Source organism: Benincasa hispida, chromosome 1, assembly GCF_027475165.1.
Source record: "Benincasa hispida cultivar pf3 chromosome 1, pf3_genome.v1.1, whole genome shotgun sequence".
Taxonomy (NCBI): domain Eukaryota; kingdom Viridiplantae; phylum Streptophyta; class Magnoliopsida; order Cucurbitales; family Cucurbitaceae; genus Benincasa; species Benincasa hispida.
In genome coordinates this window covers 34,195,011-34,339,189 of record NC_143478.1, presented here as the reverse complement: position 1 = coordinate 34,339,189, position 144,179 = coordinate 34,195,011, and the positions used below count along the sequence as shown (strand labels likewise).

The 144,179-nt window shown below is 35.2% G+C and overlaps 10 protein-coding genes, 1 long non-coding RNA gene and 3 other non-coding genes across 24 annotated transcripts; 5 read left to right on the top strand and 9 right to left on the bottom strand.

The window, feature by feature from the left end:
* Positions 1-6,868: 6,868 nt before the first annotated feature.
* On the bottom strand, positions 6,869-8,344 carry LOC120083988 (uncharacterized). The gene is made up of 2 exons (XM_039039895.2): positions 8,158-8,344; positions 6,869-8,061 (listed from the first exon to the last, which is right to left on the bottom strand). The coding sequence occupies exons 1-2, from the start codon at positions 8,179-8,181 to the stop codon at positions 7,411-7,413; spliced, it is 675 nt and encodes a 224-aa protein (XP_038895823.2). The 5' UTR covers positions 8,182-8,344; the 3' UTR covers positions 6,869-7,410.
* A 1,478-nt stretch (positions 8,345-9,822) lies between these two features.
* On the bottom strand, positions 9,823-15,084 carry LOC120083979 (3'-5' exonuclease domain-containing protein). 2 transcript variants are annotated; one of them, XM_090306443.1, is made up of 8 exons: positions 14,198-15,084; positions 13,970-14,101; positions 13,591-13,711; positions 12,062-12,504; positions 11,746-11,822; positions 11,502-11,637; positions 10,736-10,937; positions 9,823-10,248 (listed from the first exon to the last, which is right to left on the bottom strand). In XM_090306443.1, exons 1-8 carry the CDS (start codon positions 14,603-14,605, stop codon positions 10,187-10,189), a joined length of 1,581 nt encoding a protein of 526 aa, XP_090162569.1. In that variant the 5' UTR covers positions 14,606-15,084; the 3' UTR covers positions 9,823-10,186. The 2 variants fall into 2 exon arrangements, with proteins under 2 accessions (XP_090162569.1, XP_090162565.1); XM_090306439.1 differs by having other exon boundaries at positions 10,010-10,937; positions 13,970-14,056.
* A 24,757-nt stretch (positions 15,085-39,841) lies between these two features.
* Positions 39,842-39,948, bottom strand: LOC120070390 (small nucleolar RNA R71). Its single transcript, XR_005479885.1, has one exon. It is a non-coding gene; the product is annotated as a small nucleolar RNA R71 (small nucleolar RNA).
* A 15,848-nt stretch (positions 39,949-55,796) lies between these two features.
* On the bottom strand, positions 55,797-55,902 carry LOC120070411 (small nucleolar RNA R71). Its single transcript, XR_005479904.1, has one exon. It is a non-coding gene; the product is annotated as a small nucleolar RNA R71 (small nucleolar RNA).
* Positions 55,903-81,496: 25,594 nt separating this feature from the next.
* On the top strand, positions 81,497-85,703 carry LOC120075826 (Tetratricopeptide repeat (TPR)-like superfamily protein). The gene is made up of 4 exons (XM_039029555.2): positions 81,497-81,741; positions 82,354-82,478; positions 83,144-83,390; positions 85,286-85,703. The coding sequence occupies exons 1-4, from the start codon at positions 81,624-81,626 to the stop codon at positions 85,507-85,509; spliced, it is 714 nt and encodes a 237-aa protein (XP_038885483.1). The 5' UTR covers positions 81,497-81,623; the 3' UTR covers positions 85,510-85,703.
* A 1,433-nt stretch (positions 85,704-87,136) lies between these two features.
* Positions 87,137-87,207, top strand: TRNAG-CCC (transfer RNA glycine (anticodon CCC)). Its single transcript has one exon. It is a non-coding gene; the product is annotated as a tRNA-Gly (tRNA).
* A 2,187-nt stretch (positions 87,208-89,394) lies between these two features.
* LOC120071993 (Calcium-binding EF hand family protein) lies at positions 89,395-94,430 on the top strand. Of its 2 annotated transcripts, none has more exons than XM_039024423.2 (6): positions 89,395-90,117; positions 92,319-92,421; positions 93,422-93,487; positions 93,588-93,743; positions 93,821-93,917; positions 94,017-94,430. In XM_039024423.2, exons 1-6 carry the CDS (start codon positions 89,637-89,639, stop codon positions 94,140-94,142), a joined length of 1,029 nt encoding a protein of 342 aa, XP_038880351.1. In that variant the 5' UTR covers positions 89,395-89,636; the 3' UTR covers positions 94,143-94,430. The 2 variants fall into 2 exon arrangements, with proteins under 2 accessions (XP_038880351.1, XP_090171348.1); XM_090315222.1 differs by having other exon boundaries at positions 89,488-90,117; positions 93,606-93,743.
* Positions 94,431-95,977: 1,547 nt separating this feature from the next.
* On the top strand, positions 95,978-96,730 carry LOC150038399 (uncharacterized). Its single transcript, XR_016530477.1, has 2 exons — positions 95,978-96,156; positions 96,440-96,730. It is a non-coding gene; the product is annotated as an uncharacterized LOC150038399 (long non-coding RNA).
* A 449-nt stretch (positions 96,731-97,179) lies between these two features.
* On the bottom strand, positions 97,180-101,353 carry TAP38 (thylakoid-associated phosphatase 38). Of its 2 annotated transcripts, none has more exons than XM_039020970.2 (11): positions 100,669-101,353; positions 99,983-100,111; positions 99,778-99,880; positions 99,103-99,213; positions 98,620-98,699; positions 98,442-98,495; positions 98,172-98,288; positions 98,017-98,071; positions 97,865-97,897; positions 97,720-97,766; positions 97,180-97,499 (listed from the first exon to the last, which is right to left on the bottom strand). In XM_039020970.2, the coding sequence occupies exons 1-11, from the start codon at positions 100,974-100,976 to the stop codon at positions 97,373-97,375; spliced, it is 1,164 nt and encodes a 387-aa protein (XP_038876898.1). In that variant the 5' UTR covers positions 100,977-101,353; the 3' UTR covers positions 97,180-97,372. The 2 variants fall into 2 exon arrangements, with proteins under 2 accessions (XP_038876898.1, XP_038876905.1); XM_039020977.2 differs by having other exon boundaries at positions 97,865-97,893; positions 100,669-101,222.
* Positions 101,354-102,285: 932 nt separating this feature from the next.
* Positions 102,286-105,028, bottom strand: PTAC7 (plastid transcriptionally active7). Its single transcript, XM_039035499.2, has 4 exons — positions 104,849-105,028; positions 104,620-104,688; positions 104,465-104,530; positions 102,286-102,836 (listed from the first exon to the last, which is right to left on the bottom strand). Exons 1-4 carry the CDS (start codon positions 104,885-104,887, stop codon positions 102,501-102,503), a joined length of 510 nt encoding a protein of 169 aa, XP_038891427.1. The 5' UTR covers positions 104,888-105,028; the 3' UTR covers positions 102,286-102,500.
* Positions 105,029-106,553: 1,525 nt separating this feature from the next.
* RCF3 (RNA-binding KH domain-containing protein) lies at positions 106,554-112,010 on the bottom strand. The gene is made up of 8 exons (XM_039035490.2): positions 110,846-112,010; positions 109,339-109,809; positions 108,882-109,130; positions 108,421-108,666; positions 107,778-107,857; positions 107,483-107,591; positions 107,273-107,399; positions 106,554-106,881 (listed from the first exon to the last, which is right to left on the bottom strand). The coding sequence occupies exons 1-8, from the start codon at positions 111,530-111,532 to the stop codon at positions 106,862-106,864; spliced, it is 1,989 nt and encodes a 662-aa protein (XP_038891418.1). The 5' UTR covers positions 111,533-112,010; the 3' UTR covers positions 106,554-106,861.
* Positions 112,011-122,747: 10,737 nt separating this feature from the next.
* On the bottom strand, positions 122,748-125,964 carry LOC120083761 (Ribosomal protein L9/RNase H1). 2 transcript variants are annotated; one of them, XM_039039624.2, is made up of 6 exons: positions 125,758-125,964; positions 124,941-125,102; positions 124,697-124,831; positions 124,197-124,304; positions 123,962-124,066; positions 122,748-123,107 (listed from the first exon to the last, which is right to left on the bottom strand). In XM_039039624.2, the coding sequence occupies exons 2-6, from the start codon at positions 125,082-125,084 to the stop codon at positions 122,943-122,945; spliced, it is 657 nt and encodes a 218-aa protein (XP_038895552.1). In that variant the 5' UTR covers positions 125,085-125,102; positions 125,758-125,964; the 3' UTR covers positions 122,748-122,942. The 2 variants fall into 2 exon arrangements, with proteins under 2 accessions (XP_038895552.1, XP_090171331.1); XM_090315205.1 differs by having other exon boundaries at positions 124,941-125,600; positions 125,758-125,922.
* Positions 125,965-126,022: 58 nt separating this feature from the next.
* LOC120083771 (transcription factor) lies at positions 126,023-127,690 on the top strand. Of its 2 annotated transcripts, XM_090315209.1 has the most exons (5): positions 126,070-126,161; positions 126,854-126,922; positions 127,020-127,092; positions 127,173-127,228; positions 127,348-127,690. In XM_090315209.1, the coding sequence occupies exons 2-5, from the start codon at positions 126,870-126,872 to the stop codon at positions 127,460-127,462; spliced, it is 297 nt and encodes a 98-aa protein (XP_090171335.1). In that variant the 5' UTR covers positions 126,070-126,161; positions 126,854-126,869; the 3' UTR covers positions 127,463-127,690. The 2 variants fall into 2 exon arrangements, with proteins under 2 accessions (XP_038895564.1, XP_090171335.1); XM_039039636.2 differs by lacking the exon at positions 126,854-126,922 and having other exon boundaries at positions 126,023-126,161.
* A 331-nt stretch (positions 127,691-128,021) lies between these two features.
* On the bottom strand, positions 128,022-132,102 carry ABIL3 (ABL interactor-like protein 3). 6 transcript variants are annotated; one of them, XM_039039593.2, is made up of 10 exons: positions 131,448-132,102; positions 130,548-130,681; positions 130,381-130,463; positions 130,123-130,273; positions 129,291-129,390; positions 129,098-129,190; positions 128,962-129,004; positions 128,752-128,846; positions 128,482-128,627; positions 128,022-128,342 (listed from the first exon to the last, which is right to left on the bottom strand). In XM_039039593.2, exons 2-10 carry the CDS (start codon positions 130,623-130,625, stop codon positions 128,172-128,174), a joined length of 960 nt encoding a protein of 319 aa, XP_038895521.1. In that variant the 5' UTR covers positions 130,626-130,681; positions 131,448-132,102; the 3' UTR covers positions 128,022-128,171. The 6 variants fall into 6 exon arrangements, with proteins under 6 accessions (XP_038895521.1, XP_038895536.1, XP_038895542.1 ...); XM_039039608.2 differs by having other exon boundaries at positions 131,454-131,976; XM_039039614.2 differs by lacking the exon at positions 131,448-132,102 and adding an exon at positions 131,312-131,445.
* Positions 132,103-144,179: the final 12,077 nt, after the last annotated feature.

Below are 144,179 nucleotides of genomic sequence, written 5' to 3'. Positions count from 1 at the left end.
TTCCGTTTAAATACTACAACATTTATGACTTAAGGTAGAAAGTCTTAAATGTTAAACAATTTATAAATGTATTAAAGTACGAAAAGGTTGAAATGAAAATTAGAAAATAACTAATTTTTTATACCACAATTTTTGTAAAAAGTATATAGATATAATAATAATAATAATAATAATAACTATAATAATAATAATAATAATATAAGTAATTATTATTATATAAATATAATTATATAATATATTCATCGAGGCGGGACGAGGAACGTCAGCGGGGACGGGGACAGAGAATATAATCCTCATCCCCGTCCTCGTTTAGCCAATAGGGAATAAATCATCCCCGCTCCCTCTCCTATTCCCAGTCTAATTGGAGATTCTCCGCCCCATTCGAGGCGGGTCCTCGCGGGGTAAATGGATATCCATCCCTACCTCCACATGTGAATAGATAACCTGTTTCAGATTTAGCTCTGTGTAGTTCAGATAAATATCCAAAATCTGCATAATCAACTAGATCAAAATTTGATTTTTTTGATTTTTTTTTTTAAATCCATATCAGTCCTTCCTTGGAGATAATGGAGTATTCGCTTAATTTCATTCCAATGTCTTCTAGTTGGAGAAGAATTATATCTAGCAAATAAATTGACTAAAAATGCAATATCTGGTCTTGTATTACTAGCAAGATACATAAGTGCTTAATTGCACTAAGATATGGTACTTCAGGACCAAGAAGTTCTTCATTATCATCTCGAGGTCAAAATATATTCTTCTTCACATCTAATGAACGAACTTCCATTGGATAAACACATATCTCATCTATTAAATGCTCAATTTTCAAGTCAAGAATTTTTTTTTATTTTTTCGAGATCTTTCATCTCAAATTCTTTCTTAAGATGTTCTATTTCCTTTGAAAGCTTTTCAGGAATTCCAATTATATTTAAGTTATCAACATATACAGTTATAAAAGCAAATCTTGACTGTGATTTTTTTTATAAAAATACATGGATATGTTGGATTGTTTTGATATCTTTCTTTCAACAAGTATCCACTCAGGCGGTTATACTACATTCGTCTTGATTGTTTCAATTCATATAGCGACCTCTGTAATTTTATTGAATACAATTCCTGGGAATTTGATTTATATATTTCCGGTACCTTAAATCCTTTTGAGATTTTCATATAAATATCATTATCAAGAGATCTATATAAATATGTTGTGACTACATCCATAAGATGCATATCCAAACTTTTATACACAATTCGGTCAATTAAATATCTTTAGTGTAATTGCATCCACCACTGAAGAATACGTCTCTTCATAATCAATATCAGGTCTTTATGAAAAACCTTGTGCAACTAGTCTTACTTTATATCTTATGACCTCATTATTTTTTCGGATTACTAGTCCAAAAACCTGACATTTTGAAAGTGAGTTAATTCTGCCTCAATTGCTTCTTCCTGCTGAAGCTAGTCTTTTCTATATCGACATTCTTCAGCAGATTTTGGTTTAGAATCCTCATTTTCATATATAATATCAAGAGCAACATTATACGCAAAAATGTTGTCAATAACTATATGAGTTCCGTTCCATCTTTTTCTTGTCATGACATAGTTTATTGAAATCTCGTTATTATCTTTATGTATTTCACCTTCCTCATTAGTCATGTCATGAATTTCTTCATGAGTATTTACATCCTTAACTAAGTCTTCTTGGCTATTAATTATTTTAATTATTTTTCTTTTTTGAGGATTTTTATCTTTGGGACCCACTGGTCTACCACGCTTCTGGCGTGTTCCAGATTCATTAGTGACAATTTGCTATATTAGGATATCAATTTTCGATGGAACATTTGCAGCTAATATGTGTGACTTAGTTACTTTTTTTGCATCTATAAATGCATTTGGTAACTCATTTGCTATATTTTGCAAATGAATTAGCTTTTGAACTTCAAGTTTAGGGGATTTAAATAAGACAATAATGATGCATTCCATGTAATATTTTTTTCCAACTTCTTAATTCCTCCCCCTAATGTTGGAAAATTTGTTTCATTAAAATCAAAATTAGCAAATCGTGCAGTAAATACATCACCCGTCAGGGATTCAAGATATTTGGTAATTAATGGGGAATCATATCTAATATATAATCTTAACCTCCTTTGACGACCCATCTTAGTAAGTTGTGGTGGAGCAATTAATGGGGAACATATAGTGCACATCTGGTAACTCATTTGCTACATTTTGCAAATGATTTAACTTTTGAACTTCAAGTTTACATTGATTTGTATGGGGATCTAAATAAGACAATAATGATGCATTCCATGTAATATTTTTTTTCCAACTTCTTAATTCCTCCCCCTAATGTTGGAAATTTTATTTCATTAAAATCAAAATTAGCAAATCGTGCAATACATCACCCATCAGAGATTCAAGATATTTGAAAATTGATGGGGAATTATATCCAATATATAATCTTAACCTCCTTTGACGACCCATCTTAGTATGTTGCGGTGGAGCAATTGGAACATATAGTGCACATCCAAAAATTCTCAGATGGGAAATATTTGGCTCATGGCAATAGCTAATTGTAATGGCGAGTACTTATGATAAGATACTGGCCTAATACGTACAAGTGACGTCGTATGCAAACAGAACATCCCATAGAGATGTAGGAAGCTTAGCTCTCATAAGCAATGGTCTAGTAATTAACTACAGATGTTTTATGATTGATTATGTTAAACCATTTTGTGTATGAACATGAGCTACAAGATGTTCAACACTTAATCCAATTGACATACAATAATTATCAAAAGCTTGGGATGTAAATTCACTAACATTATCAAAACGAATGGTCTTAATTATATAATCAGGAAATTGTGCTTTTAAATCAATTATTTGAGAAAATATTCTTGCAAATGCAAGATTTTGACTTGATAATAAGCACACATGTGACCATCTGCTGGATATGTCTATTAATACCATAAAATATCTAAATGATCCACTTGGTGAGTTAATAGATCCACAATATCACCATAAATTCATTCTAAAAATGTAGATGATTTAGTCCCCACTTTGACTGGTAATGGTCTAATGATTGATTTGCCTTGAGAGCAAGCATCACATGATAATTCATTAGATTCAAGAATCCTCTGGCTCTTCAATGGATGTCCATTTGAATACACAATAATTCTTCTCATCTTTATAGACTATGGATGACCTAATTTGTCATGCTAAATTGTAAATATGTCTGGATTCATGAACTTTAGGTTCATTATTGCATATGTTTCAATTACTCGTGTATGGGTATAATATAATCCAAAAGATAAAGCAGACAACTCTTCTAGTATATATTTTTCATGAGATAGTAAATATGATATAAAGATACCCTATATTATTCTTTCTATCGGTCTCAGTAGGATAATTATTGCAAAATATATCATTAAAACTAAGTAGACTTCTCTTTGATTGACTAGAGAACAATGCATTATCAATTGTAAATTTTGTTCCTCTAGGCAAAATTTTGTTCCAAACCCTTCAATAGGTTTGCAGAACCTGATATTGTATTGAGTTTTGCTTTCAGTATTGTCCGTTTGGAAAAATATTTTCTACTTGTATATTGTATGTGTAGTTGCACTGTCTACTAAACATAGATCTTCTTTATTCATTTTTTAGTCACCCAACATATGAAAATGATCTAGGTTTATTCATTAAAAGAAAATAATTACGATAAGAAAAATAACATTTAGAATATACAAATGTTAACATCTACTAAGAGGAAGAAAAACATAGAGATGAATAAAAAAAACAACATCAAGTTTAGATACTTTCAAAGTCAAAGGAAACACTTGATGTTCCATCGATTCTGCTGATTTTCTCTTCAGGAGATTCAAATAAGTCTGCCATATCCAAATTTGTCATATGGGATGGGTCATATATGTCACTATCTTGGTATGATCATATCTCTCTCTCAAAATTTTCCATGCTCACCATATGAAGAATAATTGTTTTTTATAATCATACCTCTATCTCAAAATTTTTCACAAGATACAAGAATCTTTTATCGTAAGATACTTCATTTTCAATCCCTCGCGGAAATGATGACGAAGAAAAGCGTAGCTTTTGTTTTTTCCTGAGTGGATGTTGTACTTCGTTCTTTAATGTCCTCTCTAAGATTCATAGCATCCAGGTGGATTTTGGCATTAAGTACCCATGACAAATAACTATTTTCGTCAATATCAAGGGCAATAAATTCTAATTTTGTGAGATTTGTCATGGTAGCACTATCATAAAGTATTGTATTTATATTCGAAATTTAAAAGATATTAAATATACAAAATAACGTTAAATTTATTAATTACAACGAAGAGGAAACAACCGACATACCTTTAACGAGGAAAACGATAGAAGCTCGTGTTGATAACATGTTGTGAATTTGAGGAGCACAACAACGCACAACGAGAACACGAATATGGAGAAAATATGATACAATAATAATATATGATAAATTAAATATAATATAATATATAAATACATAAAATAAAGAAATAACAAAAGTAAATAAAATAACAAAGTATAGATTTCTCCACTTTCTCAATCTTATTGGATTGATAACCATTATGTGTGTGTCTTTGAGGACCTACCAAATGTTACTATTTATAGGCAATTTGGCAAGTAGGAGGTGAATTATATGGACACTAATAGTGTGTAATCTTGAGACACATGGACAACACATGAGGTAATGGATAAGTGACATATGACCAATGGACACTAATAATGAGCATCTACATTACACCTAATTTAACATATTTATAATAAAAAAATAAGAATGTTTGAATTGAATATATTTGTGTGAACATACTAAGATGGCATAGTCATTGAAGCAAAGGCCTAACATATGATGTTTGATTGAAGGGGGTATGTGTTATTATGCCTGCCATCATCATTTTGTGGCCATTCAAGCCTAGCTAGTGAATTTTGAAGCATTGATAGTTTTGATTTGTTAATGTTGAAAGGACTTTTGCCATGTTGACATTTGAAAGGAAGAAGTAAATATTTTACATTTCATTCCTGAGTTTATAAAATTTGATTCTTTTTTCTAGGATGGAAAACTTTGAGCTCATGCCATTCATACTTTAAAATATATAATGAATTTCAAGTGTATGTATACATAGGTATGAATTATGATAAAGTATCAAACATTTAATTAACTTAGGGTGTGTTTGAAATATATTTTTACGTGTTTAATTTTAAAAAATAAATCATTTTGAAAGAAACTGAAGTATTTGACAATCATTCAAAATAGTTTTTCAAATGTATAAATCCAAACGGGCCCTTAAGTCTTTTGGTAACTTTTTACTTTTTAAAAGTTAAGTCTATTTCCTCTCTATCCCTTACAATATTTTTCATATTTCTTAATTCAAGAATTGAATTATTAGCCAAACTCCAAAAACAAAATTAAGTATTTTAAAAATTATTTTTTTAATTTTTAAAATTTGACTTGATTTTTGAAAATATTGATAAAAAATAACTAACAAAGTAGTGAAAAAGAGTTAATTTTATAAACTAACAATAATATTGTGAGGGGTGTTTGGCCCATCAATTTCGTAGATGGATGTTAAATAACTCTAGTATTCATTAATGAAGTTGGCATAATTATCGAGAAACTTTGTTTTTCACTCTCTTTTGCACGTTTATTGAGATATTTTATCTTACAACCCCTACATCCGAAACACGAAGTTTCTAATTCCAACATAGTGTCATAGATAGTCTTGAATATGTAGGGTGAAAATTATTACAACTTAATAAGTTTAGTGGTAAAAATTGATCGGTTTTTTTTTTCCTTCCAAAATTAAACTAAAACTGTTATTTTAATCCTCAATATATAAACATAGCTCAATATTAAGATATCTTCTCTTGAGATTAGTGGTTAAGACCACAATTTAAAATGGTGATATCGACGAATACATCGATTCTTAATTTTACGAAAATTTTGATGAAGATATCAATATCAATGGATATTTTCGAAAAATTTTAAAAACAAAAAATAAATTTAAATTTGTGAATACATATTTTTATAATCTTTAAACAAGTTAACATGTCTATTATTTATAGAATAATTGTTTTAAATTGTAAAACTACTAAAAATATTTTCAAATATAGCAAAATGTCACTATCTATCCGTTATAGACCACGAAAGACCGTAATAGACACCTAATGAGTGATAGATTGCACGGATAGATAGTAATATTTTATTATATTTATAAATAATTTGGTTCATTTTCCTTTATTTGAAAATCCTTATTTATATTATATTTACATTAGTGATAATCTGTTGTTTATTTTTATGCTTCGTAGACTTTTCTACAATATAATCAAAATATCGAATCTTTCATGTTGATATCAAATCCATAAAAACATAAAAATATCAATGAAAATAACGACATATCAAATGTAAATTTAAGATTATGGTTAAGACACCCTCATGGGTACTTCAAACAAAAATTAGTTTAAGCAACGTGTGGAAACAATTTTCAAAACATCATAACTTTTCACCACACTGGGGACAATTTTTAAACAATTTCTACTATATGACAAAGGAATAGAATAAAGACATTCTCTCAAAATTTTAGATGATTTCATAATCATCTCTTCAGACAGAAGCCTCTCACATGTCAAACTTACATAATTTCATAAATATCTAAGAAATTGTTTTATCCATTTATGTATATAGAGGGAGAGATGTTAAGCCTACAAATGGAAATTCAAAATTAATTGCAGACTCATTAAGTACAATAGTTATACAAATTTTCTGCAAAATGACTTGGAATAAAAAAACGTTTGACACCATAATATTATACCATAGGTGGAGATCAAAAGTAGATTATTAATTAAAAGGACAAGATTTTATTTTCTAATTTCTTTGTTTTTTATTTTCTCTTTTCAAACCTTATGTATTTTCATACAGCAATCTCTTGAAGCTAATTAGACACAAATATTAACTGCTTAATAAAAATTAAAAGTATCCCCAAACACAAATATAACACACATAATTAAAGAGAGAATCAAGGCCTCTTAGGAAGAGAAGATCATCTATCATGGGTAACCTTGGCTGTCTATAGGGATATTCAAACCCCTTTTGTTTTGGTTTTGATTTCTGTACTATAAAAACAAAATAATTAAAACACACCCACTATGATCATTAACATCTTCAAAATGACCCCTTTTTAGTTTCTAAAAATCCAGTATAAAAAAAAGTTATATATCTTTTCCCTTTCAATTCTTAAGCCAAGAAATGAAAAGTAAACAGATGATATTTGTGTGTGTGGGTGTGTTTTACTAAAAATCCAATGAGAATATAAAATCACCCCAAATTTACATACATATATAGATTCAATTCACCTGTAGCTTATTTTTGTGAAGAAGTTACCATGAACCTCCACCAAAAATTCCATTCCAAAAAGCAGGAACATCCCCCAATTTGGCTCCTCCATTTTGATCAGTAGAAATGATGGTTGAAAGTTGCTTAAAATCCTCCAAAGCAGTAGCAGCAGCAGTGGGCTGTTGAGGAGCTGGTGTAGGCATTGGAATAAAAGGAATCAGCTCTCTTTGAGACATTATTCCACTACTTCTCAGCATTATTTGATTATTCACATGAGTATCATCAGATGACAGCCAACAACAAGAAGTGGCAGTATTAGCAGCAGTTGAAGAACAAGAAGTAGTATTGATATTTAATTGAGAGATGTCCTGATGATCATCATCGTCACCATTATTATAATTCTTTTGATTGTTCTTTGAAGGAGGTGATGAAAAATTAGCTGAAGGTCTCTTGTTCTTCCTGGAAGCCCCACCTACTGGAATGTTCCTCAAAGACCCACCTGCTGTCCAATATCTTCTACAAGACTTGCAAAAGTATCTTGGCTGTGCGAGGCTGTAATTGTTGTAGTAACAGAACTTTGTATTGTTGGAATTGCATCTTGGACAGTTCAATATTTGGTCTTTCCTAGCCTTTTCTTTTCTTTCCACAACTGCCTTTATTCCCTCTTCTTCTAATTCCATGTTTTTAACTTCAACCTGCATCTTCCAATATTCATCACAACAACACAAACACAGCTAACTGACCATTGAGAGAGAGACTAGAAAAAGAGAGAAGGGTTCAATGAGACATACCTGAGGCCAGTGAGAAGAATCCATTAGAGAAAGAGTTATGAAGGAGATCAGCAAAGAGCAAAGACCAGTTTTCTTGCTTTAATTCTAGCAGATGGTCCAAAAGCAAGATCCAGCAGAGCCCTTTGTGCTGCTCTTTATTATGTGTCGGCCAACAGTAGGAGGCAGAAAGTAGAGAGCTTTTATTATTGTCTCAAGTGACCTTTCTTTGTCATTATATGCTTAGACTATGTTCTGGAAACTCTTTCTTCTCAAGGGAAAGTTCTTTTTGGTCTTCATTTCATCATACTACAAGAGTAGAAAACCCTTGAAGGATTTTCTTCTTGTATATACATTTGAGATTGTACAATAAATTATATTCTCACAAAGGGGGTTTACCTATATGTTTTAATGTTATGTTTATAATTAATAAACTTCCCTTCATTGTATTAGTTATTTTGTACCTAAGTATTGTATTGAACCTATAAATATATGACCATGCCCTTATTAGTTATGACTTTTGTTCTTATGTTCTTCTGTTTTTTTACAACATATGGGACGGAAATCGAGCCTATAACGTCAAGGTTCATAGTACAAACACTATGTTAGTTGAACTATACTCATTTTGGCAATTATGATGTTTGTTTGTATGTATTATTTTGCATATAGTTGTTTTCATAACTATCAAACAGTGTAACTTGGAATTAAAGTAATAATAATATGGGAGGGCAATGATTCGTCTACTGTTTAATAATTGGTTGCAATAATTAAAACCAGACTACATAATATTTAAAAATCCAAATTTTTGCCAAGAGCAAAATCGTGACAATTAAAACTATAGATCATTTGACAATTTATATCAGCTAATGTACTTGTCACAATATGAATTTTATGGAGGAACGTCTACGCACATAAGGTGACATTATATTATCATAAAGCAATACTGTCAGTATCTAATGAGAGTTTGAAAAAAATAGAACTATCGAAATTTTTATTGAGTGGTTTTGTTTCATAGGTGTTTGCTAGGGGTGAAAATGAGCAATGTTGATCATGTCATTGCCCGTGACAAAGGTCAATAGTCTTTTTCATGGCTAAAATTTTAGTTGCAGGATCAACAGAGTAAAAAGATGGTCACATAAGAAAGCTTATTGACAAATATGGCACAACTATTAGGCCTCCTGTGGCTCAACCCAGAAGCCATTCCCCTTATAAACATTGCAATCTTTCCAAGACAGAGACTCTGTAGTCCAAAATCAAGTATAAGTGGACCCACCCACTAAGCAGAATTAGCAGGTGGGACCCTTCCAAGAATCAACCATTGACAATGAAGGATTTAAACTTCAGCTTTAAGTTTCCCACTCAATCAGGTGCTGAAAATCAGCCATTGAAAATGAAAGATTACCCCCCTATCTTTTAAATCATAATCTAGCCTTTCTAACTTGTAGACTTTGATTAATGTAGAAAAAGCAGACCAATGAAGTTAAACCTATGTGCTTTCATGATTCAACTTCCTATGTAATAGAGGCAATCATCTTCTCTTACATCCATCATGACAACAAATGAAGAGGAAATAGTAAACTTTGGCTTTTATGGGAAATAAAGCGATATGTTCTTTTCCAAAAGGAAGTGGTTGTAAGCAATGTGTAGGTTGTATTTAGGCTTGGTCAAGAAGTAAGGTTTCTAGTATGCCTTCTGTAATATGCAATGTATAATATACAATCCAGCCTTCACCATCAAGAACTCATGAAAAGAGTGATTCCAGTGAAGAAAGTCGAAAGCTAATTAATTACATTAAGAAAAAGAATTACATAAATAACAAAAAACAATCTGATGAGGTATCAAAATTTGGAACTAGAAGGAGAAACTCATGGTCCAATGATTTACCAGAAAACCAGTCACTTGATCCTCATTGTCTGCACCTGACATTTCCCACCAGGAGTACTTGACGGAATTATCAATGTCTCCATAGCCAAGTGGTGTGATAGTTGATCATATACACAATGATGAAGCTGAAGGCTTAGATTCTTTGTTCATGATGATCATTCACTTTAAACTAGTCATTCAATTTGCAAACATCAATGAACTTCTGGATTGCATTGCGATATTGTATCCCCTGTAAAAATACGAAGGACGTTAGATATACTAGAACTCACAGGCCACAATAAATGATAAGAATGCTAATAAGTTAATAACTTCAAAATGCAAATTATCCAAGTGCATATTGAAGTGAAATTCCATTTACCCTTTTCACTTCTAAATGTAAAAGAAGCGTAGGATGCAACTAAAGAATGCAGAATGAGCTCTTTATCCGGTGAGACATTAATAGTTGGGGACATTAAGTCAAAAAATAAGCCAAGTCAGTCTTATACTTTATTGTTTTGTTTGGGTATTTTTAGAGCAGTCCCATTCTCTGCCCTTAGTGTTCTTTTCTTTGCCTCAATCGGTCCCTTTATGGAAAGTTCAATATTTTGTCGGCTGGTATTGCATAGCTAAAATTGTTAAACCTCAAAAAGAATATGTTACAAATAGTTTCTTAGTGCATGAAGACCTCCCCACTCAAAAGTTTTCCTCATTGCAGAACACACTGTAAAAGATTACCTCCCCCAGTATAGTTGGTGACAGTCCATGCACTGCCAGAACTCTAAATTCCTGTCAAACAAACAGCTCGGAATTTTTTGGAAACCCTTCGCTGCCTGCACAGCCTCCTCCGTTGTAAGGGACTTTTGAATAAACCTTCCATTGCATTTGGTACATCTAGACATCAGCTGATCCTCACTAATTTTCAAATTGAAAGTTTCAATAACCTACAACAGATTTAAATGATAGGGGAATTAGAATGGGCCTCTGCAAAATAACCTAACTGGAGAATTGATTTTGTTTTACAGTGCAAAGCTAAATTAACAGTTCAGAGCTATATAAGTGTGTCTACTCGCTAGAAGGGAAAAATATATCTATTATCAATTCAGAAAGGGTTAGAATAGAAATCAAAGTTTTGCAATAAGTATCGTAGGCTTTCAACTGCTACAGCTAAGACATAGATACTCCCAAGTCCCTAGGTTCTAAAGAAATTTTTATTACTTCATTGATCTCATTAAAAGTTCCTTTTTCATTCTCATCTCCAAAATTCTTTCAACCTATAAATCTCCACCAAATTTGAAACGTAGGAACCCACATTTGACGTAAAAAGACATGGTGATATGGCAATTTGAATTATTATTCAAAGAATGTAATCCAGGAATTTAAGGAACGTTCAAAAGGCTTAGTTCTTCCTTAAAATTGTTTCCAAGATCTCCACCAAGATTGGTCCATTAATGAACAAATGCTTTTGACTCCCATAGCCCATAATTATAAATAATTAGCATCTATACCTCGAGTAACTGTTCGTTCTTTAGAAGACTTTTAACTCTGTATATTTGATTACATAACAAATACTCATGTCTCAACAGTTTAGCATCCCTAGTCAAGAGTACTCTCTTCTCCTTGCAAGCTTGATCAATTAATTCCCTGCATATGATAAAGAACTTCAATTGACTGCATGGACAATATCCACATGGATAACTAACAAATTAATCTGCAAAATGTAATCCATTAAAACTGTTAATAATTTTGAACCTAGAGTCCGGCTTTTTGGAAAATGGAACTGCAGCATCAATCCCAACACAACGTAGGTGTTTTGCAAGACCTTCAACCTGGAGTAAACATTTATCATTTATTAGAATTGTTCTTGTCCCTTATACTTTGGCCTACCAAACACTCACTAAAGCAAGATATTGACCACAAACACCTTTTACTAGAAGTGCTTTATTCGATGATTCAGAATTTATAAGAGCTCTAATTTTTAGTTTCTGCTTGTGTTGCAAACTTGATAGCATTTAAGAAAATAAAACCTACAAGCTTCAAGGAGAAAAGAGGAAACCTAAATATTTACCATAACATCACATAGAAATTTAGGGCATCCATCACCCCCGAAGGATGAATCCCATGGTGGAGGGCCCTGCCAATCTTCAACACACACAATTTTCTTTTCACTGCAAACCACTTTCATAGTCGATGATCTCTTGCCTTTTCTTTTGGAGGTCCTAGGCTTTTTGTCCGACTCTTTCAACATAATTTTTTCACCGTAGCTCTTGACAATTTTCTGAAGATCTTCATCCATATGCATACAATTTATACTCGATGATGCAGAACAATTTCCCCTTATATTAGCCATACTCTGTGGAAAATCAGATGCAGTAGCTCTGATAATGTTAGAGGCTTCAGAAACTTTGGTCCTTAATATCTTCTCATGCGCATCTTGCTTTTCCAGAATCACTTTCAACCCAATATTCATTTCAGTGGAAGGAACTGCAGAAACATTCCTTAGAACATCTCCTGGAAATTAGAATTAAGAATCACAAATTTCATAATCAATAGGATAGTTGAAGATCCAACAAACAATAACAAGTTATTTACTTTGTCATCATTTATACTTGGGACGGGTGGGGGAGTAAAAACCTGCAAAATCTAGGAAGCAGTAAAATAAATAGTAGAAAATTCTAACCAATTCTCATATACAGGTTTGCTCAAGGAAGGAAGTTGAAGGGAACCAATGCGCATACTAAGCTGTAACTACCAAGATTGCTCTACCCTTCAACTCCTTTCATCAGTAAATCTAGTCCAATGGTTTAATGAAACCAAGGCTACTTGTAAGAGTTGTAGCTAAAACCTTAGATTTTTGTTTTTGTTAATGAACAGCTGAAAATAGTAGAGTCATACTTCAATAGCCTTAGCTCATCGTGAATATGGTATTTATATGCATGAGCCAGTCATAGACTTACAAAACAATAATTGACCAGGTTAGTATTATAACTACAGAGGTTTCCAAATAGACTGACTTGTTTAATATAGTAAATAATGTTTCTGTTTTCCTATAATATGGTAAACAATATGAATCTTCTATCTGGCTCCTTTTACGTGACGTACATGGGCTATTGGCGTGAGAGCATTGCAAGGATGATTCACAAGATTTGACAATCAAATTTGCAGACGTCTATGGCAATGAATTCAGAGTTTGACAAAAACAAAATAATTGGTCACCAATGGTAGTGGAGTTTTGAAGCACAAGAAAATGTTCGAGAGAACTGATAGCTATTAATATAATTTGGACCAAAGAGGAAAAAAGACTCTTTTCTTCTTTCATTTGTGTTTTTTAATTTTAAAATCATGAAAAAAGAGCAAAACACTGCTAACCAGAAGCCCATCGAATCCAATAGACATGAAGGGCGCAGACACTATAGACTTCCTAGATTATTTTTTTCCGGAGTTAGAGGTCCACTGAGCTCAGTGGGGAATATCAACATGGAAACTCAAGAAATCATTTTCTTTCAGGTTTTTCTAATAGATAAAAGCATTATGGATCACCAAGAAATCTAACATTTGTTCTACTTCTAGAAATCCCAAGGTTCAGACACGACAGACCTTTAAGAACCTTGGAGTAGAAGACATTAAATATTTCAAGCAAGCAGTGGGCATCCATGGCTGCGTATGCTATCTGCTCTTCTGTGAGGGGACGAAATGACCAATCACTACATTGAAGCTCCTAAAGAAGATATAAATCAAGGTTCACAATTAGTACAAAAGTACTTCGTCATATTGACTTGAGGAAGAGCCTTAGCTCATTGGAAAGATTCAAGAGAAAGCTAAAAAAAAAACCCACCAAAACAGCCTACTAGAACAGCAATTGAATGATTTGGTTATAGGACATCACTGAATTTACAAACAAGACCATATATGGGAAGTGTAAAAAGTCTAAACGTAATAGAAAAGGTAATTTGAAGTATGTTAAAGAACGTCAAACCTTCGAAAGAGAGAATCCCAGTACTTCACTGCAGATAGCTGCAAGACTCTTAGATTGCTTATGCAACTTTCTTCCCTTTTGCTTATACTGAAGATGATTATAAATGCTCGTAATATCCATAAAGGGTTCAATCTAAAACAATAGATTTAAGGAGAAAACTTAAAATCCTGTACTTGAAACACCGGAACTCAAACAAAACAAAATTTTAATCCAGATTTAAACACTTACACGATCAAGACCAGAGAGGCCGCCGCCATAGGAGCTGAAAGTAGTGGACAGGTAAACCAAATCTTGCTTAAATCGAAAACCCAGTTTCAAAACATGGGGAGAAACAAACACATCCCTTAACAAATCCCAAACTGAGGATAAAGGAACAGAGAGCAGGTCGAGCAGAAAAACCACGGAATCATTCCGGTGCTCGGAGTAGAATTGGCAAGCTATCTGGAGAAGCGAGACTCTGGGGAATGAAGAATGTTGATCAGGAGTTCGAAGGGGCTTCCACTCGGCGTCGAGGGCAATAAGCTGAGAGCGAGTCAGTGCGTGAGTTAGCTGAGTGAACTCGGGAGAGTCGATAGAAGAGACAATATGGATTTCAAAGGAAGGCCGGGCGTTCTGGGAATCCATAAGAAGCCACATCTAACGTCAAATTCGGCTTACTTTTATACTTTTTTTTTCTTTCTTTTTATTACTTTTCAAAGAGATACTGCGTGAACATCTTAGGAACTCATAAACCTAAAGAACCTCCCAAAGTCTTCCATAGAAGAAAACTCACACAAAACAACATCCCCTCCAGCCCAAAAACAACCCAAACAAGGCGATGCGCAATAGAATTATTATCATCCATGGTTTTATAAATTTCAATAAAGTCATAATCTTCTCCATTCAATAACTTTATCACGTTGAGGGCATTCGAATCCAGTAAAATCAATTTTACTCGATCTCTTTGAAAACAGCATAAAGTATCACCAAAAATCCTCATAGACCGCTCAAGCTTCAAGAACATATATGTTCTGAAAGGATGGAACTCTCAAGAAGCCAACACTAAAGGAAAATCGAAGGGAATCACGAACCACCTACCCAAGACCTCTTGAGTTGAGAGAATCACTCCAAGATATGTCCACATTCAACTCCTACCCACTCGGAGGAGGGAAATTTAGGTCGATGACCTAATATTTCGGCCCATAATGCCAAATGACCCCATTTTTTATAGAACTGTCAATTGACCATCTGCTTATCTCATCACGGTATGAAATTATAAAAATGCCTCTCTGGTCTATATGATACTCATTTGCTCAAACTCAACCGTCGTCCCACACTCAAAATTCTCGTGCAAGTATCGTTCAATCTCGCTCTGTAAAACCATCGTCCATCTACTACCGTAATCGAAGTTCTCTACTGGGTAAGTGAATTTGATTTTTGTCCTGCATGTTGTGATGCGTGTGTTTAGGTTGGTTTCGTTTGATCGGTCGTCACGTTCATAACTAATTTTGAGGTTTAATCAGTCGAGTCTATTTTTTATTTTGGGTTTCAATGTGTTCTGCATTAGTTGAGGATGAAGAAGATATAGTTAGAGTTAGACAAGATAGTGGACGAATTTTGCGAGAGTGAGATGGGCTAGAGCGAGATGAACGAAAGCGAGATGGGCTAGAGTAAGATAAGAGAGAGTGAGATGTGCGTGTTGGGATTGGTGTCCTAATTCTCCCAGAGTCTCGTTGTTTGTAATTAACACATTATTTATGAATAAAATAAATGTTATTTCATTCTGGCATTTACTCATATCCAATAAACAAAGCTTTATGGTTATTGTATGTAAACTCAAGTATGTATATGAGATATACAAGTGGATCATGCCTTAAGCGATAACCTAAATAGGTATGTAGTGTTGGAAGGTACTAATGTGCAGCGGAAGAAACTAGGATTCATTAGCACTCAGTTCATTAATTTTGGCAGAAAAGAAAACATGCTTCAACAGAAAAAAATGGGTTTCATGACATACCTTTGAAGAACTTCCTCTAAGCTTCGATTCAGCTGCAAATCTCCTACGGATCTTGTTGTAAACCACCCCAAGATCTTCCCTACTATCCTCTTGGAACTCAAGATTGAGTAGTGAGACTCAAAATAAGCTGGAATTAAGAGAATTTGAAGAAGCTCATAGCAATAACCATGTAGAATAACACCCTTCTTCTCTCAAATTTTTCTCAAAATTTCTGTTCGGTTGCTCCCCTTCAAAAAACTCCAAAATCTTCTATATATTGCAGACATTTGCAAAGAAGTTTGCTACATGAGATGCACCTCATGCTTGAAGTTAATGAAGAGTTAAAGTGGGTTGTTGGTGAGCTAGTTCATGAAGTAAATGGAAAAACAATTTTTCCAACTTTGTGTTTTTCTTTTCTTTTCTATTTTATCAAAAATTATTTTTATTTAATAAAACTGAAAATATTATTAATTTTACAAAATTGATTTTCTTTAATAAAATTAATAAATAATCATTTAAACAATTTAAATAATTCTAATTAATTTAATATCAAATATTAAATTAATTTTTAACACAATTCCATCTTCAAATATTTAAATCATATTTTTCCAAATTCATTTAATTCTAATTTGAACACTTCAAATTAACTTATCACGCTATTCTAGAGCTTATCCATTTATGAGCTAATAGGGGGACCTCGTGGACCTACAGATCATGGGCTCTAACGATCCGAGATTAATCAGTTGAACTTATTAGACCGATCTAACCCTCATTCGTTAACTAATGGGTGATTCCACTAAAGCCCATAGCTGAACTCCCCTCACTGTAGATATATTATGTCGACTCGATATAACCATGATTAGTAAGTTAACCCTTCACAGGTTGCTCGTAATAATGGCTGGGTCGAATCTCCGTTTTACTCCCGAAATTTCCTTGTTCCTTAAATTCCACCAATCCCCTAATGAACAATTGATTTGTGATCCAATCATCAAATTGATTCTCTCTCAGGCCAATGAGAGGGTGAGACCTCTTGTTCAAGACCCAGAATCAGAACTTGAAGGGAATAACCTCACTACTAACCCTAATCAGGTAGGAGTGAATTCCCTCTTGTACCCTATGTTCCCAGTTATTCATCCGGTCTTATCCCCAAAATGGTAAGCTTATTGAGTAGAGGAAACTGGTCTACTCTCACTGTTTGCAGATCAAAGGATAATTCCGAACAAACAGGAGTTCATAGTTAGCTCAGGATTAAGATTAAGTTACCTAGGTCATCGCTTTGAAATAGTCAGTCTCAAACAGTAAACGACGTTATAAAGTAAGAGTGACAGGTTTCGTGGTCCGATCTTGCACAAAACTCATTTGCACAGGACACCCACACTCCTCATGTCTCAACATGTACGAATTAGGATCACTTCGTGTGTAGCACTTTACAACTCTTTGTAACAACTACAGAGTAGGCCGCATCCAATAGTGTTACCAGAATAAGGTACCCAACCTTATTCATATACTATAGATCATTTTAACTATTCACTCGAACCTGATCCACTTATATGTCTCCACATAAAGTTCAAGTACACATATAATAGTCAAGGGACTTAGATTTATTGGATTTCTAAAAAACAATATTTTCAATAATAACTATAACAAATTCTCAGAATAAGTTCTAATGTTTACAAAACTATAAGTTTTAGGACATAAAACCCAACATGTAGTATAAGGATTAATGTGGGATACTTGATCCTTGTGAAACTACGGATATGACTCGCTTTGTAGGAGTTTACAAGTATTGTAAACTACTACAGATGGTAGATCCTAACCATTCATGTGGAGACATGCGAGCGGGAGTGTCCTATACAAAGAGTTTGTATAAGACCGGACCACGAAATGATTCGTCTCTGTATATAACACTATTGATACTGGAGACTTACATCTCACATAAATGACCATAGGTGATATGACCTCAATCCTTAGTGTTTTAGGACTCCTGCCTTTGAGGGCGGTTCTTTGATTAATATGGGTGAGAGTGGCCAAACTGCCAACTCAACATGCCTACCTTTTTGGGGACTTGTCTGATTTGGGAGCTGGGAACTCAGTTATACAAGATGGAATTTACTTCTTCTCTGAAGCAGGGGTAAGTAGATAAATTGCTCCCTTAAGGGCTGATTTCGAGGCTTGAACATAGTGGCCACAGCTTCTCTTTGCAAGAGATGACTCAGTCATAGTAAGACTATGACTTATATTCATTAGAAGGATCAGTGGGACTTAAGGAGTTAGATGTAACTACAGGGACATAACAGTTATTGGCCGAGCTATACTTACGAGCAATCTGTGAAGGGTTGTCGCACTGTTGATTGGTTAAGATGGGCACATAATATATTTATAGTAAGAAGAGTTCAGCTGTCGGTCTTTAGTGAAGTGCCTGGTAGTTAACGGATGGTGAATCCCATGACTAAAGAGTTTAATTAGTTATTCACATACCGTTAGAGCTTCGAGCTACAGATCCATAAGGTCCCCTTGGTAGCTCAATGGATTCATGTTGAGGATCACTTCTTGGTGTTGATTTGAAATGTTCAAATTGGCAAGAGGTAATTCAATTATATATGATATGATCGGTGTGGTGTATGAGATACATCAAGTGGAGGGTTAATGTAAATGAGATTTACATTAAGTGCCATAAAATAGAACAAGAGTTATGGTTTATATGTTTCATGAGATGAAATATTAAAACTATAGGTTATAAATATAATATGGTAAGTTGGTTATCATTTATATTTATAATAATATTAATTATTGGATAATTATCTCTTTTTCTCTAATAACTAATTGAGTGGGAGGTTATTGGTGGTTTCATGGTAACTGTAGATAATAAAAAAATGTTTTCCTAAATTTAGTGAATATTGATTTGAGAATTCCATTCTCAGAAAGCTCTCACGAAAAAGTTGTCAAGTAAATCAGATTTACTAAATGACAGCTTGGAGAGACTAGACGATTGTTAAGTGTTTCTACATAATAGACACTCAGCTGGACGATTAGCTAAACGATCGCATAGCATTTGATAAATGATTGGGCATCGTTCTATACGATAGACTTTGACATCTCCCACTTGCTCACTCGTTTACACGATTGTTCTCCTCCGATCTTTGCCTCTAACCAAGTCCACACAGAGCCCACATTCTAGATTCTCACACCGAGAATACGAAGGTAACCTTTTTGGTGGTGTCATACTCAACTCGACACAGTCGAGGTTCTGTGGAGGCCGTTCGTGGTGGTCGGGGTGTTCGTGATCTTGGAGATCATTTTGTTCGAGTTTTCTGTGATCGTGTTGTGTAGTAGTCATAGTGTACAAGCGTTCGTGTGTTTTCATGTTGCTGTGATCGAGCGTTCGTAATCAAGGGATCTTAAAGATGAATCTTCAAAGGTTTGTTAGTTCTATCTCTTGATCATTTAGTAGAGCATGCTGTAATTTCTATTTTGCGCATAGCCTGTTGTTTCCATTTGTGAATATAATTGTGTATGTTCATATATGAATGAAATTTGGAAAGATCCTTCCGCTGCTCAGGGAAATCCTCATGTTCGATTTGCTTCAATTGGTAATAGAGCCAGGTTGTTCTGATATTCCAAATTTCACTTCTATTTTGAACTTCTTTTACAGTCGTGGTGAGTTTTCTACATTTGTATTTAATTGTTAAATGCGTTTGTGGATAGGGTTGATGAATGTTTACGGGTTTAATTGCCTCTATTTAAAGCTTTCTTTAAATTACAAAGTGTTGATTTTGTAAGGACCCCTGTGTTTTTTGGCGTAATTAACATGCTATCGAGTCTGTAATTCAAAGAGTTTGAGTTAGTCGAGTCGTTTATGATGAAGTTTTGAAGCATGGAGATGTGGTTCTCAGCAAAGAAGAAGACCAAAAGTTGGTCGTGTCGTGTAACCACATGTAAATGATCGTTGGGATTTAACTAAACGATCATGTAGATTTTTCTATACGATCATGTAGTATTACTAAAAGATCGTTTAGCGTAAATCGTTTACTCTACCACATAGCATTGGTTGCCCGATCACATAGACGCTGGAGGTAGACGATCGTAGTGGGAGCATATGATGTTCATCGTTTATACAAAGGCGCTCGCTCAACGATCATGCTTCATCGCATCGTAGTCATTTAGATGATTGTATAAGGCTTGCATTGTGCACGGTGCACTAGATGATTGCGTACCTCGTGCTTCATCGCATAGTAAAAGGTACACGATCGCTACTAAACAATTGTTTAGCTCTGGAAGCGTAGGTAGACGATTGAGCAAAGCGTTTGTTCTTTCGTGTAGACGATCACGAAGTGTTTGGTGCACGATGAGTGGAGACGCATTGCTTCGCCCAGACGATTCAAGACCCGGTTCGCCTGTTTGAACCGGAGGCTCCTTGTTTTGTAATAGTTAGCTTTAGTTTTGAGGATTTGAGGTAATTTTACCCGGTACATCAACATTTTTTTATTATATGTGTGATGCATGGTGTTTATATAGCAAAGTGTTTGACATATAGTTTAAACACACCTTAGGTTGTGCAATTATTCATGCATCATGTATTATAAGTGTTATAATCTAGCATGAAAAAATTACATGAAAGCATGTGCATGCATCATGAAGTATAAGAGTTATATTTGTGCATGCAGTGAGCATTATCATGCATCATCTTTATATTATAAGTGTTATAGTACAAGGGTGAATGGAAGCATGTTGTGCTTGATTCATTGCTTGTTTGTATAAAAGTTATATAAAAAGGTAGCAATGAATGAACAATGCATTGAACATGATACTTAGGCTATTTATAAGCGTTATGAATGCCTTGTATGTGTTAACTTTACGTTGTGGTTTTGGTTGTTTCCGTTATAAGTGTTATAAAGGAAATTAGAACAAAATCAATAAGAAAGAGTTGCATACGGACTTAAGGTGCACTCATGTTTTTAAAAGGGTTTTAAAATTGGATTGAGATAGACCTAAGTTCAAAGGTTCAAATGAGATTAGTAACCTACATTAATATTTTTAAATTGGTTTAATAGGATTAAATTGATTAGCATAAAAGATTAAAATTGTTTTAAATCTATCCATAAGGGGCCTTTTGTCTAAGGAAGGTTCTATCTAGGCTGGGGTTCTTAAGCTGATAGAAACGGAACACCTCTACTTAGGAACCTACCTGGAAAGGTGAATTAGATAGATTTTCTACAAGCATGCGAAAATTGGTCAAAGAATCCGTTAAAGAGTTTAATAGATGATGATCAAAATTTGTTTAACTATCCAAGGTAAACGTTACTCTTGGGCAAACCTAAAAAGTCACTAAATTAAAATCCTTAGCCGTGTTTTTTTTTTCTATGTAAACTAAACTCTAGGTTATAAAATATTCAGTGGGAGGAAAAGATGTATCTGATATGTCAATGATTCCACTCACACTTCTCCCTGAATGTTCATACCGTGAGATTCATGCTTGGCCTCGTGGTGCCCTGGGAGCATTCCCTTTCGAATGGTGTTTTCATGAGTCAATATCAAGGTGGATAGAGAGAGTATTTATAGTAAGTAGGTGAAGGATGTGTATCAACATGTCCTACGGTCTCTGTCATTGGTTCATACCGTGAGATCATTCTGTACTCCCTCATGGCGCCTTAGGAGTATCCCCCTTCGAATGGATTTTGTGCAATTGGTCAAGATCCAGGTGAACTCCAGAAATGGATAGGGTCGCTTTACGTTTTTCCCCAATTGGATTTTTCCCTTCGGATTGGCTGTTTGGGGCGAATCTCTAGGCCTAAAATGGCGGGTCACACTTACAGAAGATTATTAAGTAAGTTAATGATCTCTTGACCAAATCAATGATGGCTAGTCGTTATAGGAACAAAAGTTGTTCTGGTATTAATGACTGGTTGAGAATTTCTCAATTCAGAGGAGGGATAATCAACCTCCCTTTGGCGGTTTTTATCTTAAACCTTTGAAGCATCATTGTGAAACTAGATGTCACATGGGGTCCATGTTAGTTTTGCTTAACCTTATTGGATGTTGTATATTTTTTTTCAACGGGTATTTGCTTAAAACCTAATGTAGGTCAATGTGTTTTTGTTTTTCAGCAACTTGTTTGTATTTCCGTTTAGTGCCTTTAATATGATTGATTTCATACAGTGGAAAGAGTCGTGTAACACATATTTCATGGTAAACGACCTCGAATTTGCCATGATTGAGGAATTTCCTCAAGTCCCGACCCTTGATGCACCGTGAAGTGTTCGTAATACATATAAGGTGTGAGTGAAGGCTAATTCATTGGCCTGACTTCACGTTTTGGCTAGCATACCTGATGTTTTGGCCAAAAGGGTTGAGAACATGGTCATTGCATGCGAGATCATATACTCATTGCAAGATTTGTTTGAACGTCAGTTTTTACTTTTCGAGCACAAAGGGATGGATGACAAAACTAATCGTGTCAGTTGGTCCAATACTGATCCCACTACTCTCCAAAAGAGGAGGAAAGACAGTAAATGTGATTTATTGGTCTTAGAGACGTGTTTGGTAGAGAATGATGTTTCTGCCTGGATCCATGATTTGGGAGCCACCAACCATGTCAGTTCCTCTTACTAAGGATTCAGTTCCTGGCAAATGTTGCCACAAGAAGAGATGATTCTTCGAGTTAGTACTGGTGAGGTTGTTTCAGCTGTTGCTGTAGGCAGGTTGAAGTTATTTGTTATCTGTTACTGGATAATATTTTTGTAGTTCCTCATATTAAGAGGAACTTAATCTCGGTTTCTTGTCTCTATGAACAAGGGTATACCGTCTCCTTTTCTAAGAATAAAGTGTTTATTTTCAAGAATGGGTTGGAGATTGGTTTTGGTTCAATGGAAAGTAACTTATATGTACTAAGATCGTTAGGCATAAAAGTCTTGTTTAACACTAAAATGTTCAATACGACAACAACAGCTAAAAGACCAAAGGTATCTCCCAAGGGAAAACTCATCTATGGCAGTGTGAATTGAAGAAAACTCCTTGCCAGTGTGTGAATTGAATTGACAACAACAACAGCTAAAAGACCAAAGACCAAAGATTGAGCAATTGGTGAATAGTGGACTTCTAAAGAGTTTAGAAGAAAACTCCTTGCCAGTGTGTGAATTGAAGGATCTCTTACCGAAGAGTTCCATGAGCACGTTCGGATCGCTCTGATCTTACAATGGCCAAAATACATATTATATATTCAAATCATACAGTTATGCAAACAAATCTTAATTAATGGCATGCTATGAACAACAAAATAACAAGGGAAAGAGTGTCATACCAGTTGAAGATGTTCTTCAAACTTCAACACTCAAAGCAGTGAAAACCTCCAAGTGATCTACCAATGCCCAGTAGCAACATCAACAAAAGCAACACGAACAACCGCACGAACACGAACGCCATAGAGACGACACCACCAGAAAAGAGCCTCGGGTATTCTCGGAGTGAGAACCCAAAGCGTGGTCTTTGGTGAATTTGGTAGAGGAAGGAGGAAACACGAATCGTGTAGGCGATAAGCAAGTGCGAGGGAAAAAGATGCTATCGCATAACATAAATGCTTATCGTTTAGGAGGAGCTACACGATCATGTAGGATTTACTGAACGATCATTGAGGAAAAGGTATACGATCATTTAGATAAATCGACCCACTATACGATCGTTTAGAGAAGCTATGCGATCATGTAAGAACAAGTATGCGATCGTTTAGGCGCAAGGTGGATGATCGTTTCGGCACGAGGCAACTATCGTATAGGCTCTCGAAAATCTTAAGTGATCGTTTTATCTTTTCACCAGCGCGCGCTTGCGAATTCTTTTGGGCGATTGATCAAAATGAAAACTATTTTCATTTTAATTAATCGGTTACAATAACCAATGCTGCCCCATTAACTCACGTCTGAACGTGAATTTTTTATTAATTATCATATAATTAACCAACTAATTAATAATAAATATAATCATATTATATTTTTATCATATAGTTTGATATCACATATCTACTATAGTATTTTCTCCTCTTCTTGATATAAATCATATTAATATCTAATTTCTTCCAAAATAATGTATCTCATACATTTAGCCAATTATATCATATATAATTAACTAGTCCAATTATATCATATATAATCGAACTTTCTCTTGTCAATTTGAACATTTCAAATTAACCAAAACACTGGTTATCGACTTTATCCAAGCTACCCAGGGGACCTAATGGACCTATGGCTCGAAGCTCTAACGGTCCGTGAATAGATGATTAAACTCTTTAGCCATGAGTTCTACCATCCATTAACTGTTAGGCATTCCACTAAAGCCAACAACTAAACTTTTTTTACGACAGATATATTTATGTCTCCATTGGATATAACCAATCATGAGTACGATGACCCTTCACAGATGCTCGTAAGTACAGTTGGGCCAAATTATCGTTTTGTCCCAGTAGTTACATCTCACTCCTTAAGTACCACTGATTTCTTTAATGAACAATACAACATAGTCCAACTATGTGTGAACACCTCTCGGGCCAAGAGAAGGTGTGTGGCATCACATCGTTTAAGCCCCGGAATCAGCCCTTAAGGGAGCAATCTATCTACTTACCTCTGCCTCAGGGAAGGAGTGAATTTCATTTTGTGTAGCTGAGTTCCCAACTCCCAAATCAGTCGAATCCCCAAAATGGTAGTTTTGAATCGGCGACCTAGCCACTCGCACCCACACAAATCAAAGGACCGCCCTCAATGGCAGGGGTTCCTATCTCACTTAGGATTGAGGTGTTATGAACGGTGTCTGTCATGAACGGTGAAGTGAAGTCTCTGTCATGAACGGTGTTATATAACAAGACGTTGACACTTCATGGTCAGGTCTAATACAAACTTTTTGTATAGGACGTCCCCGCTCGTATGTTCTTAACACGAATGATCAGGATCAGACCATCTGTGACAAGTCACAACAGTTATGACCATTCCATAAAGTGGGCCGCATCCATAACATTACAAGGATAAGATTTCCCTTATATATCCATATACTATAGACTATTTTGGTTATCACTCAAGACATGATCCACTTGTATGTCACCACATACATGCTTGAGTCACATACAGATAACCAGGGATTTTATGTTTATTGTTTTGTGGTAAAGCAAATAAAATAAGCAAATGATCAAAAATACAAGATGTGAAGTAAATATCATATATTAACAAAACATGCATTCGTACAAATTGTATACAAACTACATGACACGAAACTTTAGGGCATCAACCCCAAAAATCTCCCACTTTTCCTAAAGCGAAGTGGGGTGTACAAAATTCTAGTACAAAACAATAAACTAGGGCATAAAAGCCCAGTACAAGAAAATCTCCCACTTGCCCTAGTCCACCCGTAGACAATCCTGTAGATCCATGCTCCGTAGGTGTCTCTCAAACACTATAGTCGTGAGAGCCTTCGTAAACGGGTCAACAACATTAAAATGGTATGGGTTAGACATATACCTACCGACTCATCTTCTTAACCTCTTGAGGTGTCTTATTACACATGTCCTTAGACAAAGTGCTAGCATCGAGTACTTGAGCAACTTCTTGTCAATGTACGATGCCTAAGACAGTGCTAGTACTGTGTTCTTATGACTCCGAAAGATCTGTATACCTAGAACAAACCGAGCCTCTCCCAAATCTTTCATTTGGAATTGGGTCACTAGCCGGTTCTTAACTGCAGTCGGTAGACCTACATCATTCCTAATGAGTGGGATATCGTCTACATACAACATTAAGAAGACTACTGAAGCATTGATGATCTTCTTGTAGATATAAGGTTCATCAACGTTTTTGCCAAAGCCATACGACTTGATCGCAGTATCAATTCGAATGTTCCAAGATCGAGATGCCTGTTTCAGTCAATAAATGGACCGATTCAGTTCGTTGATTTACAAGATCACATACGGAGTTGAAGTACATCGACTTTATCTCAAGATCCATGGCCTTGACCCATTCACCCCAGTCAACATCCTCTATTTCCTTCTTTTAAGACAACGGATCCTCAACGTCGCCATCTGCTACCATAGCAAGGATTTCTGTGAAATCTAGATAGCGATCGGGTGGGTCCGCAACCCTCCCACTATGTCGAGGTTCCCTCAACTTTTGAGGTGGAACTGACCTACTGGATGAACTCCCATCAACAACTCTTACTGATATAGCAGGCTCTTTAACAACTCTTGTTGAAGTTTAGTAGTTTCATTAGAAAGCTCACGCAACACGACTTTGCTTCGTGGACTGTGCTCCCTTATATGATCCTCCTCTAGAAAAGTAGCGTTTTTTGAAACAAACACCATATTTTCCGTCGGATCATAAAAATAACCCCTCGTGTACCTTTGGGGTATCCTACAAAATGGCATAACCTCGACCGTGGTTCCAACTTCTTGGGATTAGCCTCAAGCACATGTGCAGGGTAACCTCAAATGCGGAAGTGACGTAAACTAGCTTTACTCCCATTCCACAACTCCAGAGGTGTTCTTGCAACACTCTTGGAGGGAACACAGTTGAGTATGTATACCGCAGTCTCCTCTGCGAAACCCCAAAACGAGTCCGATAAGGAAGTGTACTCATCATTGAGCGAACCATGTCTAACAAGGTCCTATTTCTCCTCTTTGCCACACCATTCTGCTGAGGTGTACCTGGTGCTGAGAGTTGGGAAACGATTCCATGCTCTATCAAATTGTCCTGGAATGCTGAGTCCAAAAACTCTCCACCTCGATCCGATCGAAGTGTTTTAATCCGTCTATCTAATGCATTTTCACTTCAGCCTTGAACTCTTTGAACTTTTCAAAGGATTCAGACTTCTGTTGCATAAGATAAACATACCCGTACCTGGAGTAATCATCAGTGAAACTGATAAATACTCATAGCCACCTCAAGCTCACACATTCATAGGACCACAAAGGTCAGAATGTACTAACTTAAGAGGATCCTTGGCTCTATGACCTTTTCCAGTAAAAGGTTGTCTAGTCATCTTACCCTCAAGGCAAGATTCGCACGCTGGTAAAGAATTTTCTTCTAATTAACTTAGAAGTCCATTAGTCACCAATCTCTCAATCCCATTGAGATTGATGTGCCCTAAACGAAGATACCAAAGTTAGGCATTTTCTTTTAGAGAAATTCATCGACGTTTTGATTGATTTACAGCAGTTCTGAACAATTTAGTATTATGGAGGGAATTAATGGCTAACGACCTTAGCACATATAAATTCGATTCCAAATTTGCTATGCAAATAAAAACACCATCTTTATGAATAACAATTTATCCACATTAAAAGAGAGAGTATATTTACATTGCAATAAACACTTAACAGAATAAGGTTCCTCTTAGTTCGAGAACAATATATACATTATTTAAAATAAGAAACCTATTCTGTAAAGCTAACTAGAGTCCTCCCACTGCCACAGTTGAGACAACGTGCCCGGTGCCTACTCACATCGTCATCTTACCAGCCTTCAGGTGTCGCCAAGTTCTAATCCCCTAAAAAGAAGAACAAACATGTTTAGTGGCGCTCAAATCAATTATCCAGGCAGAATCATCATTCTCCACTAAACAAGTTTCAAGCACAAGTAAATCACATTTACCTTTATCGACTTTGGCCTTAGGCTGTTTTCTTCTCTTTCAGATACCGAGGACAGTTCCTCTTCCAGTGTCTATCTTCGTTTCAGTGGAAACACTTTCCTTTAGCAACTTGTGGACGTTTACTTGGGGCGATAGACGGTGGGTTAGTAGGCGCCTTCCTTTTTCCCTTACCACCCTTCTTCTTCCCATTTGCAAAGTTAGAAGTAGAAGGTGCAGACTCCGTTCCTGAGGTCGAACCTCTATGGAATGTCCTGGAGGATGAAGCAACATTTGCCTCACCCTTCCGCCTCTCCTTACTTTTCAGTAAAGATTATATGTCTGCAACTCGTTGAGGAGAGTTTTAAGGTTATATTTCACTTTGTTAAGAATCACATTGCTAACAAAGTGCAGGAAGCTCTTCGGCAAAGAATGCAGAATTATGCTAACTTGGATGCCCTCATCGATGGTAGACCCATTCAACTCCGCCACATTAAAGTGGACCATCATATTTAGCACATGTTCATAAACAGAGGTGCCTTCTTCCATTTTGGAATTGAATATGTATTTAAGAGCCTCGTGCATAAGTTGTTCAGACGGTTGTCCAAACATCCCCGCAGGGACTCCATGATCTCACGAGCTGAGAGCATAGGCTCATGTTTCTTGGCCAAGATTTCAGAATGACTTGTCAAGATGTAGGCTCGGGCCTTTTCATTCGCCATTGTCCATCATTCGTATGCCTCCCGAACATTTCGAGCGGCATTCGGAGCTGGAATAGAAGGAAAAGCCTCCGTGAGAGTGAACATGAAATCCTCGATGATCAGGATCGTCATGATCATGTGTTTCCATGTTGCAAAATTATCGCTAGTAAGTTTTTCGGCACTAAGTAATGCTAAAGTGGTTTTTGCTATTTTGAAAATGTTGCTGAAAATAAGAACAAAATTTTATCAGACTTTGCTAAACCACTTTTAAACCAACCAGTTTTGCAAAACAATTTCAAGTACCCAAGTTATAGACTTCTATTTTGCAATGATGCCCTAGTGAGGCAGAACAAACGTCACCGGTGGGGTAATCAGTTGCCCCTTCGCTGGGATGAGACATTCTCAACCATTAGGCAGAACCAACTTTTGGAACTGAATCTAACAACCACCATTTTTCGGTCTAGAATGGTTAACCTTTAACTATTCCATGTAAGTGTAACCCCTCGCTTTCGGTACCAGAGTCCCGCCCTAATGAGCCCATCGTAGGAAAGAAGCAGATTAGGACAAGAGACTAAGTTACCTTATCCTCTTACAGGAGATCAAATAAAGAAACGTGCAAAACTGCCATCCTTTAGGGGGACACTCCCAAGCTGCCTCGAGACGATGCGCAGTAACTTTATTCTACCTAACAGGGGAGACCGAGGGATATGCTGTCACACTTCCCGCTTCCACTTACTATGAACACTCTCTCCATCCACCTTAATATTGACCTACCCAAACACCATCTGTTAGGGGGACATGCCAAAGGTGTCGGAGGTAGAGGGTAAATCTCACGATATGGACTATTTAGGAGAAACGTGAAAAGTTTAAGTGAAGCATTTTTTGCCCCAAGTACCTCACACTGAATGTTTTACGTAGGGATTCATTAACCTAGACAATCCGGCTATTAATTTTAGTCTAAGTCTTCTTTTTAAACTTTGTTCATAAACAACGTTTGTCTATGAAATATGAACAAGTTAATTAGTCACATTTAAACACTTTAATGGATTGTCCTTAACTTGCATATATGCATCAAATCTATCTAATTCACCTTTCTAGGTAAGTTCCCAGGTAGGGTGTTACGTTTCCGTCAACTTAAATACCCCAGCCTAGACAGAATCTGCCTTAGACGAAAGGTCCCTTATAGATAGATTTGCTACACTTTAACCTTTTATTAGCCAATTTAATCCTATTAAACTGATTAAAAGATTAAATCCTTAGGGTTGCTAATCGTATTAGAACCGTGATCTTAGGTCTATGTGATCCAAGTTTTAAACACTTTAAAACCATGAATTAAACCTAAGTGAGCATACATGTCTTTCTTATTTCTTTTAGTTCTAATTTCTCTTTAACTTTTAAAAAGAAACAACTAAAACCATTGTGCACAATGAGGCGTTTATAACATTTATAAAGTAACCTATGTGTCATGCTTCATGCAATTTCCAATCATTACTATATATAACTTTTATATAACACGTAACAACCAAGCAAACATGCTATCATTCACCCTTATACTATAAAAATTATAATATAAAGATGATGCATGTCAATGCTTTTTATGCATACATAAATATAACTCTTATATTATATGATGCATGAGAATGCTCTTACATAATTAAACCATGCTTCTCTAAATTATAACAATTACAATAAAGAGATGATGCATGACCATTGCATAACCTAAGGTGGGATTTATTATATGTTCATACCATATGACATATAAAAAACATACATCGCATGTAATAAACAAAAGGATTAATGGACCGGGATGAGCCTCTACAAAAAATGGGAATGAAAAAACCTTATCTATTACATTTTTCATTGAGCAAACCGGTTCACAGGCGAACCGAATCTTGAACCATCAAAAGGTCTTCATCGTGTAGCAAACTCGAGTAGGTAGCCGATCATTCAACGCACACTATACGATCAGAGCATAAATTAAACAATCGCGTAGACAACGACGAGGCTGTGAAACCTGATCGTCCATGTGATCGTGTAGCATGACGACAGGTAAATGATTTACCTTGCGTTACTAAGCGATCGTATAGTTAGTTACTAAGCGATGAAGCTTGCTGACCTAAACGATTGTCTATGCGATCGCGTACCGCGATGACAGGTAAACGATCTACCTCGTGTTACTAAGCGATCATTTAGTCAGTTACTAAACGATGAAGCTTGCTGACCTAAACGATTTACCTTGAAGGCAAGATGACCAAATGACCTTTTACTGGAAAAGGTTACAGAGCCAAGGAAGCCTTTGAGCTTGTACATTCTGACCTTTGTGATCCAATGAGTGTTAGGGCTCGAGGTGGGTATGAATATTTCATTCTTTCGTAGATGATTATTCAAGGTATGGGTATCTCTACCTAATTCAATATAAGTCTGAAGCCCTTGAAAAATTCAAGGATTATAAGGCTAAGGTTGAAAACTTGTTTGGTAAGAAGATAAAAATACTACGATTTGATCATGGTGGAGAGTATATGGACCTCAAATTTCAGAACTATATGATAGAACATAGAATTGCGTCCCAAATCTCGGTCCTAAGTACACCTTAGCAGAATGGTATATCAGAAAGGAGAAACAGAACCTTGTTGGATATGGTTCAGTCTATGATGAGTTATGCTCATCTTCCAGACTCATTTTGGGGGTTTTCAGTTGAGACTACATGCTACATCTTGAATAACGTTCCCTTGAAAAGATTTTTTGAAACGCCTTTTGAGTTGTGGAGAGGCCGTAATGGTAGTTTACGTCATGTCTGAATTTGGGGAGTCCGACACATGTGCTATTGACTAACCCGAAGAAGTTGGAACCACATTCAAGATTTTACCTCTTTGTAGGCTATCCCAAGGAAACGAGAGGTGGATACTTCTATGATCTGAGTGAGAACAAAGTGTTTGTTTCTACAAATGCTATCTTTTAAGGATCTCATATCTAAGAGTTCCATGAGCGCGTTTGGATCGCTTTGATCTCACCATGACTGAAATACAATATTATACATTCAATACATATAGTTATGCAAATAAACTCTAATTAACGGAATGCTAAGAACAAGATAAACAACAAGGGAGAGAGTTTCATACCAGTTGAAGACAGTCTTCACACTTTGGAACTCCAACGCAGCGGAAAACCTCCACGAGATCTACCAACGCTCAGCGGAAACGTCGACTGTAGCAGCATGATCAACATGAACTCACGACTGCAACAGGGATGACACCACCACTAAAGAGCCCCAAGTATTCTCGGAGTGAAAACCTAAAGGGTGGGTTGTGGTGAATTTAGTAGAGGACGGAGGAAACACGAATCGTGTAGGCGATAAGCAAATGGGAGAGAAAACGATGCTATCGCATAGCAGAAGTGCTTATCGTTTAGGAGGAGCTATACAATCACGTAAGATTTACTGAACGATCGTTTAGGAAAAGGTACACGATCGTTTTACTAAATTGGCACACTATACGATCGTTTAGAGAAGCTATTCGATCGTGTAGGCGACAGTGTGCGATCGTTTAGTGTGAGGTGGACGATCCTTCAGGCGGAGAAGAGCTATCGTATAGTCTCTCGAAATGCTTAAATGATCATTCAACAATTCTCCAACGCACGCTCTCCCACGAATACTTTGGATGATTGACGGGCGATTCAAAATGAAAACCTTTTTCATTTTAACTCATCGCTTACAATAACCGATGCTGCCCACTAACCCCTGTCCGAACGTGAAATTTGGCATAATTATCTTATAATTAACCAATTAAATACCTAATTAATATAATCATATTATATTTTTATCCTATAGTTTGATATCATATATCTACTATAGTATTTTCTCCTCTACTTGATATAAATTATATTTATATCTAATTTCCTCCAAAATAATGTATCTCATACATTTGTCAATTATATCATATATAATTAACCAGTCCAATTATATTATATATAATCGAACTTCCTCTTGTCAATTTGAATTGGTGACCTGGCCATTCGCACCCATACAAATCAAAGAACCGCCCTCAATGGTAAGAGTTCCCAACTCACTCAGGATTAAGGTCATGTTACTATGGTCATCCTAGTGAAGTGGAGTCTCTATCATGAACGTGTTATATAACGAGACGTTAACACTTCGTGGTTAGGTCTTATACAAACTCTTTGTATAGGACGCCCCCGCTCGCATGTCCCCAACACGAATTATCAGGATCAGACCATCTGTGACAAGTCACAACACTTGTGACCATTCCACAACGCGGGCCGCATCTATAGCATTACCAGGATAAGGTTTCCCTCCTTTATCCATATACTACAGACCATTTTGGTTATCACTCAAGACATGATCCACTTGTATGTCACCACATACATGCTTAAGTCACATACAGATAACTAGGGATTTTATGTTTATTGGTTTGTGGTAAAGAAAATAAAACAAGTAACTGAGCAAAATTACAAGATGTGAAATAAATATCATATATTAACAACACAGGCGTTCGTACATGCTGTTTACAAACTATAGAACACGAGACTTTAGGGCATCAACCCCAACAATCTTCTTAGAAGAAGGCCACATGAGGGATCATAAACCACGAAGTAAGCTCGTTTTATGTGAGATTTCTAGTGAGACTGAGACTGATGAGGGTTCAACAAGAGTTGTTGAACAGGCCGACAAATCAACGAGAGTTGTTGAGGTAGGTACATCTAGTCAACCAACTCAAGAGTTGAGACTGCCTCGACGAAGTGGGGGGGTTATGAACCCACAGAATCACTACATGGGTTTGACTGAAGCCCAGAACATCATTTCTAATGATGGGGTCGAGGATCCATTGTCTTTTAAGAAAGCAATGGAGGATATTGACAAGGATGAATGGATTAAATTCATGAACCAGGAAATGGAGTCTATGTACTTCAATAACGTCTGGGAGCTTGTGGATCCGCCTGATGGGATAAGACCTATTATGTGTAAGTGGATTTATAAGCGAAATAGAGGTGTAGATGGAAAGGTGCAAACCTTTAAGGGTCGACTCGTGGCAAAGGGTTATACCTAGGTCGATGGACTTGACTATAAGGAAACTTTCTCACCTGTTGTCATGCGCAAGTCTATCAGGATCCTCCTATCCATAGCCACATTTTATGATTATGAGATAAGAAAAATGGACATCAAGGCTGCCTTTCTTATTGGTAATCTTGAGGAGACCATCTATATGACTCAACTAGAGGGTTTCGTAGTTCCCGATCAAGAGCAAAGAGTTTGCAGGCTTAATAGGTCCATTTATGGGCTGAAACAAGCATTTAGATCTTGGAACACCAGATTTGACATTACTATCAAGTCGTTTGGCTTTGATCAAAACGTTGATGAGCCTTGTGTATACAAGAAGATCATCAACAACTCAGTAGCTTTCCTGATACTATTTGTGGGTGATATCCTACTCATTGGGAATGATATAGGGTATCTGACTGAAATTAAAGAAGTGGCTAGCTTCCCAGTTCCAAATGAAAGATTTAGGTAAGGCACAGTATGTTCTAGGGATCCAGATCATTCGGGATCATAAAAACAAATAGTTAGCCCTATCTCAGGCATCGTACATTGATCAAATATTGATCAGGTACAGGATGCAGGATTACAAGAGAGGTTTGTTACCCTTCAGACATGGAATTGTTTTGTCTTAGGATCAATATCCTAAGACACCTCAAGAGGTTAAGGAGATAAGACGAATTCCCTATGCCTCTGTTGTAGGAAGCTTGATGTATGCAATGTTGTGTACCAGACTCGACTTTTGCTATGCAGTAGGGATAGTCAATCGGTATCAGTGCAATCCAAGATTTGATCACTAGACGGCGGTCAAGACGATCTTCGAGTATCTTCAGAGAACGAGGGACTACATGCTCGTGTATGGAGATAAGGATCAGATCCTTACAGGATACACGGACTCTGACTTTCAGAGCGATCGAGATTCTCACAAATCGACATCAGGGTCAGTTTTCACTCCGAATGGAGGGGTTGTAGTCTGGCGAAGCATCAAGCAAGGATGCATCACGGACTCTAATATGGAAGTCAAATACGTAGCTGCTTTTAAAGAAGCTAAGGAGGCTGTTTGGCTGAGAAAATTCCTTTTAGATTTGGAAGTTGTTCCAAATGTGGATTTGCCTATCACTCTTTATTGTGATAACAGCGGGGCTGTGGCAAATACGAAGGAGCCTCAAAGTCATCGTCAGGTAAGCACATCGAACGAAAATATCACATGATCAGGGAGATTGTGCATCGTGGTGATGTGATAGTCATGAAGATTGCATCAGAGCACAACGTTGTTGGTGCCTTTACAAAGGCCCTCACGGCTAAAGTGTTTGAGGGTCACCTGGAGAGTCTGGGTCTATGAGACATGCAACATCTTGTCTAGGGCAAGTGAGAGATGATACTAGAGTATGTCTTAGTTTATTGTATATTGTACATTAGTCTCCTAAATCATTAGGACAAGTAGGAAATTTTTTGGATTAGTGTCCTAATTCTCCTACAGTCTCGTTGTTTGTAATGCTACACATTGTTTGATGAATAAAATAATTATTATTTCATTCTGGTATTTACTCATATCCAATAACAAAGCTCCTTAGTTATCTTATGTGAACTTAAGCATGTATATGTGATATACGTGTGGATTATGCCTTAAGTGATAACCTAAATAAGTATGTAGTATAAGGATTAAGGTGGGATACCTGATCCTAGTACAATACGAATACGACCCACCTTGTAGAGGTTTGCAAGTGTTGTAAACTACTACAGATGGTAGATCCTGATCATTCATAAGGAGACATGCGAGCGAGGGTGTCCTATAGAAAGAGTTTGTATAAGACCGAACCACGAGATGACTAGACTCTGTATATAAGGTCGTTGATACTGGAGACTTACATCTCACCTAAACGACCATAGGTGACACGACCTCAATCTTGAGTGTTTTGGGAACTCTTGCCTTTGAATGCGGTTCTTTGATTAGTATGGGTGAGAATGGCCAGATTGCCAACTCAACATGCCTACCTTTTTGGGGACTTGTCTGATTTGGGAGCTGGGAACTCAGTTATACAAGATGGAATTTACTTCTTCTCTAAAGCAAGGGTAAGTAGATAAATTGCTCCCTTAAGGGCTTAAACATAGTGGGCACAACTTCTCTTTGGAAGAGAGGATTTAGTCAAAGTAGGACTATGACTTATGTTCATTAGAGGGATCAGTAGTACTTAAGGAGATAGATGTAACTACAAAGGCATAACGGTTATTGGCCAAGCTGTACTTACGAGCGATCTGTGAAGGATTGTCGTACTGTTGATTGGTTAAGATGGACACATAATATATCTGTGGTAAGAAGAGTTCAGATGTCGGTCTTTAGTGGAGTGCCTGACAGTTACTGGATGGTGGACCTTATGCATGTTCCTAAGATATGCGTTGATAGTCATGCGTCGATGGTCATGTGTTGGAACGAAAATTGCGTTAATGAATGTATGCGATGACCATGCTCTTGTGACAAGTTTTCTTGCATTCACGCCAAGTATAACATGAACGCAAGTTTCTCGGGTAATCCGAGGTCGAACATAGGGACTTGTAACTATATGTTTGCAGTGATTGTGCATGCGGCGATTGAATAAAAGAATAAAGGGGATGTAACTAAGTTAATCCTACTCCTACTCCTATCTATCAGACAACGCAATGAGAATATGCATGAAAGATAGAGATGCAACAAACTTTGACATGAAATAAATGTATGGGAAAGTAGAAAAAATGCATAGATGTTTTCATTGCAAAACTTAAGAGTGATCGCAAGGGCAACCCTAGTCAACGTAACCCATGCGATCATGTAACCCATATACAATAGTAAACCACCTCTCATTGCGAATGATACGACTTCTATTACTAAAACGCATGCGATTTATGCACTAAGTCTACAGGGCCTACACATAAGCCTCTACTCCTATTTATGCGATGACAAAATGACATCCACACAAATATGTGACCATATAATATCATTCCTATTCCTAGGGTGCATGCAATGCAGTGTTAACAAACAGAGCTTATCTCTAAGTTTCCCGTTCTTACCTATGCGTTCCAATCCGCTCTCTCGAGTCTTAGATTTGGGTTTTAGACTACTCTCTCAAGTATGCCTAAATGATGAATGATGCGCTCATAGAACAAGGTAACCACATGAACTTGATTGATGCAAGGTTGTTACTATCCCTAGTGAACAATGCATACATTGCTTAATGCAACCAACCACTTATCCTCCCGGGCAGTTGGTTGCTGACTCTACTCATAGACAAGCATTGCATTAGCCTATAGACTGACATTTCTACAGCTTCACACTAAGCAAATAAGGTTACTCACACAATCACGCAACGCATACCTCTCGGTAGGTTGCTACATGCTTCATATCCTTAATCCACATGACTAAGTATGCAATACCTAAGTAATCTCACTAAGTGTTGCAATGAAAGTAAAGATGCTAAGCAAGAAGATGGAGATGGAGTTGAAGGAATAGAGAAATCCATTAAAAACACATTGTATTAATTTCTTAAATCAAAATGTCATACAATACAATAAAGGAAAAGAAAGGAAAAAGAAATGACTAGCTGGAAGCAAAACTTTGCTTCCAGCGGATGAACGTCAAGGCTGCCGGTGGTGCCATGGATGGGCAGAGGTGCTGGCTCTCTCGAGATCTGGCTCTATTAAAGGCTCCGGTTGTCACTCAGAATGGATGAAGGAGGTGAAGAACTCTCAGCGTCTTTTCACACAGTTTGTCTGGATCAAAGGATCTGACCCAAGCGAACCTCAGGCGAAAACCTTGGATAAAATGAATTTGAGCTCATCGGCTTCTATTTATAAAGCTTGGCCACCGGCAGCATTAATTGGACTACTTTGAGTCTGATGTTCGATGCGTTCGTCCTTTTTGAACCTCTGCCACCAACGGTTTGGTAGGTGAAATGTCAACATTAGCTTTGGATTTTCTCGAGGTAGATGCATTGATGTGTTCATTTCAACTACCTTGCATTGATCCCAATAGAATGCGTTGTCGCATAGCCATAATCATTCAATGGTCACATTCGCTTAACACTGCAACTCTACATGATGACTGCAATTGCTTGACGAGCGCAACTCTCATGCGATGGATGCATACGACTGATTACCGTAACATCCATGCGTTGATCAATGCATTTGCCTTGCGATGGAGTTTTTCTCCTCATGCGGTCATCTATGCGATGGTCCGGTTTCTGCTTTTGCGTTCATTTCCTGCATTGACTACAAAAATAGAACATTGAACGCATAATTAACACAAAATAATGAGTTAGCTGAGATTCGACATGCTGATCGATGCAAACTCTTTTTCTCATGAATTCCTAGCACGATCGACACAATTTCTGCCTAACAAACTTCATAATTCTAAGTAAAAGGACTAAGATGACATGCATTTCTACATGTCATCAATAGCTCAATGGATTTAGTTAAGGATCAGTTTTTGGTGTTGATTAGAAATGTTCAAATTGACAAGAGGTAATTTGATTATATATGATAATTGATAGAAATACAAGTTGTTAAAGCTCAAATTATTAAAAAGGAGAAAGTGATGTTGAAATAGGCAATATTATGATTGGATGCGGCAAACTAAAAGAAAATTGTGCTCGCTAATGCTCATTACATAAAAGCAGTGAAATTTCATTATTCTGTGCAGGTACAATGAGATGGCGAGCTTGAATTTGCGATCAAAGGGCACAATTTAATGGCGCATTTGAGTTTGCGATCCAAGGATATCTCCAAGATGATCACATGATGACTTTACATAAAGGCGGTAGCCTAATGTAATGAAACATGATGGGACGGTCGTTGAAGACCATACCGTTGCAAATACATTTAACTTCCAGTGACTATCAGACGACGCAAAAGGGTATGGAAATTAATGTTGCCTATCCACGCAATCATTAGTGAGAAGAACTACTTTGTCTAGAAATCTATAAATACCCAATGTTACCAAACTAGAAAGAGTGTGCGAGGAAGCGAGGCGAAGCCGAGGGAAGGGAGTTCTTGAGAAGAAATTACTTTTTAGTGAGGTCGAGTGACTGCCAAAGGCAGCACAGAGGAGAGACACCCAACCCTTGCGAGAGCAAGATTCTACAATTTGGGAAAGAGTTGAAGTGATAAGAGCAGTGTAAAAGGCCAGAGGAAGCAAGATATTGTTTACCTGGCTTGATACTCCTTACACCATTTATTGTTTTGTATTCAAACACTTTATTCAAAAAAAAAAAAATGGAAAGTTCATTTCAATTTATGATCAGAGCCTCCACACTGTGCATGAGTAACTAAATTTGTGAATGGGTAGAGAAGTACTTAGCTGGAATGACTTAAGCTATGCGCTTCATTCATCATTTGGAGTACTTGGGAGAGTAGTCTAAAGACAGAATCTAGGCTTGAGATAGTCAGATTACATCGCATAAGCAAGAGTAGATACTAGAAATAAGTTCTATCTGCTACATTCCATACTCGCATGCATCCTAGAAATAGGAAATGTGGCCTTATGCATTGAGAAATGTAGTGCTTAATATTTGTGTACAACATGATCCCATGACTTATACAATATCTTAAGAAATGTTAGCAAAACCTTTTCTCAACCCCTTCATAGCATACTTGTTATAACACCACCCTTTCATAGTTGCACGTTTAATTCCATCGCATTAGAAAATCTAAGTTAAATCACCATCTACTTCTTAATCACCATCGCAATAGGATCAAAGAGTCTGTTGCATATCTATTTAGTAATCCCTGCGTTCGACCCTGGACTTATCAAGACCCTAAGAAGCCTTATACTTGGGCTTTGTTAGAAAAACTTGCATGATCATTGCATCCACACATCCTTTCATCACATGATAAATCAATGCATCAATTTTTTGGCGTCGTTGCCAAGGATTACGGTATTGCTTGCGCTAACATCAAACCTCTTTGATCTTTGCAGCTTTCGACCTTTGGAGTATTACCATTCCACCAGTGAAGGAAGAAGCAAGCATCATATGAGTGAAGGACATACTCCTGAGCTCAAGTACAATCCAGAGATCAAAAGAAATGTTCACAAAAAGTAGAGAAACAGACGTAAACGACAAGGAAGAGTTCATAGAATGGCTGAACAATCTGAAGAACGAGTAGCGAATGAAAACAACATGATGGAAAATCCCATCCTACTGGAAAATGATCGTAATAGACCCATCTGGGACTATACGTCACCAAACTTGTATGATTTCTCCCCAGGAATCATCATACCAGCATTGGATGGATCGAGGTTCGAAATGAAGCCAGTAATGTTACAAATGATACAAATAGCAGGACAGTACAGAGGACGGCATGGTGAAGATCCGCATGCCCATCTACGAAGCTTCATTGAAATTTGCAACACTTTTGTGTTCCCTAATATTTCCCCAAAAGAGGTTCGACTCACGTTATTTCCATTTTCACCATACGATAAAGCAAGAAAATGGGCATACTCTCTCGAACCAGGAGAGATAACATCATGGGAGCAAGTTGTGGAGAAGTTTATGAAGAAGTATTTCCCTCCTACAGAAAATGCCAGAAGAAGGAAATTGATCACCAATTTTGAACAAGAAGAATATGAATCACTCAGTGACGCATGGGCGAGATTCAAGAGACTGGTACGTGACTGCCCACACAATGGATTACCATATTGTCTCCAAATGGAGATTTTCTATCATGAACTCAACTCTGCATCACAGACAGCTACCAATGCGGCAGCAGCAGGAGGTCTCCTAGACAAAACATATGATGAAGCAAAGAATATTGTTGATTACATCTAAAAAAACCACGAAGATTGGCAAGAAAGCGATCAAAGAACAAAGCCCACTGAAGGTAATACGAGTAATGGTGCCATCACATCATTACAAAATGAGATGAATGTGATGATAAACTTGTTGCAAGGCATCACAATAAACAATTCAGGAACTCTAAATGGGCAAGTCAATGCGTTAGAGCAAACAAACACCAGTTGTGTCGTATGTGAAGAATCGCATTCTTTTGAAGAATGCCTACGAAATCCTCAATCCGATTACTTTGTCAAAAACAATCATTTTTAAACAGTTACAACCCAGGGTGGCGAAATCACCCTAATTTTTCTTGGAAGAACAACCAACAGCAAGGCAGTCAGCCTATGGCTCAAAGAGAGGGACCACCAGGGTTTTTCCATAGAATTAATGGACAACAGCAAGCTAACAGCTCTCAAACACCATCCTCATCATCCCTGGAAAACTTGTTGAAGCAATACATCGAAAAGAATGAAATAGTCCTTCAAAACCTCCGCAATTTGGAAATTCAAATGGGACAAATTAAAGGAGAGCTAAAGAATAGACCCCAAGGGACATTGCCTAGCTCAACCGAGCTTCCACGCAATCCAGGGGATGCAGGGAAAGAACACTGCCAAGCAGTCACCCTAAGGAGTAGAAAGGCAACGATAGAAGTCAGAAAGAAGCCTTATAAGATCGAGTCAAAGGAGCAACCTCCGATTGAATCAGAAAAGCATCTATCGAAGACTGAATCAAAGGAGTCCGAAACTAGGGAACTAGAAGATTTGATCACCTTTAAGCCTCCAAACCATGAAACATTAAAGTACAGCTACCTCAATTTCCTCAAAGACTGAAAAAGAAACATAACAATGAAAACCAATATCAGCGTTTCTTGGAAATATTGAAACAATTGCACATCAATATTCCATTCAGAAGCAACAGAGCAGATGCCGGTATATGCAAAATTTTTTAACGACATTGTCTCAAAGAGAAGATGCACGGGAAGATTCACCATGGTGGCATTGACACAAGAATCCAACTATAATCCCACCAAAGATGTGTGACCCAGGCAGTTTCACAATACCCTGTTCAATAGGAAGAATTTATATTGGTCAAGCATTATGCGATCTTGAGGCTAGCATAAACTTAATGCCCCTTTAAATTTTCAAAAGATTGAATGTGGGATAGCTAACACCACAACGGTGACTCTTCAACTCGCCGATAGATCCTTGGTGCACCCTAAAGGAAAATTAAAGGATGTCTTAGTAACAATAGACATATTCATTCCTGCAGACTTCATTATCTTAGATTATGAGGCAGATAAAGATGTTCCAATCATATTGGGATGACCATTATTGTCTACAGGTCGTGCTTAAATAGATGTGCACAAGGGCGAAATCATAATGAGCATTAACGGAAAGAAGCTCAAGTTCAATATTATCAAGCAATGAAGTTCCCAGATGAGGGAGGCTTATCCGATTCCGATGATGAACACACTTGCATTGAAAATTGAGAGTCCGAAGAAGAAAATGAAGAAAGAGGGGATGTGACAACATCCATAGAGACTTGCCATGCGATAACAGAGATATTGAAGAATGAGAAAATGCTGAATTTGGATGAAGAAAGAAAAACACATAAGCCCTCTTTAGAGCAACCACCTACACTAGAACTCAAAACTTTACTAACCTACTTGAAGTACGTATTTCTCAGCCAGAATGAAACCTTACTAGTCATCATATCCTCTGCGTTACGTGAAGAAAAAGAAACTGCGCCGCTCAGTGTTCTAAGGAAATATATTAGAGCAATCATATGGACGCTCGCAGACATCAAAGGTATTAGCCCAATGTATTGTATGCATCGAATTCAGCTTGAAGAAAATGAAAAGGGCTCAATAGAACCTCAATGTAGAATGAACCTTGCAATGAAAGAGGCTGTCAAAAAAGAAATCATCAAATGGTTAGATGCCGACATTATCTATCCTATCGCAGATAGCACGTGGATCAGCCCCGTGCAATGTGTTCCTAAAAAATGTGGGATGACAGTGGTTCCTAACGCAAACAATGAATTGATCCTATGAGGATCATCACGAGTTAGCGGATTTGTATGGACTACAGGAAACTCAACACGGCGACAAAGAAAGATCATTTTCCCTTGCCTTTCATTGATCAAATGCTCGATCGATTAGTAGAGAATGATTATTTCTGCTTCCTTGATGGGTACGCAGGCTATAACTAAATTATGATCGCACTAAAGGATCAAGAAAAGACCACGTTGACATGTCCATATGGAACGTTCGCCTTTCGTCGCATGCCTTTTGGATTATGCAATGCTTCCAGTACGTTTCAAAGGTTTATGATGGTGATCTTCTTCGAGTACCTTGAAGACTCGGTTAAAATATTTATGGATGATTTCTCAGTCTATGGGCAAACATATGAAATATGTCTACAAAACCTAGAGAGAATACTGAAAAGATGTGAAGAAACTAATCAAGTGTTGAACTGGAAAAAGTGTCATTTTATGGTCAAAGAAGGAATTGTGCTCGGGCACAAGGTTTCAAGGAATGGGTTATAGATGGACAATGGAAAAATTGAAGCTATAGAAAAACTTCCACCTCTAGCAAATTGAAAGCTTTAAGGAGTTTCCAAGGACATGCGGGGTTTTACAGAAGATTTGTGAGGGACTTTTCCAAAATCGCTCGACCTTTGAATGCATTGTTGGAAGCTAATAGACCCTTTGATTTTGATTCACACTACCTCATAACATTCAAAACACTAAAGGATGCATTAACTACAGCGCCAATTCTGATCGTACCTGATTGGGCAAAGCCATTCGAATTGATGTGCGATGCCAGCATATATGCGATGGGGGCAGTTTTGGCACAAAAAAGTAAAGACAATGTTACACCCTATTGCAAATGCTAGCAGAACATTAAACTCTACGCAGACGAAGTATACCACCACCGAGAAGCAACTTTTAGCGGTGATTTTTACAATTGAAAAATTTATATCGTACTTGTTGGGGTCGAAAGTGATAGTCCACACAAACCACTATGCGATAAGATATTTTATGACCAAAAAAGATGCGAAGCCTAGACTAATCTGATGGGTTCTCTTACTCCAAGAATTTAATATGGAAATAATCGACCGAAAGGGAACATAAAATCAGGTCACTGACCATTTATCACGATTAAAGAATCCAAAAGTGGATCGCTTCTAGTTGAAGGTGAACACCTCATTTCCTGATGAGTAGTTGCTTAAGATTGAAGAACTACCCTGGTATGTGGATATTGTCAACTTCTTGGTTTGCAAGCAATTCCTCGAAAACTACACATCCCATCAAAAGAAAAGGCTCATTCATGAATGCAAATTTTACTACTGGGACGATCTGAATCTCTACAAAAGGGAACCATACCAGATATTAAGACTATGTGTTCTAGAAACTGCTTTCCATCGCATATTGTTTCAATGTCATGAATCACCCTATGGTGGGCATTTTGGTGGACAGCGCACAACAGCAAAAGTTTTGCAATGTGAGTATTATTGGTCCACTCTATTTAAGGACACACGAGAATACTACATGAAATGCGATAAGTGCCAATGCACTGAAAGCATTTCAAAAAAAAATGCGATGCTAATGAACATCATTTTAGAGGTGGAACTATTCGACATCTGGGGAATAGATTTCATGGGACCATTTCCATCGTCAAATGGTCATAAATACATTCTATTGGCTGTCGACTATGTTTCCAAATGGATTGAAGTTGTTTCATGTGTTGCAAACGATACGGCAACAATCTCTAAGTTCTTGCAAAGAAACATCTTCACTTGTTTTGGCACCCCATGTGCCATAATAAGTGACGAAGGGACCCACTTTGTGAATCGCATTGTTAGTAAACTGTTGATGAAATATAATTTCCACCATAAGATCACCACCGCATATCACCTTCAAACAAACGGACAAGCAGAGATTTCTAACAGAGAAATCAAGTCAATCTTAGAGAAGGTGGTAAACCCATCGCGGAAGGTTTGGTCCATGAAACTGGATGATGCCTTGTGGGCATATCAAACTGATTATAAGACACCCATAGGCATGTCACCATATGTATTGGTGTTTGGAAAGGCCTGTCATCTACCGTTGGAACTAGAATATAAGGCGATGTGGGCAGTTAAGAAACTTAACTTTGATTCTAAGGTTGCAGGAGAAGAGAGAAAACTTCAACTACTAGAGCTGGACGAGTGGAGATTATAAGCGTCTTTGTGAGAAAAACCTCAAGATAGGTCAAAGGGTATTACTGTTCAACTCTAGGCTGCATCTCTTTCCTGGAAAATTGAAGTCACGTTGGTCTGGGCCTTTCATAATCAAAGAAGTATACCCGCATGGAGTAGTAGAATTGACCAACAAAGATGGGACCAACGCATTTAAAGTGATGGACAAAGAGTAAAGATGTATCATGGAGGAGATTTCTAACACGAGAAAACCTCCATTGACTTGAGTAAGCCATAATAAAGAAGAAACACTCAGTCCCTGCGATGATAAGCGGCATACATTCATTAGGGATGAAGTATATCCTTTTGAGTATCCTTTTTGTTTTTCTTTCGAAATCTATTTTACTTTCTGCATATTTATTATTCTTTATGATTGTCAACCCTTTTCTTTCTATCTTTCTATCTTTTTTATTTCATCATTTTGATCGTAATAGACGAATGCAATGGAGTAATGCGATGGGCTTACAACACGCGACCGGTTAAGCTTAGAAAAAATCATCCCATCGCAATTACAATATCAGCGCATCACAGGAAAGGATGCGATCACAATGATGTGGACGAAAAATTAAATTTGGGGGTTGTATCCTTCCTTACCTCATCTTATTTTAATTTTTGTACTTTTCATTTTCAATTTAATATTGCTGAATTTTACTATCGCATTCTCTCTTGTTTGGCTAAATTTTGAATTTCTGATTACTTGATTTGATCGTCGCATTCATCATTTGCCCATTATGACTTCAATGATGAAATATATGCTTCTTTTCTTATCACATGAACTAGCGTCAGATTAATTTCAGAACAATCGATTCACAAAAAATTTCTAAAATATAGTGGTCTACCAGTTTTACTTCAAAACTATTTTTACAAATTTTTTTGAGTCCATTGCATGAATTATTTCGTCTTCAGTAATGAGGACATTGCTGTGTTTTAAATTTGGGGGGTGTTATTTTCAGCCTCGTTATTTTCAAATCTTCATTTCAATTAAAAAAATATATTATATAATGTTGTGATCGGATCTTGCTCGTAGTTGAATGTCCGCATGACACCCATGGGGGCAAGCCAAAACGAAGGTGGGAATCGTGATCAACGCAGAAGTTAAGTGATCACAACTCCGCTGCCCAGTAAAATGATGGGCATGAGTTTTGACTGAAAAGAGCGGCTCGCTTGTAGTTGGATGTCCGCATGACACCCGTAGGGGCAAGCCAAAATGAAGGCTGAGCACTCGGATCAATGCAAGATCACAAAATGAATATTTGAATCATGCAAAGGCCGAAACCGCTTGAACATCCCGGTTTGATAAAATTTGAAATAAATCATGCGATGTCCTGGGAAATGAGTAAAGATTTTTTTGAAGATTAAGCTCGCGGTCCCTAGAGGTTAGAAATATTTTAGGAAGAGATTAGGATAGAAATTAATAAGTCATTGGTTCAGCGATTTGAATAAGACATCATGAGAAGCCTAGACAGGGTGAAGACGATTGAAATTTTGAGAAATCTTTAGTTTTATGATTGAGGGCAAGCATTATTTTAAATTTGGGGGTATGATAACTAGTAGAAATACAAGTTATTAAAGCTCAAATTATTAAAAAAATGGGAGAAAGCGATGTTGAAATAGGAAATATTATGATTGGATGCGCCAAACTAAAAGAAAATTGTGATCGCTAATGCTCATCGCATAAAAGTAGTTAAATTGAGTTATTCTGTGTAGGTACAATGCGATTGCGTGCTTAAGTTTTCGATCCAAAGGCACAATGCGATGGCGCGTTTAAGTTTGCGATCCAAGGGTACCTCAAAGATGATCGTATGATGACTTTACATAAAGGCGGTAGCCTAATATAATGAAACATGATGGGACGTAAAGCTGATTACGGTCAAATCAGAAATTTAGTTGACGGCTGTTGAAGACCATACCATTGCAAATACATTAAACTTCCAGTGACCATCAGACAACGCAACAAGGTATGAAAATTAATGTTGCCCATCCACACAATCATTAATGAGAAAAGTTAAAGTGAGATACTCAACCCTTGCGAGAGCAAGATTCTACAATTCAGGAAAGAGTTAAAGTGATAAGAGCAGTGTAAAAAGCCAGAGGAAGCAAGACATTGTTTACCTGGCTTGATACTCCTTACACCATTTATTGTTTTGTACTCAAACACTTTATTTGTAAAAAAAAAAAATGGAAACTTCATTTCAATTTATGATCAGTCTCTCCACACCATGCATGAGTAACTAAATTTGTGAATGGGTTGAGAAGTACTTAGCTTGCATGACTTAAGCTATGCACTTTATGCGATCATCTTGTCTTATGTATGCTTCATTCATCATTTAGAGTACTTGGGAGAGTAGTCTAAAGATAGAATCTAAGCTTGAGAGAGTCAGATTAGATCGCATAAGCAAGAGTAGAGACTTAGAAATAAGTTCTATATGCTACATTCCATACACATTGCATGCATCCTAAAAATAGGAAATGTAGCCTCATGCATTGAGAAATGTAGTGCTTAATATTTGTGTATAGCATGATCGCATGACTTGTACAATATCTTAAGAAATGCTAGCAAAACCTCTTCTCAACCCCTTCATCGCATACTTGTTACAACACCACCCTTTCATCGATACGCTTTTAATTCCATCGCATTAGAAAATCTAAATTAAATAACCATCTACTTCTTAATCACCATCACAATAGGATCAGAGAGTCTGTCGCATATCTATTAGTAATCCTTGCGTACGACCCTGGACTAACCAGGACCCTAAGAAGGCTTATACTTGGGCTTTATTAAGAAAACTTGCATGATCATCGCATCCACACATCCTTTCATCACATGATAAATCAACGCATCAATATATGATATAATTGGTATGATGTATGAGATACAACTAGTGGAAGATTAATGTAAATGAGATTTACATTAAGTGACATGGAAAAGAAAAATAACTATTGTTTATATGTTTCATGAGATGAAATATTAAAACTATAGGTTATAAATATAGTATGATAAGTTGGTTATCATTTACATTTATAATAATATTAATTATTGGATAATTAAATATTTTTATCTAATAACCAATTGAGTGGGAGGTTATTGGTGGTTCATGGTAACCGTGAGATAAAAGGAAAATTGTTTTCCTAATTTTAGTAAGTTTTTGGCAAAAAATTGTTTTTGAGATTTTCTCTCTTGGAAAAAGAATCTCACAAAAGTTGTCAAGTAAATAGGATTTACTAAGCGACAGCTTGACGAAGGTAAATGATCGTTTAGTATTTTGTAAGCGACAAACACGGAATTAAGCGATGAGCTAAATGATCGCTTAGCTTTTGCTAAATGATTAGGCATCGATCTATACGATAGGTTTTGTCTTCTCTCACTTACTCAATCGTTTACACGATTGTTGAATCCTCCGTCTTCTACCTTAAACCAAGTCCAAACAGAGCCCACCCTCTAGATTTTCACACCGAGAATACCAAGGTAGCCTTCTTGGTGGTATCATACTCAACTCGACACTGTCGAGGTTATGTGGAGGCCATTCGTGCTGTTAGGGTGTTTGTGACCGAGGTGATCACAGAGTTCGAGTGCGTGGTGTTCGTGCAGAGTAGCAGTCATGTTGGACAAGCATTCGAGGTTACTGTGTTCGAGTGTTCGTGATCAGGGAGCGTGGAGACGAGTCTACAAATGTGTGTAGATTTCTCCTTGAGTTTTGTTGTATGATGCTGTAATTTCTGTAATGAATGCATAACCGCATGTTTCGGTTTTGACTATAATTTGTAATGTTCATACATGATTGTAATTTGGAATGATCTTTCCATTGCTCATGAAAATCCTGGTAATCGATTTCCTTCAATTGGCATCAGAGTCAGGTTGTTCTGATATTCCAAATTATAAGTCCGTTTTGAACTTCATTATATAGTCGCGACATGTTTCTGCATTTGTGATTAATTGTTAAGTTCATTTGTGGATGTAGTTGATGAAGTTTTCGGGTTTAATTTCCTTTTAATTAAAGCTTTCTTCAATTACAAAGTGTTAATTTGTAAGGGCCCCTTTGTTTTTTAGCGTAATTAACTTGCAATAGAGTCTGTAATTCAAAGAGTTTGAGTTAGTTGAGTTGTTCATGATGAAGTTTCGAAGCATGGAGATGTGGTTATCAACAAAGAAGAAGACCAAACATTGGTAGTATCGTGTAGCCTAAGGTAAACGATCATTAATTTTTCTATGCGATCGTGTAGTATTCACTAAACGATCGTTTAGCAATTGCTAAGAAATAAGGTAAATCGTTTACTTTATCACATAGCATTGGTTGCCCGATTGCGTAGGTGCTAGAGGTAGACTTAGTGGGAGCATGTGATGCTCATCGTTTAGTAAAAGGCACGTGCTAGACGATCGTGTAGCTAGAAGCTCCAAGGGTATTTGCTCAAAACCTAACGTAGGTCAATGTGTTTTTCTTTTTAACAACTCGTTAGTATTTCCGTTTAGTACTTTTAATATGACTGACTAGTTACAGTGGAAAGAATCGTATGAAAAATATTTCGTGGAAAACAACTTCGATCCCACTACTCTCCAAAAAAGGAGACAAGAAAGTAAATCTGACTTATTGGTCTTGGAGACATGTCTGGTAGAGAATGATGATTTTGTCTGGATCCTTGATTCAAGTGCTACCAATCATGTTAGTTCCTCTTATCAGAGATTTAGTTTCTGGCGAACGTTGTCATAGGGAGAGATGACTCTTCGAGTTGGTACTGGTGAGGTTGTTTCAGCTGTTGCTGTAGGAAAATTGAAGTTATTTATTGACAAGAAACATTATTTGTTACTGGATAATGTTTTTGTAGTTCCTCATATTAAAAGGAACTTAATCTCGGTTTCTTGTCTCATTGAACAAGGCTATACTATCTCCTTTTCTGAGAATAAAGTGTTTATTTTCAAGAATGGAATGGAGATTGGTTATGGCTCAATGGAAAGTAACTTATATGTATCAAGGTTGTTAGTCATAAAAGCCATGTTTAACACTGAAATGTTCAGTAGACAACAATAGCTAAAAGGCCAAAGGTTTATTCTAAGGAAAACGTCCAACTTTGGCATCTTAGGTTAGGTCACATCAACCTCAATAGGATTGAGAAGTTGGTAAAATGTGGACTTCTAAAGAGTTTAAAAGAAAACTCCTTGCCGGTATGTGAATCATGCCTAGAAGGCAAGATGACTAAGTGACCTTTTACTGGAAAAGGTTACAGAGCCAATGAAGCCTTGGAGCGTGTATATTTAGACCCCTATGGTCTGATGAATGTTAGAGTTCGGGGTGGGTATGAATATTTCATCTCTTTCATAGATGATTATTCAAGGTTCAGGTATCTCTACCTAATGCAACGTAAGTCTGAAGCTCTTGACAAGTTCAAGGAGTATAAGGCTGAAGTTGAAAACTTGTTAGGTTAGAAGATAAAAACACTACGATCTGATCGTGGTGGAGAGTATATGGACCTCCAATTCCAGAACTATATGATAGAACATGGGATTGCATCCCAACTCTCGGTCCCTGGTACACTTTAGCAGAATGGTGTATCTGAAAGGAGAAATAGTACCTTGTTGGACATGGTTTGGTCTATGATGAGTTATGCTCATCTTCTAGACTCATTTTGGGGTTTTGCAATGGAGACTGCATGCTATATCCTGAACAACGTTCCCTCGAAAAGTGTTTCTGAAATACCTTTTGAGTTATGGAGAGGTCGTAAAGGTAGTTTACACCACTTTAAGATTTGGGGTTGTCCGACACATGTGCTAGCGACTAACTCAAAGAAGTTGGAACCGCGTTTGGAGGTTTGCCTTTTTGTAGGCCACCCCAAGGAAACGAGAGGTGGATACTTCTATGATCCGAGTGAGAACAAAGTGTTTGTTTCTACAAATACTATCTTCTTGGGAAAATACCACATGACGGATAATAAGCTACGAATTAAGCTTGTTTGCATGAGATCTCTAGTGAGACTGAGACTATTGAAGGTTCAACAAGAGTTGTTGAATAGGCTAATAGATCAACAAGAATTGTTGAGGTCGGTACATCTAGTCAACCAGCTCAAGAGTTGAGGCTGCCTCAACGTAGTGGGAGGGTTATGAACCTACCAGATCGCTACATGGGTTTGATTGAAGTCCAAAACGTCATTACGAATGATGGGGTCGAGGATCCATTGTCTTTTAAGAAAGCAATGAAGGATATTGACAAAGATGAATGGGTTAAGGCCATGGACTAGGAAATGGAGTCTATGTACTTCAATAACGTCTGGGAGCTTGTTGATCCACCTGATAGGGTAAGACTCATTAGGTGTAAGTGGATTTATAAGCGAAAAAGAGGTGTAGTTGGAAAGGTGCAAACCTTTAAGGCTAGACTCGTGGCAAAGGGTTATAACCAAGTTGAGGAAGTTGACTATGAGGAAACTTTCTCACCTGTTGTCATGCTCAAGTCTATCCGGATGCTCCTATCCATTGCCACATTTTATGATTATGAAATATGGTAAATGGACATCAAGACTGCCTTTCTTAATGGTAATCTTGAGGAGACCATCTATATGACTTAATAGGTCCATTTATGGGCTGAAACAAGCATCTAGATCTTTGAACATCAAATTTGACACTGCTGTCAAGTCGTTTAGCTTTGATCAGAACATTGATGAGCTTTGTGTATACAAGAAGATCAGCAACAACTCAGTAGCTTTCCTGGTACTATATGTGGATGATATCCTACTCATTGAGAATGATATAGGGTATCTAACTGACATTAAGAAGTGGCTAGCTGCCCAGTTTCAAATGAAATATTTGGGTGAGGCATGGTATGTTCTAGGGATCCAGATCATTCAGGATCGTAAGAACAAACGGTTAGCTCTATCTCAGGCATCATACATTGTTCAAATTTTGATCAGGTAAAGGATGCAGGATTCTAAGAGGGGTTTGTTACCCTTCAGGCATGGAACCGTTTTGTCTAAGGATCAATGTCCTAAGACACCTTAAGAGGTTGAGGAGATGAGACAGATTTCCTATGCTTCTGTTGTAGGAAGCATGATGTATGCAATGTTATGTACCAGACCCGATATTTTCTATGCAGTAGGGATAGTCAATCGATATCAGTCCAATCCAAGATTTAATCACTGAACGGTGGTCAAGACGATCCTCGAGTATCTTCGGAGGACTAGGGACTACATGCTCGTGTATGAAGATAAGGATCTGATCCTTACAGGATACACAGACTTTGACTTTCAGCCCGATTGAGATTCTTGCAAATCGACATCGGGGTCAATTTTCACTTTGAATGGAGGGGTTGTAGTCTGGCGAAGCATCAAGCAAGGATGCATCGTGGACTCCACTATGGAAGCTGAATATGTAGCCACTTATGAAGCAATTAAAAAGGCTGTTTGGCTGAGGAAATTTCTTTCAAATTTGGAAATTATTCCAAATATGGATTTGCCTATCACTCTTTATTATGATAACAACGGCATTGTGGCAAATTCAAAGGTGCCTCGGAGTCATCGTCAGGGAAGCACATCGAACGAAAATATCACCTGATTAGGGAGATTGTGCATCATGGTGATGTGATAGTCACGAAGATCGCATCAGAGCACAACGTTGCTGATGCCTTTACAAAGGCCCTCACAGCTAAAGTGTTCGAAGGTCATGGAGATTCTGGGTCTGCGGGACATGCAACATCTTGTCTAGGGCAAGTGGGAGATGATAATGGGGTATGTCCTCGTTTATTGTATATTATACATTTTTATATTATATTGTACATTAGTCTCCCAAGTCCTTAGGATAAGTGGGAGATTGTTGGGATTGGTGTCCTAATTCTCTCGGAGTCTCATTGTTTGTAATGCTACACATTGTTTGATGAATAAAATAATTGTTATTTCATTCTGGCATTTACTCATATCCAATAAACAAAGCTCCTTGGTTATCTAATGTGAACTTAAGCATGTATATGTGATATACATGTGGATCATGCCTTAAGTGATAACCTAAATAGGTCTGTAGTATAAGGATTAAGGTAGGATACCTGATTCTAGTGACACTACGGATACGGCCCACTTTGTAGAGGTTTGCAAGTGTTGTAAACTACTAAAGATGGTAGATTCTGACCATTCATGTGGAGACATGCGAGTGGGGGTGTCCTATAGAAAGAGTTTGTATAAGACCGAATCATGAGATGACTAGACTCTGTATATAACACCGTTGATACTAGAGACTTACATCTCACCTAAACGACCATAGGTGACACGACCTCAATCCTGAGTGTTTTGGGAACTCCTGCCTTTAAAGACGGTCCTTTGATTAGTATGGGTGAGAGTGGCCAGAGTGCCAACTCAACATGCCTACCTTTTTAGGGACTTGTCTAATCTGGGATCTGGGAACTCAATCCACAAGATGGAATTCACTTCTTTCCCGAAGTAGGTATAAGTAGAGAGATTGCTCCCTTAAGGGCTGATTCCAGGGCTTGAACATAGTGGCCATAGCTTCTCTTTGGAAGAGATGACTCAAACATAGTAGGACTATGACTTATGTTGATTAGAGGGATCAGTGGTACTTAAGGAGATAGATGTAACTACAGGGGCATAATGGTTATTAGTCGAGTTGTACTTATGAGTGATCAGTGAAGGGTTGTCGCACTACTGATTGGTTAAGATGGACACATAATATATCTATGGTAAGGAGAGTTTAGTTGTCGGTCTTTAGTGGAGTGCCTGACAGTTAACAGATGGTAGATACTGTGACTAAAGAGTTTAGTCAGTTATTCACATACCGTGTGAGCTTCGAGCTACAGGTCTATAAGGTCCCCTTGGTAGCTCAATGGATTCAGTTGAGAATCAGTTCTTGGTGTTGATTTGAAATTTTCAAATTGACAAGAGGTAATTTGATTATATATGATATGATCGGTGTGATGTATGAGATACATCTAGTGGAGGATTAATGTAAATGAGATTTACATTAAGTATCATGGAAAAGAAAAAGAACTATAGTTTATATGTTTCATGAGATGAAATATTAAACCTATAGGTTATAAATATAGTATGATAAGTTGGTTATCATTTATATTTATAATAATATTAATTATTAGATAATTAAATATTTTTCTCTAATAACCAGTTAAGTGGGAGGTTATTGGTGGTTCATGGTAACCGTGAGATAAAAGAAAAATTGTTTTCCTAATTTTAGTAAGTTTTTGGCAAATTTTTTTTTTTTTGAGATTTTCGCTCTCAAAAAAAGCATCTCACGGATGTTGTCAAGTAAATAGGATTTACTAAGCGACAGCTTGACTAGGGTAAACGATCGTGTAGTGTTTTGTAAGTGACAAACACGGAACTAAGCGATGAGCTAAACGATCGCTTAGCTTTTGATAGACGATTGCTTAGCTTTTGCTAAACGATTGGGCATCGACCTATATGATAGGTTCTGTCTTCTCCCACTTGCTCAATCATTTACACAATTGTTGAATCCTTCATTTTCTGCCTCAAACCAAGTCCAAACAGAGCCCACTGATAACGGGCAGAAATGCACGTTATCATAGTGCTAAATCCTTAAACAATGTTGGATTGCATTGCTGAAATATGTTAAATTGCATCCATTAAGCATAAATTCTATAATATTGCGGTCGCTTGCATCCAAACGCATTAGAGCAGTTGATCTTTATATTTTTGTGCAGAATAATGTGTTCACAATGCAAAGAATGCAATCATAGGAATACATTGGTCGAGCGCAGCTTCACCGCAAGACTTTGCGTTGATCGTGCTCGTAAACATTCACACAAGAAGAATCACCGCAATATGGTGGACGCATCCAGACGAAAGAAAAATTAAGATCAATGGGACAGAAAGCTAACGACAGTCAGATCCAAATTAGGTTGACAGTCGATAACAGTCACAAAGTACATCCAGCTTTATCGGTGATAATTATCTGGCGCATCAGTCAGGAATTAAAGCTATCTCATCTGTACAGCCAGGAGAGAGAGCCGTCGTTCACCTTTGATGCCCTATAAATACCAAGTGCATTCTTCAGAGAAGGGGTTAAGCAGTCAATTATTTCATTATTTTATAAGTTCGCGTCTCTGTCATAGTCTTCTTTCATTTTAAGGCGGATGCGAGGAAGAAGGTGTGCCGATAGATTATTCCAATGAGCTTGGGAAAGCATCGGAAGCTCCAAGATACAGAGAAGGCCGACTCCTACGGAAGCTGGAACATCTTTAGTTCAGAATAGAGATTCCAGTGTAAAAAGCCTCGATCAGCAAGGAATTGCTACCATGCTCTCTACCTTAAACTTCCATTAACATTTGTACTTAACTTATTTATAAGAATGAAATTTCTCTCTCTATATCTATTCATTCTCTTTGATTCACGCATGAGTAGCTAAATTAGTTGAATGGGTTGAGAAGCATTTAGCTAGCACAACGAGAGAATCTTCATTCTTTGCGATTATCTTGTTTATGTATGTTTCATTCGTCTACTTGAGAGGGTAATCTAAGGATAGGATCTAGACTTGGGAAGGTCAGGTCAGAATCTAGGGTTGGGAAAACAAGATTACGCATAAACGAGAGATAGGCGCTTAGGGATGAGCACTATTTGTTATCAACACATTGCATGCATTTTAGCAATAAAATATGATTGTATGCGGTCACCTTGCTTTCATGCATTTGCATCAATGCATAGGACAAGAGTAGAGACTTAGGAATAAGTTCTATGAACATTTTGCATGCAACACTTGCGTCCTAGATTTACCAGAAAACTCAGAGGAATTTACACTTGAATTCCAGTGCGGAAACTTGAGTGCACAACGTAATTCCATCAACACATATCATCCATAACTCCACTTAATAAAATAACGCATCAAGTTTTTGGTACCGTTGCCGGGGACTTCGGCAAAATAGTAGTTAATGGTAATTTTTGTGAATTCTTAGTAGAACTCTCAATCTCTGGTGAACTACAACCCACAACCCAGAGATTGAGAGAACATTTCGAAGGAGACTAAGGGACCGCCAACAGTAACCACAATTCGATAAAGAAGAGATGGCAGAGCAGCCTAGGAATGAAGCACCAAATAACAACAATGTCATGGAAAATCCGATTCTATTGGAAAACGATTGTAGTAGGCCCATTAGGGACTATGCATCGCCAAACCTCTATGATTTCTCTCCAGGAATCATGAGGCCTGCCTTAGACGGAAGTAGATTTGAAATGAAACCAGTGATGTTGCAGATGATCCAGGCTGCAGGTCAATTCGGAGGAAGGCGTCGCGAGGATCCGCACACCCATCTTCGAAGTTTTATTGAAATCTGCAATACTTTTGTGTTCCCAAACATCTCTGCTGAGGAGGTATGACTAACGTTGTTTCCATTTTCTCTCTGTGATCAGGCTAGGAAATGGGCTTATCACTCGAACCAGGAGAGATCACTTCTTGGGAGTAAGTGATGGAGAAGTTTATGCAGAAGTATTTCCCACCTACAAAAAATGCCAGACGAAGAAAGCTTATTACTAATTTTGAACAAGATATGGACGAATCACTCAGTGATGCTTAGGGAGGTTTAAAAGGTTGGTCCGAGATTGTCCGCATAATGGGCTATCAGACTGCCTTCAAATGAAAATTTCTACTACGGTTTGAATCCTGCTTCGCAGACCGCTGCCAATGCAACACAGCTGGTGGTCTGCTTAACAAGACTTATGATGAGGCGAAGAATATCCTGGATCGTATCTCCAAGAATCATGAAGACTAGAGGGAGAGCGACCAGAGATTAAGACTCAAATATTTTGACGCAAATAACGGTGCTATTGTCTCATTGCAAAACCAAATGACCGCAATGATGAATTTGATTCAAGGAATGACGATCAGCAGCCCAACACCGCAAGGTGGGCAAATCAACGCAATAAGTCAAAACACTGCAAGGTGTACGACTTGCGGTGATGAGCATGCGATGGAGAATTATCCACAAAACCCACAGTCTGTATATTTTGTAAAGAACAACCCCTTTTCCAATACCTACAACCCTAGGTGGAAAAACCACCCAAACTTTGCTTGGAAGAATCAACAACAAAATTTTCAATATGTGGCACAAAAAGAAGGGCCACCAGGGTTCTTTCAACGCAGCAACGGTCAACAGAGCAATCAAGCGAGTAGCTCACAACAACCACCGCAATCTTCTTCCCTAGAAGGCCTATTGAAGCAATATATAGAGAAAAATGAGACGGTGCTTCAAAGTCAAGCTATGTCCATCCGCAACCTTGAATTGTAAATGGGCCAGATTGAAAATGAGCTCAAAAGTAGACCGTAAGGGGTGCTGCCAAGTTCAACCGAGCTTAGGAGCAATGTCAGGTTGTGACATTGTGCAGTGGAAAGACTGTGGAGGGAGAAAAGAAGAAGCAGAACAGATCAACCTCCATCACAGTTGAACCTAAGATTGCAGCGACGCAAGAAGAAGAAAAAGAAAATGAAGTAGTAGAACCTGAGGTTGCATCAACCTCAAAGTCAAATGAAATGAGAACCGTGAAATTCTAGTTACCACATTTCCCTCAGAGGCTAAAGAAGAAGAAAAATGAAGAGGTACAGTACCAACGCTTCATGTCTATGCTGAAACAATTACATGTTAATATTCCTTTCAGTGAAGTGATTGAGGAAATGTCTACCTATGCCAAGTTTCTAAAGGACATGGTAACTAAGAAAAGAGGCGCTGGAAAATTTTCCACGGCGCACTAACGCAAAGTTCCAAATCTATTATCCCACCGAAGATGAGCGATCCTGGGAGCTTCACTATTCCTTGCTCCATAGGAGGACTCTACATTGGGCAAGCTCTGTGTGACTTGGGGGCCAGCATAAATTTGATGTCGCTGTCAATCTTTCGACAACTAAATGTGGGGCAACTTGTGCCCACATCCGTGACTCTCCAACTGGCCGACCGATCTCTGGTTCATCCAGAGGGTAAGGTGAAGGACGTGTTGATCACGATTAATAAATTTAATTTACCAGCTAACTTCATCATCCTGGATTATGATGTCGATAAAGATGTGCTCATCATTTTGGGGTGACCTTTCCTATCAATGGGTCGTGCTCAAATTGATGTGAACAAGGGCGATATCACTTTGAGCATAAACGGACAAAAGCTCAAATTTAATAAAATTCGTGCCATGAAATTTCCTGATGAGGAAGACCTACAAGATTCTAATGATGACATGAATTTGATTGAAGAAGAAAAGTCTGACGAATAGTATGAAGAAGAGGATGTCGACACATCCGTAGTTGCCTGCAATGTGATTGTAGCAAAAAAAAACAAGGAAGAAGGACCGATTGCAACGCAAGAAGAAGAGTCGAAGGAAGAAAGAAAAATAACGCAACATTCTCTCATGGAGCCATCGACCCTTGAACTAAAAACCCCACCAACACATCTGAAGTTCGCATTTCTGAGGCAGAATGAGAAGCTGCCAGTCAAATTTCCTCCACACTTAACGCAGATCAAGAGAATGTAATGATGAGCATTCTCAAGAAGCATGTGCGAGCAATCGGCTGGACGCTCGCTGATATCAAAAGAATTAGCCCTGCGTACTGCATGCACCACATTCGTTTTGAGGACGACCACAAAGAACCATTGAGAATCAACGCAAACTTAACTCTACGATGAAAGAGGTCATCAAAAAAGAGATTATCAAGTGGCTGGATGCGGGCATTATCTATCCCATTGCAGATAGCACGTGGGTCAGCCCCGTGCAATGTGTGCCGAAGAAGGGCAGAATAACGGTAGTCCCCAATGAGAAAAATGAATTAATACTGCAGAGGACCATCACTAGATGGTGCATATGTATGGACTACCGCAAATTGAATGCGACCACAAAGAAAGATCACTTTCCTCTGCCATTCATCGATCAAATGCTGGACAAATTAGCAGGGAATGATTTTTACTATTTCTTAGATGGATACATCGGGTACAACCAGATCATGATAGCTTCTAAAGACCAAGACAAGACCATATGGGAGATTCGCTTTTCGCCAAATGTTGTTTGGCCTCTAAAATGTGCCAAGCACGTTCCAGAGGTGCATGATGGCGATTTTTTTAGATTATCTCGAGGACTCAGTAGAAATGTTTATGGATGACTTCTCCGTTTATGGGAACACTTATGAAGTCTGCCTGGCCAATTTGGAGAAAATTCTGAAAAGATGTGAAGAGACGAACCTGGTGCTCAACTGAGAAAAATGTCACTTCATGGTGACAGAGGGTATAATGTTGGGACACAAGGTCTCTCGAGAAAGGTTGGAGGTGAATAAAGCAAATATTGATGCAATTGAAAAGCTTCCACCTCCAACCAACGTGAAGGCAGTACGAAGCTTCTTGGGGCATGCTGGATTCCACAGACGATACATTAAAAACTTTTCTAAGATAGCAAGACCATTGAGTGCGTTACTAGAGGCAGACAGAAAGTTTGAATTTAAAATTGCCTTAATACATTTCGAATTTTAAAGTATGCACTGATTCCCACACCCGTCTTAATTGCGCAGGATTGGACACTGCCGTTCGAAATCATGTGTGACGCAAGTGGGTATGTGATGGGAGCCGCACTAGCTCGAAAGAAGAAAACAATTTTGCACCCCATCGCATATGCGAGTGAAACTCTGAATCCTGCTCAAATTAATTATATCACCACTGAAAAAGAGCTCCTGACTGTGATCTTTACGTTGGAAAAATTTCGGGCATACTTGTTGGGAACCAAGGTACTCATTCATACTAATCACTCGGCAATCAAATATTTGATGACAAAGAGGGACGCAAAGCCGAGATGGATCAGATGAGTTCTCCTCCTTCAAGAATTTGATATCGAGATAATTGATTGAAAGGGGACAGAGAATCAAGTTGCGGATCACTTGTCCAGACTAGAAAATCCTGAGGTTGACCGCAATGAATCTGAAGTGAGTGCTACATTCCCAAACGAGCAGCTGTTTCGCATAGAAGAACTGCCCTGGTATGCAGACATCATTAATTATTTGGTTTATGAATAATTTCCTGAAGATTACACCTACCAACAACAGAAGAAGCTCAAGAATAAATGCAGACACTATTATTGGTATGAGTTGAATCTGTATAAAAGAGGTGCAGACCAAATCATTTGATTATGCGTCCCAGATGCTGCTCAACAATGCATATTATCGCAGTGCCACGATTTGCCATATCGAGGGCACTTTGGAGGACAACGTACTGCAGCCAAAGTTTTACAAAGTGGATTCTTTTGGCCTTCGTTATTTAAGGATGTTACTGACTACACAATGAAATGTGATCGATGTCACCGCACTGGCAACATTTCATGGAAGAATGCAATGCCGATGAATACTATCGCGGAGTTGGAACTATTCGACGTATGGGGGATTGATTTCATGGGATCATTCCCTCCTTCAAATGGTAAGCACTATATTCTATTAGTCGTTGACTATGTCTCCAAATGGGTAGAGGCAATTGCATGCGCCGCAAGTGATGGGTAGTAGTCTCCCAGTTCCTGAAGAAAAATATTTTCACGCGTTTTGGCACTCCCCATGCCATCATAAGTGATGAAGGATCATACTTTGTCAACCATAATATAAAGGAGCTACTGCGTAAGTACAATATCCTCCATAAAGTGGCCACCGCATACCATCCGCAAACAAATGGCCAAGCTAAAGTGTCCAATTGGGAAATTAAATTGATACTTGATAAGGTAGTCAAACCTTCGCGAAAGGATTGGGCAATGAAGCTTGATGAAGCATTATGGGCAGACCGGACAACATTTAAAACACCTATAGGTATGTCCCCTTATGCGTTGGTATTCGGCAAAGCGTGTCACTTGCCTTTGAAGCTGGAATATAAAGCATTGTGGGTGGTCAAGAAACTGAATTTCAATCTAAAGAAAGCAGGAGAAGCGCGGAAACTGCAGCTAGTCAAGCTAGAAGAATGGAGGATCAACACATATGAGAATACGAAGATTTATAAAGAGCACACCAAGCATTGGCATGATAAATGCATATGCGCTAAAAACCTCCAAATCGGGCAGAAGGCCTTACTCTTCAACTCAAGATTGCGGTCTTCCCAGGAAAATTAAAATCACGCTGGTTCGGTCCCTTCATCATCAAAGAGGGATTTCCACATGATGCGGTGGAACTAATCACCGACGACGACAATCGAACATTTAAAGTTAATGGACAACGGATCAAAGCATATTACGGAGGAGATTTTCAGCCAGAAACAACCTCCGCAAAGTTGAAAAACCTAAACTATCCCTTACTCAACTCTTGAACATTTAAATCTTCTTCACGTGACTACTATCTGTATTTTACTTATCTTTCTCTAAAAAAAAAAAACAATTGTTGTTTTGTTTTGAAATCATTTGACCTTCTCTTTGTCTGTTTACAAGGATTAAGACACAGAATTGCAAGATACTACAAGAAGAAGCAAATATTCTGATTCCATCACCGCAATCCATAGAAGCAAAGATCGCCGCAGGGATGGATGCATCAATACTCAATGCGGGCGACAGCGCAAAATTTGGGGGTGTACTCTTCCTTATCTTTATTTCAAATTTTGCGCTATCACATTGCATTTTAATTTTCAAAGTTTTATCACTGCATCCTACCTGATTATCGCAATCATTTGCCGAGTAGATAAATTTAGTAGTTTACCACATGTTGTTTCTTCACCAAGTATGATTTCAATGATGTAAACTATGCTTCTATGTCTTTCGTCTATACTAGAGTCAACTTAAATCTTAAGATAGTCACCTCATGAAATATTTCTAGAAGTTAGGAGTTTGCTAGCTTTCTTTCAAACTCTCTTTACAATGCATTCTATGACCGTTGCATGACTTATTTTAATTTCTTTTGGCAATGAGGACATTGTCGTATTTTAAATTTGGTGGTGAGGTATTTACGGTATTTATTTTCAACCTTGCTATAAAAAAAATTTGAATAACAACTCCACTGTCAATGCAATGGGAACCTCATGTTGATACGAGTTAAGTTGTGAAAGGCACTTACCCGTAGTTGGATGTCTGCATGACACACGTAGGGGCAAGCCAAAACAAAAGTAAGTCACCAGGATCAACGCATAAATAAATGACCGAGACTCCACTGCCAAGTTGGTATGAGTTTAGTCTGAGAAATAATGCATTTCTCGTAGTTGGATGTCTACATGACACCCATGGGGACAAGCCAAAATGAAGGTAAGGCACTCGGATTGGTGCAAGTCAGAAAAAATAGCAATGAAGAAAATTTTTTGTGCAAGGATAAATCATTTGACACTAAGCTTGCAATCCCTAAGTCTTAGAAGTATTTTAGGAAGAGATTTGAATAAGACTTAAGGAAATTCTGGCATATAGGATTTGAATGAAGTATCCTTGAGAAATCTAGGGAAAGAACTTTACAGCTAACTTGCTAAAGAAATCCTTAGTTTATGCTTGAGGACAAGTATTGTTTAAATTTGGGGTGTGATAACGGGCAGAAATGCACGTTATCATAGTGCTAAATCCTTAAACTATGCTGGATTGCATTGCTGAAATATGTTAAATTGCGTCCATTAAGCATAAATTCTATAATATTATGGTCGCATGCGTCCAACGCATTAGAGCAGTTGATTTTTATATTTTTGTACAGAATAATGCGTTAACGCAATGCAAAGAATGCGATCATAGGAATACATTAGTCGATCGCAGCTTCACCTCAAGACTTTGTGTTGATCGTGCTCGCAAACATTCACCTAAGAAGAATCACTGCAACATGGTGAATGCATCCGGACGAAAGGACAATTAAGATCGATGGGACAGAAAACTGACGATAGTCGGATCTAAATTAAGTTGACAGCCGATAACGGTCACAAAGTACATCCAGCTTTATCGGTGACAATTATCTGGGTATCAGTCAGGAATTAAAGCTATCCCATCTGTACAGCCAGGAGAGAGAAACACCTTTCACCTTTGATGCCCTATAAATACCAAGTGCATTCTTCAGAGAAGGGGTTAAGCAGTCCGTTATTTCATTATTTTACAAGTTCGCATCTCTGTCAATAGCCTTCTTTCATTTTAAGGCGGATGCAAGGAAGAAGGTGTGCCGGTAGATCGTTCTAGCGAGCTTGGGAAAGCACCGGAAGCTCCAAGACAGAGAGAGCGCCGACTCCTGCGGAAGCAAAAACATCTTTAGTTCAGAATAGAGATTCCAGTATAAAAAGCCTCGGTCAGCAAGGAATTGCTACCAGGCTTTCTACCTTAAACTTCCATTAGCATTTGTACTTAACTCTATATCTGTTCATTCTCTATGATTCACACATGAGTAGCTAAATTAGTTGAATGGGTTGAGAAGCATTTAGCTAGCACAATGAGGGAATCTTCGTTCTTTGTGATCATCTTGTTTATATATGCTTCATTCGTCTACTCGAGAGGGTAGTCTAAGGATAGGATCTAGACTTGGGAAGGTCAAGTCAGAATCTAGGTTTGGGAAAACCAGATTACGCATAAATGAAAGATAGTCACTTAGGGATGAGCACTATTTGTTATCAACACATCGCATGCATCTTAGCAATAAGATATGATTGTCTGCGGTCACCTTGCTTTCATGCATTTTCATCAACGCATAGGACAAGAGTATAGACTTAGGAATAAGCTCTATGGACATTTTGCATGTAACACTTGCGTCCTAGATTTTGGAGCATCACATTTACATTGGAAAATGACTTGTTGTGCATGGTAGTAACATGATCACATAGTTTGACGCATTCCCAAGTAACGCTAGCTAAAGACTTTCTTAACCCGTTCATCGCATACTCATTGCATCTATCAACGCAACTTTCATTTCTCAAATCCGTCGCATTTATTTATTTCTTTTATCAACACAAACAACAAACCACAACTCTATTTGTTTTACTAGTTACTGCAAAGTTTTCATAAGAAAATTATCAACGCAAGCTATTTTCACAAGTCTCTGTGTTCGACCCTGGATTTACCAGGAAACTCAGAGGAATTTACACTTGAATTCCGCTGGGGAAACTTGAGTGCACAACAAAATTCTATCAACGCATATTATCCATATCTCCACTTAATAAAATAACGCATCATACACCTTTTGGATTCTCACACTGAGAATACCAAGGTAGCCTTCTTGGTGGTGTCATACTTAACTCGACACTGTCGAGGTTCTGTGGAGGCCGTTCATGCTGTTGACGTGTTCGTGACCGAGGCGATCGTAGAGTTCAAGTGCACAGTGTTTGTACACAATAGCGATCATGTTGGACGAGCATTTGAGGTTGCTATGTTCGAGTGTTCGTGATCAAGGAGCATGGAGATGAGTATACAAATGTGTGTAGATTTCTTGAGTTTTATTTTATCATGCTGTAATTTCTGTAATGAATGCATAACCACATGTTTATGTTTTGATTGTAATTTGTAATGTTCATACATGATTGTAATTTGGAATGATCTTTCTGCTGCTCATGGAAATCCTCGTGATTGATTTCCTTCATAGGTACCGGGCATAATTAATTCCCCTATACGACATGTAGTCATGGAATTCAATCCTGTTGATCTCTCATTAATAGCCACTGCAGGTTTACGCACCTCTGAAGGACCACAGTCCATAGAATTCAATCCTACTGATATTTCATTACCAACCATGAAAGGATCACGCTCTTCTGAAGGACCACAATTTATAAAATTCAAGCCTGCTGATCTCTTATTACCAACAACGAAAGGATCACGCTCTTCTGAAGGACCACAATCCATTGAAGTAAGTCCTGATCTCTCATTACCAAGCATAGATCTGTTACATTGAGTTTCTCTTTCCAAGTTCACTACATGAATGTTGTCATTGTCTATTGATAATGTTGATGTTTGAGTGTCCATAGACAATGGAATATCACCCTCTTCTCGATTAAGCTCATATGATACCTCGTGTTATCTGTCTACACCTGTACCATCATAACTCATATTCACATTTTCGTCATGGTATGATTTTAGCATTACATATAGCTAAATTCTACAAAGATCTTCCTGAAAAAGAAGGAAGCGAACATCATCGTCATTTCGTATGTATTGTGGAGGGGCTTCAAAGACAAGCTTATATTTAACTCTCATAACAACATCAAACTCTGAGCAACTTACATTTGCAACCCTTGCAACCCTGTAAATGTGAGCTTTAAATTCTTCATACTTCAAGGTAATAGGCACAATGATTCCTATTAGCTCGCCTCCAACATGCCAATTTTAGTTCTCATCCTAATGACCTCCATATCGAATTAGTACACACTTTTTTGTCATCCAACAAAGCAAGAGAACATTTTTTATTAAGCAGATAGTAATACACATGGATCTCTCTCGCTATCACTCCCAATTGCTCTTGCTCTCGCTCTCACGCTGTCGCTCAATCTCGCTCTCACGCTGTCGCTCAATCTCGCTCTCTCGTTGTCGCTCTATCTTGCTCTCTCCATCTTTCTCGCTATCGCTCTCTCTCTCCACCTTTCTTATTGTCGCTTTTTCTCACACCCCTTTCGTTATGCTATTTACATACCTTTTTTGAGACCATGTTCCTACAAACACCTATAGAACTAGGTTCAAGAAAAGTCCATTCTGTTCTGAAAACTCTTTTTGGTTCCGAAAAACTCTGTTATGGAAAACCTCATTCAATAAATCTTCGTTCAACTAAATGACAGTTCAAATGAAGTTTAGATTTTAAATTCACCATTATATATTTGCTGTGTGTTAACGATTTTAAATTGTAGACAGATTTCATGAAAATTGTCAAATCAATCGTACAGTGACAAACAATCACATCACGATAGAAGATAGACAGATAGCGAGAGCGAGATCCAAGTAGCAAGAGCGAGACTGTTATCAGGGGCAATTATTGTAATCTCATACCATGATAACGTCAACAGAAGGTTAAAAAAATGGGGTCATTTGGCATTTTGGGCCTAGATATTAGGTCATTGGCCCAAATTTCCTCCGAAGAGGAGGAGTCCAGCTTCTCTCCTAAAAAGATAAAATAAAATTTGATCTTATTGTTCCAAATAAGAGTCATTGAAAATCCCTTTGGTGAAGTAACGCCCCTTTATAGACGGTTAGGGGGGGGGGGGGGAGGGGGGAAGCGGTAAGGGGAGAATTTTCAAAGCGATGTGGTATGAGGTTCAAATTCTCTTACTTGTACAGGGATAACGGGTAGAAATGCACGTTATTACAACGCAAAGATATAAAATAATGTAGGATTGCGACGGTAAAAATATGTAAAATCGTGTCCAAAAGCATTAAGTTGAGAACATTGCGATCGCATGTGGCCATCGCATTAAAGCAACTAATTTACGTATTTTGTGCAGGAAAATGCATTGCTGCGGATTGAACCCTGCATCACAGACGGCTGCCAGTGTGGCAGCAGCTGGAGGTCTGCTCGACAAGACATATGACGAGGCGAAAAATATACTTGATCGCATTTCAAAGAATCACGAAGACTGGAGAGAAAGCGATCAACAACTGAGAATTAAAGATAGTGACGCAAGTAATGGGGCCATCACATCCCTACAAAATCAAATGAATGTGATGATGAATCTAATACAAGGCATCACAATCAATAGCACGAGAACACATAAAGGGCAGGCTAACGTAATCGCTTAAACGAACACGAGTTGTGTCATCTGTGGAGAAGCACATCCGATTGAAGAATGCCCAAGGAATCCGCAGTCAGTATGCTTCATCAAGAATAACCCTTTCTCTGATATTTACAACCCCGGATGGAGAAACCACCCCAATTTCGCATGGAAGAATCGACAACAAAGCTATCAACCTATGGCGTAAAAGGAAGGGTCGCCAGGATTCTTCCCGTGAATGAACTGTCAAAGCAGTACATAGAAAAACCTATTAAAGCAGTATATAGAAAAGAATGAGACGGTGCTCCAGAATTAGGTGACTTCAATCTGCAATCTCGAAATCCAAATAGGACAGGTTGCGGGCGAGCTCAAAAGTAGACCGTAAGGGAAAGAGCTCAACTGAGCTCCCTCACAACTCTAAGGGTGCAGGAAAGGAACAATGCCTAGCAGTCTACTTGTTAAACGAAAAAACAACAGCGAAAGAAGGAGAAGAGCCCACCAGGACCAACCCAAATGCGGAGAAAACCAAGAACCCGTTGACATATGATTCAAAAGAGTCTGAGAAGATGAACCCCGAAGTTGCGTCCACCTTCAAGCCTCTAGAACACAAAACAGAAGAAGTATAGCTACCACCACTCCCGCAAAGATTGAAAAAGAAACAAAATGATGAAGAAAAGATCGCTACAGTGGCAGTAACACAAAGGTTAAATACTATGATCCCAGAAAAAAAATGTGCGACCTAGGAAGCTTCACGATACCCTGCTCAATTGAAGGGGTCTACATTGGTCAAGACAATGCGATCTTGGGGCGAGTATAAATTTAATGCCCTATCAATTTTCAAACGATTGAATGTGGGAAAAATAACGGCCACGACAGAGACTCTTCTGCTTATGGACAGATCCCAAGCACACCCCGAGGGAGAGTTAAAGGATGTCATGGTCTTAATTGACAAATTCATTTTACCGGTAGACTTCATCATTCTGGATCATAAAGCGGATGAAGATGCGCCCATCATATTGAGACGACCATTCCTATCAACTAGTCGCGCTCAAATTGATGTATACAAGGGAGAAATTGTGATGAACGTTAATGGGAAAAAGCTCCGGATTGAGGCAATCAAGATCCTAGAAGATCGAGAAAAGAAGAGAAAACCACCATGGACGTAAAGAGCCCAGATTGAAAGGAATAAGCAATCCCTGCACAATCATGCGATTCAAATTCATCAGGGTCACAATATTTTTGAAGTATCCTTTGAAAACTTCTGTTCATGAACTCGAATCTACTTTTTTATATCCATTATCATTTCTATATCCTTTTTACTCCTTATTAAAAAAAAAAGGAGAAAAATTTTGTTAACTCTGTCTTTTATATTTTTTACCCTCTCGATATTTTTTTTGCAACGATCGTGGTGAAAGATTGCGGGGGAGCTACACGATAATCGAAAGACGCGACTAGTTCGGTCAGCCACCACAATCGAAGAAATCGGCTCGCCACAAAGAAGGATACGATCACAAATGATGCAGGCGATAGAGAAAATTTGGGAGTTGTCTTTCCTTGACTTTGTTTTTTCCAAATTTTTCACTCCTGCATCTCATCTTTAACTTTGATAATTTTATCATCGCATCCTCTTTAGTCGGCTCAATCATTAAATATTGATTACTGTAGTAAGTCACCGCATTGTTTTTCTATGCCAATTATGATTTCAACGATGAAACGCATGCCTCCATTTCTCATCGCATGTACTAGAATCAACTTAATTTTAGGACAGTCAATTCATGAAATATTTCTAGAAGTTAGTGATCCACCAGCTTTTTTTCAAACTGACTATTACGAAACTTCTTAAGAGCATCGCATGAATTCTTTCAGTCTACCAGCAATGAGGACGTTGCTGCTTTTAAATTTGGGGGTACAGTATTTAATTGCAACCTTGTTACTTATAGGCACTCTAAAAAAAATCATAACGTTGCGATCGGATCCTACTCATAGTTGGATGTTCGCATGACACCCGTGGGGGCAAGCCAAAACAAAGATAGGAATCGTGGTCAATGCATAAATAAAATGATCGCAACTCCGCTGCCAAATGGGCATGAGTTTAGACTGAGAAAGAGCGCCTTGTTCATAGTTGGATGCTCACATGACATCTGTAGGAGCAAGCCAAAACGAAGGCTAGGTACTTGGATCAGTGCAAGGTCATAGAAAAAATATCTAAACTACACAAGGATAAAAATCAATTGAAAACACTCGAGTTGAAAAAAAAAAATTTGAAATAAATCATGCGATGTCCTGGAAAACAAGTATAATTTTTTTTAAGGTTAAACTTACGGTCCCTAAATTTTAGAAATATTTTAAGAAAAGACCAGGATAGAAATTAAGGATATTTTGGTTCATAGGATTTGAATAAGGCACCTTGAGAAATCTAGGAAAGGAAAGGGCTGCTAACTCTCTAAAGAAAATCTTTAGTTTATTCTTGAGGACAAGCATTCTTTTAAATTTGGGAGTGTGATAACGAGCAGAAATGCACATTATTACAACGCAAAGATATAAAACAATGTAGGATTGTAACGGTAAAAATATGAGAATATTGCGATCGCATGTAGCCATCACAGCTAATTTACATATTTTGTGCAGGAAAATACGTTGGCGCAAGGTTGCGATCCAAGGAATTCAGCGTCCAAGTGCATTAGAAGATTGTGACCGCAAAGCTATGCGATCGTATGCGTTCACGAAGATCTGCTCAAGAAGGTGGCCACATAGAGATAACGCATCAAGGTGAAAGCTTAATAAATCATGATGGTACAAAAAGCTGATGACGGTCGAATCCGAATTTAGTTGACAAGCCATTAACGATACATTGTAGCAAGTACACTCAACTTTTCGGTGACAATTAATCGGCACATCAGACAGAGATTTAATGACATCCCATTAGTGCAATCATTTGAGAGAAAAGCTCTTCACCCTGAAGCTCTATAAATATCGAAGGCCACCTTCGTTAAAGGAGTTCAGCAGTTCAGAATCTTGGAGTTCTCTTTCGCCATATACATAGAGATAATAGATAGCCATAGTCTGTAATTTTTATACTTAGAAGGCGGAGGCGAGTGAAGAGAGAAAATGCAAAAAGATCGTTCCTAGTCAGCTCGAGAGATTGCTGGGAAGCGCTGAGAACGGAGAGAGGGTTGACTCTTGCGAAAGCAAGAACATTCTTTTGGGCAGAGTAGAGTAAAACACAATGTAAAAGCCTCAGGAAGCAAGACATTGTTACCAGGCTCCTTATCCTTACTTACCATTGTCATTTTGTATTCTGATTTCATTTATAAAATGGAATTTGCATCTCTACATCTGTTCACTCTCTTTACATTACGCATGAGTAACTAAACTTCCAAATGGGTTGAGAAGCACTTAGCTAGCATGACCTAAGATCTTCATTTTATGCGATCATCTTGTCTTATGTATGCGTCCATCACCCTTTAGATATACTTGAGAGAGTAATCTAAAGAAAGAACCTAGACTTGAGAGAGTTAGGTTAGAATCTAGGCTTGAGAAAGTCAGATTAGAGCTGCATAAGCAAGAGATAGAAACTTAGAGATAAGTTTTGTTTGCTATCATGCATCGCATGCACCCTAGAAATAGAATGTGATAGTATGCGGTCGCCTTATGTATGTGTGTGTCATGCATCATCGCATAGATAAGGATAAAGGCTTAGACATAAGTCCTATAGACATTATCGTATACATCACATGCGTCCTAAAATTAGGAACTATAGAATTTTTATTGAGAGATGACATGTTGTTGTATGTGTGTAGCATGATCGCATAACTTGAACGCAATCTTAGGAAGTGTCAGCTAAATCTCTTCTCAACACGTTCCCCGCATACTCATTGTAACTTTTGCTGTTATTTACTCTTTTCTCATTTCCGCCGCATAGAATTTATACTTTAAACAAACATACCAACCAACTTATTGTTTTGTTTGTCACCGCAAAGGAATCAGAATTTACCGTCGCATATTGTCTCAATAGTCCCTGTGTTCAACCTTGGGCTTACCTGGCAATCTAGTAGGATTTATACTTGGATTTTGCTAGGAAAACTTGCATGTACAACGCATACACCACCATCGCAAAATACACCATTATTTCATCACATTCACAACGCATCATACAGATTTAAGGAAAATCGAAAAAAAAAAAAAAAGGGTCTTTGAGTTTTCATTTTTGAAAATATTCCCCTCTTTTTTATTTAGAAACTTGTTTTTTGGGTGGAGAAATCTTTCCCTTTATAACCCTACCTTCCCCAAAATTCACCAACTTTTCAATGTTTTTCATCAACATTTTCAACCAAAAATTATTTTTTGTTGTAAAATTAAGTAACACAATGGTGCACAACTAGAACAAGGATAAGGAAAAAAATATAATTAATAATAAATAAATATAATAATAATATATAAAGTAAATAAAATAACAAAAGAAGAATTTCTTTAATTTCTCCACTCTTTTTGGATTAATCACCAATGTATGTATATCCACAAAATCCATAAATGACTACTAGGAAGTGACACACTTGGACACTATGCAAAGGTGGTTGAATGGCACATGGATAACATATGTGGTAATGGAAAAATGACATTTGGCATTGGACACTAAGCATGGACATCTAACACCTATTTATAATATTTATAATACTCTCCCTTAGATGTCCATTATATATATATGAAATATGTCTCGTTAAAACCTTACTAGGAAAGAATCAAATGGGAAAAAAATCCTAGTGAAAGAAAAAAAATACATGTATCATATAATTTAATAATCTTAAAAGAATATGATATATTTGCTCCCCCTTATGGAAACATCACTTGAGATCCCTGAATCACCGCATTCTAATGTTGTGCACCAATTTCTCAAAGGTTGCGGTGGGTGATAACTTTGTAAATAAGTCTGCTAGGTTACCCTTCGAACAAATTTGTATCGTGATGCCACCATTTTCTTCAAGATCATGAGTGTAGAAAAGCTTTGGTGAAATATGTTTTGTTCTATATTCTTTAATATATCCTCCTTTGATTTGGGATATGCATGCTGTGTTATCTTCGTATAATATTGTTGGAATATTCTTATTAGAAGTCAAGCCACATGTTTCACAAATGTGCTGAGTCATTGATCTTAGTGATACACATTCTCAACTAGCCTCATGAATTGCAAGAATTTCAGCATGATTTGAGGAAGTGACCGTTATAGTCTGTTTCACCCATCACTATGATATAGAAGTTCTTCCACATGTTAACAGATAATCTGTTTGAGATTTAGCATTGTGTGGATCAAATAAATATTAAGAATCTGCATAACCAACTAGATCCAAATTTGATTTATTTGAATAAAACGAACTCATGTCAATCGTTCCTCGGAGATAATGGAGTATATGCTTAATTTCGTTTCAATATTTTTTTTTTGTTGGAGAATAACTATATCTTGCTAATAAATTTACTGAAAATGCTTGTATTATTAGCAAGATACATAAGTACAAAAACTGCACTAAGATATGGTACTTCAAAACCAAGAAGTTCTTCATTATCATCTCGAGGTCGAAATATATCTTTCTTCACATTTAGTGAATGAACTTCCATTGGAATGTTCAATAGATGTGCTTTGTCCATATAACTTTTTTTTCAAAAGTTTTCCTACATAAATTGACTGATAAACAAACATCTGCTAAATACATATTGAAGCCAAGGCAAAATTTTATTTTTTTGAGATTTTTCATCTCAATTATTTCTTAAGATATTCTATTGCCTTTGAAAACTCTTCAGGAGTATCAATTATATTTAAGTCATCATCATATACAGTTATAATAGCAAATCCTGATTGTAATTTCTTTATAAAAGCGCATAGACATATTGATTTGTTTTAATATCCTTCTTTCGACAAATATCTACTCAGGCGATTGTATGACATTGGTTCTGATTGCTTCAATCCATATAACGATCTCTATAACTTTATTGAATACAATTCTCTAGAATTTGATTTATATGCTTCAGGTACCTTAAATCCTTCTGGGATTCTCATATAAATGTCATTATCAAGAGATCCATATAAATATGTTGTGACTACTCCAAAAGATGCATATCCAACTTTCATACATAGTCAGACTAATTAAATATCTTAGGGCATGTTTGATAAATGGGTATGAGTTGAGTTGAGTTGGATGGGTATTTATTACCCATGTTTGTTAAGCCCATAAAGAAAACCGATGGGTTATTAAAACCCCCTTTTTTACCCACTCAAAACTCTCCTTTTTTATCCCCTCAAAACCAGAACCTTTTATATTAATATGGTTGTTTTCAAAACTTATTATATTAGAGAAATATTAGACCTTTTATATTAGAGAAATATTGTTGTTTTGCTAGAAGTCGAGGGTTGAGGATTGGATTAATTTAGAGATTGAATGTTGAAAACTCGACAAACAAAGAAAAACTTGGAAACAATATGTATATAGGGTTGTCGTAGGTTGAAGTTTCGACATACATAACTCGACAAACAAAGAAAAACTTGGAAACAATATGTATAAAGGGTTGTACATAAGTCGAAACTTCAACCCTAGACAAGTGAAATCTCGCTAATTTTATGATGAGGATCTCGCTCTAGAAGGAAATTTCGCTAGAAATATGGGCTAAATCTCGCTAATTTTGTGATGAGGATCTCGCTCTGGAAGGAAATCTCGCTAGAAATGTGGGTTGAATCTCGCTAATTTTGTGATGGGGATCTCGCTCTGGAGAAAATCTCACTAGAAATGTGGGCTGAATCTCGCTAATTTTGTGATGAGGATCTCACTCTAGAAGGAAATCTCGCTAGAAATAAGGATCTCGCTCATGAGGAGGATCTTCTCATCTCATGAGCGAGATCCTCATTGTTTTTTAATTTTTTTTTTATGAAAATATGTTATTTCTATTTACTTGACTTTACTATTTGTATTTACTTGACTTTACTCCAACGTGGCTATTACTTACTTTCAACTAACACTCAAATTAATTTCACTATTTAATTAATGAAGTTAAATTAATTTCACTCTTTAATAAATGCACCCAACTCTCTCCAACAACCACTTCTTTCTCCCTCTTCTATTTATAGATGACTTCCCACTCATACGTTTTATATTTTCACTGTCTTTCCCCACTATATTTCCACTATCTTTTTCCACTAAAAAGGTATTCTTTTGTTGGTTACTCTTTAGTTCGATTTATTTTGAAAAATAATGAGGATCTCACTCATGAGGAGGATCTCGCTCTTCATGAGCAAGATCCCCCTCATGAGTGAGATCCTCATTGTTTTTCTCCTCCTCTGATATTTCTCAATTTTTTTATGAATTATAGGTGAAATAGTACTATTATGTAATTTTTTTATCTAATAATACGTTCATTTCAATGGGTGAAAAACAATGAGGATCTCGCTCATGAGGAAGATCTCGCTCTTCATGAGCGGGATCCCCCTCATGAGCGAGATCCTCCTCATGAACGAGATCCTCATTTTTTTTCACCTCCTCTGGTACTTCTCAAATTTTTGATGAATTATGGGTGAAATAGTACTATGTAATTTTTTTTATCTAATAATACATTCATTTCAATGAGTGAAAAATAATGAGGATCTCGCTCATGAGGAGGATCTCACTCATGAGGAGGATCTCGTTCATCAGCGAGATCCTCATTGTTTTTCACCTCCTCTGATACTTCTCAAATTTTTTATGAATTATGGGTGAAATATTATTGTTATGTAATTTTTTTTATCTAATAATACGTTCATTTCAATTCTTTTTTTTTAGCTTCAATAAGATCATATTCTATACATTTTGGTGTGTTATTATCAAGCTAGTTTCAGGATTAATTTTAGTATGTCTTACTATCGTTTCACAATCAAAATTGAATTTTTTAAAAAAATTATGTAATTGTAATGAAATGATGGTATTAATATTATAACCAACGTTTAATTTCTGAAAAATATAGTTTCTAATCGGTGACATAAGAATTAAAAAAATATTGCACACTAATATTCATACAATCGGTTCACCAAGTTTTGAAAATATGGAAAAATGCATATTTTTTTCTATATACATCGTTTTAACACATCTTTCAGTGAAAATTTGTTGTCCTAGGAACTAGGAGTATGACAAGTTTAGATTATTATAGGTACATTGGGCCCTTAAAAAAAATTTGTTGTCCTAGGAACTAGGAACTAAAATACTTTCAACCCTACCTTAAACCCACGAAGCCCTTAAAAACATGTATTTTTAGATTATTATAAGTACATTGGGAAATAACACCATAAATCTAAACTATAACCCAATATGTCCAATACTGACGCTTGACATCGTTTGTTATTCTTTCTTAATCATGAAACATAATCCGCCAAATACCTTACCCTTTTAGGAACAACTTGTATATCCCTTTCCCTATAAAGATGGATACTGTTGAAGACCTCTTTTCGATCATGAAAATTATTTCGCACTCTCAAATACAGTTGTTCATGTTATTGAACAACTACCGAAAGATAGAGAGACAACCGACATATGTTAGGCACTGCATTAGGCAATTGACCTTCTTTCGCCTAATTTACAAGAGTGACTTGGCATGTCGTGAAAGCACCCGAATGGATAGACGTACCTTTACGATAATATGTAATATGCTACGGTCGACTTGTTGTTTGGAACCAACAAGATGTATGGACGTCGAAGAGATGGTTTTGATATTCCTACACATTCTTGCACGCGATGTCAAGAATCGAGTGGTACACAGAAACTTTTCAAAGTTTGGTGAGACAATTTCGAGATATTTCAACGCAGTTCTTAGGGCAGTCCTACAACTTCACACTGTTTTGTTAAGAAAACTAGAACTGATCATAAATACATGCACCGATGGAAGATGGAAGTGGTTTCAGGTACAAAAAGTACTCAGATTTTTATATGAATACGTCATAAATATGCATGCAACGATAGATTTTTTTTTTAATTCATTCTGATCACTTGAGAGAAACAGAATCGTCTAAGTGCACTAGACGGAACATACATTAAAGTGAATTTAGTGTCGTCGATCGACCTCGATATAGGACGAGAAAGGGAGAGATTGCCACAAACATTCTTGCGATGTGTGATCAAAATGGGGAGTTCGTCTTCGTTTTGCCAGGGTGGGAAGGGTCTGCAACTGATTCAAGGGTTCTTAGGAATGTGGTTTCGCGACCATATGGATTGAGGGTTCCAAAGGGTATCATAATAACCGTATACGTTATTTAAACATGCGTACATGGCACAACACATGTGCATGACATTTCGAAACGTGTACATGATACTATTACCTATGTGATGCTGGATACCCCAACGCTGAAGGATTCTTGGCATCGTACAGAGAGGAACGATACCATCTCTCCGATTGGCGTGGAGTAGGAAATGCATCGACAACTGCAAGAGAATTTTTCAACATGAAACATTCTTCAGCAAGGAACGTTATCGAGCGAGCGTTTAGGTTGCTAAATGGGCGGTGGGCTATTCTTAGGGGAAAATCATTCTACCCAATACAAGTCCAATGTCGAACAATAACTGAATGTTTCCTTATTCACAACTTGATCACAAGGGAGATGGGAATCGGTGCAATGCTTGACGTGCCTGATGAGGAGAATTCTGCATCAGTTGGTCTTGATGGGGATCATATTGAATTTGTTGAATCATCAAAGGAATGGACCAAGTTCAGGGATGACTTAGCGGTCGAAATGTTTACTCGATGGCAAAGAGCCTGATTATTCAATGTTCATTGCTTACTTTTCTTTTATTACTGAATGGAATTTAATTATGGAACATTCCAAGTATGTCATGAAAATGTTTTGTGCCAAGATTCTGTGTGAACAAGTTAAATTTGAACATATAATTTCAGCAGTTTATCCTTTGTTTGTGCATGTGTTTAATTTATAGCATCTTTTCATTCAACAAACATATGCATGCAGTATAATGGCAGGTAATGGTAAGAGGTCTAAACACGTATGGTCGAAGGTGGAAGACGCTAAGTTGGTGGAAGCTCTATTATATTCGGTGGAGACAGGTTGGAGGTCCGATAATGGGACGTTTCGACCAGGATACCTACAACACTTGGAGCGAATTCTGTATGAGAAAGTGCCCGGGTGCGCACGAATCAGAACACCATTGAGTGCAAGGTGAACAGTCTGAAGAAACAATACAACGCAGTATCAGAGATGTTAAGTCAGTCAGGGTTCGGCTGGAACGAGGAGTTCAAATGTGTCCAGGTTGAGAGGGAGATTTTCGATCTTTGGGTTCGGGTAAGATTCTAGAAAAAAAAATGTACGGATACGTGTTATAATATAAATATTAATAATATGTATGTGTATCAATGCAGAGTCATCCCAATGCGAAGGGGATGTGGAACAAGCCATTCCCACATTACGATGACCTCTCCACCGTATTTGGGAAAGACAGAGCAGTAGGGCAATCAAGTGAGGACCCATACGTGATGGCGACGAATGCATCAGAGAGTTTGAAGATGAGATTCGACTTGGATCACAAGACTGTCACCCCTGAGGTTCGCTAGACAGAATCACCATTAAATCAAGATGAAATAGATGAAGAGCCAGCAGAGCAATCTACAAGTAGAGCGAGTGTACCTGCCGAGTCATCTCGAGGCAGTAAGAGGAAGAGGTTAACATTCCAAGCTGAAATTATCGACATCATGAGATCAACTGTTGAAATGCAGAGCACACACATGGGTAGACTTGCATCGTGGCAAAAGAAGAAGTATAAGTTGGAGTCCAAGCGTCGAAAGGAAGTAGTAAATGTCATATACAACATTGATGGCCTGGATGAGGATGATCAGGTCACCCTTATTGACCTCGTTGTCACAAACAGATTGCTTCCTTGTAGTACCAGAACACGCACGGAAGAGGTACTGCCTCCGTCCACTAGGAAGAAACATGTAGATTGACCACACCCCTATATTTTGTTTATAGTTCTTTTGGATAACAGCAAATGGAAAATGGACTGTCATGTCGAAAAGAATGATAACTTTTGCATACTTGAAAATATGTACTTTTTGTGTTTGTAAATATAACTAATATTATAAGTATCGAAAAGAACATATATTTTGTGATTTTTTTTTTGGATATATATAGATACAAACATTCAATATGAAATATATATACCTTCAATATATATACATACAATATACAATATACCAACTAATTGAGCAGCAATATGAAATATATTTTGTTGGTATGTTTTACCGATTAAAGAGAATTAGAATTATTACAGTTTTTGAAAAGAATATATGAAAAATAATCTATTATGTTCTACAAATTGAGAAAAAAAATTGAGATTGTCCAGTTTATGTCATAAATGATTTGAGAAAATACGTGTACATTTGAAAATTAATCGACAATAGCAAAGCATAAAACTAAAAAAATAAAATAATGAAATAAAAAACAAACAGAAAAAAAATAGAACTAATCTCATTCACAAAAAAACTGCATCAGATCCTCCAACTCAACTCTGCACAACAAACACAGACAATAGTTATTAACTCAACTCAACTCTGCACAACAAACACAGACAATTTAACTCCCCAGATAATTTAACTCTCCAGATAATAATTACCAACTCAACTCTCTACTTTTATCACATACCAAACACACCCTTAGTGTAATTGCATCCACCATCAGAGAATACATCTCTTCATAATCAATATCAGGTCTTTGTGAAAAAACTTTTGCAACTAGTCTTGCTTTATATCTTGTAACCTCATTATTTTCATTTGTTTTCCTCATAATACCCATTTGTATCCCACAGGTTGGACACCTTCTGGTGTTCGAATTATTGGCCAAAAAACTTGACTTTTTGAAAGTGAGTTTAATTCTGCCTCAATTGCTTCTTTCCACGAAGCCAATATTTTCTATGTCACTATTCTTCAGCAGATTTTGGTTCAGAATCCTTATTTTCAAATATAATATCAAGAGCAACATTATACGCAAAAATTTTGTTAATAACTACATGAGTTCGGTTCCATTTTTTTCCTGTCATGACATAGTTTATTGAAATCTTATTACCTTCCTCATTAGTTGTGTCATAAATTTCTTCATGACTATTTACATCCTCAATCAAGTCTTCTTGACTATTTATTATTTTTCTTTTTCAAGAATTTTTATCTTTGGAACCTACTGGTCCACCACGCTTTCGGCGTGTTCCAGACTCATTAGTGACAATTTACTGTGTTAGGATATCAATTTTCGATGGAACATTTGCAGCTAGTATATGTGACTTATTTACTTTCTTTGCATCTATAAATGCATCTAGTAATTGATTTTCTATATTTTGCAAATGAATTAACTTTTGAACTTCAAGTTCACATTGATCTGTACGGGGATCTAAATGAGACAATAACGATACGTTCCATGTAATTACGAGAATGAGTAGTACCGTGAAGGTATGGAGCATTTTTTAATCGAGTCTTTCAAATTTTTTGTTCCAACTTCTTAATTTCTCCCCCTAATGTTGGAAATTTTGTCTCATTAAAATAAAAATTAGCAAATTGTGCAGTAAATACATCACCCGTCAAGGGTTCAAGATATTTGGTAATTGATGAGGAATCATATCCAATATATAATCTTAACCTCATTTGAAGACCCATCTTAGTACGTTGTGGTGGAGCAATTGGAACATATACTGCACATCCAAAAATTCTCCGATGGAAAATATTTGGCTCATGGCCATAGCTAATTATAATGGTGAGTACTTATGATAAAATACTAGCCTAATGCATACAAGTGATGCTGCATACAAAATAACATGTCCCCATACAGATGTAGGAAGCTTAGCTCTCATAAGTAATGGTCTAGCAATTAACTGCAAATGTTTTATAAATGGTTATGTTAAACCATTTTGTGTATAAACATGAGCTACATGGTACTCAACACTTATCCCAGTTGACATACAATAATTATCAAAAGTTTGGGATGTAAATTCACCAGCATCATCAAGACAAATGGTCTTAATTTTATAATCAGGAAATTGTGCTATTAACTTAATTATTTGAGCAAGTAATCTTGCAAATGCAAGATTTCGACTTGATAATAAGCACATGTGTGACCATTTGCTAGATGTGTCTATTAATACCAAAAAATATCTAAATGGTCCACTTGGTGGGTCAATAGGTCCACATATATCACCATGAATTCGTTCTAAAAATGCAAGTGATTCAGTCCTCATTTTGACTAGTAATGGTCGAATGATTAATTTGCCTTGAGAGCAAGCATCAATGACAATTCATTAGATTGAAGAATCTTCTGACTCTTTAATGGATACCCATTTGAATTCTCAATAATTCTTCTCATCATTATAGACCCTAGCTAACCTAATCTGTCATGTCGAATTATAAATATGTCTGGATTCATAAACTTCGGGTTTATTGTTGAATATATTTCAATTACGCATATATGAGTATAATATAATAAAAAAACATAAAGCAGACAACTCTTCCAATATACGTTTTTCATATGAGATAGTAGATGTGATATAAAAATACTCCATATTATTCTTTCGATCAGTCTCAATATGATAACCATTGCAACGTATATCTTTAAAATTAAATAGATTTTTCTTTGATTGATTAGATAATAATGCATTGTCAATTATAAATTTTGTTCCTCTAAGCAAAATAATATTTGCTTTTCCAAACCCTTAAACTAGGTTTGCAGAGTTTGATATTGTATTAAGTTTTGCTTCCAGCATTCTTAGTTTGGAAAAATATTTTCTACTTGTAAGTATTGTATTGTAGTTGCACTGTCTGCCAGACGTAGATCTTCTTTACTCGTTTTTAAGTCAGTCAACATATGAAAATGACTCATGTTTCTTCATTAAAAGAAAATAATTACAATAAGAAAAACAATATTTAGAATATACAAAGGTTAACATCTACTAAGAAGAAGAAAAAACATGGAGATGAATAAAAAAAACAATATTAAGTCTAAATATTTTCAAAGTCAAAGGAAACACTTGATGTTCTATCAATTTTGCCAATTTTCTCTTTAGAAGATTCAAAGAAGTCTGTCACATCTAAATTTGTCATATGAGATGGGTTAAATATGTCATTATCCTAGTATGCAAAATTTGTTTCCACATTTTTCTCTTTCTCTTTCAGAGATGCTTGATATAGATCAATTAAATGTTTTGACGCACGACAGGTATGTGACTAGTGCCCAGTCATTCCACATCAGAAGCATTTATTTTCAACACTTTTCTTTTTTTTAACTCTTATTTTGTGGAGCTTTTCCTTTGTGATAATCATTTTGCATGGTACTTTTGAAATTGGAATGATTAGAACGACCACCACAAAAATAGTAATTATTTCTTCCTCTGCCACGGTCACAACCTCGACCACGATTCTTAACATTCACAACATTCACTTCAAGGAATGATGTTGTTCTAGTTGGTCAAGATTCATGATTCTACGTTAATAACTCATTATTTTATTTGGCCACGAGAAGTCATGAAATTAGTTTAGAATATTGTTTAAAACTTTTCTCTCGATATTACTGCTGCAAGAGCATATTTAAGACATGAAATGTAGGAAATTTCTTCTCTAACATATCAACATCAGTAATTTTCTCTCCACATATCAACAATTTTGAACTGATTTTAAATAATGTGAAATTATAATCACTTAATAGTTTAAAATATTGTAGTTTTAAATGCATCCACTCATAATAAGCTTGATAATGAATAACTATTTTTTTTATGATCATACCTTTCTTTCAGAATTTTCTACACGATACGAGGATCTTTTATTGTAAGACACTTCATTTTCAATCCCTCGTAGAGATGATGATGAAGGAAAATCATAGTTTTTGTTTTATCCTAACTGGATGTCGTATTTCCTTGTTTAATTGTTTCTCTCAAGTTCATAGCATCCAGGTGGATTTCGCATCAAGCACCCATGACAAATAATTATTGTCATTAATGTCAAGGACTGCAAATTCTATTTTCATAAGATTTGTCATGAAAACACTATCATAAAACATTGTATTTATATTAGAAATTTAATATATATTAAATATGTAAAATAACATTTAATTTATTAATTATAATAAAGAGGAAAAAGAGTCGACCTACCTTTAGGACCTACCTTCAGTAGGGGAAGCGACATGAGCTCGTGCTGATAACGTGTTGCAAAACTCAGGAGCACAACGACGCACAACTAAAACACGGATATGGAGAAAATACAATATAATAATAAGTAAATATACTAATAAAATATAAAATAAATAAATAACAAAAGAAGAATTTCTCCAATTTTTTCACTCCTTTTGGTTTAATCCCAATGTATGTGTATCCACAAAATCCACAAATGACTACTAATTTATAGGGAGTTTTGACAAGTAGGAAATGACATAATTAAAATCTATGCATATGTGGTTGAATGACACATGCATAACATTGTGGTAATGGAAAAAATGACATTTGTCATTGGACGCATCTAACCCTTATTTACAATATTTATAATAATCTTTATTTTAGTCTACTTTAATCAATAAATGAAGCTCCCATAGTATTGAAAAAATTTCCGGTAAATGCAAACGGATATTCCAAGTCATAATCTACGTGGACTGCCACGTGATCAAGATCAGATCCCCCAACATCTCCAAACGGATAAGTCAGGCAGAGCGAGGGAGTAGAAGGGAATTCACTTTTCCAAATGGCCACTTTATCAATTCCACTCTCTCAAAATGGTTTCTCTCGCAGGTTCTTCTCTGCAAAACGCCCACAAATCATATACCCTTTCCCCCATTCTCTCCCCCGTATCACCTGCTCTGGTAAGTCTTTCTTCGTTCTCTTCAACTCTAGTTTTCTGCATTGATTTACTCCAATAATTGCTCCACTCAGTACCCTTTTGTGGGTTAATTTCGTTAGAATTTAGAGGGAGCCGTTTTCATTTCTTCTCTGTTCCTGCCCTTTGATTGCCTGTTACATCTTGTTAGGCTTAGGATCAAGATGTTGGTTCGCCAAATTGGCTAATTCTTTCATTTGGTTCAAAATTTGTAAAAAAGAATTCTTGCTTTTCCATACCCTGAAATGTTCTTAGTGGAATATAAATTAGGGGGTGTTTGGTAAGATGAGTTAAGTTATTAAGTCTCAGTCAGGGAGAGTTGTTTAATCTTGAGTTATGAAACATGAGAGAGGAAGCAAAAAAAATGAAATTTCTCGATAAATATGCAAAATACAACAGTAAACACTGTTGAAGGTGGTAGAGTTGAGTTATTTAATACTGACTTTATATGTCGATAAACGGTCTCTTAGAAATCTTCACGACGTAGAGGGAAATAAATATCATGTGGATTGGATATTAACTGAACCTGCAACTAAGCATTATGAGTTATATTTTAATGGAGTTTTATTTGCCATGCCATTGTGTGCTGGACTTACAGCTACTAGGAATGGGGCAGAACCGAGAGAGAATTTGCCGCCCTGCAAGCATATCAGTACTGTAGCTTGTGGACTTCTTGCTGTTTGGACTTTGGCAAATACCTCTCCTGTGATTGCAGCTAGTCAGGTTAATAGCATTTTCTGTTGATTTATAGTTTATACTTTAAGGTTGGTATTGTAATAGTTTGTATCATAGATAAATTTTCAACTATTTGGAATATATTGATATAATCAAATTTACTACATTAATCCATCAACTTTAAGTCCATGACATTTTACTGTATTATATTGATTAAATTTAAGTTATGTATCATTTTCTGTTGATTTGTAGTTTGTATTGATTTAACAATTGACAAGACTTTTTAGAATAATGAATTGCTATCCAAATTTATCGTGATGTTTGGGTACATGAGCGGAAAATTCGCAAGTGCCATTCTGAACTCACAAATTTGCATTTAAATTTAGGCTTAAGATGTAAGAACTAGTTTCTCCATCATTCTGAGCCCACATCCCTTTCTATCTGTTCTACAATACCATGATTATAAGGCTCTTTCTGATAGGATAACTTGTAACATTTTCCTGATTCTAACTAGAATTCAGTTATTTATTTCACCAGTTGACATACAGTTCATCGTCCTTCAGATACTCTATTTTCTTTTTTTTCTTGTTATGTTTTTCCTTTTATTATCATGATTGACAAATGCTATTCACTCTGTGTCAAATGTCAAACAACTCATAACATTTTACTTCAAAAAAGGAATCTGTTGATCTCATAATACCTGGGACTTGCAGAGGCTGCCTCCACTGTCAACCGAACCCAACAGATGCGAGCGTGCTTTTGTGGGCAACACAATAGGTCAAGCAAATGGTGTCTATGATAAGCCAATTGATCTTCGTTTCTGTGACTACACAAATGAAAAAAACCAGTTAAAAGGGAAATCTCTTGCTGCTGCATTGATGTCAGAAGCAAAGTTTGATGGTGCAGACCTCTCTGAAGTGGTAATGTCAAAAGCTTATGCTGTTGGAGCCAGCTTCAAGGGTAAAACTCTCTCTTTCTTGATCCCCACTCCAATAGGGAGGTGGGTTGCTAACAAATCTGATCCCCACTCCAATAGGGAGGTGGGTTGCTAACAAATCTGTCATATTCTAGCACGAACTACTCATTAAGCAACGGAGGACTTTCATTTTATATATTGGCTTAGGATATGTTTGGAAGTGATTTTTTGTCATGTTTGAAATCACTTTGAAACTCACTCAAAATCAATTCCATGTTTAATTCTACAATTTTAGACACATTTTTTATACTATTAGAATTGATTTGGAATGATTTAAAAATATTTTACAAATGATTTTGAAAATGAAAAAAGTGATTTTAAATTTTGAAATCACTTCCAAAAAATATTATTAGTTTCTAAATTCTCTTTTCAATACTTGGTATGGTACATAGACAAAATCCACATGTTCAACACATGCTAGTTTATAGAGTAAAAATCCCAGGCTCCAAAACTATTTTTGGAATGTGGATGGTCTCATTTTAATTGTTAATCGAATGGAACATAGAAAGATGTTTCATACTATGTTCTCTTCATGTGCTTCAAGTAAATTGATGGGAAGCCAAAAATCATTCAAATTGAATAATAAGCTAGGAAGCACAAATACTTCTAATTGTGCAAAGAATCGGTATCAAATACGAATACGATATGGATACGTCCAGATACATGATAGATATGTGTCTGATACGTTATTTGAAATATCTGATGTTTTATTTTTTATTTTTTATTTTTATTTTTTAGATACGCATATCTGCTTCCAGATACGTGAAGGAGATACGTGGGTCAATTTTTTTTTTTTCAAATTTAAGTCCAACCCACAATCCATTTTATTTTAGTGCATATTTAGGAGTGATTTTAAAATCATCAAAAATCATTTTTTTCATTTTTAAAATCACTCGAAAACACACTTTTAATTACTCAAAATGAATTTAGTTTTCAATTTTACACTTTTAAATGCAATTTTCATATCATCAAACTTAGTTTTGAAGAATCAAACATATTTCACGGTAATTTTGAAAATGGCAAAAGTGATTTTTACCATTTTAAAATCACTTCCAAACATAAAAGTCCACTTAATTGAGCAATCCAAAACAAAATAAATTAAAAATGATAAAACATAAAAAAAATTTTAAAAAAACGAAATGTAATTAAATCTTCATTCTTCTTTTTTATCTCACTATTTAAATCATGATTCACACCCATTCATTATTCAATCTTCATCTTCTACTTTTTTCCTATCATTTACTCTAGTTGCTCAACAATCACTCGACATTACTGGATTTTTTTTTTCAAGTTTTCACCCTCTTCTTGAATCTATTTTAATCTAACTTAAAATAAGTATTATAACGTATCATCGTATCGTATCAAATCTGTATCATGTATTCATACATTTGTCTACGCTGATATTAAGAAGTGTCATATTTGTTGACCTATTAAGTTGTTTGTGAATGCCATAATTGATCCTAAGCTGGTCAGTTGTGAATGCCATAGGTTTGCTAAAACTTTATGAAGTACATGTTTTTTATTTGGGACAGTTGCAAATATAGTAATTAGACTTAAAGTATTAGTAGATATAACACAATGCAAATGAATTTACAGTATAGCAAAATTTAGATTCAGCTCTCGGAGTCTATCAATAATAGACTATATCGTTGATAGGAATCTATCATCGATAGGAGTTTATCAGCGATAGAGTTTATCATTAATAAATTTTGTTATATTTGCAATTCTTTTAAAATGTTGCTATCTACTTAATTATTAGCCTTAAAAGTGTTACCCATTACAATTACATTTCTTATTTTATGAGAGACTCCAAGAATCCTGGAGGAAAAAAAAACTCACAATATGGATTCAAATATCATGACAAAGTTGCATATTGCAGGTGTTGATTTCTCAAATGCAGTTCTAGACAGGGTAAATTTTGAGAAAGCCAATCTACAAGGAGCTTTGTTCAAGAACACTGTACTTTCAGGGTCGACATTTGATAATGCTCAACTGCAAGATGCAGTTTTTGAGGACACAATCATAGGCTACATTGATCTTCAGAAACTTTGTGTAAATCCAACTATTAGTCCTGAAGGAAGAGCTGAACTGGGCTGTCGATGATTGATATAGTTTCAATACTTTCACTATATGTATTCTATAAACAACTCGATTGTTTTGGTAAGTAATACATATTCAAAAATCAAGAGAGAACTCCCTCCAACTCCCGTTGAAGCACTATATGCTGTGCGGTTTTTGGATGGTACTGAATTTGATTGGAATGAGTTGAAATGAGTTAGAATGAATTTGGATTCAAATCCGATGTTTGATTTATTTTTTTTAGTATAACAATTGTGAGGATAGGGGATTGAACATTCCACCTCTAAGATAGAAAGTCACACCAATTAGCAATGAGCTAAGCTCACTTTGGCTCATGTTTGATTTGTTGAGTTTAGAGTTAGTCTAATCTCCAATCGATTATAATCCACATTCATTACAATTTGACTTATTTTACTACAATTCCCATTTATCATAATTCATATTTCTCTCTCCTCCCTTTTCAAGTGGGGATGGCAAAATTCCTCGTGGGGTCGGGTCCCCGACCTGATTGGGACAGGGAATCCCCGGTTTAACCGTTTAATCGAGTATGGGAGTCAAATCGGAGATTTAAATCGGGTCCCCGATCGGGGATGGGGAGGGGATCCCTACCCCGTCCCCGACCCCGACCTTGATTCCTACCCCCGTCCCGATTTTTTTTAATTGTTGATATATATATATACTAAACAGTAGCTGATGTGCTTTTTTTAATTTGAATTATTGAGTGTGTATATATATATAAAAAAAACCTATTGAGACAGTAGTGGTTTCAATTTTTCTTTTTTCTTTTTTTAATTTATAATAAAAAAAAATTTAAAAAAATAGTTATGGATTTAAACAAATATATGTAATAATAACATTAATTTCTCACATAAATTTATAATTTTAATGTAAATACTAAAATTAGTTAAATTTAAATAATAAAAATAAAAAATAAAAAAATAAAAAACGAGGAATGGGGTGGAGACGGAGATGGGGAGTGCATCCCTGCCTATCCCGACCCCGTTGACATCCCTACTTTCAAGCCCATATATTCTCTCCTTATGTAAATTTATTGTTTGATGAGACACAATTTGACTCATCAAACAATAAATTTGATTCATCAAATCGTTAGTCACACAATTTGATTAGTCTAATTTTATACTCTAACTCATTGAAATCAACATTATTTAATATGATAAATGTTTTTAAACCAATACAAGGTAGTTCCTAGATTATATATTTTATATTGCAAGTTAGTAGAGTGAAAGTCAAAATTAGATATCAAGACTCTCTGATATAAAAAGTTAGTATGAGCAATGAAATAGAAAGTTTTCTAATGCAAACTCAAATAACATGAAGGGATTTTTTTTAAATAGTCTAAAATAATAATAATAAACACAACAACCAAAACTAAACCTGAAATCCAAATACAACAAACTCAACCTCACGAGTTTCAATATTTCAATTCTATTGTAATTAGAATTTCAAAGATCATAATTGTATTCCACCGATCCAAATGCCCCCTAATGTTTTTTGTTTAATTGTTTTTAGAGGTTTTTTAAGTTTACTCTCAAATACAATATGCATTTTAAGTTTTAAGGAAGGTTGAGAGCATGATTTCTAAAAAAACAAAAAATAATATATAAGTTTTTCTACCTTTGATACTAAAGAGGCGCATCTAGTGTAGTGGTATCATAGTACCCTCCCACGGTACTGACCGGGGTTCGATTCCCCGGATGCGCATTATTTGTGTTCTTTTTTTGTTTTAGAGGGCAAATTCATTGCATAAATAATATCTTATAAAGCTCACTCACTATTCTTTTTGGCAACTGTACGTGGTTTGTATCAAATGAGTATTTGAACTTTTAAAAACGTCTAATAACTCTTTCATTTGTTAATTTTGAGTCTTATAAGTCATTTACTTATTTGACTTTTTTAGTTAAATCATTATAAAATGAAAGATGAACTATCGTTAAAATGTTTATTCATTTATCTATGTTTAGATTAATGAACATGATACAAGTGTATATTTAACTAAAAATTATAAACAGAGATGAGAGAACGTTTATGAAAAAAAAATTAGATGCAATTGGCATCTTTTATGTAATTCAACTAACACCCGATAAAAATGTGTCATGTGATACTTTTTATTTTTCTTTTTAAAAATAATGGTAAAAAGAGAGGATATACCGCTTAAGTTTGACCTAATCATTGCTCTCTTTATTCCAGGTTAGATCGGAAAGAAAACTCATTTGCACATGAAGAAAATGAAATGAATAATAAAAAGAGTAGAGAAAGTTTGTTGGGTTTTGAACCATTTTTCAGCTGCCATTCCACAATAGCATATGAAATTCCCTTGACAGATAAATTCGGTCCTTTCTTACCCAACATTCAACTGCCAATTGTTGTTCAAAGGAATCCTATGCCAAAATAATTGGATCATGTGAGAAAATTATTGGCCTGGCATTCAGAACCACTTTTGTCACCATTTTCTAGCTTAATTCATGTGTCTTTTGGTAATTTCAACCTCTCTGATTTCTATTTTATATATATGAAACCAAACTACATGAAATTGCTGGATATTGATTTGAGAGAGATGTAAAATTTTTGTTATCATTCTTGCAATGTTTCTTGCTCAAATGAGTATTCCAAACACAGCAGCAAATGCAAAATGGAAATTAATGCAACACCTTGCTGCTTGCTTCTGCGATGCTCATTTGGGCAAGAAATTTTGCAAGAAATGGAGGCTTGCTCCAGGCTTGAAGACTTTTTCACTTTTTATTTCCAAACTTTTTAGTCTTCATTCTCCTCATTTTCCTTTTTTATTTAATGTAATTAATTAGGAGATAGAAATGTTTTATTTGTTTTTTTTTTTTTTTTCTATGGGTCGATTGTTGAAATTTGAATATATATATATATATATATATATATATATATATATAAGAAAGATAGGGAAAAAAGTGGCACAATTTTTTATTTTATTGTTTTTTATTTATTTGTATAGAAAGGAAAAATATGGGATAGGATGCCTCTAATCATTCCTAGAAAGATATTGGATTTTGGATGGATTTCGAACTTCAAAATTTAGAGAACTGATCGGGATAATCTTCTCTTTGCATGTTTTAGCATAGAAGAGACTAAATTTGATTGTTGAAAATTTAGGTCTATTTTATAAATATTTCGTTCTTCATTTTTTTAAATTAAGTTTTTTGTTTCAATTTATTATAATATTCTGCATCTTTTTTAAGGTTGTGTTTTTCTATGTCTAGAAAAAAAAAAGTACAAGAAAGATGTGGAAAAAAGTGGCACTATTGTTTAATTATTATTATTTTTGTGAGTAAAAGAAAGGAGAAGTATGGAGATAAACTGCACTTAATCGAATTTTGGATGAGTTTTGAGCTTTCAAAATTGAGAATTGATCTAGGTAATATTCTCTTGGCATGTTTTAGCATTAAAACTAAACAAGATGGAGAATAAAGAGATTAAATTTGATTGTGGAAACTTTAGGCTTGTTTTACAAATATTTCGTTCTTAATTTCTTAAAGTTAACTCTGTTTTTTTCAATTTATTATAATAATTTACATCTTTTTAAGTTGACTTGAATTGTTACTCAAATTTCAAACACAAAATCATATTTTTAAGTTTCGAAAATTTGGTTTGATTTTTTGAAAATATTGATAAAAAATAGATAACAAATCAAAAAAATTAATAATAGGATAGATGAATCAAATCGTTAACCTCAAAGTTGATGGTACAAGTACTTTATTTCTATTTTGTTATCTACTATTTTTTTTAATTAGGCTATGAATGAAATTATTTTATATAAAATTAGAAACGGAAAGGAAATAGAATTAATTTTTTTTCTTTAAAAAACTGTTTACCAATTGATTTGGTATTATGAATGGGAAGATGGCCGTTGCTCTCAGCCTCAGAATTGATTCCGCCATTGCCTAATATTGCAAGCGTAGTGAACGGTACTCCGTTCACCGTCTTCCCCAACCCTAGCCTCCCCTCATTTTCACTACTGTTTTCTCAATGGCTTCTCTGGACAATCATTTTACCCATCAATATTATTGCAAATCCCTCGATATCGAAAAGAAACTTCCCGATGCATTGGAACCCCACCTAGGGTTTCAATCTTTTCCGGTAATCGTCTTTTCCGGCACCGGTAAATGGGGAGGGCGGTGGCTTATGTCCTTATATCCACCGCCTTCGCCGCCTTCTTCCTATTTTCTCCGTCCAATTTACAAGATTGGAAGCATCAAGAACTAAGTCGTCGCCTAGGTTTCAAATTCCGAACCCCTACTTTTGATCCTCTTTTCGCAGAAATGGAAAGATTAGCAGAAGAAAATGCGATTGGAGTGGAAAATCAAAATTCTGCGAAGCGAAATCAGGTTCGTGATGATTGCAAACATTATTACGATGAAGGGAGTTTGAACATTTCCTTGAGGCTGCTCGTGTTGTTTCCTTTGCTGGATCATTCGCCAAAAGATGGGGCTATCAGTTACGAGGAGTTGAGCGATTGGATTACTGGGCAAGCCATTGAAAGATTGAATTACAGAACGGGCAAACAATTGGCGTTCAATGACAAGAATGGAGATGGCGCTATTTCATTCCATGAATATCTGCCGCAGTTCACAGAGGAAGATATTGGTATGCCTTTTCGTTTAGAATGATATTGATTGTTCAAGAACTTCCCATTTACTGATTTAGAATGATAGATTAAAGCCAAAAATAATACTGTTTTTCGGTCCTTTTAAGTTTAGATTAGTCTGTTTCAAAATAGGTAAAAAGTATAACTTAAGAATTCAAAATATTAAAATTTTAAAACTTAGGGAAATAAATTAAAATTAAACTCAGAACCTATCAACTAACAAGTGTAATATTTTGAAATTTGGGATCAAATAGAAACCAGGGAAAATTGACAAAATGCGCTCTTTCAGTTTTAATTTCTGAAAATGGACCAATCTTTTATTTTTTCTTGGATCCCTTATTATGAAGATGATGTCAGCGTATAGGTAAAGTTTCTTTTATACCTTTTATCTTCCTCAATTTTTATCAACATTCTTCCAAATTTTCGCCAATATTTTAAATAAAAAATTAAATTGTTTCACCCAACTTTATTTTATCTACTTCTATCTTGCCTTCATCATTGGGCCGGGCCGATCCAAGCTTGACCCACGTTCAAGGGTTTAAGGTATTATTTAGGCTTGAATCGGACCGACGCAACTTTCAATTGTCAAGTCCATGACTCGACCCGTAGTCTTGGATTTTTGGATCAAAGTTTTAGTCGAAAATTTGGATCTATCTGTTGGATTAGTCATTTGAATATTAATTATTTAAAGATATATATAGATATATTTTAGATTTTCTTAAGGAAGTAATATTAAAATTTATTAATTTCGTATTTTATTTTATTTATTACTTTTTTAATAAAATTATTAATATTATATTGTTTTGTTTAGGGTTTAATTGTCTTAAAAAGTTTTATTAGTTTTTAAGATTTTAAAATTTTACTGTTAACTAAAAAGTATGATATATCTAAGTACATTTAAAAAAAAATTAAAAATTTAATTTTTTAATATATAAAATGTAATAGATGGAGAATTATACATATGCACACATATTTGAGTTGGTCTAATGACGGCCTGACGGACCGATCTCTCAAATAGGACGGCCCATAGGCCAGATCGATTCTTAAAATGGATTTGGACCGGCCTTTGGACTCTATCACAATAAAACGGAAATTTTTAAAACAAATTTCTGGTTGTGATATAAAAAATTGATATCGATGAAATAAAAGAAAATTTGGTAAGATTTTTTAAAAATAATTATTTCAATAAGAACTATTTGGTTTAATAAAAAAAAAATAAAAATATTGTAGAAACAATATAGTAAAGGAAAAGAAAGTCAGGAAATAAAAGCAGAAATCATGAATTCCTATCGAAATATGCATCCGGACCAAAATCTCAATCGAAATTCATCAATGTGGACCGAAATCTCGATCGGAATTCATGAATCTCGGCCAGATTATTTTTTTAATCTAGGTTTCTTTCTCTTTCTAATCTTTCTAAAAAAGACGTTCAATTGATTAAAAGTTAAAACCTTTTTTTCAACTCTCAACATTTAGATTTAAAAACTCAATTTTTACTAAAATTAATTGAATAGTTAAAAAAACTTAACCAAAAACTCAAATTCAATGGACGAAGAAAATTTTGAGTAGAGGTAAAGATGGAAATAGTAGAAATTTAAAGATTGGACCCTAACAGTGGCATTTGTGACATTTCCTCTACTATAGAGTTCCCAAAACAATTTTCTTAAAAATAGGTCCACTTTCAAAATTGAAAACTCAAATGGGCCATTTTTGTTAAATTTTCCTTGAAACTGAACCTAAAATCTGTCGGAACCAAAAAGGTAATTATTTCCTTAGATCATAACAGAGAAGCTAGATTAATAAATAAAGAAAAATACCATTCAACTTTGCCCCTTTATCAAAAATATTTATATTCTTTAAAAAATGGAAAGAATACAGTTGACTTTTCATTTTAGGCAACCACTCTTGTGTAAAAACAATTTTGTTTGGAAAATTAGCATGTGTGATAGTAACAAAAACACTATCTTAGATAAAGGACATATTTAGACATGTCCTTTCATCCAATATTCTAACGGTTTGTCAAATGGGAGTTTTGAAACATCAGGGTAACATTATAATTTTAAAAAGGATAGGGATATTTTTTTAAAGTAAGCGAAAAGAAAGTTGAAGGTATTTTTGGTTATTTATGCTATTATTTTCTTGGTAACCACACACATTGTGGGACTGAAATAAAATACCGTATGTAAATTATATGAAACAGCAAGAAATGAAACGGGGTATGGAGAAGCTGGATGGTGGAGAAAGCAATTCACGAATGCCGATGTTGACCAAAATAACTTACTAAATTTTGATGAACTGAAAGAGTAATGATCTTCCTCTTCCAAAAACAAAGGTGTACTTTACTATTTTTAACCTTTTATTTCTTGTATTTTCATTTGCAATCATTTTTGCCCTGTACCCCTGTAAATGTGTCTCAGACTCAGTTTTTTACGTTAATTATCCAATTAACAATTAAATAATATAAAATAAATTGATGTAGAAAACTGACATGATGTTACTGGTTACTAGTACTACCGACGTTACTAGTTACTAGTACTACTATACTGACTCTTATTTTATACTTAAACAAAGGTGTACTTTACTATACCTAATAAGGGGGTCTCTATAGATTGAACCCTTGACCTCTAAATGAGACTATGTCTTCTTTTTTACTGCATTTTAAGAAGCACGGACACTTTAGTTTGGTTAGCGTATCTACGCTGGACACTTAGACACTCTGACACTTGTTGGACACTTATCAGACTCTTGTTAGTGCAACAAATGTGTTAGATATGCATAGAACATTTGTTGAGTAGATTAAAAAAACACATATGTGACAATAATAACAACTTTCGAGTGTGAAATACATTAAGCATAAATTTTCTTTTGGTATAAAAATGATATATATTTTTTAAAATGTATATTTTACTAAACGTACCCTTATTGTATTGTGTCCTAGATTTTTAAAATATGGCGATCATGTCCTATCCTTGTCTTGTATGTATCTATGTTTCTTAGTCCATATTTTAGGTCAACTTTCAAGTTTCGGTTTATACTATTTCAAGTATAGTGTTGCAATTTTTGAAACAAAGAACATTTATTTTTCAAAAAATTTAGCATATATTGTTTAACTGGATAATTAACTGTAAAGACTAAAGCTGGATATGTTTATAAAAGTAGCTTGAGTCAAAATGAAAGGATGAAAATACAATGGATGAAAATGTTAAAGAGTGATAAAGTACGCAAAGGAGAAATGTTATTTTAATTTGAAACTTGTGTTTCCTGACAAAAAAAAATATGATATGAGATATTTGTATCCTGCAGTTTCCTGCACCCAGAAGATAGCAGCAATTACCGAATACAAAACTGGCTGTTGAGACAGAAAATGAAGTAACTTTTTTTCTCCATAGTTATTGTAGCCATAAACTTTTCTCGATCTTCATAGAAATGGAAAAACCAAACCATCATCTTCTGTTTAATTAATATGCAGTCGCATGGACCATGACAGTGATGGAAAGCTCAGTTTTGATGAATTTCTTCGCCAAGCATATGGTATATACAAGAGCTATATCGAATTCGAAATGCAAGGCGAAGACATACCAAGCGCTGAAGAGAAGTTTGATGAGCTTGATCTCGACGAGGACGAGTATGGCAATGCATTTGTTTGGTTTGATTAATGGCAGTGAGTCATTTTTCTTGTTAATATTTTTCATTTTTGTGCAGGGTATTGTCAGTGGAAGAATTAAGGCCATTGTTCCAGTATCTTCATCCTGGAGAAGTGTCTTATGCTCAACATTACACAAGTCATTTGATTAATAAGGTAATTAGTAGTTGATTTGAAGGGATTAAGAAAAATCAAACTTAAAGATGATTGAAGAAAAGAAGTGAATTGATGTGGTAATTAAAATGAACACTGCAGGCTGATGACAATAAAGATGGCTACTTGACACTTGATGAGATGCTTAATCATGACAATGTTTTCTACAGCACAGTATATGAAAATAACAATGGCGAAAGTGAAGACGATTATCATGATGAACTTTGATTTTATTTCTCCCTTTTTTGAAGCTTAGGTTTTAGATTCCATTTGGTGGGTTGCAGGGGAGGAATTGTGTTAGGCTGTTAGGCATTTACATTTTACTTGAAGAATATATTAAAAAAAAGATTAATTTTGGATTGGATTACAACTTTACTAACCCAGTCCTCTGGATTTTGATTCATTTTCAACCAGGAATTGTGATAGAGAGTTCCTGCCCCCATTTTACATTTTTTTTTTCAATTTCATTTATTGTAATTCTTTGTTCTTTATTGATTTTTTTTTTCGAATCCTTTATTTTGTTTATAATTCCTATTTTATCTTTTTATCTTTTTTTTTCCTCTGAAATCAAAACATCTTCTTGTTCGTATTATTTTAATAGCAAAATTTTAGTCCAACCCATATATTCTTTAACAATGGATTTTTTTTTTAATCTCTAACTTTTGCTATCTAATGAAACTTTTGGCCTGAGGATTGGTTGCAAATATAGCAAAATGTGCAGTCGAATCTAAAACAATTTATAAAAATAGTAAAATTTTAGTCCAACCCATATAAAAAATCCAAAAACCCCATTTTCCACAATTCCAAAATTAGCGGGAGGAAGAACCGCGCAGGGAAGAAGGTCGTGTGATATTTGGAAAAAATGCATGGATCGTGAGAACGTGGATCTTGGGATGTCGGATTAGATTGCACTAGTTTTCAAGTTGCTTGTGCGTGTGTGCTTTATTTTTTTGGGAAATCGTGGGAACGTAAACTTTTTAGACTTTTTTGTATGAATTGAAATTAAATGTTGCTATTTTTATACATTGTTCTGGCTATATTTATCATTATTTTGGTCATTTTCCTATATTGCAACCAGCCCTGAAATATATTTGTACTCCATAGTGTTGATTGTATTGTTTTATTTTTTTTTTATTTTATTAAGAAAATGACCAGTTTAACCTAAAACAATATGCTTCATATCAAAGATTAGTTGCTAGTATAATTTGGAAATCCCATTTACTTTTGAGCAAAATGTGATTTGTAGAGTGGAGAGTTTTACTGGGATTTTTGTTTTTGGACCATGTGTCTTTTACTTTGTCCGAAGACATTCTTTCTGATTTGTTCTTTCTTTCTTAATATATTTTATTAAAAAAAAAAATGTGAGTACTCCTCCGAATCAATTCGATAAAACTATTTTACTCGAACGAGATGGCTTTTTTAGCATTAGACCAACTCAACTCTACCTATCAAATCAATGTGGAATTATGTATAGTCAAACTCCAGTTTTGAGAATCCAAGAAACATCAAAATTTATTATACTAATTTGAATATAATCAAATTATTTCAAAAAATTTGATTTGTACATTATGCTAACTAGATTTATAGAGTTATAGCATTCAACTTGATATGTTGCAAAAGAAACTTCCCTATTGGTAGGGCTACTGGTTGAAAGTACATAAATAAACTCGATTGTCTTTAGTAATCACCTACTTTGAATCTCGACTATCAGATGTGCTATGAACACTCAAATAATCAAGTATTGTTCAACTTTTTAACCATGTTTGCAAATAAGGTTCGAAAAAAAAAAAAGGGTGTAACTGTAGGGTTTTATTGTTATTATTATTATTATTATTTTAAAATTCCTTGAGATAATTTTCTTCTGTTCCACTTCCAAATAGTCCTTGTATTTATGGAGTCCACATGCAGGTACTTGGTTTGTCATTTTCAGCCATTAATATAAAAGCTTGTAGTTGACTTCATATGTATCTGCTAAGATTGATGCTTTTCTTTTCTTTTCTTTTCTTTTTAAAAAAAATCATGTTTGAGTCTGATGAAAAGCAGACAGGCAGCACTTAACTCATGGATGCAACACATAATCATCCATTTCACTGTCTTCTCCAGTTCTTCCCTTTCCACTCACTGCAACTTTAAATATCATTACCTTTCTTTCTTAAATGAAGAAACAGAAAGATCATTCATGGCTTCCAAAACCTCTGCCTCTTTTTCTTATCCTCTTCTTTCCTCTGTTCTTTCTCTTCAGGTAACATCATTTTTGCAACTTCACAGAAATTTCTCCTTGCCATAGCTTAAGAGAAACATAACCTCTCTCTTTACCTTCCTTCCATTGTAGCAAATACGAGCTTGTTTTATTGCATTAGTAATTAAGCATTGCTGTTTTAAGATCAATCTGTTTACCCGTCTAGATAATATTTTTCCTCCTTCACTCATTATGAATTGTTCTTACCTGGACCTTGTTTTGTCCACTCTGAGTAATTTTCACTATCTGTAATGGTTATCTAGCAGTAATATTTTCTTTCATGAAGGATGGATTCAAAATGGAGACGAGGAAGCATTTGATGATTGACAGAGGCGATTATGATGATCCTGAAGCGAACCGTAAGCATGAGCCTTTGAAACCTGGCACTTGAAAGCCATCGGACTTTGAGATTCCTGTGTTTCCCTTAACCAAATAACGAGGAGGAAATGGTCAAATGGGTGCGCTTGTATTAAGGCCGTAGTAATCCAAGTGAGTTTTGTGGGATGAAACTGATAAGTTTGTGGTAGAAATACTAATATCAGAGGAATAAATGCAATCATATGAGAAAGGAATCAAATGTCTGTCTTCTGCACTAGACTTTTTAACCTAATATGGTCCTCATTTCAAACAATACATGATACTCCATGTGAAGAAACTAGAAAGAAAAGAGCTTCTGAACTTCCATTTATTTGAAATCCAACCCAGATCATGACTATATGAAGTGAAATAGCAACTAATATGTAGGCAGTATACCAGCTGTGTATAAGAGATTCAAACCAGATAATCGTGTGCTGTTTCATTTTCCTGTTACTATAGAATGGCTATTTCATTTTTCAATTGTTATATTGAAAACAAAACAACCACTGATGATCCACATGTTGCCATTAAGACCGAGCTGGTCATAATTTAAGCCATTCTGACCTAGCCTTCCCATCAAGACAACAAGACAAAGAAGTTAAACGTTCAAGCTTTTGATCTTGTATGGGAAGTGGTTGGATAGTCTGAAGACATCTGTTACTTCTGATGGAAGATGAAAACCAAAGAACGACGGTTTACGATTTATACCGAAAGGGAAAGAAGAATTTTGCAATTCTTGTGAAGGTATGTTAAAGTTTGACTAAACTAGCTAGGATGTGATACATTTTATGACTATTCAATTACACTTTACAGGTGAAAAGTATGGAAGAACTTGATTATACAACAGTGGGAGACAGCAACTTTAAAGAGAGAAACTAGAGGACGCCCACCAAATACCTAAAGAAACGAGTCCGATCGTAGCGAAAGCTTGAGCCAGTTCAAATATGACATTGTCTTGCTTAAGGGGCAAATTTTGCCAATCTGTCCGCCTGCATTGCCAGTTAGTTTAAATCATATTTGTATATTTAAGCAAATACCCACCCTAAATATCAGTTAGCTTCTCAGAAGAATGTTTATTCATTACATGCATTTGGAAACAAGCAAAGCTATTTTAACTTTATATTTTTAATGCCTAGTCCCTACCAATATAACTCAACACTCCTCTGTCCTCTTATGGAAAATATTATGTATATTTAAGCAGATACTCACCCTAAATCAGCCATGATAATGCTGATATTGTCTTGTGACCCTTTATCCTGCGCAATACAAAAACAATATTTTCTTTAATATAATTTCAAAATAAATCCTTCTAATTGAAAGCTTTAAAACAAATCAAGTTGTATGAGTTAAGTACCAAGGCTGCTTGGGCGAGGGCTTCACAAGCTAGCTGAAAATCAATGTTAACGAGAAGTTAGAAGATGAACCACAAGCAAACAGACGCGGTAATTGATAGATGGTACACTAAAAAAATAGTGTGCAAAAGAATACAGGTAACACGATGTACACCTGAACATCGCCATGCTGTCTAAGTTCATTCCGAACAAACATAACCGCATCAGAGCTGAAACAATACCCAAAATGGCAGTTATTAGTCTGTCTAGAGTGAAGTTGATGACAATCATAAATTAACTTCTGAACATAATGATTGAACCCCAGCAGACCTATTCATGTAATCCCATAGGCCATCCGATGCCATCAGTATAAACTCGACGTTTGATCCGAGCGTAACTTGGAAAATTTCTGGTGATGCAGTAACCAAATCTCCATTGAACTGCACACTGAAAAGTATTTACGGTCAAATTGCCTTGTAAAGTCAATTAGTAATCTGTAATTAGCAATCTGTAACAAATAAAACAAGCCAAACACTACACAATAAGCATCGAAAAATTAAATAAAGATGATAGAAGTGAGGAATCATAAAGCATACCTACCGAGAAATAAATTTTTCTGACCATCTCCCTTCTTCAACTCCTTTGTGTAGCATCCTTTCACACAGAATGAGCCATCAGGAGAGGCATATGATACTCAGTACAAGTATATTATTACTGGCTTAACAGAAAGAAATATCCTAGAGCTGGAGAATATTAGAAAAGAGTAAAAGGACCAAACTCGCTTTTCTTCGTCTTGAATCGTATGTCACCAAATGCACGCGATACAGAGATGTCCCCACAGATTCTCCCATTAACAATCTAAAGACACCAAAAGCTGTAATGAGCATCTAAATTTCAATGCTCCAAAGAGAAATTGACAGTCATCATTTCAACATGTCAGAATGACTGAGTAATGTAAGCATATGCAGCATTTTGTATTTCAAACAGGACAGTGAGCAACAATGAGCTTAAACATCTAATATATGAAAACTCAGATAAAACTAAATTCCAAAAAAGAAAGCATGAAGAGAAACTTGTTTAATAATATTAATTGCTTAAATTCCAAAAAAGAAAGCATGAAGAGAAACTTGTTTAATAATATTAATTGCTTTCTTTTTCTAATTCTTTTTCTCTTAAATATTATTCAGGCAAAGTTTCTAATGGAACTAGAGACTATGAGAGTAAAACGAAACATGCAGCCAATTTCAAGAGAAACACACACCCATCCACCTGCTTCTCTAATTCTTCTAATTTCTTGTAGCGAAGTGCTGTTATTTCCATAAGGCCGATGAGAACTAGTCAACACCTGTGCTCCTCCAGAACGAGATAATACCTGCCATCGACAAACCAACTATGAACTAAGAAGATCTTTGATGTCCGTGGATGTGTTTCTTGTTCTATTTTACAAGATACTTTTCTTCAAAAACATATTTACATTTTTTTTTAAAATGAAAAACAGGGCTTTCATGAGAAAAAATAAAAGAATATCACAGACATAGTAAAACTGCAAGCCCACAAGAAGGGAGCAACTAAACGAAGGCGCTTTGGTCAAGTAAATTGAGACCTAGCGAATAATTGGGAAAAAAAATCCCTTGGAAATGGAGGCCCAAAGGGAAACAGAGAATCTAACAAGGGACCAAATACCAAATACCGTAGGAAGGACACTATCCCCCTCCAAAGAATTTATTATTCAAAAACATATTTACTTATAGAGAAGAAACTTAAGTGAATGTCTTAAGCAAGTTGCTATCCTTCAAGCTTTCATTTTATTTCTTCATGCTTTCCGAACTAGAAAATTTAAAGATTCAGCGGTCGATGAAGATTCACGACAAATGACAATGCTTGAAATATAGACAGGTTTTATAAATGGCATGAAGATTCACGGGTCAATGCTTACAATACAAGAGTCACCAAGATGTGAAACGAACAGCACATCATTTCGAATGAATGCAACAGTTGCAGTGGAACCAGATTCATCTTCCTCCCCAGCTGCCTCAAGCCTTTAAAAAGTAGAGCAAAATTACGTCAAATAAAGAATTAGATTTGCATTGAGAGCATATAACCAAGCCAATACTGAAACTAAAACTGGATTTTTAACTTACAAAAGGAGTAATCTCTTATCAGTATCATCAAAAGCTTTCTCCAAAGCCGCTCTTATCACTTCAAAATCCCCTTCATTCAATAGCAGGCCACCTTGTAAAGCTGCTACGCAGTCCTTGTACAGCTCCTCCCTGTTGGCACATTATTTACACCAATACAATTGTCAAAGCCATTATTTATGAGAAAATCCCAAAATGAGAACACTGGTAACATCCATATTGTCGGAATGCCTTGAACTAGCTATTTGGCGTTTCGAATGATCAAGCATGGGGTTTAGAGGGGTGCGCTATATATAAACTCTCTAACCCTAAAAGTGTCTCTTAATATGTAATCAAATATTTCTGTCCAATAATACAATTATTCTTTCCCTCTACCACAGACATAGTTAATACCATTAGCGAATCACGAAAATCTCTGTGTCAATTTCTTTACTGTTTATGTTGTCTTTTTTCTTTGATGGTCAATTTCATAACACATATACATAAACCCATCTTAACACATTTTTTCAGAAATCGGTTTTGTGTCATGATGATGATTAACGATTATGACTTACTATTGCTGAACATCAAAATTATGGTTAAATCAAAGTATATCGTCTCAATTCTACTATTGATACATTAACAGGTCAAATTGAACTAAAAAAGAACCCTAAAGATTTCACCAGAAGTTGCCCTGTTATTGTCCCCACCTGAGGAACTTGACAGAGGAATAGCCACCATGGCCATCGAACACTGCAGCAAACAAGAAGCCATTAAAACCATCAGACCGCACAACAGCATCGTCTTCCATTTCTTCCCGCAAGCCTTGCAGAGTAGTGGAACCCCATCTGATTCCTGCAGCATCTGTTAAAGAAGATGGAGCATCAATAGCTATGGCAGAGCAGCATCTGGTTTTTCTCGTGAGAGTGAGCTGAGTTGTTTTGGTGGGTTTGGAGGCGGAGGCATGGTGGAGCTTGGTTAGGCGGAATCTATGCAATCGAGGACTCAGCAAAGCCATTTTGCTGAATCGGGAAATCAAAAACTCTTGAAGAAACTCGGAGACTGAGATACAGTAAAGGAAATTATGTTAAAGAAGAGAAAGATAAGAGAATGAAGGAAGGCCTCTAATTGGGTTAACGGATCAGATACTATATTTTAAGGTAGTTTGAATGTTGCCAGTGCCCACAGCATGGACAAGGGGATGAACGTACACCATACCATCACCAACTGGGGTCCGACATCAAAACCTTTTAGAAAATTGCCCGAGTAACACTCTTTTTTCAAAAATCGTTTTAATAATTTCTTTTGATCCTTCATAGACAAAATCGATCTCGAGATTCGAATAAAAATATAACTTCTTTACATCGACTTTTTTAATTTTCTCGATGAAATCTCAACGAAAGAAGATCAAATTCTATCGGGCATCCAAATCATCAATTTTTTTTTTTTTTTTTTACTTCTAGAATCTAGTCTAGGAAGAAAATTGGGATCGTATGTAATTTTTCCTAAAATTTAACATATTTTTCCAAGCAAAATCTGCACATCTATCTCCTTGAGAGTCATTATCTTTTGTAGACCGCCTCACAATCGTTCGAGAAGGGAAACAACGAGAAATTTGTAAATCTATTTGGAAATTTCAATTCACACAACTGGAGAAACAAAAATTGGTTATATGATTTGAGAATTTGAAGAAGATTTGAAAAGATTACGTAAGAATTGAAAAAATTGCATCGAGAGATTATATTCAATCTCGGTCTTCGTCTTGGCCAAGATTCCACTAATAAAGAAAAAAAAATAAGTTTGGATGTACAATGAAAAAAAGTTAAATTTTTATTCGAATATCAAGGTCGATCTCGACCTAAAAAGATCGAAAAAAACTATTCTAATAAGTTCTCTAAAAGGTGCTAGCGGTATAAGATAATAACATTTTAGAATTATTTTTAACAAAATTTTCAAACATCTACCTCATCCACATCTCCAAGTTCTGATTTTTTAGTTTGACCATTGTTTTTTTCCTTATAAATTTGGTTAACGTTTTAAAATAACTTAGGATTAAATTACAAATTTAACTCTTAAACTTATTTTTAAAATGTCTAATAGATTGAGACCAATAAACTCACTTCAACAATACATTCTTCTTCCATTCCCCATTTAAAATTTCCTTTACATGATATTATATTTATCTTCATAGGCCCTTTTAATTGCTTTATATGATGGAAAACAAATGGAGTAGGTAAACGAAATTTTCTGATGGCTTCATAAGTTCGTTGATAAGAATCTTCCCTCCCTTTTCTGGGGATGTTTGATGAACAGAACAAAAAGAAAAGTAGCAGTCTTAAGAGGTATGAATTGTAAGAAAAAGTTGACCTTACATGCATTTTTACATCTAAAATTTCATTCCAACCTTCAAAATAGGGCTATCTATACGACGAACCCGGATTCTTAATCTAAAGAGAAACAGGCATTGGCGAAAAAACTGGAAAAACCAGATTAATACATTGACAGTCATTGTATAAGAAACTTGATTTTGTAATCAGCTTCTTCAAGTATATTCTTGTTTCAGAAAATGAGGTCCGGGTTTAAATGGGTCATCTTCTGCATAAGCATCTGGCCGATAAAACCCTGCATCGTTCACTCGGTTGCTAAGAACGTGAAGAATGGCTTTCTTGGAACCTCCATATTCATCACGATTGCTCTCAACATATTCCTTAGCCTCAGCTGCAACCTCATTTACAAAATCGAAGCGATTGTCCTCTGATAATAATAGTCTTTCAATGTCCATTGTTATGAGCTTCCCCTGTTCCTTTACCTTCCTTACCTGTTCTTCAAGGAATGGGATTCGATCCATTTTATAGATCGACATGTCATCCTTCTTCGTCTGAATAAGGAACAAAATTCGAAGTTTTAATGTCGACAACCACGAAATAACAGACTCTTTCAAAATAATGATACATGATTTTCATCAATTCTCGCCAAAGTCATCCCATAACAAAAAAAGATTTCAGGCTTCAATTTTATTGTCTATAATCCAAAACGATCTCAGAATTCTATTTGTTTTAAGAAACTCCCAATATTTACACCTTTCCATCCAAGGAATATCACATAGTTTGCATCCCAATAATAGCAAGCAGTAAAATTGCAAAAGTCTGGTCGAAGGAGATCAATCATTCAATGTATCCTTCATTCCACCTAATCTTACACTGTGTACAGTCCATGTCATTATTTTTCGGGAAATTTTCACATGTAAAAAAAATGTCAAACTATTTACAGAAATAGCAAAAAAAACACTAATAGACACTGATAAACATCTATCGACATCTATTAGTGATAGACTTGTATCAATTTCTATTATTATAGTATCAATGATAGACTTCTATCATTTTCTATCACTGATAGATATTGTTAAACTTCTATCCGCCTCTATCAAAAAAGATTAAATTTTGTTATTTTGGATAAATAGTTTCCCTTATTTTTCTATTTTTAAAAATCACCATTACTTTTCTTAGAAGTATCAGAGCCAATTTACCTGTCTCACCAAATTTCATCTAGACAACTGCCTGATCTACCATGTTACAAAAAAACTTGTAGGATTTGAATACCGCCATGAAGCCAGAACCCCACATACTATAGTGTTTTTAACTACCCATGGTGCTTGTGTCCTAATCATCATTAATCACCAAAGTTTGATGGACTGGAAAGAGGAATCATCTATGACACTTCCACATTTAGATAGTTATCAATAAAACACCATGCATTGGGCTGTATTAATCATAATAGAAGCTATAACAAGCATAACATCTTCAAAAAGTTGCCACAGAAATCACCAAATAACCCAAATTAACTTTTTCCAACACACATCTCTGTTGTAAACTGTTAGTTCAGATACAATGCTAATAGCAAAGAAACACTAACCACAAGGAGGCATGAACAAAATCTCTCTCTCTCTCTCTCTCTCTCTTAATAGAAGAAACCACATATTAAGGAAAAATAAACATAAAAAGAGAACCTAGAGGCCCTGCTAGAGGAATGTTGGCAAGTGTTACACACCCAATGTCGGTTAATCAAAGAAATGGTACGTTTTCATCAAAAGCAACAAGAGGCAGTAACATGCATTTACTCGCCAAAGCAAGCATATTTCAACTAGCATACGAAAATGTTAGCAACAAGTTCATGGTTAGAATCTACCTACCGCTATTATACTTTTTTTAAAAAAAAAAAAATGCATTTACTATCAAAAGCCACCGAGATGATGAGTAAAAGAGTCTACAAAAGAGAGAAATTCCAGCTCCCAGTGCTTCGGGCAGTTGCAATAAACGACATATCCCTACACAAACTATACTCCCTCCACAGTTTCACTTTCTTTGTTTCATTAAAGGAAATTTAGGTCGAAGTAACACATTGCAAGACTCGTTCAGTTTCAGAGAGACGTGAAATGGAGGACGAATGAAACAAAAGATAAAGGGTAAGGGAGAAATTAAGAGAAAGAACAGAACACGTTCACCATACCAATTTTCTTCGTCGCCACACTCGCCGGCCACTACCTTCACCATTTCTCTGTTTTCTAGCGACCACCTGAAAACGTAAACAAGAAAAACACGAAGATTGAGAGGCGAAGAGAATATAAGTAAGTTAATTGTGGAGAAAATCTGTGAAATGTTAACCTGAAACGGGGAACGAAAGTTAAAGGCAGGAGAAATTCGAGGCTTCACTTCAATCCTGTGCGGCAACAACTGAAAGAAAACCCCAACATAAGCAAAAAAAAAAAAAAAAAAAAAAAAGGATGAATTTTGGAAGAGAAGGTAAAGATCAAAAGAAGGATCAAACAGAATATCCATATTGAAGTTTCCGACATCATTGGGAGAAGAATCAAACGAAAAAGAGAGTGATTACAGGCGAAGCAAAGGAGAGTGTTGAGATTGGAGTACTCATCGCTGTCCTATCTTCATTTTCGAAATGATACTTTTACTTCCAGACGATAAACCCAAGCTCTCCCAAAACTTCCATTTGTTTGATAAATAACCCACCTTCTCGGAAAAGTTCTGAAAAATGACATCTTCTAAATTATCAGATATTTTTTCATCATCATCATCTAGTTAAACTACCACATTTTGGTCAATATTTGTTCAATTTTAGTCTGTATATTTTACATTATACAATTTTAGTTCGTGTGCTTTTAATAAATTTTAAATTTAGTTTTCAAAGATAATTCTAATCTAAATTGGTTAAATAATTTTTTATACAAAGAAATATAATAAATAAATATGTTATCCAAATTTATAATAAAAATACTAATAGATAATAAAAAAATTAAAACAACTAAATAATATTAGAAATTAAATTTAAGATTTATTAAAAGTATCACGTTAAAATTAGACAATTAAAAGTATTTTGAATTAAAATTAAACAAACTTGGTGTAGGAACCAAAATGTATTTCAACAGATTTGTTTATTATTTCTTGTAATGGATTGGGCAATAATTGTACATAGGGCCCCTCAAATGAAAATTAAGACGTTTTAAATCTTTCTTCTTCTTCGTTTTGTAAGCCTTGGGGGGCCCCCCTTTTTTTTTCTTCTTCCCTTTTCTTTCTCTTTTTTTTCCGTTCCTTCTTCTGTTTCTTTTTTTTTTTTTCGTTTCTTCATCTATTTCTTTTTTTATTATTATGTATTTCTTCTTTCTTTTTTATTTTTTATACATTTCTTTGAGCATCCAACATCGAATAACAAGCATATAACATAGAATGTAGAGCATCGAGTAAACTTCTAAATCAAGCATAGAACATCAAGTAGCGAGTATAAACTTCTAAATCAAACATAGAATGTAGAACATAGAACATCAAGTAGCGAGTATATAGCATAGAACGTAGAGCAACGATCATCGAGGATTAGAGATTCGCAACGCATGGATAGTTCTCAAGGTCGATCAGTAAATTTACTAGATGTTGACTCGAACAGAAGACCAATTTTAATTCAATTTCAAACAAAGTGGTCATTTTTCATTCGAACCCTAAAAAGGAGTCATCCATACAAAAAGAACTCAGTTTGAGGTCTAACCTTTTGAGGGATATGATAATTCTATATTTAGTCCTTTGTGTAACAAAATTAAGCTCAATATTAGCAAAATTTCATGGATGAGACTTATAATTTTAGTAATAAAAAAGGACTGGAAGTTAGAAAGAAAATCCTTAATTCTAGTATAATTTTGCAACAAATTGGTTCAACCAATCCGAGAAACAGAGTGCTATCGCAAAAATGCAGAAAAGGAAGGTTTGGAGTTTCAATTCTACGTTAAATTTGGTCTTCTCTTTTTTGTAGTTGCTCAGGGAAAAAACAATAATTTTATTAATCAATCTACTTATCAAATCAAGGTATATTTTACTAATTATTAGTATGTTCTAAACCAAGTTTTATTTCTTCAGAAAGGGTACATAACCATCAATCAAGTTATCATTTAAAAAAGAAAACAAAAAGTCAAGACATTGCATAAAATCCGAATTCAAAATTTTAAATTGAAATACAATAGACAACAACCATGAAATGGTCTAAATTTGCACTTTACCTATGATTGACATAATTAAGCTTAACAAAAACTAACAGCTGCTTAAAATTAGATTTCAATAACTATTGAGATGAATGATACCGATATTGCTTCCTACAATACAAACATGAATATTTGTGGAACGGCAAAAGGAAGAAAAGAAGAAGTGAAGAATGAAAATTCTTATACATTTCAAATTTACATGGCAGTGGCTATAATCTTGCTCCGTCTTCCTCCATGGCTCTTCAAGAAAAACAGCTGAAAAGAGAGCAAGAGCCCCCTGAATAATACAGTTGATCCTGGTGGGGGCAATAACCTTTTATGGCCAACTAAAGTTTAGTGTAGAACCAAATGGCCACAACTTATGGTTATGGACCATCTTCTTGCACTGAAATATGTTAAACAAATAAATGAATGTAGAGGAAAAAGTCAGGGAAATGGTTATAAATAACCTCCAAAAGTTTTCATATTTCACAACTAGAACCTTTTTTTTTGGCAATTCATTAAAATAGTTTTTCTCCATCCTTCCAACCAAGATTGATCCTGAGAAAACCCAAAAGTATCGATAGTTTGGATTGTACGATAAAAAGAAGTCAAAATTTTATTCAAATCTCGGGGTTGATCTCGGTTCGGAAGGACCGAAAACAACTATTTCAACAAATTTTCCAAAAGAGACTAGTTGTGAAAGATGAAAAATATTTTAGGGTTATTTTTGACAATTTCCCAAAGGTTAGATACAATTATAAATGTAACACAAAATGGGTTAGTGAGAGACTTACAGCTCAAAATAAAGCCTTGCAACAAGCTCTGGGCTCTCTCAGCCTGCTCTGGTGTGCCTGATATTTGAATTATCTTCTGGGATACATCTGGTCTATCTTCTACCAACGTAACATTGGCTCCGGACAACTGTGAAAGCCAAAACCATCAGCCAATGAGGCATTTTCTTAATATATTACGCAAAGGGTTTGTCAAAATTTCACCAATACCACCTCACTGATCTGAGCGAGCTTGTTTTTTGATTTTGTTATAAGCTTGGGGACTGCTGGCTCTGGTATCACGACTTCGAGTGTACTCCGAGTGACAAGCGGCACAGGGATCCTAAGAGGTGAATGAACAGTCATTGATCTAACTTATAAAAGAAGCCGAACAAACTAAGACTTGAGAGAAGAGTGTAAAAGACAGGAAGGGTTAGACCACAGAATCATGTAGCTAATATATCGTGCCATTGATCCAAAAGAAATAGGGGAGGAGAGGGATCAGCATGGCAGAAAGATGAAGTTCTACCTATTTAACCCACTAGGCAAATCTTCACGTCGATCATTTTCATTCTGCGTACCAGTTTCATTGCTTGATCCTCCAGTTTCCTGCAAATGATATTTTGAATCATTTTGGTCCATAACCAAAGTCTCAGGAGAGGTGTGCACTAAAACGCAAGATAATTTACGGAAGTGCTCCAGGAATGTTAAAAAAGAAATATATACTCCTAAATGATAATGCAAAAGGAACATATAAGAAGATCCATAAACAAAACCATGTTCACCTAGGTTGGCCAGAACACTTTTTTTTTTCTGGTAAACACGTGCAAAGAAAGTAACCTGACTTTTTCATTCTCACAAGATTGGAACTTGAACCACCATAGGACTACTAAAAACAACAATTGGCAGATTGGATTTTATAAATTTGTTGGTGACCTATGCCTCAAGGGATTTAACATGAATGCTTAGGACCTCCTTTAAGTTTTTTACTACATGACCGTAAGAGAGCAATTTTATAAGGAGGCAGTTTCCAGAAGAACCTTACTCTGAAATAGTTTTGTATTCAAAGAAAGAAAGTGCCTCCACTCACAAAGGCTGAGAAGAGACTGTTTTGAAAAGAAAGAATCCCCTTGTCAAGAGAGAATAAGAAAAAAGATAAGAAAACAAGTAACCTTTAGAAGGTGTGCTGTTCCAAAAGGTTGCACGTTTTGGTAGGCTGTGCTTGAAGAATCATTTCCACTATGAACTTCACGAGCTACAGCATTATTATTTGAAGATGATTCCTCGAGTCCTAAACTGGCCTGAACTGAGACTGGAGGGCTTGCATCTTTTTGGAACGGCTCCTTATAAAGGTAATTCCGTAATCTTGATGTTAACTCAACAAGTGCATCTCGAGCTGCTTTTATGTCCCCTATGATCTACAAAAATTGCAGTTAGGGAATTAGGAATTCAGAATGCAAAATCATCAGCTCGAACCAGCCAGATATATGATGGTTCAGAGACAGCTAACTTTTAACGTTCAGGGCCATGTTCTGTAGCTAATTTAGGAAGAATTTAATATAAAAAGTAAAAGAAAATAAAATAAGTTACATTAAGCATCTTTAATAAATTATCAATTTGTTCAATGACAAACCTGTACAAGCTCATCTGCCCCTGATACGAACATGGGAAGGTCTTCTCTTGGCACAATATGTACATTTGCACCAGTTAGTCTCTTCATCTCTAACAATGATCCATCTCTTCCCTCTAAACATCCAATATCACTTGATGGTACAAGTAACCTAGTAGTTACAATGTTATCCTTATCAGGAACAAGATCAACAATGCGAGTTTGGATGTGTAACAAAGCTTCCTGTGCTGGAAAAAGCTCATCATCTGGACCCTAAGAACTCAAATTTTCAAAACAGAAAGTTAAACAAGGAAAAGATGAATATATAAATGGAAATCATAACTTTTAAAGTCAGTTCAATGGTTGTTTATATAACTCCTAATATATCTTCTGCTAGGGGAGCCATACTCAAGTGATTTGACCCTTGGGAACAGTAAATCATGATGTATAATACTAATAAGGAAAAAGAAAGTTGAAGTACCTCATCTGAGGAAATGATAAGAATCCGTTCGTTCGAACCAGTCACAGGGTCAGAAACCTTGATATCCACACCAACATCATTCCGAAGTAATTCTATGATTCCATTAGACTCTCCGATTACACTATCTACCTTATCAATTGGGCATAATATTCTAAATACAAGGTCCTCACCATAAAAGGGCATCATATTGTCATTTACAGGAACAGCCCCAGGCTCCACCAAAAAATTAGATTGACGGTTGGAATAGTCATTGCCTCTTGTATTAGAAGCAGACATGCGTGGTCTAAATGGCCGTCCATCCATTGGTAATCGCCGTGCATTATGTGGAACATAATCGTCATCAGGAGGGAAAATACGTTCCGGTGAATGTAGACGCCCATGGAAATGACTACGGTCACGATGCTGACTCTCTCTCAAGCGTGATGAAACAATAGCTATAGCTTTCTTTACAGCATTTGTATCTCCAACAATCTACAGAGGGTTATAAACCCCAAAGGGAAAGTAATTAATATATATGATGTTCATAATTCAACGAAAGGAATAATGAAGTCATGAGAACTTAGAACAAAAGGAAACATAAATTTTTCCTGTCCCCATATCGTTTTCCTTAATTCATTTTGCATCAAGTCAGTGATCGTGTTTAAGTTATCTATACCCTGGTTAGTTAGCTATCATAGATGGATGAGGGGTCAAACTTGGCACCAAGAACTGGAATTCCGATTCAAATCTAATAGAACACAAACCTTACATAAGTTATTTCAATACAGCTTTTAAACCTTCAATCTGTGAAATACTAGAATTTAAAGCAACCTGCTAAAAAAGACCACATTATAAGCAAAGATACAAAAAACGAAAGACTACCATCTCTTGTATCTTCATTGAATATTTAACAAGTCCAAATGATATTAAGGGCAAGGTAAAACTGTAGACCGGTGCCCTGGCAAATAAACAGAAACTAGAAATGAAAAGAACAGACTTCCTGGACATTGTATATAGCATTGGAACTCAATAAGTTAATTCAACAATAGGAATCAGCAGATGAAAAGACCAAACAATTAAATATGCAAGAAGATGAGACGCCCAAAGAAAAAGTGTCTGGCAATTTGACTAGCTTATCTAAACAAATTTGAAAACACACATGATTTCAGCTCGAACTCTATTAGGTTCTTAAATAGCTAGTGAAGCAAATACAGAGCAGTAGCAGATTCAAAGAGCCCATCACTTCATTATTAAACTGCTCATAGATACCATTTTGAGTAGTCATATTAAACGTTCTAACATGTTCTAACTTCTAAGCACCCACAATTAGCAACTTCGGTTAAGCATGCAAAAAGTAAATTAGCGTCCTTTGAACCTGACCCGGAATGAGTAGAATCACCGGGACTGAGGAAGAGGTAGAGGAGTCAGCTTGAATCAAAAGGAATTCCAAGCTCAATAATTTTAAAATTATCATAGCAACAAGAAAGCGGGTACTCTTTCAAGATACTGAAGTGTTCAGAAACTAAACCTGAACAATCTCCTCCGACATTGAAATGCAACGAGGCAAATTGTGATCTCTAGGTAGAATCCTTATCTGGGTCTTAGTTTCCATCCTCATTTGCTCGATTATCTTTCCTCCCTTCCCAAGTAAACAACCAACATGCATTTTAGACACAACAAGCCTTGTCGCCACACGGCCAACGCCACCACCAGCTCCTCCTCTAACGCCACCGTAATCATCCTCCTCATCCTCAGGACCATACCCCATTCCATTAAACCCAGGACTCATTTCACTCTCGAGAATCCTTTCATGAATCAAGAAAAGTGCTTCTTGAGCCGGAGAGAACGACGGCATCCGACCTTCCGGGTCCCGCCGCCGAGTGTCCGATATCTCAATTATTCTCTCCTCATCACCGGGAACAAGCTCATGCACATTGATCCACGCGCCGGTATGCTGCCTTATAGACTTAATGATACTACCAGATTTGCCGATAACTCCCCCGGCCTTAGCATCATGACAGAGTATCCTGTAAGTGGTGGTGACCATAAGAGATTGGTCTTGAGGTTTAGATGGTCGAACAGCATTCCCCCGGTGACGATAGTTATTATTGGGGTAGTGATTGTTGTTGTAACGAGGTCTGGTTCTACCCATCGACTCCGAATCATAGTCTTGGTGATCATAGTAATAGTTTCTCTTAGATCTAGACTTCTCCATATCACAAAATGTTAGGGTTTTGGATTGACAAAAAAAAATGCTTAGTTCTTTTCAATGCCAAGCAATTCCGGCCATAGAACAAATTCGATGTCAGTGGCTTTGATTTGTCCAGTTTGTATTCAATTTGGTGGAGTAAAAGGGTTTCAATATCTCTAAGTCGTAAGTAGGTTAGGTTCCTGTGTTCTAACCAAAAAAATAAAATTAAAATGACCTCAGAACTCACTCCGTTCCTTCAATTCCGTGTTTCTGCTTGTTTCCAAATGAAAGTCCGATAAGACTGTTGAAATTACAAACCCTAGAAGAAGAAGAAGAGGAAGACAAGGAAGAGAAGGAAGAAGAAGAAGAAGAAGAAGAAGGGAAGTTATGATGCAAATAGGAATCCATCGGCTTCACCACTTCCTTCCACAGTTTACTTGCTTTACTTCTCTTTTGTCTGTGATGTAATACTCCACTGCTCCTAAACGGCGCCGTTTGTGTCAACCTTTTTTTTCCCCCTCGTCCTTTTTCTTTTAATCTTACCGTTCCGTTAAATCAAACTTAATTTTACCGTTCCATTAAATCAAACTTAATCTTACCGTTCCGTTAAATCAAACTACTTTTTGGTTTTTAGTAAAATTTACGAGTTTTTTCATTCTTTTCGGATAATCCTTTCATAAATATTTTTATGATTAATGACCCACCTCACAAACATATAAAAATTAACTTTCCATTTATATCATAGTATAATACATTTTATAACATAATGAGTCACAGATGGTCATTTCAATCATAGTCTAATATAATAATTATCTTTATCATATTCTTCACTTTTTCTTACTTAATATTCATGGCTACGATAAAAATGGTAATTCCTAATGTGATACATTATATATGTAGTAGTGCATATTGACGTAAGTTGAAAGTTAAATTTCATAAATTTGTGAAAGCAAATTATCAATTATAGAGGCTCTTATGAAAGGATCATCTGTATAAAAAACTCAATTTACTTTTCTTTTTTGTTTCAATCCATGAATTTTAAATAATATATGCGTTTGATCTATGAATTTTTAATTTGAAAAAAGAATATGTACTTTTAGTTCCACGTTTTTTAGAATAGGTGCATTTGATTTCTAAGTTTTCAAAATATTTTTTTTAGTATGTAGTTTTCAAATATTGAAAAATAAACCAAAATATTTAGAAATAATAGCAAAATATCACACTATATCTGTGATAGACCGCGATAGATAGCAATAGACTACTATCTGTGTCTATCATGCATAAACACAGATAGTAGTTTATCGCGATTTATTACAATGTGATATTTTGTTATTATTTATAAATATTTTTAACAGTTTTTTCATTTAAAATAACTTTCTATTTTTTAGTCCATGAGTTTCTAAAAATAGGTTTAAAAAGATCACTACGTTAAATTTTTATTATTTTAAATCAGAAAATAAGTATTAGAAAATTTTACCTATTCTCTAAAATTATTTTTTAAAAAAATATTTAAGTGATCTTTTAAACTCATTCTTAAAAATTTTAGGAACTAAATAGTTATATTTCTAAAATTTATAGACCAAATAATTAATTAAAAAATTCAAAGATGGAAAATGTACATTTTAAAAATTAAGCGATCAAACTACCTATCCTTCAAAACTAGAGGGCTTAAAAAGGGGTTGTCCCTAATTTTTACTTTTGTTTGGTTGCAATTTTCGAAGGACCATAATTATTGCTTATTAAACTAACTTTTGTTACTAAATCATAATATTCCTTTAATCATTTAATATGAATTAAAATTCGGAATAACTTTGAATTTTCATTCCAAAAGGAAATCATTCGTACGTTGTATTTCGAACAAGAAAGTATAAGATTATTGTTTTCTAAAAAAAAAGTATTAAGGATATTATGTATTTTCTCCTTCCCTAGCTCACTTTAGCCATTTTCAAATGTGTCATCAATTTATGCTTCCAATTTATACATTTCTTTATTGAAAAAATATATCTAAGAAAAGAATAATTCATCTATCGTTTCTTGTACGTTGTTATTAGTTTTTATGTATTGACTAGGTTTATAATAATTGAAGTTATTAGCCATTTCAACTCAATAGTAATTTTTTTTATTTATTTTTTTTTTTTTTTACATTTATAAAGGGGCAAATGTGTATATATATATATATATATATATATGATAATCTCACACAGAATATAGTCCAACCTAAAAATATTTTTAAATATGATAAAATTTTAACTTTTATCATACCTATTGATATATCTGTTGATATTCGACAGACTTATATATAACTGAAATCTATCAATGATAAACATAAAGTTATACTAGTGATAGACCATAAGCGGTTCAATTCGGCTCAGTTTTTATAGAAAATCAAAACCAAATCAATTGTTCAACTAAGGAAATATAGAAAATTGTGAATTAAACGGTCTAACGAGAAACTGCACCACCCTTAATCCCAAACCCACAACCTTAAGGTTTTAGGTGCACCTCCTAACCGATATAACCAAATGACCTTTTCGACATAAATGTCAATACTTATTATATATATTCTATCGGTCAATTAGGATTTTCATTTTCATTTTTTTTTTTTTTTTGCTTAACTCAAATCCGACCAAATATTTTTTATTTTATATATTTTCAACTCGAAATTGTCAAATCGATGACCTGTTTCATTTGATTTAAGCGGTTTTTTGATTTTTTTCTTGCAAACCTAGTAGAAATGTTCTACCAATGAAAGACATAAAAATAGTTTGTCAATAATAGTGATCTATTAGTGATAAACTTTAAAATGGTTTATTAATGATATGTTGTTAAAAAAGTCTATTAGTAATGGGAATCTTTCGTGATAGATTATTAAATAGTACATCCCAATAGACTTATTTTTTTAAAAAAAAAAAAACATATTTGTAATTTTTTTATTTACACGATATATTTACAAAAATGACAACCAATTTTGTCGTCCCTTACAATTGCCCATTATAAATAATCTTCTATAAATAGTTTTTTTTCTAAAAAAAAAAAAAGTAAAGAAATAATCTCACACAAGTCTGACTCTATTACTTGGCATGTATGAGAGTAAATGAGTCTATTACTTGGCATGTATGGGAGTAACTGTTAAAAAAATATATAATATATTTTTAATCACTTAAAATTAATTTTAAAATTATTCTAATGTTTAATTTTACACGTTTGAATGCGGGTTTCATAACAAAAAAATTGATTTTGAATGATTAAAAGTATTTTTGAATGATTTTGAAAATGTCAACTTTATTTTAATCATTTTAAAATTACTTCTAAACATGTCGAATAATAAATTGCGGGGTAATAAAGTAGGATGATGAACCCATCATGATTTAGAGCTATCTTATAAATAAGCATATTTTTGTATATTATTAATGGCAATAAACATGTTTTATGATTATTAAGTGTAATTAACTACAACATAAAATTAAGGATCTCTCATCTAACACAATCATGAATTGACGATAAAGATTAAATTTAGTACTATTTTCGTGACGATGTTAGTCATACTTTTCGACCATTCAAAATTTGATTAACTCTTAAAAAGTAATTAAAAAAAGACAAATGAAACAATTCTTTAATAAAACAACAACTAAAGTATTGGATAAATCCATTTAACACCTAATCTTTTAGGCCAAGCTATATATAACACCTCATCTTCTAGGCCAAGCTATATATACATATATTAATTTTAACATGTGTGTTCCGTTTCATTTTATTTTATCAAGTCAATACTATTTAATTTTACATTTGCAATAATATAAATTATTACAAAATAGTATTTGACTTCTATAATTCAATAAGCATCGAGGTGCAAGTGTTCACGAGATTTCAAGATAAATTTATTTCGTAGAACTTGAAATTTGTATTTGTATTACTTTTGTGAAAAGTGAGTACAATCTCAAATACATAATATTTTGATGCTTTCAAAATAAGCTAGTCTTTAAGCTGGTTGATCTTCTTGAATGGTTGGCCTTTGGGCTCATTGATCTTCTTGGATGATCGGCCTTTGGACTTGTTGATCTTCTTGGATGATCAGTCTTTGAGCTTGATGATCTTCTTAGACGATTGGCCTTTGGGCTTCTTGATCTTCTTGGACAATCGACCTTTGGGTTTGTTGATCTTCTTAGATGATCGGCCTTTGGGCTTGTTGATCTTCTTAGATGATCGACATTTGGGCTTGATGATCTTCTTGGACGATTGGTCTTTGGGCTTGTTGATCTTTTTGGAGGATTAGTGTTCGCACAAGACTTTCGGAGAAACTTGTTTCATGGAATTGAACTTGAGTTGGTATTAATGTTGATGTTGATTTGATGCTATGTGGTTCGATCTTTAGTACTTGATCCTCTGATTATCTCTCAGTCGAATGCGTACGCTTAATTTGAGGAAGTGAAACACGTGATGATCTTGGAATTGAAGTCTTGGAAGAATGTTTGTATCTCCGAAGGACTTCAGTCTTCAAGTGTGGTCAGAGCTTCTCTATTTATAGAGTAAACATGTGGGTTTGGACTTGGCCTTTGGGTTTGTGGAGATTGAATCTTCAGCTTGTAGGTTATGAAGATACGGTTAGTTTGTTGAAATCTTCTAATCTTCAAAGCTTCAAATAGTTCATATCTCCAGTTCTTCAAATTTTGAGAACTTCAGTCTTCGAAGCTTGAGAAGCTTCGGTTTTCAGCACTTGAGAGCTTGAGTTTTGGATCTTGAGAGCTTAAATCTTCAAAGTTTTAATATGTCTTCTGATCTTCAGAGCTTTAGGAGGAGTTATGTTCTTCAAATCCTTGGAGCTTCAGATTTCAATTCTTCTAACCTCCCACAAATGAAGAGATAAGGTCTCCATTTATAGAGGTTTCTCATGGGCTTGGGTTTAATCTTTAATTTGACCTAAAATTTCACCATGGGCTTGTATTGGGTTGGGCCTGAGGGACTTTAATTACTCGGTCCGATCCAACTTATAAATTTTCCAATAGGCTCAGACTTTTGTCGATGATGTGGCAACTCGTGAGTCGTTGAAATTTCTCATTTGACATGTATACATTCCAATCATAAATTTAATGTTAATATGGTTGGCAAAGTACTCAAGCATTTATATTTTGCATTTATCTAAACAAAGAAAAAGGAAGGAATAAGAATAAGAAAAAAAAAAATGTACCCAAGTAAAAAGCTTAATAAGCAATGATACACTCAATTCAAAAACATTTTTAGAAATGAGCACCAAATGAGATATATTGACAAATACAAAATTTTCTTTTCTAAAAAAACAATTAGATGAACTTTTTATTATATAGTTTTATGAGTGGAGAAATGTTACCAAAACTCTTGTAATTGTTAACATTTCATAATATAAGTTAGGAAAAATATCTTTTTAGTCCTTAAGTTTTTAAAAATTTGTATGATTAGTCTCTAGAATTTGAATTTAGCCAATTTAGTCATTCAATTTTGAAAAATAGGTTTAAAAGGTCATTATTATAATAATTAAGTATAATATTATTGTTAAAACATTTAGAAGTTAGAAAAAAATTGAAAAAAAAATAAAAGTCTTTCTCTCGCCTCTCTCTCTCCTCGATCCCCTCCCTCAACCTCCACCACCAACATTCCCCACCAATGTTTAAAAGGGGAAAAAAAACCCTATTTGGTTAAGTTAAGAAAAAATTAAAAGTTAACATGTAAGATGAAGAATATATGGATGGGTGGAAGAGCGGGAGAGAAAAATGTGGTGAGAGAGGGTAAAATTGTAGAGATAGGTTGGGAGAGAGAAAATTGTGGAATTACGTTGAATGGGTGGAGAATAAGAAATATTAGAACAATAGAGATAAATAATTAAATGAAAAAAAAAATCATTTAAAAAAGTTGAGTAGGTATTAAACATTATAGTTATTCATATATTAAAAATTTATTATAATTATATTCAACTTCTTAATCCAACGTTTTATATATTCATCTTCTTACTTATAAAACATAGTCTTCTCCTATATTAATGTAAGATTTATGGAGGACACTGAATAAAATTATTCAATTTGAAAAGTTATAACTTCTTTGTATTATTTCTTATTCCAATGATATCGTTCTTTTTTTAATATTATTTTATTATTACAGTTGTATTACATTTATGCAATTACTAATTTCTTAAACAACAAATATAAGAATGCATATCATAAATATATATATATATATATGGATACAAAGTATATTTTAATTAAATATATAAAATAAATTATATGAAAAATTACAAACCAATAATTATTTTTAAAAAATACAATGAATCCCTTGAACATTTGTTATTGTTGTGGTTGAAGAAGTATTGAGGCACATTGTTGGTGGTTCCAATTTTCGTATCCCTATTTAAAAATGAAATAAGAAAAAACATACACAAACATTATCTATAAGACAAACATATATAGGTAGAACGACAAAGAGAAAGGAAAATAACGAAATTACTATAAATGCTTGAGGGGTTTGAATATTGCATTTCTCTTTCCTACGTCTCTACTAAATGAAAAAAAAAGAAGAGAAAAAAAAATATGCAAAACATATACCCTATAAAAAAAAAAGTTAGATGCAATAAATGAAATATTAGAAGAAAGTGATGTGTTTTATCATCTTCCAACCTTTTGTTGGGACCTTGTGAACATGAATGAAAGGGGTGAATGATGTACGAATCAAAAGATAGGAGAGAAATTTGAATGGTTGAGAGAGATAATAGATAGAAGATGGAAGATTAAGAGAGAGAAATGTGAATGGATGGGTGAGAGAAAGAAAGAAAAGTAATGGAAAGAATTAATTATGAAGAAGGAAGGTTGAGTGAGAGAAGCAATTTGAAAATTAATTTAGAGAGTTGGACTTAGGAAGGGTAGATGGGTGGGCATTTCAAGATAAAGAGAGAGGGGGAAAGGCATTGGAAAAGAGAGATAAAGAGAGAGGGGGAAAGGCATTGGAAAAGAGAGAAGAATTACTTTTTAAGGTCAATTTAGGTATTATAAAAATATACAAAGGTAAAATGGTTTTAAAAAGTTTCTTTCCACATTCGTACTTTTATATTTATATTTATATATATATATATATATATATATATATATATATATATATATACAAGTTAATATCAGTTAAACTAGAAAGAAGGAAATTATTGTCATGGATACTATCGATCTCAATGTTTTTTCATTTTCTTTCATTTATAATTCTTTTAAATCGTTTATTACGTAATTATTTATGGAAGAGTAGTGCGGTGAGTCGGGGTGGTGCACGGGTGACGTGGGATGAGGTGTGCTTACCGTTAGGCGAGGAGGGATTGGGTGTGAAGCATGTGGCATCTTGGAACCAGGCTGCTATTATGAAGCTGCTCTGGCTTCTCTTAATTAAATCATGTTTATTATGGGTGGCGTGGGTGGAGGCTTATGTTTTGCGTGGGTGGTCTTTGTGGGTTATTCGAGGTGATGTTGGGAAGTCTTGGTGCTTGAGGGCTATCTTGCGAAATAGAGATAGATCCAAGCATTTGGTTCGTTTGATGGTTGGTGATGGTTGGTCTTGTTTTATTTGGTGGGATCCTCGGTTGTCGGGGGGTGCAATTTTGGATTCATATGGGTCTACAGTGGTTTATGATGCAGGGAGTAGTTTGGAGGCGCGGTTGTCAAATTTCATGGATGGTGAGGGAGGTTGGAGTTGACCTATAGTGTCTTGGGAGCTTATTGAGATTTTGGGTCTTATTCAGGCAGTGGGGCCTAGGGTGAGGGGGAATATTATTGGGTGTAGGTGCCGGATGCGAGTGGTCGGTTTTCTATCGCTAGTGCGTGCGAGAGTTTGCGTCCTCGTCGTCCTAGGGTATCTTGGGCTGGTATTTTATGGGCAGGGGGTGGTATTCCGTATCACTCATTCTGTGCGTGGTTAGCTGTAAGGGACAGGTTGGGTACGCGTGATTGGTTGAAGAGTTGGGGTGTATTGTCAGAGGGGGGTGCCTTTTGTGTGGGGAGGTATGAAGTCGCGAGATCATTTATTTTTTGAGTGTGGGTTTAGGAGAGAGGTGTGGTCTGGTGTGTTGCATCATTTGGGCTCGTCGTATTGAGCGGCGAGTTGGGATGTGGAGTTGAGTTGGTTATGTCGAATGAGGTCGGGTAAAGGGGTGCATAGTAAGTTATTCTGTGTTTTTTGGTGTATTTTCATATATTATATCTGGCAAGAACGTAATCGGCAATTGCATGGAAGTAAACCGAGGTCGGTGTCAGCTATGGTTCACCTTATGGTCTCTACGGTTCGTGCTCGTGCTTCTTCCTGGCGGGTTGATCTTCTTGGACTTATATAGTGTGTTTACGGATGTTTTTCTTGTTGTACTTCCCGTTGTTCTTTGTTTTGCTGTTGTCCCTTATTTGTGGGATTTTTGTTTTTTTTCTCTGGCTTTCTCTCTAGTGGTCTGCGAGTTTGTTTTTTGTGTTGGTTTTGTTCCGATCTTATCTTGTAGGCTTTGTTTTAGGTTTTGTTACCCTGTCTTTGGTTGTGCTTAATGTTTTGATGCCTTGATCCCGGGCTGTGGGATCCCCTTGTTGTTGTATAATAATATCATCTATTCTAAAAAAAAATTATTATCATGGAGAAATAAATGGTGTGAATTAAATTATCTAGTTGAAAAACATCTCGTCTCCATTAATTGACTTGAATAAGATTCTACAAGCCAAACATAGCAATATATAGATAGATAGATACTAGTTAAAAAGCACGTGGCTAAACTTTTTTAGAACATGAATTTTGAAGGTGAAATTTGAATACTAAATAAAATATTTTTCATTTATTTTAAATCGTAGATATTTAACATTATTTTACAAAATAATGAAACAAATAATAGATGGGATTGTATATTTTTTTTATAAATTAATTTACCACTTATATGAAAAGCGACAAAAAATGAGCATCATTCAACCGTCTTAAACTTTTTATTATCCATCTCAAGGTTAGAGGATCCATTCTCACACCTGACAAAATGGTTAAAAAAAAAATCACAAATGGTTAAAAATTGAATATGAAATGCTTTGGACGTAGTTGAAAATCTCTATAACACAAATTGTATAGTTAAATATAGATTTGAACGAGTACAAGTTTTATTAAATTTAAATCGTAAATATTTGATATTAAATTTTAAAGGAAAGAGAGATCGAAATGAAAATAAAAATAAAAAGATAAGAAGAATTAAATGAAAATACATATATGTGGGATGATTAAACTAAATATTACATATCAACTTGTATAAATAAAAGTAACCTAATAAGATATTTATCTCATGAGTAATTGTCGTGCTTCTTCCAATGAATTGGATTATGAGGGAGAAAAAGGAAAAAAAAACAATAAGTATTTTATATAAGAATTATAGATGTTGACATTTTTTAAGGAATTAATGAAGTATTAAATAAATCAAACATTTATAAAAAAAAAAAAAAGAATAAAAGAAGAATAAATATAATAAAATAAAATAATGAAAAAAGAGGAAAAATGATAGTTTATTGGGATTTTTAAATTTAGAATGAGATTAAAATTAAAAAGAAAAAAAGAAAAGAAAAGAAAAAGATTAAACTATTTTTTAACAAGATTTCCCTAAAATCTTCAACTCCTCTCTCAATATCTCCCTAACCTCTAAAAAAAAATCTTTTACATAAACATCTTCCAACAAAACAAAACATAAAAATGCAATTGAACTATAAAGTCAAAATCGATGTTGCTCTCAATTTTCAATTATCATTTCAAATAAAATTTATCACAAAAATTTGCACCAATCACAGGCCGATTGATTAATTCTCTTTCTCTTAAGTATTTATAATTATGTTATCCTTCTCTGTGTCATTATTTATTTATCTTAATAGTGTTAATTAAAGTGGGAATAGGAAAAATAATGGTCGGGAAGGAACACATGACTCATGAGACAATTAAAAAAAATAAAATATAAAACCAAATAAAAAGATAACAAGTGGTTAAAAAACGAATATGAAATATCTTGGACGTAGTTGAAAAATATAAATTTTGAATGAATATATATTTCTCTAAATTTAAATCGTAAATGTTTAACCTTAAATTTTGAAGAGAAGAGATGGAAATGAAAGTAAAAATAAAATGACAGATGAATTGAATGAAAATATTTATATATGATTTAATTAAACTAAAAGTTATATATTAACTTGTAAAAATAAAAGTAATATAATAAGATATTTTACATTCGTGATAAGTATATATAAGAATTATAGAGGTTGACATTTTTATAAAAGTATTAAATAAATTATACATTTATCAAAAGATTATAATAAAATGAGATTATGAAAAAAAAAAGGGGGAAATAATAGCTGGTTGTAATTTTGTAATTTTCAAATTAAGAATGAAATTCAAATTTAAAAAGATTAAGCCATTTGAGAACATATTCCAACAAAACAAAATAAACATATAAACACGATTGAATTTTAAAATCATCACCAAGTCAAATCGATTTTGCTCTCAAATTTTGTTCATCATTTCAAGTAAAATTTGCTATAAAACTTTGAACCAATTACAAGTCAGTTTGATATTAATTTAGAATGATATTATCAATTTATTAATTTTTTTCGGTAGATCACACCTACACAATAGCATGTAAGCAAATATGAAGGTAAAATAGATATTACTAAAAAAACAATTCAAAATGTTTTTTAAATCCATTCTCTCTAAAAAAAACAATTCAAAGGGTTTTTTAAATCCATTCTCTCTAAAAACACAATTAAAGGATTTTTAAATTGATTATAAAATTTCTAGTAACTATTAGCCACGTAGTTAAAACTTAATTAGGACAAATGTAATAAATAAATAAAAAAGGAGGGGAAAGAGAATAAAGTCAAGTTATAGTAACTTAGTTCATAGGATTATAAACTCCAACTAGAATTAATAATCAAATGCCCAACAAAGAATGCACATTTTTTAATCTAACCACGAAGTAAAATCACTTGATCAATAGTTTAAAACCCTCCAAGATCCCAAGTTCAAGCTTTCAGGTGACAGAAGTTAATAATTAATATACTTTGTTGGCCTTGGAATGGGCGAAATCTTTAAAAAAAAAAAAGAAAAAGTGTCAGCTTACCAAGTACGAGTATTAGGGATTCAACACAAGTATGAAGAGTAAAAATAGTGCAGTTTAAACACAAGTATGAGGTATGCATGAGAGCAAAAAACTTCTTAAACATTTATGCACACAGAGGAGAGAAAATTAATTCAAGAACGCACAAAATCTCACGTTGATTCATCTGTCTCAGAGTGTGAATTCATTATAAAGTTAAGCATAGAGCTTAAATTCAATCATTGAAGAATCAACAAACAGTCAACTTGATAACTAAAGGCCTAGCGATCTAAAGAAACCCATACCAGAGGCACCATATAAAGCGAGAGCAAGTGTTTCCCACTTTTATTTACTACGGACTTTCACTTTGAGGGTCCAGTAGATCTTTCCTTCAGGCAAGGGGATCGACTTTGGAAATCGGAGTGGTATTTCATATTCACCACATGTGGACAGGGGGGATGGTAAATTCAGATTCTCGGGCGCAATTTGAACAGAAAATTGTCGTGCCACCTGAACCAGAAAAGAAAAAAGAAATGCTTAGATCCACATTAGGAAAGAAAAAAGAGGTCTCTATCACTAAAAGACAATAAAGGAGTGTTTGAGGCAAAAAGGGTTGGAGTTGTTTAGTCATGAGATCTACAATGTAAGGAGTTAAGGGAAATTTTCAAGGAAAAAATTTTCCATACTCCCATTATTGTGTGTCACATCAACATACTTTTTAAAATTGAATGAGACTCACTAACATTACTTTAGGGTTTCACTAATATTTATGAAGTCAAATTTAAATGTGAATGAAGAGAGTATGATACTCATACTCCAGTAGTACTAGAAAATTTCCTAGGTATAAAATTAATTTTTTAATTGTGGGACCCACAAACCCTTGTGCCAACCCCAACCCTAAAATCCCAACTCCAACTCCAACTCCTAGGACCAAACACCCTTTGTATGAGTGTCTCATAACGAGTCAAGACTCCTATTCAATTAGGTTGGCGAACAGACTGAAAAGGAGAGAGAGAAAGAAATGTTTATTCGAAGTCCTTCAACCTTATTTTCTAGCAAACAATTCGCAAACAAGAGTTGTACCTTGCAAATCATCTCCATTCTATTCACGAACTCACATTATGATACTCTCAAGCCCACCCTCACTTTCACATTAGGCTATTCTATAGAGGGGAGGGGAGGGACTTATCCAAAAATAAATAAATAAATAAAGGGGAGAGGAGAGAAGCATCAATTCAATTAATGTAAAAGCCTACCTCACGTCACCAACAATATCAACTCTAGTCTCATTCTCGAGGAATAATAAGTAACCAACCATAGAAATTCTCATTTCAATAAGTATACAAGTATCGATCAATGCCTACCTCAGCAACAATGTCGTCTACTGTCACAGAAGATTGCAAAGCTAAGGGCTCATCTTTTGTAGCACGAGTACGAAACTTTTCCTTGTCAATTAATCTCCTCAACACCTAAAAAAGTACCACACATCAAATATAACTAATTAAGTGTACCAATTTGGAGGAACATCAAAGTATCCAAAATTTTCCAATCCTAAGAAGACAACTTCAGACGCAAGGATGAAAAAATAGAGTTACAAACCAGCTGAGTACTATCCAGACGTTTTGCTGCCTTTTCATATTCTTTCATCTTATCCTCCTTCGTCACTGTCACAACTTTCACGACCTCTTCATCAACTGGTTGGTAAATCTACATTCAAACAAATCCAAATTATCAAAAACCAAAGATAAACATTTGAATCCTAAATCTACTATGGAGATACACCCAACGTGGGAAAACCAAGCTATTCCAGAGAAAAACTAATCAGCCTATCCTCCACTAAGTCCCCAAACAATGGATAAAAGATTATGCATTTTCGTACCTCTCAAATGTGTTGTCATATTTAAAATCATACAAAAAAAAGTATATCATGCATTTGATACAAGTAAAGAAGCACGATTTACTATAATGTAAATTCATTTGTCTTCTCCCCAGCCCCTCTCTTTGCAATTGGGAAAGAACTACAAACTAAAACTTATCAATGAACACGTAGGTAAAAACAATCAAAAGTAACTGGTAAGCTCTATATTGCAGAGGCGTACCCTGCGTTGCTCCTTGATCAGATAAGCATACTTGTCAATATTTGGAACAGCCAGCAACTTGGGCATGAGATGGTTCCGAAAGAATCCAGGGGCAACCTTAACTGTCTCTCCGGCTTTACCAAGCTTTTCAATGCTCTTTTTAAACATCAAAGAAGAAATATTCAATTCATTGTCCATAAAAACATACAGTCAGGCATAAAAGCTTAAAAAAAAAAAAAAAAAAAAAGTGAAGTCACATACTCACTGTTGTCAGAATAACTTCCAACTTCCTATGTCTAACTCCCTGACTCGAGAATAACAGTGGCTGCATCATTCGATCAGAAGGATGAAGTCTAGTATCTTTAATAATTTGCCGGAGTGCATTTCTACCATACTGTATACAAGCCATTCGAATCTTACAACGAGTCTGTAAAAGGAAATGGAAAATTTAGAGCCACAGATCTTTTACAAGTTCCCAATTCTAGAATCTTTTTCTTTTCTTTTCATCCTTGATTGACTCCAACTTCATTTCAAACAAGAATTTTCCATTATACTTCAAATATGTCCTATAGACCATATGAGCAATATGACCTTGCCCATATGGTCTAGCTTCCTGATGTCCCCTCCAAGTTTTGGATGTTTGGTCATATATATCAAAACTTTTTTGTTTCTTTCTCCCATATGAATGTACAAATTCGTGTCACATTTGTTCGAGCTCCTAATCACATAATTTCTCTTGAACCAAACTACTAGAAAATTCTTAACATCTTTTTATGCATATTTGTGCAAATGCCAAACGAATGCATATTAAAAAGAGCAAGAAAATAGAGTAACTTCAGCAGTCTTGAACTAAAAAGAAATCGTGGAGTATAAAAGTAATCCAGTGAGTAAGAAAATAGCTGTCGAAGCCATCGTTTCAATTCACCTGAACAGAAATGCAGTGAGTATAAACAAAAATGAATAAATAAATAAAGGAATCCAAATCAATCTTGAACTTTAAACACGAAATCAGGATTTTAAAGCAAGAGTATAAACGAAACGAAGTGAAGTATACTTTAAACACCAAATCAGTCTTAAAATACCTTTTTCTGGTGGGGACTGGCGGTCGAGCTTCGGACGGCTGAGCCGCTGAGTAAATCGTGGAGGTCTGGTCGGAGAGTGGAGATGGCAGGCCAGACGTGCGACTGGAGAGGAGAAGCCGAGAATGTGAGGAAGAAGAATCGGCGGCCGTGGGTCTTCTTTACTCCTTAGTTTTAGGGCTTTTTTTACTTTTTAGAATTGGGCTAAGGGCTGATGTCTGATGGGCTATTAGAACCGGCCTTATATATATACATATATGTTGTATAAGATAGTTTTTTTCTTCTTTATATTATTTACGATTACGAAAAAGCCGTGGCTTTCCTATTAGGTTTTTCAGTTGAATTGAAGCGATGGCTCCAACAGCTTCCGTCGCTTCTGATGGTGAGGCCAAATGGGAATTCAGCTGGTTGTTCTCTCTATCTCTAAGTCCATAAATGTATAATTACAAGTTTTTCTTTGATTTTAATGGCATATATTTAAATCGATTTATTCGTAGCACTTGGGTGAGCTTTGCCTCTTCAACTTTATCGCAATTCTCTTTGTGATTAATCCGTTTTGTTCTTTCTCTGGTTCACTGCAATTTCCACAACAATCCTTTCTTTTACCCTGAAAGTTCAATTTTTTGTTGCTGAATCATCCAGAGTTTGTGACTAGACTAGTGTCACAAAAGCTTATCGTTGAAATGCCTTGAATCTATTATTTAATGCTTTGAATGATCAAAAACAGGTCGTGAGTTATGTTATTTACGATTGGCCTCCACTTAGATCAGTGTGCTATACATAAACTCTCCTAAAGGTGCCTTTGGAATTTAATAAAATATTAAAATTGTTCTCTCTTTGTCTACAAACATAGTTAACAAATGGTTAGTCAACCAAGTGAATCTCCGATTTCTCTACGGTTTATGTTTTCTGTTTTCTTTGATTGTGAATTTCATAACACTCACTTATGTCGTTGAATTCTTAACTGTTGGAATGGAATGGACTTTTTTAATTAGCCAAAGCTTTGTTCTTTTGCTGTGGTTTTTGGAAGCCAAAGTTATTTTTTTGAGTATTGTCAGCGTTTAACAATTGCTATATGTTTCTAAAATGGTCATTGTAGTTGCTTCTTTCTTTAAATGAGCAACAGCTGTGTTGAATCATACATCGGAAACATGCAGTTCAACTCATTGTTAGCGATCTTTCATCTCTTCTAGATTACCTTCGTAGAGACAGGACAAGTAATTTGCTTCGTTTTCCAAGTGTTGAATCTCGTTTGCTCTCTGCAGTGACTTTGAAGTCGATTATGAGTCTGAGAAGAAAGCTTCAATTGTCTATAATGCTTTAATCGTCGATAAAGAGGTGCTTCTCAATGATATCAATCTTCACATTGTGCCTCCAAAGTTAACCTGTTTCTCATTTGATTTCTGTGCTAAGTACAGTTGCAACCAGACAAGGTCAAAAGGGTGATGTCAGTTTCTGATGGAAAACTTTCAATGTGAGCCTCTTTTGCTCCTTGCATTCCTAGTTTTTAATGTACTTTAGCTGAATACAGGATTCTTTAGAGCATTAGTAATGTTGTTGCATTCTTAATTCTCTGCGATCATATTTTTGTAGACACTTTGAGGCAGTGGAAGCAAGGTTTTTGCGTGCATCATTCAGTGCATTTGTAGATGTGCTTACTCTTGCCACAAAAACAGTCGAAGATTTTGGACAAGAAGTGGATTTCTGATAGCCTTGCTGATCTATTTACATGCCTCTCAAGTATCAAGTGTCATTTTTTGCTTCCAGTAGCTGTGATTTTAATTTGCATCTGACCTGTAATTTTATCACAATGTTTTGTTGTTGTTTGATCGAGTGTGATGGTCTTTTTGCACCCATCATTTGACCATTGAGATCTAACAAGATAGCATTTTCAATACACATTGTCCTATAATTCTCATATTCAGCTTATTGACTACTTGATGTGTTATTTTTATGTCGAATTCCAAATTTAGTTATAAGCATTACCAATATGATTAAATGTATAAGAAATTAGTATGAATTGTTTTGTTCCTCTACCTTAATACTGGAAAATCTCTATATGTGTGTGTGGAGTGGAAGAATTAATTCTACTCTATAGAAGTTGGACAGTACAAAATTTATGTCGAGTTCTGCTATTTTGGCCTTGAGAATGTAGGACTACTTTAAAAATCAGCGATGTTTCATGCCCACATGATGATATCGCTTATGTAACTATAATTTGATGTAAAAAATTATAATAATAATAACAAAGTGGTTTCAGCATGGGATGAAGGAAAACTGCTATATGGAATTTATAATAATAATAACAAAGAAATGGTTTCAGTACAAAGTGGTATCTCTAAAGAATTGAATTTGAGTGAAGCCCTCAATCACCAGCTGATTCCTCCGTTGTTCATTGCTTTCCTGAAACTCTTGTACTAGTATTCATCCAAGTAAGTGTACAACATATCGTCTTTCTTCGACTTGCGTCGGCTAAGCAGGGCCTTTAAAAGGCGCTTGCTTTTGCTAGGATATTGTTCAACATCCTTGCTGTTATCCCTTTCTGCTGGTATTCGCATCGATGCTGATTTCCGAGGTTCTGAAGGATACTGGGAGGAAAGAAAAATGCATGTTGCACAGTCTCAGTTACTCATAAACTGTCTTTTTTGCAAAACATAAATGCAATTCCAGGAAGTGATGTTGTTTTCTCTTAATATGGTAAAAGAAGGGAGAGTATAATGAACACACCCGTCGTTGGCCATTGGAATTACTTGGAGTGGTTGGCCTACTTGAGTGGGGAGTAGTTGATCGGCTTGAGCTTTGTGTCTTTGGCCTACTCGAGAGTGAACCAGAACGCAAAAGTGGAAACCGGTGTGGTGAAACCGACCGCTTATCTGCTTGGAAACAAACATGATTGGATTTTATGGTAGCAGACATAAGGCACTTCAAAAACCAATATTATAACTTCACAAAACACACAAACTGGCATCTAAAGGGAAGGGGAAAGAGCATATGAACCTAATTCCTTCTTGGGCATGGTAGACGTGAACGAGAACGTTCTAGGTTGCGGGGATGGGGATGGTCGTTGAGAAGGCACGGGAGAATTTTCTTTACTGCACAATATAAATTCGAAGTTGAGACAGATTTCATTAAACCCATGTCACTAGAAGTAGAAGATGTAAATGTAAGCAAGCAATTTCAGTGCAGATCAATAGAAAATGTGTTTACCTGATAATTGATGGTGGTGTTTCCCTAATAGTTGCTCGGACAGCTAGAGGAAATCGATCGCATTAATAGATGGTGAAGCTCCATTTCAAAAATTTCCAAAGTGAAATCAGAATAAATAGTTGATTTAGCAGCTTACCATTTCTAAATTGGTGCCACTCATCTTCATCATCTAGGTTGCATCCTTGGTACTTGGATTTAGTTTGGGTACCCCCATGCATGGTCTCCCCAACTGGACAAATTTTATGAAATATAAGAACTCGAGAATTTTTTTTAATCTCGGAATCCAAGAGAAACAAACTGAAGTCTTGGGGAAAAGATGGTAAACTTGCCTGGTAATATGTAGCGCTTGTGATACTTTGGTGTATTTATCACCAGGGATTGTTGGGAATGCCCTTCATGATCGATATAATCTTGGCACGTTCTTAGCCTCTAAGAGCCCCATCAAAGAAATAACAACAATGTCAATAAATTTGTAAATCTATATGCAAATAATCATATGTATCGATGCAGGGAAAAAACAACGTTCGAACAAGAAACTGTTAGGATACCACCTAACAAGAATACTCAAGAACACTAAGAGATAGATTTAAATTGCAAATATCAATGAAGAAACTACAATATGATATAACATAACCTTTCAAGATGGCTAGTCTTTCCCAAATTTCCCCAAGGAAATCCCACAGAGTTCTTCACATCTTGCTCCCAACCAACTCCCACTATTTATAACTAAAAACTTACTAGCTATTTACTAATAAGCATTTTCTAATAACCATACTAATATTCTACTAATAATCCTACTATATCTCTAACTCGGACTCTCATAGAAACACGTCTCAATAATAAAACAGCTAAAGGTGTCCTTTGGGACTATGGTGTTTAAAGACAAGATGGACAAAACAACAAAAGCTAGTTTCTAGAGAGCAATGGAGCACTTGTTGAACCAGGCCAAAGGCCATAAAAGTACCAATTCATAGAGTACTTAGCTCTGTGAAAATGAGAATTAATCACCTTCCTCTCAATCTTTACAGCTAAGAATTATAGATTTTAGAGGATCTACATTCAGTGGATGTGGGTTCATGGCTTGTTCATTTTTCTTTTTCTGCCAATAACTTGCAAGAAAAAAATAATCTAACTTGCAACAGTAATGAAGCTTGATCTTACCTGTTCAATGCATGACACCCTAAACTCTGTTCCAGATACTTCATCCACCTTTTCATCCAAAAGATCATTAACCTTAAAAGTAACAGAACCTAAGTGATCCACAGTATTCACAAGAGCTTTAACAGCATAATCTTTCAACGTTTCTACCACTCTGCAAAAAAAAAAAATGAGAGTTTCCAGTTCAATCTCTAATAAACTAATACTAATAGAAGGAAAGCTCTGATTACTTCTTTCTGAAAGGCCCTTCAACTGACTCACATCTGTTTTTGGTCGTCATTCGTGTAAGAGAGTTCAAAATATTCTGCTGCTGAGTATAACTGTGCCCTCAGGTTCTTTAAATCCTGAAAATCAAATCCAGAAAGAGAGTAAAGAATCGATGAAGACTTGTCATTTCTCGAAAACCTTTGCGAAAGACGAATGAGTACCTTGAGACAATCAGAGAAAATCAAACTCTGCTTCATAGAAATCTCATCAAAATTGGATGTTTCTTGTGATATGGGCATTGTACAAGATTAGGTTCCAGTCCCAGAAAATGAGAATTGAACTCAAACTACTAGACCTGCAACCATCAAACATCAAAAATCCAAAATTTCAGCAATCAAAGGAAGCCATTGAGAAGAGATGAAAATCATTGAATCGAGTAATTTTCCCACTTGCAGGTGAAAACATTCATAAAAATTTCAAAACTAACTTAAAAAAACTTAGAATCCTAAAAGCCCGTTAGGAAAAGTAGAACAGACAACAAAAGTATTTATTTAGCAGGAGAGGGACAGCATTCCCTTTGACAGGTTAGAAGTAATGAGAGTCCTCAATTCAATTTAATAAATTAAAGAATAGTTGACTTGCTGTCTCATACGTTAAACATATAACAAATTCGAACCAATCAACGACATAAAACAGGAAGTGCTTTGCCATAATCCAAGCACAGAGAAAAATAAAAATTAAAAACTCCCTAAACAGATAAGCAAATGTTAGAATTCATGTATTGAAAAAGCTCATTCTGTCTGAATCTTCACCAGGACTCAACCTATACTGAATAATTAAAACTTAAAGCAACCCACTAGAAACTTATAAGCCATCCACACACTCCTTAACAACGTCGAAAAGACTACAAAAATCCAGCACCCTTCAAAGTAGTTGCAGAGAAATTTTTTCAATATAGAAGTTAAGAGTTCCAGAAGAACAAAACCCCAAATAGCATGGACAAATTCATGCCCAGAAGCCTAATTGTTTTCCCTTTTCCACTCTTCTCAGCAACCAAATAAAGGGTTATAGAGGGAAAAGCTAGAAAACTGAAAGAAAGAAAGTTAAGGGAAAATACTTACTTGTACCTGTTGTTCTGAAACTGAATAGGTTGAAGCTATAAACGGGAGAGTAGGCGAAATCCCATCTGATTTTTCAGCCTCAAAATGTGAAAACACAGTGAATAGAACCAAAACAAGGCAGAAAACCAAGTGGGTTTGGTAAAAGATTTTGACTGAAAAAGAGAAAACGACAATTTAGAGAACCCCTGTAAAATGTTTGAAGGAAACCAAGAACAAGGGAAAGTTTTGAAGAGGGAAAAGAGGGTCGCCGGCGTTTGAAGGGAAATGGGAGAGACAAACATCAAGGCGAGCACGTCGATTATTAAGGCAGAAAATCAGGAGCATTGTGGTTTTTTTGGTTTTAAAGAGAGAAAATTGGAAATGGAAGCAGAGAAGTTCCTCTCTTTTTGAAGCAAAAGTGGGGATTTTGTATTATATGTGAAAATTGCTTTAATTTACTTCTTCCTCCCCATCATTGCCTGTTATGGTTGCCACTTTTTTTTGTGTGTGTGTGTGGAATGATGGGTCCCCAAAACCCTTCCTTCCACCATTTTTTTTTCCTCCTTAAAATCCTAATATGTGCAAGGCGCTCCTGAGCTTTTTTGCCTTTTCTCTTTCTTTGAATCTAAATATTGTCTTTTTTTTTCTCTTGATATGAAATCCCACTTGGTTGATTGTGGGGCTTCGTAACATCACCTTGTAATTAAATGAGTCCTCTTTGGTTATCATATTTTCAAATGGGTAACATATTAGTCCATAAATTTTATTTTGATGTATTTTACAATTTGTAACGATTTTTATTTTTTATTGAAAAATAAATGGTAGTCAGATTTAATAAAAAAAAATTAGACGCAACACAAAATCTTGCTTAAAGGGTCAGCTCCAGAGATGTAGTGACTTGATATAATGTCAATACATTGCTCAATCAATTGCATAATCTAGATAGTGAAAATGGTACGAAAGCCTTGGAGTTCTTACGTAATAAAAATAGACACTTACTTTTGATGAAAATTTTCACGATAAACACTAAATTGTTACAAATTATAAAGTACATGAACTAAATCGTTATTTATTAGAATTCAGAAACTATATTGTTACAAATTTGTAAGTATATGGACTAAAATGCTACCAAAGTTCAAAGATGAAAAGTCTCTTTTAACCATGACTATCAAGAGGAGAGGTTCAAAATTCTAATACTCTACGGTCTTATCTAAAACTATAACTTAATAGTGGAATATAACTAAACAATTTTTTTTTTATATAACCGAAATTTTTGTTTAATATGTGAAGTGGAAAATCAAACATTTGATTTCGAAAGTTGATAATATATACATCATCTCATTTACTTAGTTCATTTTGGTATTATAAAAGAATTTATAAGCTAATATCCCCCGTAACAATATACATAAATACATAGTTTTTTAAAAAAAAAAAAAATTAATTTATGATTAGAGAAAAGAAAAAATTCCGTTTCATAGTTATAGTGTTTTTTCTCCATATGACATGGGTGGAAGGTTAAATGAATATGAAAATCATTTAAAAGAGGTATGGAGTGGTTATTAATTATTATAAATGTCTCTCTTAAAAATTTGTACTTAAAAAGTATGAGGATTTAAGACAATTTGCTATTATTAATAATTATTGAAAGTAGCCTTTATTTTTCTCCACTCGAATCGAGAGATAGCCATGGTTTATATGAATGATATTAGTATTAGATTTATTGCATTAATTAGCAATACAATATAATAAATAAAAATAAAATAATGGCACCTGCTTTGTGGGTCCCTTGTCAGTCTCAAATCTCCACGCGAGAAATTAATCCAGATTTTATTTATTTATTTTAATTAGAAGTAATTTAACACATTAACTTTTCAAAATACTACTTTATCTAATTAATCAATTGATTAATTTCATTTTTGGTATTGATTATTTGTCTTTGCGTGAGTTTTGTTTTCTCGTATTTTAACTCCTTCAAAATGGCCAGAGTCATAGATCCTAGATTTTTTTCGGTTCATCATTTTGATTTAAGTTTTTTTTTTTTTTTTTTCCTGTTGTACTTTATTTGTTATATATTTTATCCACTTTTGGTCAATGTATTAAACTATTGTAATTTTAGTACGTATAATTTAACAATATTGATTTCTTTAAATTTCGAATATTAATGTTCAATTTATGTAAAACATATTTGCTAATTTATTTCTTTTAAAAAAATAATAAATACATTTATCATCGACTAAGATGTTACATATTCGAATCATCACTAAAATTAATCATAAATACCTCATCTATTAAATTTCATGTCTTGTAACTGGTTAATAAAGGGTCTTTTGTTTTCGAAAATGAGATCACATGAATATTTAGATGTTCAAAATTATAGATGTACAATGTATTTAGATAATCATATTTTTGTATGAATATTTTTTAAGATATATGAGAATATTTGGATAAATGAGTTTGTTTTATAAAATTTTCATTAGAAAATGCCTTTATTTTATATAATGTTTGGAGAATAATTTTACGGATATTCATTAACTTATAATTAATTTAATATAATTTGAATTTATTTAACATATTTGTTTTTAATAATTTGAATTTATGCTTAATATAGTCTATGTGATTTTGTATGTGATTTTTCTCACCAAAATAATACATATTAGTTTAAGATTTTTTTTTATCAAATGAACTTTGATTTAAATCTAAATAGTCGGGTGCTCTTTAAAATCAAACTAGTATCTTAGTAAAAGAACAAAAACAACTATAAGTATAACAAAATAATAATAATAATAAATAAATAAATATTTATTTTAGTTACAATATAGAGAGAGAAAAGAATAAAAAAGTTTAAAAAAAAATGTCCTCACCATGGGAATATGAAAAACTGGTACTTCAAGAGGACATAAAAACTCTTGAAATATCTTTCATAAGGATATTGTAAGATGCTCGGAAATCTCAAAATGCTAGAATATTTTACATTATTATAAAACAAATACGGTAATTCAGATGCTCACTACATAAAATTTTGGAGGTTAAAAAACGAATGACACCTAAAGAGTCATGGACGTATTAAAAAGTCTAGATAAAATGAATTTAATTTATGGTGTACACATAAACTATGAACTCTTGACATTTTATCATTGTAAAGTTAGATAAATTGTTCAGTAAAATTAGTTCAGATATGCATAAATCGGTCCCAATAATCCCTCATCTCAATCTCACACACATATATATGGAAGGGGAAATTGAAGAAAAGAAATTTGGTCGAGTAGGTTGGAATATCACATTTTCTTTTTCTTGTTTTTTTGGAAAGAGAATATCACACTTTCCCCTCATTAGAAACCGAAAATGAATCCCACAACTTTGCAAACCTGCCTAACAACAGTACAATGTCGGATCTGTTAATCAAATAAATTATGATAGTCGTTATCGAAATATGATTTTAGGAAACTAGTGAAAAATGAACGGTGTAGATCTTGTAATAAAAATGATCACCCAATATGTTATTATTATCTTATTTTCTCATTTTAGTTTTGGTTCAATTTTAGTTAACATATGAGAAAATTCATAGTATTATGATAGTATAGAAAATTTTCATACTACTTCCATTCATTGTTTACCATAATAATAGTATTTAAGAATTATGTGGGGTCCATAAAATAAATAAATAATAAATTAATAGACCATTCTATGACGTGTGTCAAATAATTAATGGAATAATCTGGTACTACAGTAGTATTAGCTAGACCCATAAAAGATGAAGATAAAGATAAAACCAAGAGAATTATCTAATTAAAAAGAGAAAGAAAGTAAAAATGAACCCAAGATCACCAAGAAGTGGACTCGGGAGAGTTTCTAACAAATAGGGAGAAAAGACAATTGTGACAAGATCCAATTGGACTACTTCGGCCTCCAATAATCTCTCGTGAGTGATCGATCCGAATGTATTATGGAACAACTTAAATTTAGCCTTGACTGTTCGGTTTTCAAGTAGGTAAATGAAGTAGATTTCAAATTCTAAAAGGATAAATAGAGCATCACAACCCTACAAAAGGCAAGTTCATCTCTTCCCTAAAATCGTTTGCTCTAACTTTTATGCTATTTTGCCATCAAAACTATCGATTGTCTAATTTCGATTCATGTATTTTCAATTATTCCACAAATTTAATTTTGATCAAAATTGATTAAATAATAATAATAATTTTCATATAAGAACGTACGTTTTTAAAATATATAATAAAAATGTTCATCGATCATTATTCTAAAAAATCAATATTGAATTCTAAAAAAATAGATAATCTTTTAATTGCAACCGTTGCAAAGATGAGAAATGAAAAATCTGATCCTTAGAGAGAAAATATTATATCAATTATTATTAAAGTAAGCTCATTTTGATATGAGCTTTGGAGATTGAAGTTTTTGAAATTTCTGTCTGAAAGGGAAAACAAAAAAAAGAAAAAGAAAAAGAAAAAAGAAAAAAGAAGTTCTTGAAATTGTTTGACTGAGAAAATTAGTTTAAATTTTAAAATCAGCGCCGTGATTGTTGGGTAGTGGGTGGGCCCAGGATCGACAACTGGGAATGAGCGGTGAAGATGGGTCCCACGTGGAAGATTGATTATTCCGATTCTCGTACACTGGTAGGTACCTGATCTGGGCCGGGATTGATTGATGTCTCTAGCTGATATAATAGTCAACGTGGGCTTTTTAAAGGCCCAATCACATTTACAAGATTAATTGATCGTGGCCTATAAATTGAGAAATTTCCTTAGCTATCCCTTTGTTTGTACTACTATCTCATTACCAAAACATATAAAAAGATATATTTATTTATAGTGGGGTTATTGTTAAAAAAATCTAATGGTTGTGCGGTTGACACTGTGTAAGACTCTAAACAAAGGCTTCTATCGATCCTTTTGGTGGAGGCTTATGTTATTTTAGGTGGGATTAAGTTGATAAGCAAATGGAGATCTAAGATGTTTTTCTTCTGTTTAACTCCTAATTGATGGTTCAGATGTTGAATGGCCAAATTGATGTCATCTCTAAAGTGGCTTCAATCGTTAGAGACATTAGGTTTTCTTGTTCTAAATTTCATAGTTTGTTGTTTAGTCATGTCCCTAGATTGTACAATCATATCCTGATGCTCTTGCGGTTAGAGGTAGATGTGATAATGCGACATTGTGGACTTATTGTTTTCCATCGTGCCTTGGGAGCTTGATGGTTGATGGAGGTCTTGATGTTGGTAGCCTCTACAAATTGTCTTTTACATCTTTAATGAACGTTTCTTTTCTTGTGTCAAACAAAAAATTACCGTCATGGTTATTGTCATTTAAATTTGCTTGGAAATGTGGGGCACTAAGCAATGAGTTTATAGGGCATTTCAACTACGAGATTCTTTCTTCTTCTTCTTTTATTTTCTTTAGAAACTATGAATGCTAATGATTAGTTAAGTTACACTTTCACAATGAAATTCATTTAGTACAAGAAGATAAAAAAAAGGAATAGTATTTAATCTATTATTTATATTATATATATTATATATAGATAATATATATATATATTATCCAATGTGTCAAATACATCTCCAAACTCCACGAAAATGAGATAGTTAATTATATATGTTATGCCAGATGTAGATTATTGTGTGTGGATAAACTCACTGTCTTGAAAGCAAGAACGACGCAACCTCAATGCTATATCACAAGAGTCGATTGCTCTCCAAAGTTCACACAACACTCGTGCTATATCGCAAGAATCCAGTTGCTCCCCAAGGTTCACACAACACTTGGACTCTGACGTGTACTAATCAGAGAATGAATTGGAATCAATTGAAAAATTAGCTCAAAAGTGGCAGAAAACAGAGAAGATGTACAAAGATGAGAAGCAAGGATTTTTCTATGTATACACAAGCGGCTCAAAAATCTCTTTTTAAGAAGAGGAAGAAAGAAAACAAAATGTTTTTAAGATCTGGAATTAATTCCAAGGATTAACGAATTAGCACGTTTGTTTTGGTAAACGGTAATAAAAATTTAAAAAATATAGGTAGTAAAAAATTATTTCTTTTTCGCGCAAGCGCAGTGACTTGAACCCGTCCATTCGACCAACAATGGTGGCAAAGTGCGCATGTGGTGAAAGGATTATATTTCCATGACCACCACACTTTGGAAGTGTAGGAACCCTAGTGAGGGGAACCTTGAGTGGAAGCGTCCCAAATCCCATTTGTTTTGAAAAACGATTTTAAAGAAAAATAAGTACGAGAACGTACATTTGAAAATAATATACAACATGCTTTTAATTAAACAGAAAAAAGGAAAAGGGTTTTCAGAAGATCTTACCTTTGAAAACTGTCTTCAAAAGTAAATCCTTCGATCTTCAATTGATGCAACCACGAACACATCTTTGGTATTCTCTTGGATGATAGATCTAGGAGTGGTGGACTTGCTATTTTGGATTGAGGGAATGGAAAGGATGAAGAGAGGAGGAAAAAAGTTTTTTTTTTTTTTAGAATTACAGAGAACCCCTCTTCTGTAAAAACCATACACCTTTTCTATCTTGTAGGGAGAAGGACATTCCTCTGTCACGTAAGTGGTGGAGAGAAAAATGGCCTCTCCATCATTAATTTTAATAAATAAATTAAATATTAATTAATTAATTAATTTAATATATATTCATATGATAACTACTTTATCATATTTATCATATGATATATATTAAACTATATGTTATATCAAATATGGCATATAAATTATAGTTTCATTATTGTATCATATACAATATAACCTATAATTTATTTTCTCTCACTTATGACATTTAATATAAATCACATTTACATTGAATTTCAATTATATGAATCTAATTCACATAATTAATATTGGAACCATATTCAAATATTTAATTCATCTCAAACATACTTCATAATGTATCAAATATATTATAGTAATTATATCATATATAATTAAATAAACTTAATTATATCACATATAGTTAATTCCCTAAATTAATTTAAACAATTCAAATTAATCCAAAAATTGATCCTCATTAAATCTTGTTGAGCTACTAAGGGGACCTCATAGACCTATAGCTTGAAGCTCCAACGATACGTGAATAATTAATTAAACTCTTTAATTAAATTATTCACCATCCGTTAACTGTTGGGCACTCCACTAAAGACCGACAACTGCACTCTTCACACTATAGATATATTTCTGTGTGCATTGGATATAAACAATCAATAATACGATGACCCTTCACAAATTGCTCATAAGTACAGTTGAGCCAAAATTACCATTTTGCCCATGTAGTTACATCTAACTCCTTAAGTACCACTGATCCCTCTAATGAACAATAAATAATGGTTTAAATATGACTAAATCCTTCTCGAGCCAGGAGAGGGTGTGGCCACATTGTTCAAGCTTTGGAATCAGCCCTTAAGGGAACAAATTATCTACTTGCCTTGACCTTGGGGAAGGAGTGAATTCCTTCTTGTGTAGCTGTGTTCCCAATTCCCCAATCAGACGAATCCCCAAAATGTTAGGCTTATTGAGTCGGCGATCTGACCACTCTCACTCATACAAGTCAAAGGACCGCTTTCATAAGCATGAGTTCACAACTCACTCAGGATTCAGGTCATGTTACCTATGGTCATCCTGGTGAAATGTAAGTCTCCATTGTGAAAGACGATATATAATGAGACTAAACATTTTGTGGTCCGGTCTTATACAAACTTCTTTATAAGAATATCCCCGCTCACATGTCTTCACATGTATGATCAAGATCAGATCATTTGTAGCACTTTACAACAATTGTAACATCTACAAAGCAGGCCATACACGTAGTGTCACATATCCAACCTTATCCATCTACTACAAACCATTTAGGTTATCACTTAAAACATGACCCATCCATATGTCTCTACATACATGTTTAAGCTACGAGATAACCTTGGAACTTAGTTTATTGGTTTGTGACTAATGCAAATAAAATATCATATATTTTATTTATAAAAAAAACAACAAGTTTGCACATTTATAAACTATAGAACCCTAAAAAATTTAGGGCATCAACTCAATAGGAAGCTCCATTGCAAGCATTTATATATATACCCATTTGCCAAGCCTAAATTTTTCGACGTGAGATAACTTCTACCTCTTTTCTCTCAAAACTATTTCTTCCTTTTGCTACGGACCAAAAGCCCAAAGTCATTCCCAACAAATTCCCACAAATGACTTGTTGGGTTGTATGTCCTAAAACTCACAGTTTATAAAATTAAAATATATTCTATTTGCAATAAAGTACTTATTGAGGTTTATTCAATAAAATCGGTATTGATTATATAAATTACACTTGTAAGAACTAAATCCAATAACTAGTGGCTATTACATGAGTACTTGAACTTTATGTGGAGATATAAAAGTGGATCAAGTTCTAGTAGATAGCAAAAACGATTTATAGTATACGGATAAGGCTGGGTACCTTATTTTGGAAACATTATCGGATGTGACCACTTTGTATCTAGTACAAATGATATGATCTTGAATCATTCATGTGGAGATATACGAGTGGAGGCATCTTATGTAAAGAGTTTGTTATAAGACCAGACCAAGAAATAAGTCACTTTTACTTTATAACGTTGTTTACTGTATAAGACTGACTATTTCAAAGCGATGACCTAGGTAACTTGACCTTAATCTTAAGCTAACTATGAACTCTTGTTTATTCGAGATTATCATTAGGTTTGCATGGGTGAGGGTTGGCTCAACAATACCGACTCAATAAGCCTCCAATTTCAGGGGAAAAATCGGGCAGATAATTGAGGACATAGGGTACAAGATGGATCGCTCCTACTTGCTTTTAGGGATAGAAGAAAGGTTGTTCCCTTAAGTGCTGACTCCGGGTCTTGAACAAGGGGCCCCACCCTCTCATTGGCCCGATAGGGACTCCGTTTGGTGATTAGATCACAAACCCATTGTTCATTAGAGGATAAGTGGAACTTAAGGAGCAAGATGTAATCTTGGGGGTAAAACAACTTTTGATCCAATTGTTATTACGAACAACTTGTGAATGGTCGACTTACTGATCATGGTTACATCAGAAATATATCTACAGTGAGGGGAATGAAACTATTAGGTTTTAGTGGAATGACCCGGTAGTTAACGAATGTTGATTAATTTGGTTTAAGGAGTTTAGTCAATTATTCTCGGATTGTTGAAACCCATGATCTGTAGGTCCATTAGGTCCCCCTACTAGCTTACAAACGGATTAAACCTTAGAATAGTGAGATGAGTCAATTTGAAACGTTCAAATTCAAATTAAGAGAATAAGTGATTATATATGATATAATTACACATTTAATTATCGAATTAAACAGAATTGGAGAATTAAATAATATTTAAGTTTGATTTAAATATTAAATGCACGAATAGGATTCATGATTATGGAATTGGTGGTTTAATAATTTAATATTGGATATATTAAATTATTTGAATTAATTTTATTTAAAATTGTTTTTTGAATTTTATAAAAATTAAAATATTTAATCAATTTTATTTTATTTTTTTTGAAAAATTAAATTTTATTTAAAAATTAAATTAAAATTAAATTTTATTAAAAAATCAATAAAGTTAATTCAATTTAATTGAGAATTAGCCTGAGTGGTTTTTTCCCACCTTGGACACTAAAGTCCTCTAAGAATTGAAGTGTTTTGGTGTTAAACTATAGGACAAAAGAGTGTCATGCTGAATTTGATATAGATAAAATTCATTTTAGCTGAAAAGAGTGTTGGGATTGGTTTCTTAATTCTCCTGAAGTCTAGTAATTTGTAAACAGATTGTACATATTGTTATTAATAAAATAAGTGTTATTTTATTTGCATTTACTCATATCGAATAAACTAATATCTGTGGTTATTTCATGTAAACTTAAGCATGTATGTGAGACATACAAGTGGATCACGCCTTAAGTAATAACCTAAATGGTCTATAGTATAAGGATAAAGGAGGGACACCTTATCCTTGTGACACTACGGATACGACCCGCTTTGTAGATATTTACAAGTGTTGTAAAGTGCTACAAATGGTCTGATCTTGACCATTCATGTGGAGACATGAGAGCGAGGGTGTCCTATATAAAGAGTTTGTATAAGACCAGACCATGAGATGATTCGTCTATTTATATAATTGTTGGGATTAGTGTCCTAATTCTCCCGGAGTCTCGTTGTTTTGTAAAGATACACATTGTTCAATGAATAAAATAAGTGTTATTTAGTTCTGGCATTTACTCATATCCAATAAACAAAGCTACTTGGTTATCTTATGTGAATTTAAGCATGTATATGTGATATACAAGTGGATCATGCCTTAAGTGATAACCTAAATCGGTCTGTAGTATAAGGATTAAGGTAGAATACATGATCCTGGTGACACTACGGATACGACCCGCTTTGTAGAGGTTTGCAAGTGTTGTAAACTACTACAGATGGTTGATCCAGACCATTCATGTGGAGACGTGGAGTGGGGGTGTCCTATACAAAGAGTTTGTATAAGACCTGGACCACAAGATGACTAGACTTTGTATATAACGCCGTTGATACTAGAGACTTGCATTTTACCTAAACGACCATAGGTGACACGACCTCAATCCTGAGTGTTTTGTGAACTCCTGCCTTTGAGGGCGGTCCTTTTATTAGTATGGGTGAGAGTGGCCAGATTGCCAACTCAACATGCTTACCTTTTTGGGGACTTATCTGATCTGGGAGTTGGGAACTCAATCCACAATATGGAATTCACTCCTTTCTCGAAGTAGGGATAAGTAGAGAGATTGCTCCCTTAAGAGCTAATTCCGGGGCTTGAACATAGTGGCCACAACTTCTCTTTGGAAGAGAAGACTCAGTTATAGTAGGACTATGATTTATGTTCATTAGAGGGATCAGTGGTACTTAAGGAGACAGATGTAACTACAGGGGCATAACGGTTATTGGCCCAACTGTACTTACAAGCAATCATTGAAGGGTTGTCGTACTGCTCACTGGTTAAGATGGACACATAATATATTTGTAGTGAAGAGAGTTCAGTTGTCAGTCTTTAGTGGAGTGCCTAGCAGTTAACGGATGGTGGATCCCGTGACTAAAGAGTTGAATAAGTTATTCATGTACCGTTGGAGCTTCGGATCTATAAGTTCATGAGGTCCCCTTGGTAGCTTGGATTCATGTTGAAAGATCAAGTTCTTGGTGTTGATTTGAAATGTTCAAATTGACAAGAGGTATTTTGATTATATGTGATATAATCGGTATGATGTATGAGATACATCTAGTGGAGGATTGATGTAAATGAGATTTACATTAAGTATCATGGAATAGAAAAAGAACTATGGTTTATATGTCTCATGAGATGAAATATTAAAACTATAGGTTATAAATATAATATGATAAGTTGGTTTTTATTTATGTTTATAATAATATTAATTATTAGATAATTAATAATTTTTCTTTTAGATAACCAAAATAGTGGGTGGTTATTGATCATGGTAACCGTGAGGTTTTAAAAGGAAATCGGTTTCCTATTTTGGAAAAAAAAAAAGAGAGGTTTTTACAAAAGTTTGAAAATATTTGAGTTTTCTCTCCGGCGAAAAGAAACTCACGGAAGTCGTCAAGTAAATACAGATTTACTAAATGATGGCTAGGCTAGGTAAACGATTGTGCAGGTGCTAGCTAAACGATCATGCAGTGTTTACTAAATGATCGCATAGCTTTGCTAGACGATCGTTGGCCCAAGATATACGATCGTGTCGAGTCTGCCGAGCTAAACGATAGAGCTAAACAATCACATAACTTTTGCTAGACGATCGCATAGTTTTATCTAAACGATTGGGCATCGACCTATACGATAGGTCTCCAACTTCTCCCACTTGCCTAGTCGTATACACGATCTGTATTTCCTCCATTCGTCTGCCTCACACCAAGTCCGAACAGAGCCCACCCTCTGGATTCTCACACCGAAAATACCAAGATCACCTTGTTGGTGGTGTCAGACTCAACTCGACACCGTCGAGGTTTACCAGAGGCCGTTCGTGGTGCTATGGAGGCCGTTCGCTTTTGTGGAGGAGTTCGTGACCAAGGAGATCATTGAGGGCGAGTGCGAAGAGTTCGTGAGGTGTTGCGATCGTGTAGATCGGGCGCTTGCAGTTGCTGTGATCGATCAAAGTATGCATCAGAGCGTGGAGACGCTTCTGCCGTTGTTAATATAGTTTTTTCCTCTATACTTGTTATTGTTTCATGCTATAATTTCTCTATATATTTGCATAACCATTTGTATGGAAGTCGACTGTAAATGTATTGTTGATTCATGATTGTAATTTGGAATAGTCTTGCTTCTGCTGCTCACGGAAATCATCGAGTGTCAATTTCCTTCAATTGGTATCAGAGCCAAGTTCTCTGATATTCCAAATTGGAGATTTGAATCGAACGATTTTTACAGTCGCGGTGGGTTTCTACATTTGTAGTTAATCGTTTTTTACATTTATGGGTGAATTGATGAATGTTTCGGGTTTAAATTGCCTTTTTGTTAAAGCTTTCGTTATTACAAAGTGTTAATTGTAAGGGCCCCTGCGTTTTTGGGCGAAATTAACTTTGCGATCGAGTCTGTAATTCGAAAAGTCCGAGTTCGTCGAGTCGTTCGTGTTGAAGCTTCGGGGCATGGCGATGCGGTTCTCAACGAAGAACAGGATCAAGCGTTGATCGGGTCGAGTAGCCTCAGGTAAACGATCGTT

Coding starts and splice junctions, on each gene's coding strand:
- LOC120083988 (XM_039039895.2), bottom strand. CDS start 8,181: ATGGATTCTTCTCACTGGCCTCAG. Junction 8,062..8,157: donor ATTCTTCTCACTGGCCTCAG/GTATGTCTCATT, acceptor TGGAAGATGCAG/GTTGAAGTTAAAAACATGGA.
- LOC120083979 (XM_090306443.1), bottom strand. CDS start 14,605: ATGTGGCTTCTTATGGATTCCCAGAACGCCCGGCCTTCCTTTGAAATC. Junction 14,102..14,197: donor GCCTCTCTGGTCTTGATCGT/GTAAGTGTTTAA, acceptor CTATTGTTTTAG/ATTGAACCCTTTATGGATAT. Junction 11,823..12,061: donor AATTTCTATGTGATGTTATG/GTAAATATTTAG, acceptor TGTTTACTCCAG/GTTGAAGGTCTTGCAAAACA.
- LOC120075826 (XM_039029555.2), top strand. CDS start 81,624: ATGGCCACTTTATCAATTCCACTCTCTCAAAATGGTTTCTCTCGCAGG. Junction 82,479..83,143: donor CTGTGATTGCAGCTAGTCAG/GTTAATAGCATT, acceptor TGGGACTTGCAG/AGGCTGCCTCCACTGTCAAC. Junction 83,391..85,285: donor TGTTGGAGCCAGCTTCAAGG/GTAAAACTCTCT, acceptor TGCATATTGCAG/GTGTTGATTTCTCAAATGCA.
- LOC120071993 (XM_039024423.2), top strand. CDS start 89,637: ATGGGGAGGGCGGTGGCTTATGTCCTTATATCCACCGCCTTCGCCGCC. Junction 90,118..92,318: donor GTTCACAGAGGAAGATATTG/GTATGCCTTTTC, acceptor TATATGAAACAG/CAAGAAATGAAACGGGGTAT. Junction 93,744..93,820: donor CTTGATCTCGACGAGGACGA/GTATGGCAATGC, acceptor ATTTTTGTGCAG/GGTATTGTCAGTGGAAGAAT.
- TAP38 (XM_039020970.2), bottom strand. CDS start 100,976: ATGGCTTTGCTGAGTCCTCGATTGCATAGATTCCGCCTAACCAAGCTC. Junction 99,881..99,982: donor GATAAGAGATTACTCCTTTT/GTAAGTTAAAAA, acceptor TACTTTTTAAAG/GCTTGAGGCAGCTGGGGAGG. Junction 98,700..99,102: donor TTAGAGAAGCAGGTGGATGG/GTGTGTGTTTCT, acceptor TGGTGTCTTTAG/ATTGTTAATGGGAGAATCTG.
- PTAC7 (XM_039035499.2), bottom strand. CDS start 104,887: ATGAGTACTCCAATCTCAACACTCTCCTTTGCTTCGCCT. Junction 104,689..104,848: donor CACTCTCCTTTGCTTCGCCT/GTAATCACTCTC, acceptor GTTTTCTTTCAG/TTGTTGCCGCACAGGATTGA. Junction 104,531..104,619: donor ACTTTCGTTCCCCGTTTCAG/GTTAACATTTCA, acceptor TTACGTTTTCAG/GTGGTCGCTAGAAAACAGAG.
- RCF3 (XM_039035490.2), bottom strand. CDS start 111,532: ATGGAGAAGTCTAGATCTAAGAGAAACTATTACTATGATCACCAAGAC. Junction 107,592..107,777: donor TTGCCTAGTGGGTTAAATAG/GTAGAACTTCAT, acceptor TTCACCTCTTAG/GATCCCTGTGCCGCTTGTCA. Junction 106,882..107,272: donor GCAAGGCTTTATTTTGAGCT/GTAAGTCTCTCA, acceptor AACATATTTCAG/TGCAAGAAGATGGTCCATAA.
- LOC120083761 (XM_039039624.2), bottom strand. CDS start 125,084: ATGGCTTGTATACAGTATGGTAGAAATGCACTCCGGCAAATTATTAAA. Junction 124,832..124,940: donor TGGAAGTTATTCTGACAACA/GTGAGTATGTGA, acceptor ATGTTTAAAAAG/AGCATTGAAAAGCTTGGTAA. Junction 123,108..123,961: donor TAGACGACATTGTTGCTGAG/GTAGGCATTGAT, acceptor TTTCTGGTTCAG/GTGGCACGACAATTTTCTGT.
- LOC120083771 (XM_039039636.2), top strand. CDS start 126,106: ATGGCTCCAACAGCTTCCGTCGCTTCTGATGGTGAGGCCAAATGGGAA. Junction 126,162..127,019: donor GCCAAATGGGAATTCAGCTG/GTTGTTCTCTCT, acceptor TGCTCTCTGCAG/TGACTTTGAAGTCGATTATG. Junction 127,093..127,172: donor CTTTAATCGTCGATAAAGAG/GTGCTTCTCAAT, acceptor TGCTAAGTACAG/TTGCAACCAGACAAGGTCAA.
- ABIL3 (XM_039039593.2), bottom strand. CDS start 130,625: ATGCCCATATCACAAGAAACATCCAATTTTGATGAGATTTCTATGAAG. Junction 130,464..130,547: donor TTTTCTCTGATTGTCTCAAG/GTACTCATTCGT, acceptor TTTGATTTTCAG/GATTTAAAGAACCTGAGGGC. Junction 129,005..129,097: donor GTGGCACCAATTTAGAAATG/GTAAGCTGCTAA, acceptor GATTTCCTCTAG/CTGTCCGAGCAACTATTAGG.